The sequence below is a fragment of the Saccopteryx bilineata genome, chromosome 1 (assembly GCF_036850765.1).
Source record: "Saccopteryx bilineata isolate mSacBil1 chromosome 1, mSacBil1_pri_phased_curated, whole genome shotgun sequence".
NCBI lineage: Eukaryota > Metazoa > Chordata > Mammalia > Chiroptera > Emballonuridae > Saccopteryx > Saccopteryx bilineata.
The window spans coordinates 391490851-391635029 of NC_089490.1; the positions used below are offsets into that span (position 1 = coordinate 391490851).

Genomic DNA, 144179 nt, shown 5'->3' on the forward strand with positions numbered 1-144179 from the left:
TAGGTCCTTCACATCCTTTGTTAAATGTATTCCTAAGTACTTTATTGTTTTTGTTGCAATTGCAAAAGGAATTTTTTTAAAAAAACTGAAAGTAACAAATGAACAAACAAGACAAACACAAGGTATGGCTATTACCAGGGGGAAGGGAGTGGGGAAGGTAATGGGATAAGAGGGTCAAATATATGGTGATGGAAGGTTTGACTTTGATTCGTGGGTAAACAATATAATATGCAAATGATGTATCATAGAATTGTACACTTGATACCTATTTAATCTTATTAGGCATTGTCACCCTAATACACCTAATTTTTAAAATAATTATAAAAATACTTTCAGGGAAAAAAAACTAGCCAGGTAGCCTACTGTTGTTGGAGGGATGATGGCAGAAGACACAAAACTTCTAGTCCAGTAACAAAGCACATTATTACTCAGCGCAAAAACAATAGCCACAGTTCATATTTACAGCAGCTCCTCATAGCCCCCCAAGTTCCATGAGTGAGATGCAGGTGGGATCAGATGAATGAAGGCACATACAGTGAGCTGCATTATAGGAGAGGATCTCTGAGTTTGGGGGACTCATTAAATTTATGGCAAGAAGATTCATGTCTATTCTTTGTCTACACTGTAGACTCTACAGAAACATTACCTCATAGCTCACAGTAGTTCACTGAAAAAACAACATTGATAAACAGCCCAAGTAGAGAGCAGTCAGGGCTTTGCATTTCTTGTATACCCCGGAAGATCTATGGGTGTTCAGGCTTCACGATAGATTGCCAATCCCAATGGAATAAAGAGTGTTAGCTGCTAAACTCTCTCTTTTTGTGTGTGTGGTGTGTCTTTCAGTTATTATCTTTTAGCTCCTCCCATCAATGGTTTATTCTTTTTAAATTAAATTTATTGGGGTGACATTGGTTAATTAGACTATATAGATTTCAGGTGTATTCTTATGGGAAAAATGTAAGTTCACATGTGAAAATAGAATATGTCGACCAGATTCTGGTTTCCAAATGCCATCATCCTTGGAGAAATGGTTGTTTCTAGAGCTGTGTACAGAAAAATGTAACATATACCTGGAGGATATTGTGCTATTAGAATGTAAGATGTGAAAGCAAACAAACACAGAAGACAAGAATATGTCCAAAGATCAAAGTAGACAGATTTAAAATCTGATCAGTTTCTGCCATGACAATAAATGACACAATAGCCCTGCAATCATCAATAACTGGAATTAGTTTCAAATTGAGAAAGCATTAAGCAAGAAAAACTTGTTCCTGTTATATTTGCAATCACTGTGCTTATTAAGGTGGCATTGACATTGAGAATTACCATTAGTTTCTTCTTTGCCTTAAATCCCAAGGTTACCTACATCAAGTATATTGGTATTGGCTTTTTAATTTCCAAATAATAATATCTTAGCAGCATTAAGTTTTTGTGAATAGAAGAACTGCCTTCCAGAAGTTCATCAAAGATGTAATACATACAAAAGTAGCTCCTTTATCAACACCAACAAATTATTTTCTAAAATTCTGAAGTATGAACACAGTTTTCTATAAGAGTCATTTTTGAGCGACATCAGAGAAATGACACTGTAAGCAGTGCTCCTGATACCTCTCCCTAAAAATTCAACAAATTAAACATCTAGAGAAAGAAAAATAATCTCAGGAGCATCTGAAATACACATAAATCAAACAAAAATACGATTGGGAAAATGGTGGCTGAATATATAACCCACTTTGAAGGAAATAAGACAGAGAACAGAGTATTCCACTTTCCTCACTGACCTGAGCAAGGGCTGCTTTCGTTTGGAACTGAGAGAAAGTGAGGGCTGGGGGTGTGGAAAAGCTGGGATATGGTAGAGACGTTCAAGCTGAGATGAGAGTGTGCCCGCAGCTCAGCCCACACAGACTTAATGCCAGCGGCAAACCCTGGCAGAGGTGGGCGAACAGTTGCCTTGTTTACTCCAGGTATCCCAGTCGGCGATCACGGGCAGTGTGCAAGTGGATCCACCTGGTGCTTCAGGCATGGGTGCCCGCGTTCCCTGACAGAGGGGCTGGGTCAGAGACTGTCAGGTGTGACCCTTTGTGTGGGCTGTGACCAGAGTTTCTGAATAATCCCAGCTTTCCAAACAACAGCACACGGGAAGTGCATGAAAGCCAGCTTCCCTACACCCAAACCTGTCTGGGTGTGGCACCTCTGCCAGCCATACAGGCTAACAAAGCGCACTCCTGGGGAAGAGAACTGTGAAAGTGGTGTGGGGAAGAGCGCCGGCAGCTTGCAGACAGCCCGTGGAGAGTAGACCTGTGGAGTGCTGAGGCATACTAAACATGCTGGGAGGTTCATAGAAAGACACCTGAAAGGCAATTGGCTCCCAACCCTGCCTGAGTATGCTGGCAGCTCTGGCTGGCAAAGCCTTACCCAGAACTCTGCGTTGTGTGGGAATAGAGGAGGATTTGGCAGCTCTTAGAGCATCTTGCTCTTTAGGCAGTGACTGGGGCAACTTCACAGGTGGGTCCCAGGCTGCTGGTTCAGGAAGGAGAGATTTGGGAGAGGCTCCGGGAAAATGGACTCTCCCATTGTCAGAGCCTGCAAACACTAAAAATCCCCACCTACCAGCTACTGAGGCTTAGTTTATTTCATCACCATAGTTACACAACAGCAAATCTCTGCCTAAGAGTGCCACAGGGGCAGAACCTGGGGTACAGCGCCACTGGCCAAAAAGAAGAGAAGAAAGAAAAAGAAAGATAATTTCTCAAAACCAGGAAAAATCCACAGTCTTTATAACTTTTTCTATTTTTCTTTTTGTATTTTTAAATATTTTAATTTTTTTCCTTTCCTCTTGGTCATTTTATCCTCTTTCCACTTTATTCTTTTTTTTTTTTTCATTTTGAACATTATTACCCATAGGTGTTACATTTTCCATTCTTTATTTTTACATTCCAAAAAACTTAACTCAATTTTTTTTCTTTCTCCTTTTTTCTTTCTTCTTTTTTCTTTCACTTTTTCTCTCATTATAATCTCACCCAAAAATAAATTATTTTATTCTGAATTCAATTTTTTGTGGCATTTTGTGTGCTTTTTACTTTGATTTTTATCTCTTTAGCATTTTCCCCAACTCTGGCTCTCCATTCTACAGCTTTTGTGCTACTTAATACAAGAGAATTTTTATTTTTCACTGTACTTTCTTCTTTTTTCTCTTTTTTTCCTCTTATACACTTTCTCTCATTCAACCATTATTTACAAACAAATTATTTGATTCTTGATCCAAATTTTTTCCTTGTGACATTTTGTGGGTTCTTGCCTCATTGTCACTCCCAACAAACCCAGGCCTTCTGTTCTACGTATATTCTTTCCATTTAGCACAATAGAATTTTTAGTTTTTCACTGCATTTTCTCAAAAAAAATTTTTATTAACTCTTATTAGTGTTATTAACAATACCATTTTCAAATGACATTAAAGAAAAAGAAATTGAATATCATAAATACAAAAGACAGTAGTAATGTAGCTCAGATAGACGAGGAAACATCTATAAAAAACAATTTCAGTAGCTTAGAAACCTTGGAGTTAAATGACAGAGAATTTAAAATTGAATGCCTAAAAATACTCAGGGAAATACAAGAAAGCACGGAAAGGCAATTTAGGGAGCTCAAAAAACAATTCAATGAACAGAAAGAATACTTCACCAAGGAAAATGGAACTATGAAAACGAATCAAACTGAGATGAAAACTCAATTCATGAACTGAAAAACAAGGTAACAAGCTTAGCCAATAGAACAGGCCAGATAGAGGAAAGAATTAGTGACATAGAAGACAGGTAACTAGAGGTACTACAGAGAGAAGAGGAGAGAGACTTGTGAATTTAAAAAATTGAGACAGCGCGACAGGAACTGTCTGACCCCATCAGAAAGAGCAACATAAGAATAATGGGTATATCAGAAGGAGAAGAGAGATAAAATGGAATGGAGAACATATTCAAACAAATAATAGAGAATAGAGGAGAACTTCCCAAACCTGTGGAAAGAACTAAAGCCTTGTATTCAAGAAGCAAACAGAACACCAAATTATCTTAACCCTAACAAACCTACTCCAAGACATAGCATAATGAAATTGACATAAACCAACAACAAAGAAAAAATTCTCAAGGAAGCCATGGAAATGAATAATCCAACATATAAAGAAAGGCCCATTAAGTTATCAACAGATTTATAAGCAAAATCTCTTCAAGCTAGAAGAGAGTGGATCCCAATGTTTAAAGTTCTGAAAGAACAGAACTTTCAGCCAAGAATACTGTACCCATCAAAGCTGTCCTTCAAATACAAAGGAGAAATAAAAACATTCACAGATATAGAAAAGATAAGGAAATTTATCACCAGAAAATCCACACTTCAGGAAATACTAAAGGGTGTTTTCCAACCAGACACAAAGAACAAAACAAAACTACAAGTAAAAGCTCAGTGGTAGAGCGTCGGCCTGGTGTGCAGGAGTCCTAGGTTCCATTCTCAGCCAGGGCACACAGGAGAAGCACTCATCTGCTTCTCCACCCCTCCCCCTCTCCTTCCTCTCTGTCTCTCCCTTCCCCTCCCGCATCCAAGGCTCCATTGGAGCAAAGTTGGCCTGGGTGCTGAGGATAGCTCCATGGCCTCTGCCTCAGGAGCTAGAATGGCCCTGGTTGCAACAGAGCACGTCCCAGATGGGCAGAGCATTGCCCCCTGGTGGGCATGCCAGGTGGATCCCGGTCAGGTACATGCGGGAGTCTATTTGACTGCCTCCCTGTTTCCAACTTCAGAAAAATACAAAAAAAAAAGATTGTAATCAAAACAAGATTAATCTGTGACAAAGAAACAAAAGAGGAGAGAGGACAAAGATTAACAGTAGCAAAGGAGAATGGAGTGCAGAAACACTCATGAGATAATGTACTACAATTAACATGATATGTATGCTTTCCATTACTTAATGGTAACCACTCCTGAAAAAACCAACACAGAAGTACATGGCTTGAAAAAAGAAGTTACAGAGAAAAGAAGTATGAATTATAACCAAACATAAACAAATGATAGAATAATAAAGGAGAAGAACCAAAAAAGATACAAAACTATCAGAAAGCAATAAATAAAATGGCAATAGGAAACCCTCAACTGCCAATAATTACACTAAATGTAAATGGATTGAACTCACCAATAAAAAGACACAGAGTAGCAGATTGGATTTAAAAATAAAATCCAATTGTATGCTACCTATGGAAACACAGCTAAGCTATAAGAATAAAAACAAATTCAAAGTGAAATTTTGGAAAACAAAACTCCAAGCAAATAACATCCAAAAAAAGCAGGTGTAGCAATATTCATATCTAACAATGCTGACTACAAGACAGCAAAGGTAATCAGAGACTAAAATGGTCATTTCATAATGATAAAGGGGACATTGAATCAAGAAGACATAACATTTCTTTTTTTTTATAACACTTCTTAATATATATGCACCAAACCAAGGAGCACCAAAATATATAAGACAGTTAGTTACTGACTGACCTAAAACCAAAAACCAACAGAAATACAATCAAATTTGGAGACCTCTACACTGCTGATGGCTCTAGATCGTTCATCCAAACAGAAAATCAATAAAGAAATATTGGCCTTAAATGAAACACTAGAACAATTGGATATGTTAGACATCTACAGGATATTTCATCCCAAAGTGCCAGAATATACATTTTTCTCTAGTGTACATGGAACATTCTCAGAATTGACCATATGTTGGGCCACAAAAATGACATCAACAAATTCAGAAAGACTGAAATTATACCAAAAATATTTTCTGATCACAAAGCCTTGAAACTAGAATCCAACTACAAAAAAGAGGTAAACAAACCCACAATAATGTGGAAACTAAACAACATACATTTAAAAAATGAGTGGGTCAAAGAAGAAATAAAAGCAGAGATCAAAAGATACATACAGGCCCTGGCCGGTTGGCTCAGCGGTAGAGCGTCAGCCTAGCGTGCAGAGGACCCGGGTTCGATTCCCGGCGAGGGCACACAGGAGAAGCGCCCATTTGCTTCTCCACCCCTCCGCCACGCCTTCCTCTCTGTCTCTCTCTTCCCCTCCCGCAGCCGGGGCTCCATTGGAGCAAAGATGGCCCGGGCGCTGGGGATGGCTCTGTGGCCTCTGCCCCAGGTGCTAGAGTGGCTCTGGTCGCAGCATGGTGATGCCCAGGATGGGCAGGTGGACAGAGCGTTGCTCCATGGTGGGCGTGCCGGGTGGATCCCAGTCGGGTGCATGCGGAAGTCTGTCTGACTGTCTCTCCCTGTTTCCAGCTTCAGAAATATGAAAAAAAAAAAAATACATATAAGCAAACAAAAATAACAATACAACATATCAGAATCTCTGGGATATAACAAAAGCAGTAGTAAGAGGGAAGTTCATATCACTACAGGCCTATATGAACAAACTAGAGAGAGCTCAAGTTAACTACTTAACTTCATATCTTAAGAAACTAGAAAAAGAACAAAGATAACCAATAACCAGCAGAAGAAAGGAAATAATAAAAATCAGAGCAGAAATAAACAAATAGAGAATAGAAAAACTATAAAAAAATTTATAAAACAAGGAGCTTGTGCTAGGAAAAGATCAACAAAATGGACAAACCCTTGGCAAGACTCACTAAGGAAAAAAGAGAAAGGACTCATATAAACAAAATTCAAACTGAAAGAGGAGAAATCACCACAGATATCATAGATATACAAAGAATTATTGTAGAATACTATGAAAAACTATATGGCACCAAATTAAACAATATAGAAGAAATGGATAAATTCCTAGAACAATACAATCTTCCTAGACTGAGTCATGAAGAAGCAGAAAGCCTAAACAGACCCATAAGCCGGGAGGAAATAGAAACAACTATTAAAAACTTCTCCAAAAATGAAAGTCCAGGGCCAGACAGCTATACTAGTGAATTCTATCAAACATTCAAAGAAGACTTGGTTTGTATTCTACTCAAAGTCTTCCAAAAATTTGAATAAGAAGCAATATTGCGCCTGACCTGTGGTGGCGCAGTGGATAACGCATCGACCTGGAAATGCTGAGGTCGCTGGTTCAAAACCCTGGGCTTGCCTGGTCAAGGCACATATGGGAGTTGATGCTTCCAGCTCCTCCCGCCTTCTCTCTCTCTCTCTCCCTCTCTCTCTCCTCTTTAAAAATGAATAAAGAAAAAAAGGAAAAAAAAAAAAAAGATTTAAAAAAAAAAAAAAAAAAAAAAAAGAAGCAATATTGCCAAATACATTTTATGAGGCCAACATAACCCTCATACCAAAACCTGGCAAGGACAACACAAAAAAGATCACTACAGACCAGTATCTCTAATGAATGCAGATGCTAAAATACTAAACAAAATACTAGCAAATCAAATACAACAACACATTAAAAAAAATCATGATCAGGTGGAATTCTCCCAGAATCACAAGGATGGTTCAACATATGTAAAACGGTGAACGTAATACACCATATCAACAAAACAAAAAACAAAAACCATATGATCTTATCAATAGATGCAGAAAAGACATTTGATAAAATACAACATCATTTTATGTTTAAACACTTAACAAAATGAGTATAGAAGGGAAATATCTAAACATAATAAAAGCCATCTATGATAAACCATCAGCTAACATATTAAATGGCATTAAACTGAGAACTTTCCCCCTAAAATCAGGAACAAGACAAGGTTGTCGATTCTCTCCACTCTTATTCAACATAGTACTGGAAGTTCTAGCTAGATCAATCAGAAAAGAGAAAGAAATAAAAGGCATTCATATTGGGAAAGAAGAAGTAAAGATTTCACTTTTTGCAGATGATATGATCCTGTACATCGAATACCCCAAAGACTCCAAAAATACAATAAAAAGACTACAAACACAAAGACTACGTTAAGGTCACAGGATACAAAATTAATATACAAAAGTCCATTGCCTTTCTATATGCGAACAATGAAACATCAGAAAGCAAACTCAAAAATAAATCCCCTTCATGGTTGCAACAACAAAAAATAATATACCTAGGAATAAACATAACAAAGAATGTAAAGGACCTATATAATGAAAACTATAAAGCATTGCTAAGGGAAATCAAAAAAGATATAATAAATGGAAAAATATTCCTTGTTCTTGGATAGAAAGAATAAATATAGCTAAAATGCCTATATTACCCAAAATAATTTATAAATTTAAAACAATTCTCATCAAAATTCCAATGTCACTTTTTAAAGAAACGGAACAAAAAATCATCAGGTTTATATGGAACTATAAAAAACCCTGAATAGCTAGAGCAGGGGTCCCCAAACTACAGCCCACGGGCCACATGCGGCCCCCTGAGGCCATTTATCCAGCCCCCGCTGCACTTCCAATAGGGGCACCTCTTTCATTGGTGGTCAGTGAGAGGAGCACAGGATCCATCCTCATCCTGTGCTCCGGGAGTACTGTAAGTGGTGGCGCCACAAAGCGCAGCATGGCTCACATACTTCCGGTGACATGGGATGCACGCATCACGGCTCTGGAAGCACGTCATATCACCTGTTACGGCTATCAGTGACAAATATGAAACCGGACATTGACCATCTCATTAGCCAAAAGCAGGCCCATAGTTCCCATTGAAATACTGGTCAGTTTGTTGATTTAAATTTACTTTTTCTTTATTTTAAATATTGTATTTGTTCTCATTTTTTTTACTTTAAAATAAGATATGTATAGTGTGCGTAGGGATTTGTTCATAGTTTTTTTTATAGTCCAGCCCTCCAACGGTCTGAGGGACTGTGAACTGGCCCCCTGTGTAAAAAGTTTGGGGACCCCTGAGCTAGAGCAATCCTAAGGAAAAAGAACAAAGCTGGAGGCAGTACAATACCTGATTTCAAATTATATTATAGAGCCACGATAATCAAAACAGCATGGTATTCACAGAAAAATATACCAATGGAACAGAATAGAAGACCTAGAAATAAAACCACATGTATATAATCAAATATATATATATATATTTTTAATTTTTTTTACAGAGACAAAGAGAGAGTCAAAGAGAGGGATAGACAGGAACAGAGAGAGATGAGAAGCATCAATCATTAGTTTTTCGTTGTGCATTGCAATAATTAGTTGTTCATTGATTGCTTTCTCATATGTGCCTTGATCGTGGGCCTTCAGCAAACCGAATAACAATCTGCTTGAGCCAGCCACCTGAGTCCAGGCTGGTGAGCTTTTGCTCAAACCAGATCAGCCCATGCTCAAGCTGAGTGGTCCCCAACCTTTTTTTGGGCCACTGACTGGTTTAATGTCAGAAAGTATTTTCACAGACCGGCCTTTAGGATGGGATGGATAAATGTATCATGTGACCGAGACAAGCGTCAGGAGTGAGTCTTAGATGGAGGTAACAGAGGGAATCTGGTCATTTTAAAAAAATAAAACATTGTTCAGACTTAAATATAAATAAAATGGAAATAATGTATGTTATTTATTCTTTCTCTGCAGACCAGTACCAAATGGCCCACAGTCCAGTACCGGTTCGTAGCTTGGGGGTTGGGGACCACTGCTCAAGCTGGTGACATTGGGGTCTTGAACCTGGGTCCTTGGCATCCCAGTTTGATGCTCTATCCACTGCGCCACCACCTGGTCAGGCTCAAATAATTTTTGATAAAGGGGCCAACAACACACAATGGAGAAAAGAAAGCTTCTTCATTAAATGGTTCTGGGAAAACTGGAAAACCACATGTAAAAGAAAGAAACTCGAATACAGTTTGTCCCCTTGTACTAAAATTAATTCAAAATGGATCAAAGACCTAAATATAAGACCTGAAACAATAAATCACATAGAAGAAAACATAGGTACTAAACTCATGGACCTTTGTTACAAAGAGAATTTTATGAATTTGACTCCAAAGGCAAGGGAAGTGAAGGCAAAGATAAATGAATGGGACCACATCAGACTAAGAAGCTTTTGCATGGTAAAAGAAAGAGATTAAAAAAAAAGAAACAGAAAGCCAACTAAATGGGAGATGATATTTTCAAACAACAGCTCAGATAAGGGCCTAATATCCAAAATATACAAAGAACTCATGAAACTCTACAACAAACAGGCAAAAATCCAATAAAAAAGTGGAAAGAGGACATGAACAGACACTTCTCCCAGGAAGAAATACAAATGGCCAACAGATATATGAAAAGATGCTCATCTTCACTAGCTATTAGAGAAATGTAAATCAAAACTACAATGAGATACCACTTCACACCTGTTAGATTAGCTATTATCAACAAGACAAGTAATAACAAAATTTGAAGAGACTGTGGAGAAAAAGGAACCCTCATCCACTATTGGTGGGAATGTAAGGTACTACAACCACTATGAAAAAAAGTATGGTGATTCCTCAAAAAATTAAAAATAGAACTACCATATGACCCAGCAATCCCTCTACTGGGTATATACCCCCAAAACTCAGAGACATTGATACATAAAGACACATGCAGCCCCATGTTCACTGCAGCATTGTTCACAGTGGTCAAGACATGGAAACAACCAAAAAGCCCTTCAATAGATGACTGGATAAAGATGTGGCACATATACACTATGGAATACTACTCAGCCATAAAAAATGACATCAGATCATTTACAACAACATGAATGGACCTTGATAACATTATACTGAGTGAAATAAGTAAATCAGAAAAAAACTAAAAACTATATAATTCCATACATAAGTGGGACATAAAAAATGAGACTCAAGGACACGAGAAAGACTGTGGTGGTTACCATCAGAGGCGGGTGGGGAGGGGAAAGGAGATGGTGCAGGGAGGGGAGGGGCACAAAGAAAACCAGATAGAAGGTGACAGAAGACTATATGACTTTGGGTGATGGGTATGCAACATAATCAAAATAACCTTGAGATGTTTTCTCTGAACCTATGTACCCTGATTGATTAATGTCACCCCATTAAAATAAAAAAACACTCATTTTTAGATCTACATGGAAATTGATTTCATTATCATGAATTAATACAAGACTCACAAGAATATTTTAATCTTACTCTCAGTTTATTCATTTTCAGATTATTCCTTTCCTTCTTTATCTTGGATAAATAATTTTCTAAGATATTTCAGTTCCTTTTCTTATTTTAATTTCTCATTCGTATTTAAGAAAATACTTGATCCTAAAATAGTAAAAAATTTGCAAAAGATTACTGCGTAGATAAATTAGGTGATTGCCAAACCAGATGGAGAACCTGCACCATGTTTTCCTTGTGATGCCTTAAAATATTCATCAGCTGCTGAACACATTTACAGGGAAATTTGTTATGGGGCACAATCATAAATGAATAAATTATGGGTTTATCAAAGGCTAATGTAACATTGGTCATAGTGTATTATGAAATTTTGGTCATAAAACGAGGATTGGATGCTAAATATACAGTATGAGAATAATTCTGAAAATATATAAATATGCAGATAAGCATTATTAAATGCAAGAAAATAATTGGGAGAAATTCATCAAAATGTTATAACATTTTACTTCTCATTTTGCTCTTTAAATATTGTTGCATTTTAATTATTTTCTAACGAGTATAATTTATTCCTACGATAGTATCACACTTTTAAACATAAAAAGGTTTCATTACAGCCTGACTGGTGGTGGCACAGTGGCTAAAACATTGACCCGAGACGCTGAGGTCCCAGGTTCAAAAACCTGAGGTTGCTGGCTTGTGCATGGGCTCATCCAGCTTGAGTGCAGGCTCACCAACTTGAGCACAGAGGCTCCAGCTTGAGCATGGGATCATCAACATGATCCCATGGTTGCTTGCTTAAGCCTAAAGGTTGCTGACTTGAAGCCCAAGGTCACTGCTTAAACCCAAGGTTACTGGTTTAAGGAAGGGATCACGGGCTCTGTTGGAGCCCTGTGGGTAAGGCACATATGAGAAGCAATCAGTGAACAACTAATGTGCCACAACTACCAGTTGATGCTTCTCATCTCTCTGTCTCTCTCTCCCTTTTGTAAAAAGGAATACATAAATAAAAACAACAACAACATTGTTTCATTGTGAAAAATGAATTCTTTCATCCTTGATGCTTCCTGTTATGGAGTAGTCAAGTACGTCTCTAGAAATGGCTTCTCCACCAGCAGTTTAAAATTTAGAGAATCACAAAAGAATACCAAACCAGGCTCCTCATTGTGTGACATCTAAGGAAACAGGCAATTATTTCCTCGAAACAACATAAATGCATTTAGTCCCAGAGCATTGGTCCTTGGAAACTAGCCAAGCAATCGTGCTTGGAAACTGGTCTCCAGGGGTGATTAACTGTTGCGTTATCCTCAATCCCCAGTATATCAGATGCCCTGGAGTTATCAGGATGAGACAAGACATGCCCTGCTCTGCTTATGCTCACAGTTAGCTCCTTGATATTCCTTTTCGACATAAGTCCTGGCAAATTTTCCATTTGACTAGGACCTGCACAAAATTTCTAAGTTGATTTTTTTTAACCTCAGAATTAAACAAGATGAGTGTACAAAAATTTACAAGAAACTTATCTCAATGAAAAGAATATATTACCAAAATCTTTGACTCAAGTAGTTTTCCTATTTTATTTGTGATAAAAACTTGAGGTCGACCAATTTCTGATAGGTAATATTGGAACAAGTTGGTTTTTTTCCCCACTTATTTTGGATCTTGGTAAGTATTAATCTCAAAATTAGAAAATTTTAATTAAGATCAGAGCCAATGGGGGCATTTCCAGAAAAGTGCACACACATAACACTTAGACCTTACCCTAAGTAAGACCAGGTTCTGTGAAACCAGAAATATAGAGTTGATGGAATTATGGCCTACAAACAATGTAAATGTTTTAGAATCTTTAAAGAGCACACAATACAGTGTACAGAGATGTGTTGTAGAATTGGGTGCCTGACACTGGTATAATTGTGTTAACAAGTGTCACCCTAATACATCTAATAAGTTCAATTACAAATGTGATTTTAAATGGTTAACTTCGGAAAACATAGCTTTTGAAAGTTAATGCTAATATGTGGTCTATAATATTAATACTCTAAGTTTGAAACTTTTTTGTGTTACTACTAAATTATTTTCAAAACAAAAGGACAGTAAGTAATGCTTAAGAACTGCTTTTTTCTATCATTGTTATTATATATCTAACATTTTTCCTCAGGTTTGTTCAAATCATAAAAAGGAATATAGTATAATGAGCATATTCTTTTTTAAAGAATTTTAAACCATTTTTATTAATTTTAATGGGGTGACTGATTAATTAGGGTACACAGATTCAGAGAAAAAAATCTCCTGGTTATTTTTATTTTTGATTATGTTGTATACTCATCACCCAAAGTCAAATGTCTTCCATCACCTTGTATTGGGTTTTCTTTGTGCCCCTCTCCTCCTCCCGTCCCCTCCATCTCCTCCCTTCCCCACCCCCTGGTAACCACCACACTCTTGTTCATGTCGCAGAGTCTCATTTTTGTGTCCCACCTATGTATGGAATCATATAATTTTCAGTTTTTTTCTGATTTACTTATTTTATTCAGTATATTGTTATCAAGGTCCATTCATATTGCTGTAAATGATCCGATGTCATCGTTTCTTATGGCTGAGTAGTATTCCATAGTATAAATGTATTACATCTTCTTTATTCAATCATCTATTGAAAGGGCTTTTTGGTTGTTTCCTTGTCTTGGCCACCGTGAACAAGAGCTTGTTCTTTGGACTCAATTATTCTTTGTAGAACGCCAGAGCCAACATTTGATAGTTCTAATTTTGAATTAATTACTTAACTCTCTGTGCAGCTCTTTATCATTTAAAAAATTAGGGTAATACTAGCTCCTGTCGACTAATAGATAGAAAATAGGCTGACAGCTGTTGGGAGGAGTAGGTGGGATGAGTGATTAAGAAATCAAAGAGAGACAAAACTCATGGACACAGATAAGAGTATGGTGATTGCGAGGATAGGGGGAGTGAGGAGAGGTGGAGGAGGGTACAGGGTGCATAAATGATGATGGAAGGAGACTTCACTTGGGGTGGGACACTCACAGTATGGAACACAGATGGACTGTAGAACTGTGTATCTATCTGAAAACTATATAATTTTGTTAGCCAGGGTGACTCCAGTAGATTCATTAAAAAGAAAAAAGTGTTTAAACACAAACATATTTCAGATGAAGTAAATATATTAATAAAGGGAAGCATTTAAAACAGTGTCAGGCTCATTCTAATTATGCAACATGATGGTTTCTGTTATATCATGCCAAAGGTCAATTTAAGCCTACTTCAGACAGGGCGTCAGGGGGAGGTAGAAGAGGGGGTAGAGGGGATAAATAGTGATGGAAGGAGACTTGACTTGGTGTGATGAATACACAACACCATATACGGGTGGCATATTATAGAATTGTATACCTAGAATCTATGGAATTTTATTAGCCAGTGTCACCCCAACAGATTTAGTTAAAAAAAATAAAGCACTGGGTACAGAACAAGTGAAGCAAAGGAAAGCACAAAACCAGAACTGCATGAATGTTACATTAAATCATTGTGGAGTATGTTTTCCAACTCTCAGCCAGAAATTATTTTAAAAAATTTTTTTTCAGATTTTATTTATTCATTTCAGAGAGAGTGAGAGAGAAGGGAGAGAGAAGGGGAGAGGAGCAGGAAGCATCAACTCCCATATGGGCCTTGACCAGGGCAGCCCAGGGTTTCGAACTGGCAATCTCAGCATTCCAGGTCGACACTTTTATCCACTACAGCACTACAGATCAGGTTGAGCCAGAAATTTTTTTAAATTAATTTTAATGTAGTGACATTAATCAATCAGGGTACATCGGTTCAGAGATAACATCTTCAGGTTATTTTGACATTTGATTATGTTGCATACCCATCACCCAAGTCATATAGTCTTCTGTCACCTTCTATCTGGTTTTCTTTGTGACCCTCCCCTCCCCTCACTCTCTCCCTTACCTTCCCCACCCCAGGTAACCACCACACTATTGTCCATGTCCCTGAGTCTCATTTTTATGACCCACCTATGTATGGAATCATATAGTTCTTAATTTTTCTGATATACTTATTTCGCTCATTATAATATTATCAAGGTCCATCCATGATGTAGTAAATATTCGATGTCATCATTTCTTATGGCTGAGTAGTATTGCATAGTATATATGTACCACATCTTCTTTATCCAGTCATCTATTGAAGGGCTTTTTGGTTGTTTTCCTGTCTTGGGCACTGTGAACAATTCAGCCAGATATTTTTAATAGCCCAAAATGCCCTTCAGAAAGGATTATATATTACAATTCAGTAGACAGTATTCTGAGAGCAGTTTCAGGTTCACAGCAGTATTGAGCAGTGTTTCCCCACACACATACTTGGGCTCTCCCTCCAACATCTATATCAGTGTGGTCCATTTAGTGCAGTCTGGAACTAACACTGGTACATCATTATTACATTATTAACCTAACTTTGTAGTTTATATTAGAGTTTACTCTTTGTGTTGTACTTTCTGTGGGTTTGGACAAATGGATAATGTCACATGTCCAGCCTTATAGTTTTATACAAAATAGTTTCACTGCCCTATAAATCCTGCACTTCACGTACTAATTGTCACCATAGTTTTGCCATTTCTGGAATATCATATGGTTGCAATCACACCATATGTAGTCTTTTTAGATTGGCTTCTTTCACTTAGTATTCTGCATTTAAATTGTCTCTCTTTTCATAGCTTGATACCACATTTGTTTGTAGTTCTGCGCCATACTGCATTGTTTACCCGTATCCTGTGGGATATTTTGGTTACTTTCAATTTGGGGCAATTAGGAATAAAGTTGTTATAAACATAAAAAAAAATTAGACCTATTTCTATATCTGCCAATCAAATTTAATTTTTCACATTATATTTTGTAAACCACTCATTATTACCAATTTTTACAAATACTGAACTTATATAAATAAACCTTTTTTAACTCATTCTGGCTAAGCATCACCTTTGTTTCTCAACAGTTTGACGCAGTTGAACACAATGGATAGAAGGAATAACACAAACGTGTCTGACTTTGTTCTGACGGGGTTAACAGATTCTCAAGAGCTCCAGCTGGTTCTCTTCACACTCTTTCTCCTGGTGTACATGACTAGCATCCTGGGAAATGCGGGGATGATTTTGATAATTCATCTGGATACCCAGCTTCACACCCCCATGTACTTTTTTCTCAGTAACCTGTCACTTCTTGACATCAGTTACACAAATGTCATCACACCTAAAACCTTAGAGAACTTACTGATTTCCTCCAAGTCCATTTCATACATGAGCTGCTTCACCCAGATGTACTTTTTTGTCTTCTTGGGTGTCACTGAATGTCTTCTTCTCTCCACAATGGCCTATGACCGCTATGTAGCTATCTGCAATCCTCTATACTACCCAGTTGTTATGTCCAAAAGACTCTGTTGTTGCCTCGTCTTTGGGTCCTATTTGATTGGCTTGATGAACTCCACTATCAATGTGCTTTTCATGAACAGACTGCATTTCTGTGACTCCAATGTAATCCATCACTTTTTCTGTGACACTTCCCCACTTCTAGCCCTGTCCTGCACTGATACACACGGCACTGAGTTAATGATATTTATTTTGGTTGGCTCCATTCTAATGGTGTCTCTTATCACAATATCTGTGTCTTATCTGTCTATTCTGTCCACTATCCTGAAAATAGCTTCTACTTCAGGAAAGCAAAAAGCCTTCTCTACCTGTGCCTCCCATTTGCTGGGAGTCATCATTTTTTATGGCAGTGTAATTTTTACTTATTTGAAACCACGGAAGTCCTACTCCTTGGGAAAGGATCAAGTGGCTTCTGTTTTTTACACTATTGTGATCCCCATGCTGAATCCACTCATTTATAGCCTTAGGAATAAGGAGGTGAAAAATGCTGTCCTTAGAGCCATGCAGAAGAGAAGGGGCATCGGGCCGTTAAAATAACAATGATCTTAAACAGTTAACTTTTTTTCCTTCTTCCATGTTGGGTATTTCCTTGGTCTTTCCAAAACCAATTAAGTCCTTTCATTTGTTTGCATTTCTGTTGAACCATTCTTTACTTAATGAAATATAATCTTGCTCATTTCCAGGAATATGTCTTTTGAAACATACACTGTAATTGCAAACCATAAAATATGTGTTAAACTCATTGTCCTTGTAATGTGTCAGTAAGCCTCAGTAAAATGCTTTTCGTTTTGAAATTCTGTGTATGTTAAAATACTACTGACTTCTTCTTGATATCGATAGACTTATGGTCGTTAAAAATAAATTCATAAATTAAATGCTTCACACATTTATTCTAATTTTATAAGACACATTGAAAAACTAAGAATTGATTGATATTGTGGCAACCCAGAAACTTTCAAAGAGCTAAAATTTTCTTTATTTAAAAATTTTTTCTTTATATAATCTGGAATTTCTGTTTCCATTTTCTCTGTTACTTAAAGGTCATTTTAAAACATTATTTTCATTTTCCAAGTATTTGGGTTATTTTAAAAAAAAAACAACTTTTTGTGTATGCCTGACATGTAAAATCTGTATATAGTTGATATATACAATTCATTGAGTTTGCCAATAAGTATACATCAGTGTATATTAGATATTGTCAAATTGCTTCCCCAAAAGGCTGTAGCGTGGTACCAGAGGACACATTCTCTGCATCTCCACAAGGATAGGATATTATCACTTCTTAATTTTGCCAATAGGATGAATGTAAATTTTCAAGAATAACAAAGAGTCTGGTATATTACCCAACTTAAAAACTAGCCAAGTAATATGGATATAACTATGTTGATAGTTTAACTATGTCGATTCTTCCAATCATTGAATATAGAAGGTCTTTCCATTTCATTGTATCTTTTTCAATCTCTTTTAATACTACTTTGTAGTTTTTAGTATATAGATAGGTCCTTCACATCCTTTGTTAAATGTATTCCTAGGTACTTTATTGTTTTTGTTGCAATTGCAAAAGGAATTGTTCTTTAAAACTGAAAGCAACAAATGAACAAACAAGACAAATAAACACAAAATCTCACAGACACAGACAACAGTATGGTGATTACCAGGTAGAAGGGAGTGGGGAAGGTAATGGGATAAGAGGATCAAATATATGGTGATGAAGATTTGATTGGTGGGTAAACAATACAATATGCAGATGATGTATCATAGAATTTTACACTTGATACCTAAATAATCTTATTAGGCATTGTCACCCTAATACACTTAATTTTTATTTTAAAAATAATTATAAATAATTATAAAAATATATATTTTCAGGAAAAAAACTAGCCAGGTAGTCTACTGTTGGAGGGATGATGGCAGAAGACACAAAACTTCTAGTCCAGTAACAAAGGACATTATTACTCAGAGAAGAAGCAATAGCCACAGTTCATATTTACTTATGAGTTCAGCTCCTCATACCCCCCAAAGTCCCATGAGTGTGATGACGGTGGGACCAGATGGATGAAGGCACACACAGTGAGCTGCATTATAGGAGAGGATCTCTGAGTTTGGGGGACTCACTACATTTATGATAAGCAGATTCATGTCTCTTCCTTGTCCAGAGGAACATTACCTCGTTGTTCACAGTAGCTCAAATAAAGAGCAGTCAGGGTTTTGCATTTCTTGTATAACTAGGAAGATCTAGGGATGTTCAGGCCTCGTTACAGATTGCCAATCCCAATAGAATAAAGTGTGTTAGCTGCTAAACCCTCTCTTTTTGTGTGTGGTGTGTCTTCCAGTTATTGTCTTTTAGCTCCTCCCCTCAATGGTTTATTCTTTTATAATTAAATTTATTGGGGTGACATTGGTTAATTAGATTATATAGGGTTTCAACGGTACAGACGATACTTTTTCTGTATGTGGCACTGTGTGTTTACTACCCAATGTCGAATTTTCTCCAATCATTATATTTGATGTCCTTGTTAAACTTTTGCAACTAAATATATTGATTTCATTCAAGCAAAAATGAGTATAAAATTTTTACTTTTTTGAAATGTTTTGTTTTATTTGTAAAATTATATTTGATCATTGTTTCTAAATACTTTTTAAATATTTAAAATAAAGTGCCACCTCCTTGTTAGGAGTTAGAAGTTTAAAATTTTTTCACTAATTCAAAACAGTCAGCCAAGTTATTTAATCTTTTAATTATGCATTCTTTTTCTTTCTTTATTTAAAAATTCCCTGATATATCAATGCTATTTTATTTATTTATTTATTTATTTATTTATTTTTTTTATAATTTTATTTTTTTAATGGGGTGACATCAATAAATCAGGATACATATATTCAAAGATAACAAGTCCAGGTTATCTTGTCGTTCAATTATGTTGCATACCCACCACCCAAAGTCAGATTGTCCTCTGTCACCTTCTATCTTGTTTTCTTTGTGCCCCTCCCCACCCCCTATCCTTCTCCCATTCCCCCCTCTCCCCCGTAACCACCACACTCTTGTCAATGTCTCTTAGTTTCAGTATTATGTCCCACCTACGTATGGAATAATGCAGTTCCTGGTTTTTTCTGATTTACTTATTTCGCTTCGTATCATGTTATCAAGATCCCACCATTTTGCTGTAAATGTTCCGATGTCATCATTTCTTATGGCTGAGTAGTATTCCATAGTGTATATGTGCCACATCTTCTTTATCCAGTCATCTATTGATGGGCTTTTTGGTTGTTTCCATGTCCTGGCCACTGTGAACAATGCTGCAATAAACATGGGGCTGCATGTGTCTTTACGTATCAATGTTTCTGAGTTTTGGGGATATATACCCAGTAGAGGGATTGCTGGGTCATAAGGTAGTTCTATTTTCAGTTTTTTGAGGAACCACCATACTTTCTTCCATAATGGTTGTACTACTTTACATTCCCACCAACAGTGTATGAGGGTTCCTTTTTCTCCACAGCCTCTCCAACATTTGCTATTACCTGACTTGCTAATAACAGCTAATCGAACAGGTGTGAGGTGGTATCTCATTGCCGTTTTGATTTGCATTTCTCTAATAGCTAAAGAAGATGAGCATCTTTTCATATATCTGTTGGCCACTTGTATTTCTTCCTGGGAGAAGTGTCTATTCATATCCTCTCCCCATTTTTTTATTGGATTGTTTGTTTGTTTGTTGTTGAGTTTTATGAGTTCTTTGTATATTTTGGATATTAGGCCCTTATCTGAGCTGTTGTTTGAAAATATCATTTCCCATTTAGTTGGCTTTCTGTTTATTTTGTTATCAGTTTCCCTTGCTGAGCAAAAACTTCTTAGTCTGATGTAGTCCCATTCATTAATTTTTGCCTTCACTTCTCTTGCCATTGGAGTCAAATTCATAAAATGCTCTTTAAAACCCAGGTCCATGAGTTGAGTACCTATGTCTTCTTCTATGTACTTAATTGTTTCAGGTCTTATGTTTAGATCTTCGATCCATTTTGAGTTAATTTTTGTACACGGGGAGAGACTGTAGTCCAGTTTCATTCTTTTGCATGTGGCTTTCCAGTTTTCCCAGCACCATTTATTGAAGAGGCTTTCTTTTCTCCATTGTGTGTTGTTGGCCCCTTTATCAAAAATTATTTGACTATATATATGTGGTTTTATTTCTGGACTTTCTATTCTGTTCCATTGGTCTGAGTGTCTATTTTTCTGCCAATACCATGCTGTTTTGATTGTCGTGGCCCTATAATAGAGTTTGAAGTCAGGTATTGTTATGCCCCCAGCTTCATTCTTTTTCTTTAGGATTGCTTTGGCTATTCGGGGTTTTTTATAGTTCCATATAAATCTGATGATTTTTTGCTCTATTTCTTTAAAAAACGTCATTGGAAGTTTGATGGGAATTACATTAAATTTGTATATTGCTTTGGGTAATATAGCCATCTTGATTATATTTATTCTTCCTAGCCAAGAACAAGGTATATTCTTCCATCTCATTATATCTTTTTCGATTTCCCTTAACAGTGGTTTATAGTTTTCATTATATAAGTCCTTTACATTCTTTGTTATGTTTATTCCTAAGTATTTTATTTTTTTTGTTGCAATCGTGAAGGGGATTATTGTTTTGAGTTCCTTCTCAGTTGTTTCACTGTTGGCATATAGAAAGGCTATTGACTTCTGTATGCTAATTTTGTATCCTGCGACCTTACTGTATTGGCTTATTGTTTCTAGTAGTCTTTTTGTGGATTCTTTGGGGTTTTCGATGTATAGGATCATATCATCTGCAAAAAGTGATACCTTTACTTCTTCTTTTCCGATATGGATGCCTTTTATTTCTTTGTCTTGTCTGATTGCTGTGGCTAGAACCTCTAGTACCACATTAAATAAGAGTGGAGAGAGTGGACAACCCTGTCTTGTTCCTGATTTAAGGGGGAAAGCCTTCAGTTTAGTGCCATTTAATATGATGTTAGCTGATGGTTTATCATATATGGCCTTTATCATGTTGAGATATTTTCCTTCTATACACATTTTGTTGAGAGTCTTAAACATAAAATTGTGTTGTATTTTATCGAAAGCCTTTTCTGCATCTATTGATAAGATCATGTGGTTTTTGTTCTTTGTTTTGTTGATATGGTGTATTACATTAAGCGTTTTACGTATGTTGAACCATCCTTGAGATTCTGGGATGAATCCCACTTGATCATGATGTATTATTTTTTTAATATGTTGTTGTATTCGATTTGCTAGTATTTTGTTTAGTATTTTAGCATCTGTATTCATTAGAGATATTGGTCTGTAGTTTTCTTTTTTTGTGCCATCCTTGCCTGGTTTTGGTATGAGGGTTATGTTGGCCTCATAAAATGTGTTTGGAAGTATTGCTTCTTCTTCAATTTTTTGGAAGACTTTGAGTAGAATAGGAACCAAGTCTTCTTTGAATGTTTGATAAAATTCGCTGGTATAGCCGTCAGGGCCTGGACTTTTATTTTTGGGGAGGTTTTTAATGGTTTTTTCTATTTCTTCTCTACTGATAGGTCTGTTTAGGCTTTCTGCTTCTTCTTGACTCAGTCTAGGAAGGTTGTATTTTTCTAGGAATTTATCCATTTCTTCTAGGTTGTTGAATTTAGTGGCATAAAGTTTTTCATAGTATTCTACAATAATTCTTTGTATATCTACAGTGTCCGTGGTGATTTCTCCTCTTTCATTTTGGATTTTGTTTATATGAGTTCTTTCTCTTTTTTCCTTGGTAAGTCTTGCCAAGGGTTTGTCAATTTTGTTGATCTTTTCAAAGAACCAGCTCCTTGTTCTATTAATTTTTTCTATAGTTTTTCTGTTCTCTAATTCATTTATTTCTGCTCTGATTTTTATTATTTCCTTTCTTCGGCTGGTTTTGGGTTGTCTTTGTCCTTCTTTTTCTAGTTCCTTAAGGTGGGAAGTTAAGTGGTTCACTTGGGCTCTCTCTTGTTTGTTCATATATGCCTGAAGCGATATGAACTTCCCTCTTATCACTGCTTTTGCTGCATCCCAGAGATTCTGATATGTCGTATTGTCATTTTCATTAGTCTGTATATATCTTTTGATCTCTGCACTTATTTCTTCTTTGACCCATTCATTTTTTAAAAGTATGTTGTTTAGTTTCCACATTTTTGTGGGATTTTTTTCCTCTTTTTTGCAGTTGAATTCTAGTTTCAAGGCTTTATGATCAGAAAATATGCTTGGTACAACTTCAATTTTTCTGAATTTGCTGATGTTGTTTTTGTGGCCCAACATATGGTCAATTCTTGAGAATGATCCATGTACACTGGAGAAAAATGTATACTCAGTCACTTTGGGATGAAATGTCCTGTAGATGTCTATCATATCCAAGTGCTCTAGTGTTTTGTTTAAGGCCACTATGTCTTTGTTGATTCTCTGTTTGGATGACCGATCTAGAGCCGTCAGCGGTGTATTGAGGTCTCCAAGTATGATTGTATTTTTGTCAGTTTTTGTTTTAAGATCAATAAGTAGCTGTCTTATATATTTTGGTGCTCCTTGGTTTGGTGCATATATATTAAGAATTGTTATGTCTTCTTGATTCAGTGTCCCCTTAGCCATTATGAAATGGCCATTTTTGTCTCTGAGTACTTTTCCTGTCTTGTAGTCAGCATTATCTGATATGAGTATTGCTACACCTGCTTTTTTTTGGATGTTATTTGCTTGGAGTATTGTTTTCCAGCCTTTCACTTTGAATTTGTTTTTATCCTTGTTACTTAGATGAGTTTCCTGTAGGCAGCATACAGTTGGATTTTCTTTTTTAATCCATTCTGCTACTCTGTGCCTTTTTATTGGTGAGTTTAATCCGTTTACATTTAGTGTAATTATTGATACTTGTGAGTTCCCTATTGCCATTTTATATCTTGCTTTCTGTTAGTTTTGTGTCTTGTTTGATCCTTCTCTTTCGTTTTTCTATCTTTTGTTTTTATTTGGTTGTATTCCATACATCTTTCCTCTGTTGCTATCTTTTTTATCTCATGCGCTTCTGTGGTGGTTTTTTCAATGGTGGTTACCTTTGAGTAATGAAAAGGGTCCCTACCCTGTTCATTGTAGTGAACTATTTTGTGAGTACTTTTGCACTCCATCGTCCTTTGCTACTGTTAATCTCCATCTTCTCCCCCTCTTTCTTTTTGTTGTTGTCACAGTTTAAATTTGGTTTTATTGTGTTCTTCTTGGAGCTTTTACTTGTGGCTCTGTTTTTTTTTGTTCTTTGTATCTGATTGGAGAACCCCCTTTAGTAATTCCTGGAGTGGGGGTTTTTGATGATAAATTCCCTCATCTTTTCTGTATCTGTGAATGTTTTTATTTCTCCTTCGTATTTGAAGGATAGCTTTGATGGGTATAGTATTCGTGGCTGAAAGTTCCTCTCTTTCAGGACTTTAAATATTGGGGTCCACTCTCTTCTAGCTTGTAGAGTTTCTGCTGAGAAATCTGATGATAATCTAATGGGCCTTCCTTTATATGTTGTATTCTTCTTTTCCCTGGCTGCCTTGAGAATTTTTTCTTTGCTGTTGGTTTGTGTCAATTTCATTATGATATGCCTTGGAGTAGGTTTGTTGGGGTTAAGAAAACTTGGAGTTCTGTTTGCTTCTTGAACTTGAGGCTTTAGTTCTTTCCACAGGCTTGGGAAGTTCTCATCTATTATTTGTTTGAGTATGTTCTCCATTCCATTTTCTCTCTCTTCTCCCTCTGATATACCTATTATTCTTATGTTATTCTTTTTGATGGAGTCAGATAATTTTTGTAGGGCTATCTCATTTTTTTTAATTTTTGAGTCTCTTTCTTCTTCTCTCTCTTGTGCCTCAAGTTGCTTGTCTTCTATTTCACTAATCCTCTCTTCTATCTGACCTGTTCTATTAGCTAAGCTTGTTACTTCGTTTTTCAGCTCGTGAATTGAGTTTTTCATCTCTGTTTGATTTGTTTTTATAGTTTCAATTTCCTTGGACATATATTCTTTGTGTTCATTGAGTTGTTTTCTGAGCTCCCTATATTGCCTTTCTGTGTTTTCTTGTATATCTCGGAGGATTTTTAGGATTTCTATCTTGAATTCTCTGTCATTTAGCTCCAAGGTTTCCAATATATTAAATTTTTTCTCCATAGATTTTTCCTCATCTAGCTGTGTTACCTCTCTTTCTTTTGTATCCATGATATTCGATTTTCTCTTCCTTAATGGCATCTGAGGGTGGTTTTGTTGATAGTATTAATGAGATTTAATAAAGAATAAAAAGTTAAAAAAAATAAAAAAAATAATCGAAAAGAGTTGTTTTTTTAAAAAAAAAATTAATAATGAAATAAAGAAAAATAAAATAAAATAAAAATTTTTAAAAAAAGGAAATTATTCCCCCCCTCCTTTTTTCCTCTCCTCTCCTCTCCCCTCTTTCTTGAGAAAATCTTGTGGTGGACTGTGAGTTATAACAAACAATGCCTGTGATGGAGGGCCTGAATTGGGGAAAAGTAATAAAGGGGCAAAAAAGAAAAAAAGACAAAAAAAAAAAAAAAGGAAAAAAAAAAGAGCGTATGGACCCACAAAAAGCAAATAAGGAAAAAATTTGGGTCAAGAATAAAATGATTTGCTTTTAGGTGTTGGTTGTCTAAGAGTTATGATGAGAGGAATAAGAGGAAAACGGAAAAATGGGGGGACAAATTAAAAACTTACTATTGTATTTAGTGGAACAAGAACTAGATAATATGGGGAGCCAGGGATGAGAGCACTGCTAGTGAGTTAAAAAGGTGAAGTAAAAACCCCCCCAAATGCCACAAACATAGGTTTGAGTCCCAGATAAGATAATTTGTTTGTTATTGAGGTTTGAATGAGAGGAGATGTAAAGGAGAAAGGAAGAAACTAATATAGAGGGAGAAAAGAAAGAGAGAGAGAGAAAAAAAAGAGGGAACCACTAAAAGAAGAAAAAAGAAAGGAGTGAGAGAGAGAGAGTTAAGGGTTTTGGAGTGCAACCCTCATAGAGAGAAAGGAAGAGAAGAGAAAAGATAATGGGAGATGTAACACTTATGGGTAGTTTAGTTCAAGGAGAGGAGAGAGTAAGACCAGTAGAGAGTTAATCGGCCAAATTGGAGGAGGAAAAAAAAGTATCAAGAATGAAGATAAAAGAAACCAACGAACGAATATAATAAAATGTGATAGGTTATAAAGTCTGCAGATTATTCTTGATTTTGAGAGGTTATCTTCTTGCTTTTTCTTTTCTCTCCCTCTTCCTGGTCGGTGACTCTGTACCCCGGGTTCTGCCCCTTTGGCACGCTCAGGTAGAGGCTTGCAGTTGATAAGTCTCTATGGCAATGTCATGTATTGTGCTTTAGTCTCGTGGGAGTCGAGGCTCATTAGCATTTATAGGCTCCGACAGTGAGAGAGTCCGTGTTCCTGGAGCCTTTCTCCTAGTCTTTCCTTCCTCAATTAGTAGCCTGATAATCCAGCTATGGGGTTGCTGCTGCCTCTGCCTGGATAGTAAGAGGCTCAAAGAGCTGGCAACTCCCCACTCTATTTCCACTCAGCACAGGGCTCTGGGTAAGGCTCAGTCAGTCAGAGCTGCTAGCATAATCAGGCGGGCTTTCCACCCACTCAAAGACCACTGGCTCTGCCACTCTGTCCGGTAACACAAGCGGGCGCCCACTTCTGGGGGGCGCTTGGAGGAAACTCTCACTCATTGTCTGCGACCAGGATATCTAGCCAGCAGTCTCACGCTCTGAGTGAAACCCCCAACCGCAGGGAAAAGTTGCAGCGTTGGAATTGAGTCTCGCTCCGTCCCCGTGCGCGGCTTTTGCAAGGCGCTGGGGCGGCTCGAGATTCCGCTTTGGCCCACACAAAGGCCCCTGACTCTGCCCCTCTGTGCGATAACACGGGCGCGCACTGCGGAGGCACTCGGAGGAATCGCTCACTCCTTATCTGCGCGCGCACACCAGGATATGAGGCCGGCCGCGGTTCCCTCTGAGTGAAACCCTCACCAGCACGGAAAATCTCCACCGTTGGAAGTAGTTCTCACTCCCTCCGTGCGTGGCTTTCCCAGGGCGCTGGGGCTGCCCAGAGACTCTGTCCTCGGCCCACAGAAAGGCCTCTGACCCTGCCTCTTCGTGGGGCAACACGGGCACCCACTCTCGGGGCCTAGGAAGAAATTCTCGCCCACTAACTGCGCACCGACCAGGAGACCGGGTAAAATGGCCGCTCCGCTTGTCTTTCTTTGTTTGGGTTTGGCGTGAGTGTTAGCTTGTATTGCCCGGGTTGCCACAGGATCAGATTTTCCTCGGCTTGGATCTGTGTGCCACAGCCTGGTTCAGCCGTTTGTGCCGCGGCAGCCTGGATCTATTCACCCTCTTTGCCCGCCTCAGTTTCTATATTCACAGTTACCAGAGAAAGCCGCCCTGTTTAGGTTAGTGAGGAAGGCGGAGCATTTCTTACTCCCTTTTTCCTTCGGGGTTTGTTTATATATTTAGCCAATTTTTCACTCAATCATACCTTTGGGTGTATTGCGAAGCATCTGGAAGCTCCAAGTATAGGTTTTTCTGTTTCTGGTTGAAGATCTTGTTGAGTTTTGGGGGAGATTTATCGGTATCGCTTCCTACCCCGCCATTACTCTGACGTCATCCTCAATGCTATTTTAAAGTATGACTTATTTTTGCTTTAAATTCTGTTTGTTCTAGACTCTATATTTACAGCAATTGTTATTTGTTTTTGTTTGCAATTAGAAACAGGTATGTGATGAGCATTTATCATTTAATAATATGCTTTTATGGCTCATTTCTCATCTTGGCTAAGCATTATGTCTTTTTATATACTTATAGGCTCTGTTCATTTTCCAGGTATTTTTTATAAACTATATTTTAACCTTTCATGTATGCCTAATTCTATGTATGTGCATTAGGAAACATCTTTTTGGACTGTGTGGGCAAAGATGGTCAACAAGTTCTGTGAGTTGTAGATAACACTTTAGTTGAGAAAACTTTAGTTAAATTTAAATTATAATTAAATTAACACCGTTTTGTCCTCTTTACAATATAGTTTAGAAAGCTTATTTATTTACTATTTCTTATTTATTTATTACATATGTGTAATATAATTTATAGGCGACATGAAAGATTTATACGACTTTCATTTGCCCTGTAATTTCCTTATTATATTAGTGCACATCATAATTTATGTTAAATGTAGTCTGAAATAATTTAAGATATAACCTTTCTGTTTATGATGTTATGCTAAAATTCTATTTAATATACATATGATAAAGATAATAAACAAGATCAAAGGACGCCAAAAATATGGACAGCTCTTTGTTCCCAAATAACTAATAGACAATTATAATAATATATTCATGTGCCAGACAATGTTCAAGGGACTTTAGATATATAATTGACCTAGTTTATGATCACAATATAACTTTCACTTAGGTGTTAGCAATATCCATATGTTTATCTCACATAATGGAAAGCCATCTTTCTACTTGTTCAGGCAAAGACTTAAGAATGTTCCTGTACTTTTCTTTTTATCACATACACCTTATATCTAATCTATCAACATATTATGTTGATTTTATACAGAGAATACGTTGGGAGTCAGACTCCTTTTTTACACTTTCTCTGCTACTGATGTGTCCAGTCCCCATGAAGGACCATCGTCTCAGTGTTAGATTATTGCTGCAGCCTCCTAGCTTGTCTCTGTGTTTTGGCCTTTCCCTCTGGCATCTATTCTCATAAGAGCAAGAGTGATACTGTTCAACAGTAAGTTGGTTCATATTATTTTCTTCTACAAGAAGATTTTCAGAGTTCAAATCCCCTATAAAACTTCTCATCACACTAAGAGTAAAAATCAAAACCTTTACAAGAGTCCTCTGGTCAAAAATTATATTATCCCCACTGCTTATCTCTGAAAACTCATTATTATTCTCTATTCTTCATGCTCATGTTATTATAATCACATGACCTCTTAAGTCTTCCTGTATATACTAGTCCTGTTACTTCCTGGAATTTTTCCATTCTCTTCTCTTTGTCTTGAAAATTCTCTTTCACAGACAACTGCATAACATTTTTCTTAGACTCTTCTTCACAGGAATATCCTATATCATTTTATTTAAACTTGTACTTGTTGCTATCCCTCTTTCCTGCTTCATTTGTTTTTCATAACAGTTATCTCCATCTAACATTTCACATAGGTAACATGTGCCTTTTGTTTCTTCTCTGTTACTGAACCCCAACTATTACATAGTTATGGGGGAATACATTGTGGTAAGAGATGCTCTGTGTTTGTACTGCTGAGTGTCATTTAAATTTAAGAATCCTACCCCACCGTAGAGAAATATTCTTAGTACTCTATGTTCTAAGGAGATTTTGTGGGGGTTGAAATTAAAAGGTTTTTACAAAGTAATACTACTAATAATAAATAATAGAAGGAACAAAAGAAGAAAGGGTCATTGCCACTTAAAATTATTTTGAAGGACACATGTACTTGCAATGAAAATGAGATCTGTTAGAAGCAGAGTGAAATGTAAGCCTAGTCAGTATGTTTTTCTGTACCTTACTTCTTGGGCTTGGAGGCTGAGCTGTGGTAGCATTTATCAGGGCATCACAGAGTGGTAAGGGTCAAAGTAAAACAGGAACAAAGTTGAGTCAGGACCAGGCCTCTGGGGAAAAGCATAAAGGTAAACTGGTGCTGGGCTGTGGGAAGAGTCCAACGGGCCAGCCAGCTGTACCTTACTCTCCAAATTGTGCTTGTATTCATATTTCAAAATGAATATGACGTAAAAAATATCCCCTGATTTTTGTGAGCAGTGTATATACCCATGTTCATGTTGAAATCCAAACACCTGTATACTGCATCTTGTGACTGTACTTAGAATAAGGTCTTTTGGATGGCCCTAATCTAATATGACTGGTATCTTTCTAGAAAGAGGATATTAGGCCTGATCTATAATGGGACAATGGATAAAGCATCGCTCTGGAATGCTGAAGTCACTGGTTCGAAACCCCAGGCTTGCCTGGTCAAGGCACATATGAGAGGTAGCTATGAGTTGATGCTTTCCACACTTCTCCCCTAGCCTTTCACTCTCTCTCTATCTCTCTCCCTCTTTCTGTAAAATTCATAAATTAAACCTTAAAAAGAAGAAGAGGAGGAGGAGGATATTAGGACACAGACTCTCAAATAGAAAAGATCACGTGAAGACAGAGGGAGAAGACTGCTATCTACAAGACAAGGAGAGAAGCCTCAAAAGAAACCAACCCTGCCTTTACCTTGACCTCAGACTTCTAGATTATAGAACACTTTGGAATAAATTACTGTTTTATAAGCCACCAGCTAGTCTATTGTACTTTATTGTGGCAACCCTGACAAACTAATAGAAACACTATCAGCATATATGTAAATATGTGTGTGTCTGTGCATCTTAAGAATGAATTGCATAAAAAGCAATTGAATGCCACACAGTTTATGTGTATGTGTGCAAATTGCTCAAATGGAGTTATGACCATGATCTTTATACAACACAGTTTAAGAATAGAAAGACACTAGTAATACACTACAATAAAACTTTTTATTATAACTTTTTGATATGGAAACAAGCACTATTCTTAATTTATTTAAATTTCATGGTTAGTGTGAAAATATACTTTATTTATACACACCTTTTCCCTAAACACTCTTTTCATTGCCTCTTTCACATCTCTGTTCCTCAAACTGTAGATGATGGGGTTCAGCATGGGAATCACAATGGTGTAAAATGTTGACACTATCATGTCATGGTCCAAGGCGTAGCTGGAAGTCGGCCTCACATACATGAAGAGGATGGTCCCATGATAAATTGACACTCCAGTTAGGTGAGAGCCGCAGGTGGAAAAGACTTTTCTCTTCCCTTCAGCAGAATGCATCCTCAGAATGGCCAACAGAATGAACCAGTAGGAGATCAGGACAATCAGGATAGTGACCACCTCAATAGAGCCCACAAAGAAAAAGAGAAGAAGCTGGTTTGCGTGCGTGTCAGAACAAGAAATAGCAAGGAGAGGAGGGATGTCACAAAAGACATGTCTGATTTCATTGGATGCACAGAAGGATAAGCTAAAAGTAGCCACGGTGTGTATAGAAGCATGCAAAATGCCACCAACATAGGAAGCAAGGATGAGTGACAGATAGACTCTGGGTGACATGCTAACTGAATACAGGAGAGGGTTGTAGATTGCCACATAGCGATCATATGCCATTGCGGCCAAGAGGAAGCATTCTGTGGTCCCAAAAGTAACAGCAAGAAACATCTGTGTTGCACATCCAAGGAAAGAGATGACTTTATTTCTTGACAGAAAATCTGCTAACATATTAGGTAGAATTACTGAGGAAAAGCAGGCGTCCACAGATGATAACACACTCAGAAAACAGTACATGGGGTTGTGGAGCTGGGAATCCCTAATGACCAATACAACTAACCCTAAATTTCCCATCAGCGTAAACAGGTAAATTGCTAGAAACAGGAAAAATAAGATAATTTGCAGTTCAAGATTGTCCGTAAAGCCCTTCAGTACAAACTTAGTAACTTCAGTGACATTCTTCATGTTGAAATTTCATGAAACAAACTTGAAGCTATTTATAAAATTATAATTCATATTGCTCTGACCAAAAATGAGCAATATTGTGAGTCAGTTAAAGTAAACTGTCTTCATATTTATTCGTTTTCAGTGAATAACTTCTCAGCTGTAATTCAGGAGCCAGGAACATGACCATGGGCCAAACATTGATGCCATTCACTACAGAATCAGATGGAAAATTTGGGTTTTAACTCACAGGCTCAACTCATATTATTTACAAAACCCTGAAGTCAAGTGGTTGATTTACCACTGAATTCTTTTAATTGTTTTCCTATAAAGTCTCCATGAAATACAAACAAACAGCTAAAAATCTTTTCTATTATAAAATGACATTAATTTTATTTTAAAATAAGATAAATATTAAGGGGAAACCATTAATAAAATTAAATTTTTAAAATAACTTTAAATAAATGTGTTGAACCAAGTTTGTTTGAAAGACTAACATCCTAATAAATTATAATATTTTATGAATTAATCTATCTAAAAATTTTTCAACTCCATTAGGTTATTGAAAAAAACTAATCAAGATTTTTAAGAACATGAATTATGATTTAATATAAAATTGAGTAATAGTGTATGCTTTATTCAATTTTTAAAAAATATTCAGCATTTTATCATCCTTAATGGGCAAATATTTGGTCATTTGTAGTATTTTTGGAAATTTAAATTCTTCATAGTATATATTTTTTACTCTCTCAAAATTCTGTTGTGAAAATGGGAGAATAATAAGAAAAACAAGAAATGTAATTTTTCTTTCAGAGTACTACATGTAATTGATTACATATTGTTAATTTTGGATTCAGTGAAATAACAACTAGGTAGCTATTATCTAAAAGTAATAATACAATAAGTTCATAAAGATCAGCAATTAAAAATATAACAAAAGCAGGAAATAACCATTGCACCTAGATGCTGAACTTAATATTTCAGTGTAGATAAACAGCAAGAAATCAGTTAGAAATTATAGGAAAAAAATCTCTTCTGCTGTGTCTCACAGTTATTTAAATTAGAAGTCAAAGTAATATTTTCACCTGAATTCAAAATTTCTTTATTAGCCCATAATATAACACTAGTTGGAAGAATAGATTTTATTCAAGTTAGTTATCACAGTCATTTATTTGATTTTTTAATATATCTTCCTATACAAAATTTGAGTTAGTCTTAAGAGCACATAGTCTGCTGCAAGTAATGTTTTGTACTTTATTTAAATTCAGAGTACAAGTCAAGCTCCAGCTTCAATACATTGACATGATCCCATCAGTGAGAGAAAGAACCATTTGAATTAGAATGAGAGAATAAAACACATGCTAACAATCTTCACGGAAAGACAAAGTCAGAATTATTTAGAATAATAGTCAATATTAGGAGAAAACATTTTCATAGAATTATTGAGAAGATTAAAGGCAGAGAAAACAAGAACAACTCATATAACACACAAATCACCACAACCCCACTTGCCACACTGCAGTGGACATAATTTTGCTTTGAGTGTATATGAAAATGAAAAATTACCATGTTAAACATTTGGGTTAATTTTTTCTTAAAACCATCATTTCTGTTAGATGGAAATGACTAAAATTTATTAAAACATATTAAAAAATCTCAGAGGCATAAAGAGAAAATGACTGTTTCTTAAAGAATTTAGTAATGTAGAATCAACTTTTATAATTAATACAAACCCACTTCCAAAAATATAAAGTTAATAGCAGAATACTCCAAAAATCTTGGGTTCAATATTGAAATACTGAGTATGCAAAGAAGGAGAGAAATAACAGTAGCCACTTACTGAGGTGTGGGAATGGACTTTTGCACACATTCCTGCTATTCAACTTTATAGCAACTCTCACAGCGTGTAAATGCCAGAATCTAGATTCAATCCTGGGTCTCCTTCATGGTGCAAGCACTTTCCATTGCTTCTTCTTCTGCCATGGATTCATTATGCAACTAACTTCCCCTCTCACCAGCCCGCAGAAATAAGCAAAGCATGGTCTCTGATGTATTTAGATTTTTAAAAAGCTATTACAATTAGTGAAACATTATAAAATAAATAAAGATCTTAAATGGCTTTTACATTACATAGCTAACAAAATAAATCTCAAAAATTATTATTTTCCTCATTCTATGAAAAGAGCCCCAGATAGTTGAATAAGTCAAATGTTTTCTTGTCCTCTATTGATAAATTTCCTGATTGTTTTGGTCTTTCACCATCAAAAAAATGAAAACATAAACTCTATTTGGAGCATTCTCATTTTGCCTTAAAACATAATTTCAATATTTTCTACATTTTGGGTTTTTTTTTTAGGAAGTATTATCTTAGACTCTGCATAAATCAGACTGATGAATGGCAATAGGCGACAATTGTGGAGTTTAGTATGGGAGACTTCATAGCATATATTTGACCTTGATATTTTAGGTCTCACCTATTAAAATATTCTTCTGCAAATTATCTGAAAATGTCTCTTACCTGTACAACAGCAAAGCCATGTTTAGGAACATCACAAATATGATTCATTTAAATTATTTATATCAAGTTATTTAACTTTGATAAAAACCCACAGGAGATGCTCCAAAGGGAATATAACTATCAATAAATTACCCCCTGGTTTAAAATAGAAACATGATGATTTACTCACTAACAAAAAAGTAAGTGGTTTTGGAATAATGTATTACACATTGATATTTATGAAATGGATAAAGTTTTTTGGTCTCTGGTTTAAAATGAAGCCTCAAGAAAAACAGACCTAAAAATTTTATTGATTTTATTGGGGTAGCGTGAGTTTATAAAGTTGTATAGGTTTCAAGTGTGCAATTCTATAATGCATCATGTGTATATTGTATTGTGTTGTCCCCATCTAAAGTCAAGTCTCTTTCAACCCTCATTTATTCCCCCTTTACCTTCTTCTACCTGGTCGCAACCCCCTGTGGTACATTTACACAATGGAATACTACTCTACCATAAAAAAACAAGAAATCTAACCTTTTGTGACAGCATGGATGGACCTGAAGAGTATTATGCTAAATGAAATAATCCAATCAGAGAAAGACAAATACTATATGATTTTTACTTCTATGTGAAATCTAATGAAAAAATAATTTAAAAAACCCAAAATAGAAACAGAATCATAGATACAGAAAATGGACTGTTTAAATGAATAAAGTGTATATTTGAGCTTATTGGAAGATTATTATTCAAATTAATAAGAAAACCCCCCAAAATGACAGGAATGTGAAGAAAACATTAAAAGTATAAGCTCTGTAGGACTGTATAAATCATGTTATTTTGTGAATCCTAAATACTATCTTTAGTTTACTCGAATTAAATAAAAACGTCTACTGATTAATCAATAGACATACAAACAACAAACATATGCACAGGTGCATCTAGGACAAAACAGGTCTTTTGTGTTTCCACCCAAACCTGATCACTTTTTTTTTGGTTTTACTTCTTTAAAAAATGCCACATCTAGAAAAATTTAACAGTGGTAGACTGGGAGGCTCAGTCAAATGTTATTTTTCTTCAGTTTTCCAGAAGCTTCCCAGCCTTATCCAGGCTCAACAGGAGTGTCAGAAAAGGACTGTGAGAGACTAATGTAGTATTATAGTCCACAGAGGATCTCAGAAGTATGCAACACATACTCCCTTCAGAAAGGATAGGGCTTCACCAGTAGGGAAAAAATGCTGAGAAGAATATCCATTGATCGGCCTAGCGTGCGGAGGACCCGTGTTCGATTCCCGGCCAGGGCACACAGGAGAAGCGCCCATTTGCTTCTCCACCCCTCCGCCGCGCTTTCCTCTCTGTCTCTCTCTTCCCCTCCCGCAGCCAAGGCTCCATTGGAGCAAAGATGGCCCGGGCGCTGGGGATGGCTCTGTGGCCTCTGCCTCAGGCGCTAGAGTGGCTCTGGTCGCAACATGGCGATGCCCAGGATGGGCAGAGCATCGCCCCCTGGTGGGCAGAGCGTCGCCCCTGGTGGGCGTGCCGGGTGGATCCCGGTCGGGCGCATGCGGGAGTCTGTCTGACTGTCTCTCCCTGTTTCCAGCTTCAGAAAAATGAAAAAAAAAAAAAAAAAAAAAAAAGAATATCCATTGAGTAGGGCAGGTACACTAAGAAGGTAAGGTTTCAACAGGGAAGAAGCTTCTGAAAGATGTAGGACTCAGACAGTACTGTCTTCTTGGGAGAGGTGTCCAGTCCTGTGTCCATTTTTAACTGGATTGTTTGTTTGGTGCTGAGTTGTATGAGTTCTTTATATATTTTGGATGTTATATATTTTGGTTGAAGCTGTCATTTGTAAATGTATTCTCCCATTTAGCTGGTTGTCTTTTTGTGTGTTGGCATTTTCTTTTGCTGTTCAGAGGCTTTTCAGTTTGATGTAATCCCATTTATTTATTTTTGCCTTTACTTCCCTTGCCTTTGGGGTCATATTCATAAAGTTCTCTTTAAGACCAAGATTCATAAATTTAGTACCAATGTTTTCACCTATGTCATTTATGTTCAGGTCCTATATATTTAGGTCTTTGATATATTTTGAGTTAATTTTTATATACAGGGACAAACTACAGCCTAGTTTCACTCTTTTACATGAGGCTTTTCAATGTTTCCAGCACCATTTATTGGAGAGTCTTTCTTTTCTCTGTTGTATGTTTTAGGATCCTTTGTCAAAAATTATTTGCCTGTATACATTTAGGTTTATATCAGAGTTCTCCATTCTGTTCCACTGATCTCTGTGCCTATTTTTCTGACAATACCATCCTGTTTTAATTATTGTTGCTTTGTAGTATAATTTAAAGTCAGGGAGTGTGATACCTCTGGCTTTGTTCTTTTTTTCTCAAGATTGTTTTGGCTCTTTGGGGTCTTTTGTGGTTCCACAGAAATCTGATAAATTTTTTGTTTTACTTCTTTAAAACATGCCTCTGGGATTTTGATGGATATTGTGTTCTGTTACATATAATGTTATCATTATGTGTACACTGTCCCATCTCTGCTGTTGTTATCCCTGTTCATGTTTTTATATCTTATTTCCTCTATTAAATATGTAATGAGCTTATCTGTAGCTCTTATACCAATTAGAAGTGTGCTACATTAAAATTTGAATAAGTATAGTAATCTTTATTAAATTTCTATAAATTTTGTCATAGATTATACTTTTAGATTATTTCATTATGTATATGGTGACAAGATTTTAAGAGAAGGAAGCAGGAAAAAGGAAACTGGATTTCAGAGAATTTAAGTTAGCAAGCCATTGCACATAGCTATTTGGTGTCAGAGTGAGGTCTGTGCTCTGAATCATTAAATTTCTTTTCAAGTCTTGCTCAAATTCATTTTCCATTGATGTATAATTTTATGCCAGAGGTCAAAATGCATTCAGGTAATCATTTTTATCATATTGTTTATTGCTCCAGAATCATTTTCTTATTTACTACAAAAAAAATAAGTCATCTAGTTACTTAGTGAGTCCCATAAGAGAATTAGTGATTTTTTTTTTTTTAGTATCCCTGTGGACTTCAAGAAGAGATTGAGAACTTGGTATAAAAGTCCAAATGGTTAGTATTCAGAACATATCTTAATTGAGTGAGGACTACATTTTCACAGGTAAAAGGAAAGGTTTTTCATCACTTTAAGAAATATTAGATGTTGCAATCTTGAATCTCAAACTAGATTATATACTTTAATATTTAAATATGAAATATAAATTTCTAGTTAAGTAGAGTTAAATTAAAAATTGAATAAGAGAGTTCCAAGGAAATGGCAGAGATAACGAGAAAGACTCAATATAATTCGGTCAATATATTTGTAAATTATAAACTTCATTTAATTTCCTGGATTGAAGATAACAGAATAAAGCTAGTAGAAAAGGGCCTATATTTCAAATTTTAGAAAATTATTAAATGAAGAGAAAAGTAACTGACTGTAGGTTATATGCCATTTTGAAATCATATTTTTTTCTCATGAATGCCTATCAATGAATTTTAAATGTGTTTTACTAAGCAGCTAGTTGATCTAGAATCTACTTTATTATTTTTTTTAGTATATAATGGTCTACTTAAGTTCATGGCTTCGTAAATGAATTCAGATACATGAGGATGTTATTTTGTGTTGTTTCTAGGAGATGACATTTCCAAATTTATGGCATATCAGAATGAGTCTGTGATATGGTCAAGTGCAAAGAGCTTAGTTTAGAGACAGAGAAACCTGGAATGAATCCTGGCTCTGCTAGTTACTATGTGACCTTAGTCAAGTTATGTGTCAGGCTGGTTCTCAGTTCTCCCATCTATAAAAGGACACTGAATTAGTTTGCAGGTTGCCATATAGATTACATAAAATAATGTACACAAAATTTCTAACACCAGTAGCTACTTAATATGTTGTAGCTGCTATCATAGCTCTCCTTTATTTCAAGCTTAGTGTTTGTGTTACTATTCTCAGGGATGGTGCTTTATGTTTTCTGATTGTAACGAGGATGGAGGAACTCATTTGATTTTAATGTTCTAGAATGAGCGTGTTTTGTTAAATTTTGAAATCTAATATTTGTCTTTTAACTCCTGTCTCTTAAAGTGAAATTAGTTCCATATAAGCACAATTAGTTACAGTGTCCTATATTAGTTGACCGAAATGCCTGTTTGAAGAGCATCTTCAGTGAAATAGATAAACCCCATACCTTTTGTTCCATCATCCCTCCAGTTCCCTAGAGTGAAGCAGATAATTGATTCAATGGGACACAGTTTGAATTCAAATATGCCTTCATTCTAAAACCATCTTATTGAACTATGGATAAAGTCAGAGAAATCGAGAGTTATAAGAAAATTACATCAAAAATATCAGAAGAATTTAAGAAAAGACGTTATAATTTTACTGTAACAGCCTCTCAAAATGCAATGACAGAAATGCATTTTTAAAGTTATTTTTTTAAGGTTCTTGATACCGTAGAATATTGGGATTCACTGGGTATAATCTCATGAGGAGAGTATTTAAAGATATCTTAATTGTCATAGTCATGTAACAAACATACATATAACTAAAAGAAGAATAGTTTGGTGCACATTTATTGCTCATTACTTTGTAGAAAAACTCATTTCATACCTTTTTATTTATATTTTGTAGTTAAATCAAAATTGAAAGTCATATTTCATATGAATGTATCCTTTACACATAATTAAAACACCTTAATAAGTATTTTAATACATGTCATAAATAAGCACTTTAAAATTACTCCATGTTCATGTTGTTGAACAATATATGCCTAAAAATTTGGTGACGCTTAGTTATTCTTTGTTTTGGAAAGATAAAGTGACTTTTTCAAGGTTACACTGTCTCTAGGTGCTCAAACTCAGATTTTAATACAGGGTTTTAGAGTAAAAATTTAATGTTCTCAACCTTCCACAAGTGTATTATCTCAGACACATTATTAAGTAAATGTTAGAATTGTAATATTGCTGAAAATTTCTTCTGAATAGAACAGACAGCATGTATTTTGTAAGGGATACCTTTAGTAAATAACACATTGGTATATTTTTCTAAAGTTGCTTGCATATTTTTTGTTGTTTTCAATGTGATTTTTTTGATCAGCTTAATTCCTGTTTTGTTCCTGAATCTCTTTTATAACTATTTTTTGCATAAAGCCATAAATGAGAGAGAGACAGAGACAGAGACTGACAGAGACAGAGAATGGTGGGACAGAGAGAAGAATGAGAAAATTTTTAAACAGAAATAAATTCATCATGGTGCCAAAATAAAATATTAATTAATATGTATATTATTAATTGATTGCTTTGTTTTTTTATTAATGTCACCATTCAAACTAAACTGAAAATTATTGTAGGACATTTTTATGTGTGTGTTCTAAAGAGCACTGTGAGTTACCTGTATTTGCACAGAAGTTGAAATTAGCTTAAATTCTTTACTTTAGCATTCTTTTTTTTTTTTTTAAAGAGACAGAGAGAGAGAGTCAGAGAGAGGGATAGACATGGACAGACAGACAGGAACAAAGAAAGATGAGAAGCATCAATCATCAGTTTTTCATTGCGCGTTGCAACACCTTAGTTGTTCATTGATTGCTTTCTCATATGTGCCTTGACCGCGGGCCTTCAGCAGACTGAGTAACCCTTTGCTGGAGCCAGCGACCTTGGGTTCAAGCTGGTGGGCTTTTTACTCAAACCAGATGAGCCGGCGCTCAAGCTGGCGACCTCGGGGTCTCGAACCTGGGTCCTCCGCATCCCAGTCCAACGCTCTATCCACTGCGCCACAGCCTGGTCAGGCAACTTTAGCATTCTTTAAGAATTAAATGAGCACTTTATGGGGAGGATTGTTGGAATTCTCATATTTAAAAAGCTATTTATTCTCTTTATTTAAAGCCTTCCACATGAATCAGGACAGATCTTTCTTGAGAAATAGAGACATGTAGCTTTTTCCCTTTTTCTAGAAGAGTTTTAAGCCAATGTTCTCATTTCTATTTGGTGTGTAAACATCTCAATATGACAAACATGCCGTGTGTTTCACATCACAAATATAAATCATCGGCATGTCCCTTTTCTTATGCATTGCAAATTTTTCACCACTTCAGTCTCTGACATTGAAGGAAAATCAAGAACCACAGTCCTGAAACCCTGTTCCTAAGTGTGGTAGATGCAATGTTTCATTTTGTTTAAGCCTGAAGACTTTCAGGCGAAATACAGATGACTCTTCAACTATTTTTTATATGGTTTCCTGTTTTTCCTATTTCACTAAATGAGAAACAGTCTGAAGTTGTAGGGAAATATATCAGAAATAAAACAACGCTCTGTGGCTCCTAATGTAATTTTACTCTTTTAACAATAGCTTCTATAAATTTTATATTCTATTATCGGGTAATTTTCTTTTATAATAATTTTAGTGACCCTTCAGAAATTATATATGTTAAAGAAATTACCATGACTTATATTTGACATATGTGTGTTAAAAAAACACCCACGTACTTTGCAAGGATAATGAGTATGTTTAAAAACAAAAGAAATTCTTACATTGGCATTAAATTTGATATGGAAAAACATTAACAGTATAATAAATGCTGCAGGCCTAACTGAACAATTGGTGATGGGGTATCCCAAAAGAACACTGGAAAGCAAAATAAAGTTAATGCTTTATTATAATTTGCATATAAGATACATCCACCTGGGGAATAATATCTGCTGTTTGTTCACCAGTGTTCTAGAAGTAGTAGTGGAAAGAGATACTAGCTAAAAATCATATACATATACATGATATGTGCAAACACACACACAATGGTTTGGTTGAAAAAAGTTACTCCATACAAAAAGTTGAGACATAAGTCTAACTTATCCTATTTAATAGTTATCTGGGATCAATTTAAAAATAAATATAGTTTTTCTCATTTAAATGCAGTTCTCCTGTATACACAATCTTGTGATATAAGTGTGTTTGCTTTCATTTTAACAATTGTAGACATTAAGAAAAGGCATTTCATGACCACTGTAAAAAAATCTAGAATTAGTATTCAGTTGTGTGTGTGTGTGTGTGTGTGTGTGTGTGTATATATATATAATTTTTTGGGCTAAAATTTCTATATTCATTTATCTCTGTGAATTTTAAGATGATGGGATATGAAACCGATTGATAGTATATTTAACATAAAATAAATTGGAAATTATTTGACATAAATTGAGTTTTTTTAACATGATAAATTTAGCCAATCATTTGATGAAAGTTTCTTTAATCTAACAGGGGAATGCAGTTACTGGGCCCAGTTTCTTCATCATTGCCTATTGCCTCACTGCCTAGGATTTTAATATTTCCTTCTAAGGAACAAAAAACAGGATGTAATAGGGTAGATACTATTTACAAAACTAATGCTTTAAAACCTGTAAATAAAATAAAAAATGTCACATTTGACATCAGACTTAGATTTACACAGGATTCAGGTGAAAAATGTGACTGAAGTCACTGTGTTTATATTAGTGGGCTTCACAGATAATTTTAAGGTGCAAGTCTTCCTATTTTTACTGTTTCTATCAATCTATCTTTTTACTCTGATAGGGAACTTGGGAATGCTTTTATTAATCACTAGAGATTCTCGGCTCCACAACCCTATGTACTATTTTCTTAGTGTGCTATCATTCTTGGATGCCTGTTATTCTTCAGTTGTCACTCCTAAGATGTTGGTCAATTTCCTGAACGAGAATAAAGCTATTTCTTATCTTGGCTGTATAGCACAAATGTTTCTCTTTGTTACTTTTGGGACCACAGAATGCTTCCTCTTGGCCGCAATGGCATATGATCGCTATGTGGCAATCTACAACCCTCTCCTGTATTCAGTTAGCATGTCACCCAGAGTCTATCTGTCACTCATCCTTGCTTCCTATGTCGGTGGCATTTTGCATGCTTCTATACACACCGTGGCTACTTTTAGCTTATCCTTCTGTGCATCCAATGAAATCAGACATGTCTTTTGTGACATCCCTCCTCTCCTTGCTATTTCTTGTTCTGACACGCATGCAAACCAGCTTCTGCTCTTCTACTTTGTGGGCTCTATTGAGGTGGTCACTATCCTGATTGTCCTGATCTCCTACGGGTTCATTCTGTTGGCCATTCTGAGGATGCATTCTGCTGAAGGGAGGAGAAAAGTCTTTTCCACCTGCGGCTCTCACCTAACTGGAGTGTCAATTTATCATGGGACCATCCTCTTCATGTATGTGAGGCCGACTTCCAGCTACGCCTTGGACCATGACATGATAGTGTCAACATTTTACACCATTGTGATTCCCATGCTGAACCCCATCATCTACAGTTTGAGGAACAGAGATGTGAAAGAGGCAATGAAAAGAGTGTTTGAGAAAATGGGTGTATGAATAAAGTATATTTTTACACTATCCGTTACATTTTTAAAAATTTAAGAAGGATGTTTGTTGTTGTCTCCATATCAAGAAGTCATAATAAAAATGTTTTGTCTTGGTGTATTTGTGTCTTTGTATTTGTCTTAGATATTGTTATATGAGCATTATAGGCATACTTCTACCTGTGCAATTTGCACACATGCAGGAAAAACAGTGTCATGCATTTGTATTACTCATTTCATTCTCAGATACACACACGCACACATGCATGCTGTTATCTGTTGCATTTGTTTGTCAGGGTTGCCATAGCAAAGCACCACATACTGTTGGCTCAAGCAACAGCTATTAATTTTTCACTATTTTAGAATCTAGAAATCTTAGGTCAAATTAAAGGCAAGGCTGATTTCTTCTGAGGCCTTATTTTCTTCACTTGTAGATAGCCATCTTCATCTTCTATCTTCACATTTTCATTTCTCTGAGTATTTCTGTGTCTTATCTCTTTCTATAAAGACAGCAGTCGTATTGGATTAAGGGCCAAACTAAAGACCTCATTTTAATTCAATTATTTTTACAAAGACTGTATCACCAGATATAGTCACATTCTGAGGTCAGAATATCCACATTTGAATATTGGTATATAATACATATGTTTTTACACACAGTCATTGATGCACTTAATCTTTGCTTTAAAATGTATAGTATAGACTTTCATATCATATTATTCAAATGAGATAAGTTCTAACATTCACAATTATTAGTGACTTTATAATTATTCCTGACTGCCTTCAACAAGTAACCCAACTGGTTAGCGAAATCATAGCCCACACCACGTTTCATGCAATCATTGGTTTAGATTTCAGTTCAAAGCACTGAGCTTCATCCTCAGATCTATAACTTGGCAGTAATGTGTAGTTCGGAGGCCACAGATGTGTTTAAATTTCTGGTGTTGATACTATGCTGATTTGGGAGGGTAAAACTTCTCTCTCTGTTTTATTATTTCATCCAGAGTGTGAATAAAATCCCATTCTTTAATTCCTTACATAATACAGAGACTATGCACTAGCATTCACAAAGATTATTCTTACACTCAACAAATGTAAAAAGACAAAACCAAGTCTGAGAGCTGGTACTTTGGCTGGCAGATTGGGCTCCTCTCACACCCGAGCTCCAACCCATCTTTACGAATTAAAAAAAAAACAAAACACACAAAATACAGACTTGTACAGACTATTTGCTAAATTGCTATTAAATAAAGAACTTGTATATAGAATATATAAAGAACTCTAACACAAAATATTAAAAGGGACAATAATAAATGGGCATAAACTTGAACAAACATTTCACCACAGATGGTTAATACATCCATAAAAATAGCGTTAAATGTTATGTTAGGGAAAGAAATGCCACTTAAAACAACACCATGATCCCATATACCTATTATAATGAGTAAAGTTTAAAAATATAATAATAACTAAAAATATAAAGTGGTCATTGAGGATACAGAACAACTGGAACTCTCACACATTTCTGGTGGGAATTCAGGTGGTGCAGTTACTTTAGCAAATCTGACAGTTTCTTTTGAAGTAAAACATGCACTTACCACATGACTCTGCCATGTCATTCTGCCATTTAACCAAGAAAAATGAAAACATAGATGAACACAAAGATCTTGGCTCCAATTTTTAGAATGGCTATCTTCACTGTATTTCAAAGCTAAAAGCAACCCAACTATCCATGAAACAGAGAATGAATAACGAATTGTAATATATCCATAAAATGGGATACTACTTAACCATTTAATAAGGATAATACCATTGATATATTCTAGTACATGGAGGAACCCAGATATCTTGTGTTGAGTGAAAGAAGGCAAATTCATTCATGCTGAAGTCAAGAGCTGCTCCCTTATTAAATACCTATTACTATAAAAACAAACATATTAAATGAGGTTAGACCCAGATTATAGTAACTTTATTAAACAGAAGTCAGACAAATATTGATGTGTATGTAGTAAATGAATGTATTGTGAGCATATACAGTTGAGTGAAACTTTAGGTACAAAATGAGTTCTATAACAACATATGAGCACATTAAAGCAGCCATCATATTTACTTTAGAACACTAATTCTTCTTAAGGACATGTATCAACTAATGTAGAGGCAGGTCCTGGGTGGGGGAGGGAAGCTGAACACAGGAAATAATAAATGAGAATGGTTATAAGTGTGGAATTAGGGTATTATTAACTCAATGTAGTCAATTAATATAAAAAATAAGAGTTACACACATATTTTCTATTTTTTTAATAAATCTTTTAAAACACCATAGGACATGTGTAAAGAGTGCCGTCTTCATCCTCAGTCATAAAACTTGGGAAGAATGCATTGTGGAAAATGCTGAATGTTGAAGTAGTTTATAATATATTTGCATCCAGATATTTGAGTGGGTGCAGTATAAAGAAAAGATAATAACAAAGAAAAGCTGGTAAATTGTAAATAAAAAAACATTTCCTCAATAAAAAAAAAAGTTACCCTGGGTAATTAGCAAAGACCATGGCATAATTTCTCATTCTCCAATGCTTTGGGAATAACCAAAAAATTGCAATCGAGAACCCAGGGGAGTGACTCAAAGGGGAGAGACAATTATAAATTCTCCTGACTTCAGTTAGGTTTATGATCACAGGGTGAAGAACTCATTTCTTATTTTAGGTGAGTAGATGGCACTGATTGTCTGATTACTAGGTTAGCCCAGTGATAATTTTTGATTCTTGTATTTAATTTAATTTTTAGATATGTTAATCACTAATGCCAGACTCATTACATTACACCACACATATCAATAACCTCTTGTTATGACTATGTTTTCTGGAGTAATGATATGTTTTCACCACTATACTATGTTCTTTGAGGGTAGTAAGTGTCCTCATTTCTATTTGTTATGACTTCTATATTTATACTGAAATTCTAAACCATAAATATATTTTCTGAACCAAAAAATGATTGCTTTTTCCTGAAGAAAGAGCAAAATGTTTTGAAAGTTTCATCTCGAATGTTGGCTAAGCGAAGATGCTGATGGTCAGGTCAGAGTCATGGATGCTAAGTGAGTGTCTATGCCTCAAATCGAATACTTTAAATGTCTTGCTGTCAGGATTGGTGAAGTTAGTTCTCCTTAAACATTTCAGAGTGCTAGGCTTGGTTATTCCCTTTCCTCCCTCGTAATGTATTCCCTTACTATTACATGCATTAAGGAAAGTTTTCTTCTTCATCTGCTGTTCTATGTTATAAGTTACAATATCACAAGTTAATAAGGAGAATTATTTTTTGAAGACTAGAAAGAAGATAGGTGACCTTCTATACCTTTCCACAAGTCCCAGTTTTCTGTTGCAAGTACAACACACATCATGTTACTCAGCCCACAGAATTTTGTGAACACGTTTGACAATTTAGCATAATGAGATATAACTCTACAAAGTGAAGTTTTTAAAATCTTCAACCACTATGGAAAGACATGAAAAGTGATTTGGGGATTGACTTTGAACCCCATAGCTGGTACGTATAATACTGTGCATCCTAAATTACAAAATGTTGCTATTTGCTAAGTAAGTTTTGTCAGGCAGCATATATTGTCAGATTTCAAAGGTGTAGTTAGGAAAGATTTATATTGACTTCACATCCCTCACAAATGCAACATAATTGCAGAGTTAGTGCTCTCTTATTGAGGTAATGCAGTGTATTTTACACTATAAGAAAGAGAAAGATATATAAAAGCTGTAGCCTTATTAGCTGTGTTGGATGAGAGGAGTATGGTGTTTGCCCTTTTTGATAATTGTAAAATAATATGTGTGCATATTTCTGCTGATGTTAACTTACCCAAGGACTGCTGAGCCTGACATATTTTTAGAACTAACTCTTCAAGATTTTTTCTTTTTTGTAATCTTTCTTTTTTCTTTCTCTCCCTTTTTTGATTGGTAATACAACATTCCCAATTTGACCAACCCATTTATCTTAGTAGAGGATATTTGCACAATTTTATAGAAAACTTATTTGAGATTGGTGTTTGCATTTGCAAAGGAGGACATGCACCGGCATCAGCTCTAGTCCCCAAGTCCAGGTGCAACTCTGAAAGCTGTGCTTCCATCAGAAAAAGGTTAGGCTTGTTGTTCAGTTTCCCTGTGTTTTTTTCTAGTGAGTGCTTGAGCAGGAGTGGTGGGGAGCAGGTCAGATAAAAATATCAACTCAGTTGAGCTTCAGGAAGCCTTCAGGGATTTGTAATATAAGGCAGATGTTCACATGAAGAGGTTTGTCAAACCACACAGACTGCTGTGAAATCTTCTTTTCTTTAGTTAGAACTTGATAGCTATGGCATTAGACTTTGCCATTTTTCTTGTTCGATTCTTTCTGAGTGATTATTTTTTACATTTTGGTAAATATTTTGTTAATATTGAGTATATTTTTGAATAGAATAATTTTTGTGCAGCTGATTTAATCTGCCAAATACATTTTGAATGTCTGTTCTTATTTTCTTGAAACTTATGTTTACTTAGTGGCATTCACAACTTCTAGTTTTTAAGGCTGTAAGAGTTTAAATATTTTCTTCTGACATTAAGTTTGATCAGTGTAGGACTGATTTTTATTTGAAACTGAACATCCAGTTTCATCACCTTCTATAGAGGTGGTCATTTTCTCCAGCTCCATTTATTGAAAAGACCATTTTTATCTCAACATCCTGTCCTAAATGCCAATTCTGTCATACACCACACTTTGATACAATCTTTTTTATTGTTTTTTTTTGAGTTCTGTATTTTGATTCATTAGAGTATTTTCCCATAATTGTGCCAATTTACATAGTTTCAACAACTGTACTTCCATATGTTTTAATATCAGATATGGAAGGTCTTTTCAAAATTATCCTGTTATTCTTTATAATATATATTTTATCTATACATTTTAAACCAGTGTCAAATTCTACAAATCCCCTAGTGAGCTTTTGATTGAAAAGTCCTTGAATCAATCAAGTAACGTAAGCAGAATTGATATTTTTATAACACTGACTAGTGCAAGCCAGGAACAGATAGCATTTATACCAATTTTTTTAGGACTTCCATAATGTTTCTCAATAAAGTTTTAATTTTTTTCCTTTTGAGAGCAAATTTAGTCTAGTTTTTATAAGATATTTTATCAATTTATAAATTTTCTTTTAATTCTTAATTTTTTGTCCATCCTAAATAGTACTATTTATTCATCTAATGTTAATATTTTTTTCTAAGTCAATCTAATAATGTGGCAAATGATATTTATCCTAAACTGAAGCACTCAGCAAAATTTCTGATCAACCCTGTTTGATCATAGTGAATTGTATTTTTATACATTTTTTAGAATTGATATCAATGATATATTAATACTATTTAAGATGTTTACATCTATACAAATGAAATGGTAGTCATGGATATCGTGTCTGTGTGTGTGTGTGTGTGTGTGTGTGTGTAATTAAATCAGGATAATGTTGGCCTCCTAGGATGAGATGTAGTGTAGAGCTCATTATTTTCACTCTGAAAGAGCTTGCACCAAACTTAGATGATTTTTTTTTTCATGAAAGTTTGGAAACACCTGCTTTAAAAACAATTGGAAGGGGAAATAAATTAGGAAATTATAGGTAGAGAAAATGTTATATTTAAATTAAAATGGGTTAATTCACTTGATAGAAGGTGGAATAAGACAGTAAGAGTAGTACTCAAATTAAAATATAGCAAATATACTCCATTTTTATCAATGTCATGTCCACATACATTTTTTATCTGAATCAAATAATTACTTGTCCTGTCCACATACATTTAAACAAGTAAAATTTAAATCAGGCAATATGTATTTCCCCTTATTTCCTGTTACATTTTTTTATCTTTCAACCCTTATGCTCCATGTAATAATATTGTGTTCAGCCCTTGAGGCATTTGAGATGGCATTATCTGGAGTGATGTTCTTTTTGTGGATAATTTAGTATTTACCAGATAATTTTGGGAAGTATATCAGCGAATTAATGATTTTTTTACTTGTTTCAAAATAAGCTAGAAAAATACAACTAGAATATTAAATCCATAGTTTCAGAGATATTAGTCCTCAGGTCAAAAAGCTAATATGGGAATGCCAGCTAATTGTTTTTTCTCAAATTAAATAAATTACAGATTCCGGGCTAATTCAGTATGAAACAAGAAATGTCAAGAACTTCAAAAATCAGCACACTAGCGCCTACTTATTTTCTAGAGAAAATAAGTTATTTATGTGCATTCGGGTGAACATGTTAGGCACTTTTGCAAAGTAACTAAATTCTTTTCTGTCACTGTAAAAATTATTAAATACTGTTGAAACTCATAAAAGTTGTCCTGGCTCGATACCGGAGTTGGTTAGAGCCTCATCCCAAAGTGCAGAGGTTGCTGGTTTGATCCCTGGTCAGGGCACATACAGAAGCAGATCGATGTTCCTGTCTCTCTCTAAAATCAATACATTAAAAAATACAACATATAAGAGCATAGTAAAATGAAATTATAATTTTTAAAAAGTCACATGAATATTTGTTCTGTATCTTTGAAGTATGCTATTGGTATTTTAATAGGAATGGCATTGAATTTATTATAGATTGCTTTGGGTAATATAGACATTTTACCAAAAAAGAACATAAATAGTTTCAGCAATCTTGAAAATGAAGAATAAAGTAGGAGGTATCACACTTCCTGATATTAAGTTATACTGCAAGGCAATTGTAATCAAAACAGCTTGGTACTGGCATAAGAACAGGAATACAGATCAATGGAACAGAACAGAAAACCCAGACATAAACTCATATCTTTATGGTCAATTGATATTTTACAAAGGAGATAAAAGCATACAAAGAAGTACAGACATTAATAAATGGTGTTGGGAAAATTGGACAGGTACATGCAAAAAATGGAACTAGACCACCAACTTGCACCATTCACAAAAATAAACTCAAAATGGATAAAAGACTTAAATGTAAGTCATGAAACCATAAATATCTTGGAAGAAAACACAGGCAGTAAACTCTCCAATATATCTCATAGCAGTATTTTTTGCCAATTTATCACCATGGGCAAGTGAAATAAGTACAAAATAAACAAATGGGACTATATCAAACTGAAAATATTTAGCACAGAAAAAGACACCATTAACAAAATAAAAAGACAACCCACACAGTGGGAGAACATATTAGCCAATACATCTGATAAAAGGTTAATAATCAAAATTTATAAAGAACTTCTAAAACTCAATACCAAGAAGTTAATCCAATTAAAAAATGGGCAAAAGAACTGAATAGACACTTCTCCAAAGAAGACATACAGATGGCCAATAGGCATATGAAGAAACATTCAATGTCATTAATCATCAGAGAAATGCAAATTAAAACCACAATGAGATACCCCCTAACACCTGTCAGAATGGTACTCATTAACAAAACAACACACAATAAGTGCTGACAAGACTGCGGAGAAAAGGGAACCCTCCTTCCTGCACTGCTGGAGAGAATGCAGACTTGTGCAGCCACTGTGGGAAACAGTATGGAGATTCCTCAAAAAATTAAAAGTGGAAGTGCCCTTTGACCCAGCTATCCCTCTTTTAGGAATATATTCTATGAATACCAAATCACTGATTCAAAAGAAGAAATGCACCCTCATGTTTATTACAGCATTGTTTACAATAGCCAAGATCTGGAAACAGCCCAAGTGACCATCAATAGATGAGTGAATAAAAATGTTGTGGTACATATAGACAAAGGAATACTATGTGGCCATGAAAGAGAAGGAAATCTTAACCTTTTGCGACAACATGGATGTACCTGGAGACTATTATGCTAAGTGAGATAAGCCAGGCAGAGAAAGAAAAATATCATAGGACCTCACTTATATGTGGAATCTAATGAACACAGTGAACTGAGGAACAGAATAGAGACAGAGGCGGGGTCACAGGGAGCAGAAGGACAGCTGTCAGAGGGAAGGAGGATGAAGGGATGGGATCAGAGAAGGTGAAGAGATTAGTGAAATTAAATATACACTACACAGAGATACAGATAACAGGACAGCCAATCCCAAAGTGAAGGGGGGAAAAAGTGAGGAGAAGGGGGGCAAAGTGATGAGAATGGGGGATATGGGGGTGGGGTTGAGGATGTTAAATTGAGTGGGACACTTGAATTCATGTTAACACAATAAATTAAAATTAATATAAATATTTTAAAAAGGAAAAGAGGATAAAAAAGTTACATGAATTCTGGAATGAGAATATTATTATAATGAAGAGAATCAAATCAAAGTCTATTAAATAATGATTTCTTTGGGCCTGACCAGGTGGTGGCGCAGTGGATAGAGCATCAAACTGAGATGCAGATGACCCAGGTTCAAGACCCCAAGGTCGCCAGCTTGAACACAAGCTCATCTGGCTTGAGCAAGGCTCACCAGAGTAAGCCCAAGGTCGCTGGCTCACGCATGGGGTCACTCGGTCTGCTGTGGCCCCTGATCAAGGCACATATGAGAAATCAATCAATGAACAACTAAGGAACCACAATGAAGAATTGATGTTTCTCATTTCTCTCTCTTCTTGTCTGTCTGTCCCTCTCTCTGACTCTCTCTGTCTCTGCTACAAAAAAAAAAAAATAGATTTCTTTGGATATTGACACTGAAGTATCATGGTCAAGAAGCAGAGAGTTATGTTACTTTTATTATAATTTCTGCTAAAATGTGATATATTTACCTAATTACACAAACTTTGAATTAAAAACGTTTGATTTTTGTGTGTGTGTGTGAACAATATTCCCATTCTAGGCCAAACTTTTCTAACAATACATTGATGATAGGCCATAGATTGTATGCACCTTGTAATAATAACCAGCAAGTGACACAAAAATTAAGGCTACTATATGTTAGATTGTAATAGTTTATATATTTGATTCTAAGTTTAATGGTGGGAGTGGTCCTTATTTTAAAGTACTGCATCTAAAAACCTTGAATTTGGGTTACACATAATGGCTTTGCATACTAAAAGTTTACCAGGTGATAGCTCCTGAAAACTAATGACTCTTCTGATGGTTCTTTCCACAGTAATCTTCCTTAATGGACAAGCAAAACCAAACAATGCTAAAAGAATTTATTTTAATAGGAATTACAGACCTCCAGGAATTGCAGGTGCCCTTTTTCGGGGTGTTCCTCCTCATTTATACGATCTCAGTGGTGAGCAACTTGGGCATGATCATCCTTACGAAGATAGACTCCATGCTTCAAACACCCATGTACTTCTTTCTCAGACACCTGGCTTTCATTGATGTTGGTTATTCAACAACTGTGGGACCCAAAATGTTGGCAAACATTGTAACTAAACAAAAAACCATCTCCTACAATTGGTGTGCAACCCAGCTAGCTTTCTTCATCTTGTTCATCATTAGTGAACTTTTCATTCTGTCGGCAATGGCTTATGACCGCTATGTGGCCATCTGTAACCCTCTACTGTACACAGTCATAATGTCACCAAGGGTATGCTGGGTGCTAGTAGCAGTTCCCTATCTCTACAGTGCCTTTCTCTCTCTGATAACCAGCATAAAGATTTTCATTTCGTCCTTCTGTGGCTATAATGTCATTAATCATTTCTATTGCGAAAGTCTTCCTTTGTTGACTTTGCTGTGCTCAAGCACACGTGAAATTGAGTTGATAATACTGATCTTTTCAGTGTTTAATTTGGTGTCCTCTCTTCTGATAGTCCTTGTGTCCTATATACTGATCCTTCGGTCTATCCTCAGGATGAACTCTGCGGAGGGCAGGCAGAAGGCGTTCTCCACCTGTGGGTCTCATCTGACAGTGGTGGTTATATTGTATGCAACTCTATCCTACATGTATATGCAGCCCAAGTCTAGTCATTCCTTTGATAATGATAAAATGGCCTCTGTGTTCTACACTTTGATCATCCCCATGCTGAATCCATTGATCTACAGCTTGAGGAACAAAGAAGTGAAAGGTGCCCTGCGTAGGATATGGAAAAATCTGAGCCAAACCCCCAGGTGAAGTTCAATATAGAATGTATATACAATGAATTAAGTTATAGAAACTGCTTATGATATAAGATAAGCCTTAGAAAGCAGTGATGTGGAAAAGGCATGATAAACTAGAAATATTTTTCTTGTTTTCAACTAATAGGTAGGTGTTCAAGTAGTGGTGATTATTCCGGTATCAACTTTGATTTGTCCTCAGGTTTTACTGCAAGAGGCCAAAGTTCCCATAAATGTTTTCATATTGCCAAATACTTATGTTACAATTAAAGGAAGTTTTTTTTAACATGCCTTCTATTAAATAATTTATTTTAAAGACATTTTGTGTCTTCTAATAAAATATTTTGTGCCCATCATACTGATATAATGATAAATCAAAGATGGTAGTTATTGTTCTTTGTGCAGGGAGTATATATAGCACTGAATAATACATAAAAAAAATTGCCTTTGTGACACTTTAACTCTGTCTTCCTTTATCTGGGTGAGATCTCAGCCTTCTTTTGAGATATGACATGTGAACACATATATGCCTGGGGAAACAGAAATAATAGTGTCATTATTTTAAAGTCACATAATTTTGCACTTTAAAAATCCAAAAGAGTTTTCAAGCTAAAACAGAAACAATAAGTGAATTTTGCAAGGTTGGTAGATATAAGGCAGCATATAAAAGATCAATTTCTTATATACTAGTAAGACCAGATAAAGAAATTTAACCCATTGATTATACAACAAAAAGTTCTGTAAAATACTTAAGGAAAATTCTAATGAATTCTTTGTAGAAACTACAAAAAATTTACTAAGTTGTTAAAGAAGACATAAATGTAACATTATAACATGTCCATTGGTTTGGAATAGCAACTGTTGTGATGGGATCAGTCCTCCTTAAAATTTTCTATAGAGTAATAAAGTAACAATTAAAATTCCATTAATATTTTTTAATACTCAAGTTGATATCAGATATGTGTGGAAATGCAAAAGATCTAGCCAGGCAACTTTAGAAGAAGGAAGAATATAAAGTCCTTTCAATTACACATGTCAATACCTTTAATAAAACTAGATTTTTAATATATGTGTCATCATTGCAAGTAGAGACTAATAAAATAAGTAAAAATAAATAGTCTAAAAGTTGACTCACATGTGTAATTTCACTTGATTTAAACAAAAGCTCCTCTGCCATGTAATGAGGAAATGAGGGATTTTAGTAAACTGACCTCATTCAGTTAGGTTTCCTATGTAAAACATAAACTTTAGTCATTTATTTGTGTCAATGTAAGATTAAATGAGATATATTATGAATATAAATGTGTAAGTTAAAACCACAAAGTTTTCTTGCAAAAGTAAAATATCTTCATGACTTAGGATAAGCAACAATTTCTTCAAAAAAATACAGAAATCATAATAATAAAAGATAGGTAACTAGCACTCTATATAAAACAAAAACTTGTATTTATCAAAATATCAAAACATACCACAGGAGAGATTTTTAAAAATCCTGAGAGAACACATTTGAAACACACACACTTCATGAAGTATTAATAGCTGTAATTTGTAAAAACAAAGGAAAACAACAAATTGCCTCCAGGGGTCCCCAAACTTTTTACACAAGGGGCCAGTTCACTGTCCCTCAGACGGTTAGAGGGCCGCCACATACAATGCTCCTCTCACTGACCACCAGTGAAAGACGTGCCCCTTCTGGAAGTGCGGCGGGGGCGGATAAATGGCCTCAGGGGGCCACATGCAGCCCGCGGGCTGTAGTTTGGGGATGCCTGATAGGGGAAAAAGAAGAGAAAAGATAGTAACATACCTGAAGAAATACTGCACTAAGAAGGATGTCAAAACAGCCTAAACATTCACAGAGATGTTCAAAATACCATTAATCATTAGATAAAGTGTTAAGATGATACTATGATATCACTACACAACCCATCCGGAAAGCTAAAATTCAAAAGTGAGTTTAAACAATAATAGTTCAAAATGCTGATGAGCATGTGGAAAACTAAAATTCTTTCACTTGCTTGAGGGAATGCAATTGTTATAACAACTTTGAAAAGCTAAGGGCAGAAATTACTAAATTTTAGTATTTATATTTTTTGTGAGGGAGCCGTTCCATTCCTGAGTAATTATACCCACTGATGGATAAAAACAGAATGTGTTTCACAGATGCGGTCATCACAGATGTTGAATGCTATCAAAGGTAGAACGGGTGAATGTACAGGCTGGGGCTATGGTAGGTTTACAGTTGTTTGTATGGAAAATAATACAAGGGTTAATCATAAATAATAATACAAGAATCAGCTGTGTTTCACACAACTGCAAACCTACTTTTGCCCTACCCTGTGTTATGGCATGTTTATAAAATATATTCACACAACACTGCAAGAAGAAAATGCAGGAGGAAAAGCGAAGGAGAATGAAGAGGAAGAAAAGGAGAAGAAAGACGAGGTAGAGAAGAGGAAGAGAAAGAGGAGAAAACAGAGGAGAAGCAGGAATGACTATAATATTAACTGAAAACACCAGACTTTCTAAAAATTATACTGGTATTAGGACAACTATAAATGATAATGACTTGTACCATATGGGTACTTTATATACATATAAGACACTCATTTTGTTTAGAATGTGTGATAGAGTTAAAAAAAAAAAGTACTGTGTGTAAGCAAGAATGCAAGACAGATTTCACAATGGAAAACTAATTACATAAATTAAAAAACATTATTATTAGTTAAAGGAAAATAACATAGATTTGTGTTAAAATTCAACACAAACAATGTAATACGCTGTCTAGCAGAGCAGAGTAGAAGAAAACAATGTTATAAATAATATCTCTAAAAATCCTATATGTGGGGAGAGGTATAATTGGTTGAGCACACAGGATTTCTAGGGTCATGAAAATATTCTGTGTGATATTATAATTATGTATATATTTCATTACATTAAAAACCTACATAAAACTTGTACTGTAACTAAAACATTAAAAACTTTCCTTCTGAATTTAGCTCCAAAATTAAGAGACCCAGGGTCAGCTTTTATATTCAGTACATATTGAACATTGTTGCTGATTCATTATAGTAATGTAAAATAAAAAGTATAAAGATAAAACAGAAAATCATGAACTGCCTTTTTTATTTTTGGTAAATGTTATGAACAACTACATTGAAAAAAATCTATAAATTTATTAAAGTAATTAAAAAATTTAGGGAATTTCTATATTCAAAATAAATTTAGAAAAAACAACTTTATTTCTACATCCTACCCACAAATATTAGAAAATAAAATTGAAAAAAGATAACATGAAACTATTAAAAAAGAACTCTAATTTGGAAATAACTTTAATTTAAAAAATCTAAGATCTCAGTAATGTTATAAATGAAAATTTAACACGGTATTTAAAAGTGATAAATCCGTGAAAATTTATAGCAAATATGTCCATGGGATGGGAAACAATACTGTAATAAAGTCCAATATTTTTAGATTGATCCATATGGGGAATATAATTCCAACATAAATCCTTCCTACCTGCCTTCTTCTCTTCTTCTCTTCCTCTCTCTTTCCCTCCTCTTCACCCTCTTTCTCTTTTCTTTCATGTTTCCTTCCTTCTTTCATCCCTTCCTCCTCCCTCCTTTGCTTCCTTCCTTCCTTTTTCCTTTTCTTATTTCTCCTTTATATTTTTTTACTTCTTTCTCTTTCTTTTAGAACTTGAAAAGCTAATTATAAAATTTATTCACACAGGCAAAAACACCAAAAAACAACGAAGATGATCTTGAAGAAAGAAAATAAAGTTACTGGATTTATACAACCAGTTGTAGCTAATAGTTATAGTAATTTAAGAAAACCATTTTCCTGAGAACAGACTGACTGAACAATGGAACATAACAGTGACTCAAAAATTAAATCCACATGTATACTGTGACACAACTTATAATAGAGGCATAACTATTTTCCATAAGAGAAAGAATAATCTTTTCAATAAAGCTATTAGGTAATTTGTATATTTATTTTGAGGGGAATAACGTATCTGGACAACAACCTATACAGCTTCAACCTCTACAACTCTATATAGCTTCAATTCTACCTTATTAAAGGTCTAAATGTAAAATAAAAACAATAAACACTATAGAGGTAAACAGTGGGACATATTTGTGATACAAAATATGTACAAAATTTTCGACAGAGCACACAGAGGAATAATTATATAAGATTAAAAAAGATTACTTGAACTAATGTAAGAAATCTGCTCAACAAAATTAATCGTGTGAAAAGTGAAACTCTCATAGTGGCATAAGACATTTTATCAGAACTACATAATCAAACATACATATTTAACAGAGCACTCAGGTGGAAAATAAAAAAAGTAACTCTTTAACTCTTACAAATCAATAAATAGTTGACATGAAATACACTACAAAAATGACAAAAGACAAGCATGACACTTTAAAAAATATCAGAATGTCATTGAATATATGAAAAGTTTCTCAATTACATTTGAAATTAAGATAGTGCAAGCTAAAATCACAATGATATCCATGTATATCATCCTGAATGGCAACAAAGAAAATAATGAAAATATTAAATTTCAACAAGATATTGAGCAGTTATCACTATTTTCATTATTGGTGAAAATGCACATTGGTAAAACCACTCTGGAAATCCATTTGGTAGTATTTACTAATGCTTAATATGCATATCTTATGACTCAGCTATTTTAGTGCACAGACTATATTAAAATGAAAATACATTCTGGATTAAGCCAGTGTAGATTGAATATTGGTGTGGACAAAAAGGATGTGAGAGCTGTTGTTTTTATCATTATCAGGGAATTTTTGGGTATACCAGAGCAATATTTTTATAAACAATAGGTGACTATATTTAATAAATCCAAATTTTATTATTTTAAAAATACCCAAAGATGTGAGGAGAAGCTTTATTTTCAAAGCATAGAATGTTAATAATATCACTAATCATAAAATTTCCAAATTAGAACCAATTCTAATATTCAAAAATAGAATGGATAAAAAATCTGTGATAGATTCATAAAATGGGATCTAGAAATACCTAAGACAATATGGCAAGTGAAAGAAGCCAGACAACAAAATATACAGATATAGGATTTCTTTTATATAAAGTAACAAACATAAGTGAAAATAATTTATGCTGCCTGACCTGTGGTGGCGCAGTGGATAAAGCGTCGACCTGGAAATGCTGAGGTCGCCGGTTCGAAACCCTGGGCTTGCCTGGTCAAGGCACATATGGGAGTTGATGCTTCCTGCTCCTCCCCCCATCTCTCTCTCTCTCTTTCTCTCTCTCTCTCTCTCTCCTTTCTAAAATGAATAAATAAAATAAAAATAAATTAAAAAAAAAATTTATGCTGTTATAAATCAGAACAGTCGTTATTTATTTGTGTGTGTGTGTGTGTTTTAGCAGACAGTTCATAACAGAAAGGAGAATGAATACTTTTTTCTGAGTCCTGATAATATTTTATTTATTTTGGCGGTTATAATTGCTCTTTAATCTGGATTCTGACTACATTGATGTGTTAATTTTATATAAAAATTTATTTATGATGCACTTGTTAATATGTATATTACACTTCAATAATAAATTAAAAATACCACAAATAAGGAAAAAGCAGCTACATCTATTTATTTTCCCTTGTAAATTTTAAAACATTGCAATAAGCTTCATTCAAACATTTTGCCATTATGTTCTCAGTCGCAAAATCATAAGACAATACTCCTTTTAAAGGACATAATGAAGGCTTGCAAGAACAACTAAAATGCCTCTCCTCCAGAAATAATGTTTTGTCTCCAGATGTCTGGGTTGTACTAGAAAAGATTTAATCAAGAGGAACTGAAGAAAAGTACCCAAATATCTATTTGTATGGGAATATATAGATGTCCTAATTAGCTGATATCCCATCGGCTTTGTTTGAAACTTTTAAGTGCTTTAAGCGTAATTAACAAACTGTATCTTTTCTCCTTAGAGAGGATCTCAAAGGGCCAAAGAAACCCATAAATTCTTTCTATTCTGTTATGTTAGGATCACATGGGGAGCACAGAGAGATTTCTTGGTAGAGGTGAGTAGACTGACCTTGTATCTGAGACTCGCTCTGAATTCCAGGGACTCTTCATGGCCCCATCTCCCATTTTAACCATTAGTTTCTAATACCCCACCTCAGTGATTCAGCCATAGCTTTAACAACCTGCTCGAATAACTGAAGTTTCAGGGCTACTCAATGTTCTAAACATCTTTATTATGATTTTTTTATGAAAGCCAGATTTTTACGTATTTATAGTAAGTTTGTACTCTTCAAATAAGTAAAAAAAAAAATAGAGCCTCTGAAGAGAGAGATGGCATTAAAAAATTTCCCCCCTCCAGACCTTAAGATTTATTTTAACTTGAACCCTTGATCAACATGTCAAATATAGTATTGTTATTTGTAGTTAATTGGATGTATTTCAGGATATTTAACCTCAAATAATAACATACTTATAATGCTTTCCAGTTTCCTCTAAATGAAAATGATTTTATCAATATTTTTATAAATCACTTAATTTCTCTGTTTAAAATTTTCCACGTGTATTCCAACTTTACAAATGCCATTGAAAGGGTTAATGTTATTTAAAAGTCACCACATTTAGCTGGAGGTGAGGCCAGAAATCCTTAAGCATGGATTGTGCTACCTAGAACCTCCGTCCCACCATGTCTGATTAGAGGTCTTCCCCTCCCCGGTACATGCAAGCCTTGGAAGAATGTTTGAAATGTTATCATATTGTATCTTGACTGACTAAATGCACATCTAATGAAGATTGGGAAACATATTAAAGTACATATAGATACAGATTTAAGTAAAAACAGTCACTACAAAAGTATAAATCAGAAATGTGTATTATGCCTAAAAAAATTAAGATTTCTTTTCCACTCTTTGTTTAATAACTCTAAAACTCTTTTGTACTCCTACTTAAAAATTACTGGGGTGTTTAAATATATATCTTGATGGATATTTTATTGATCTCTTATGGCAGAATTCATTTAACTATCATTTATTTTAGTGTTGAAGGCTGTATTTAGCGCAGGGAGGGAGACAAGGCCTCGGAATAATTTAGTGTCTGAACTCATAGGGCAGTTTTATATTGAAGGTTCAATGCTAAGCTCTTTCTATTGTATTTGTTACATATTTTGAGAATCTTGAGTAAAAACAAATTTAAGAGCTCAAAACCGGGTTACCTTTAATTTTTATATAAAATAATATAAACATAAATAAATCTATGTTAAAAAGAGTTTAGTGTTTCACTATCTCATATATATTCTCTCACATAAAGGACACTGGTATTTATTAGCATAGATTTTAAAAAGAGCACAGTTTTTTAAATTCTCATTTATTCCCTGAGAGTTCTATTGTTTTTAATAGCTCCTAAGTGTATATTGTCCCTTGAGAATTAAGTCAATGTTTCTGAACAAGCCCCACATATTCTGGTGTCTGTCTTTACAAATTTCCTTACTATGGATATTTCATAGAATTCAGTTTTACAGTATGTGACCTTTTTCACATGGCATAATGTTTTAAAGGCTCATCCGTGTTGTAAAATGTATAGATACTTCTTTCCTTTTACGGCTTATTAATATTTTATTGTATGAATACTCCATGTTTGCTATGTTTTTACACCAGTTGATGGACTTTGGGATTATTTCTACTTTTGACTATAATGAATAATGCTGCTATAAAAGTTAACTTAATATTGCTGAACATAAGTTTCTGTGTAAACCACCAAAGTTTTTCATAATTTGAGGGTATATCTCTAAGAGTGGATTTTCTGGGTCATAATGGAAATTCTACGATTGGCTTATTGAGTAATCCTTAAAGTGTTTTCATAGTGATTATAACATTTCATACTACCTACAAAGATGTTCAAACGTTCTAATTTCTTCACACCTTTGCCAGCATTTGTAATACTTGATTTTTTGAAATAAGTATCCTAGGAGATATAAAATAATATCTCACTGTAACTTTAATGCATATTTATTTAATGACTAATGTTGTTGAACAACTTTTCATGTGCTTATCAACCACGTGTATATTTTCTATAATAAAACTCTTTGCATTTTTAAAAACATGGGTTGTATACCTTTTGTCTTTTGAGTTTTGAGTCCTTTGTATATTGTATATACTAGAACCTTGCCAGATATATGATTTGCATATTTTTTACTTTGTGTGGGTCACCTTTTAATTATTTTATACTGTCCTTTGGTGCATAAAGTTTGCTTTATAATTTTTATGAAAGTCCAACTTATCTATTTTTAGTTTTGTTGTTTGTGCTTTTGGTGTCCGATCTAAGAAACCTGTCAAGAGTTTCACTGAGCTTGGAAAGAGAGATTTGAGCTGCCAGGTATTAGAGTAGCCAATTAAAGTCACAAGCCATAAATGAAAGATTTAAGCCTTTCATCAATTCTAACAATGGTAATCTCAGTCATTGCTCATAAAATTCATTGATTAGTTTTATGTTTATTCCCATTATAGGTTTCCTGAAAGGCCTGGATGGACAAACACAATCTAACAATGTTGAATGAATTCATTCTAATGGGGATTACGGAACTTCCAGAGCTGCAGGCTCCATTATTTGGGTTTTTCCTTGTTGTTTACACGGTGTCTGTGGTGGGTAACCTGGGCTTGATCATCCTCACCGAGATAGATTCCAGGCTACAAACACCCATGTACTTTTTCCTTAGACACTTGGCTTTCACTGATCTTGGTTATTCAACAACGATAGGACCTAAAATGTTAGTAGGTTTTCCTATAAGTCAACATACAATCTCCTATAACTGGTGTGCTACCCAACTCACTTTCTTCAGTGTATTTATCACAAGTGAATTTTTCATTTTGTCTGCAATGGCCTATGACCGCTATGTGGCCATCTGTAACCCTCTGCTCTACACAGTCATCATGTCACAAAGATTATGTCACTTGCTGGTGGCAATACCTTACCTATACAGTGTCCTATTGTCTGTCCTGGTCATCATTAAAGTTTTCATTTCCTCATTTTGTGGCTATGTCATCAAACATTTCTATTGTGATATCCTGCCATTGATATCTTTGCTCTGCTCAGATACACATGAAATTAAATTGATCATTCTGATCTTTTCAGTTTTTAACCTGGTTTCATCTCTTCTGATAGTTCTTGTGTCCTACCTTCTGATCCTGGTTGTCATCATCAGGATGAACTCTGCAGAGGGCAGGCACAAGGCCTTTTCTACCTGCGGGTCTCACCTGACAGTCGTAGTCATATTCTATGGTACCTTATTCTTTATGTATGTGCAGCCCAAGTCCATACATTCGTTTGATACTGCTAAAATGACCTCTTTGTTTTACACGTTGGTTATACCCATGCTGAATCCCTTGATCTATAGTTTGAGGAACAAAGAGGTGAAAAATGCCCTAAAAAGAACTTGGAGAATGTGTCCAAATATTCTATTTAAAATTCACTGTAAGATATATTAGCGATACATTATATTAGTCAGTGCACACTGTCACTGTCATTGCTGTCACCTGTACTGTTATCTCCATATGATGGACAAGAATATATGTCTGATAAGCCCAGAAATAAGCAATATTGTTCATTATTTTCAAACCAAAAATATATCACTAACAGATGGCTATTTTCTGCTCTTACTTCAGATATTCACCTACATTTAATTTCAAATCAGATTGGTGCCATTCCTCACATGTGGTCCTTTCTTTTCCCTCTTCCACTAAACATGTATTTTAAGAAAGCCAAGAATTCTGAATACTAAATTCATAGTTTTATCTGTAATGCCTAACATGATAAAAGGCATTAAAAAGAATGCATGATAGGTTTTATATAAATGTATTTATTCAAGGAAATAAACACCAATTGTGATGTGAGCAACTAAAATCTCTCTCTTTGTAGGGTTTAAAGAAAATATAGAGAATTGGAAGAATGAGTAGTGGGCAATATAAAGAAAGGGAGCATTAAAATTATTTAAAGAAAATATTGTGAAAGTTTTCAAATATGATAAAATGTAAAATCTTTAGACTGAAGAAAAGTCACAAGTCCCAGATACAAGCAGCATATAGACAACTATGTAAAGGCACATCCTAATCAAATTTCTCACAGCTACTGATAAATAAAAACCTAAGCAGTAAAGAAAAATGACTCTGTATACAAAGGAACAAAGAGTTTATAGATGTAACATCGAAAGCATAATCTATAAACATACAGCTTGATAAACTGGACTTTATAAAAATCAGAACAACTAACCAATCTCACTCTTGGAACCTCATCTCAAGGGAATGAAACTTGTATTATACAGTCATCTTTAAGTGAATGTTCAGGAATGCTTTATTCATCATAGTTGAAAACTAGAAAGACTCCACATGCCTTCCAATGGCTGAATGGCTCTCAGCAAATTGTATCATCCATTCCATGAAATACTACTCAGCAACAGCAGAGCACCAAATTACTTATAAACATGAAAGCACAAATGAATCTAAAGAGAACTTGGTTGAGCAAAAAAAGCCAAACCCCAAATATTGCAATTGGTATAATATTATTGGTAAAACATTCTTCAGATGAGAATAATACAGTGATGAAATCAGATTAGTGATTGCCAAGGGTTTAAAACAGTGGCAGAGGTGAAGAAAGTGGGCATAGTACCCTGTAAATCCTGGTATTTTTTTTTTTACTTTCTTTCTTTTGTTATACAAGTGCCTGATTTAAGCTCTGATTGCTCTAGATTCTTCTTCTCCTCTCTCTCCTCCTCTCTATCCTTCTCTTCCCTTTCTGTCCATTCCCTTCCTCTGTGTTCCCTTCCCTTCTCTCCCCACCCAATCCTAGGACCTAGCTCTGTGGTCCGTTGGCAATGTAATTTTCAGGTCTTGTAAATAATAAACCTGTGTATTTCAAAGTTTCCTGGAAGTTATTGCGGAAAGCCGTCTTGCGATCATAAAAAGCACAAGGGCTGATCCAGCCATATCTTGATTATTAGTAGGTTTACACCAGTACAAAATGTGTCACTATAATAGGGTTAACTGGAGGACACTTGGTGGCAATGGAATAGCTCTGTATTGGAGTGGGTTTGCACAGAACAGAATAACTGAAATGGTGCAATAAGCTGTAAAGAGAACAGACAGATGATGAAAACCCTGAAATAAGAAGTAATAGTAACTAATTTATGTCCCTGAGAGGGAAAAAGAACTACAGGTACTTTGTAACAGAGTAAAATGCTTGTTTCTTACTTTAAATTATTTAATCCTGTAATAGCTTCTGCTTTGTCTTGCATATAGACATGCTAATTATTAGAGGAATTCTGTTTGAGGCCCCTCCCATTTTTCCTTCTCTTGCTGTGAAAGAGACCCAAACTCTCTACTTTCTTAAAATGGATTTGAGGATTAGGGCTCCTGTCTTCTCAATTGGTGGTTCAGAACCTTCTTGATCAACAAAACTTTCTTTACTACAAACTGATGTTTTGTTTTGGCCTTTTGAAATGTTGGGCACAAGGACTTTGAATCAGTATACAATATGAGCAACCAATCAAGGAAGCAACATACTATTTTAATTTCTTAACAGTTTTAAAATAGCCGGACATTTTTGAAAGATTTCTACACTGTCACTCATTCAAGGAGACCACTGTGTAAATGCAGACTCCTGATGGGCATGCCTTTTGATACAAAAGTCCTGTGTGGTATAAAAGGAAAGTTAACCAAGAATAAAAAATAAAAGAAAGAAAAGAAGAGGAAGGAAGAAAGGAAGGAAGGAAGGAAGGAAGGGAGGAAGGAAGGAAGGAAGGGAGGAAGAGAAAGAAGGAAGGAGGAAAACATGGTAAATTCAAATTGTCCATGACAATTAAATGACAACCTCCAGATATTTAATTGTGCTATTAAATACTATAAGGACAATCAGCAAATTACTTGGCATTTCCTCAGGGACAGTCTCAAATTGTGGAAAAAAAGTCCATAAATTGTTCTCACTGAGCCATGTAAGAAACACATGAAGGAGACAAAAGAGAGGCTTCATTACAGGTAAAAAGATAGAGCATTTCCTGTGGTGTCTTATGTTACCGATGTTGACAGTATTTTAGTGACATACACAAATTTTCTTAAATCAATGACAAAGCTCTAGCAAAACGTCTCCACTGGTGCTTTAGTGTTCTGTTTGTTTTCTTTGGCTTTCCACTATCACTGCCATGATGCCTGAGCAGCAATAGGATCCCTCTTCTTATTTCATCATATTAATGTTTTTGATTATTTTTACATGGGTTGATGGACTAAATGTTCAAAAGCATCTTTGAAATATCATCATGCTATTGCTTGCCACATATTTGTTTTATATAAATAATTATATCTGTAATGCAGAGCAAAAATGAGTGCAAATGAAGCATAACTAAAGATATATGAATTTTTAAAAATTGGCAAAATTGTTAAGCTGCAGGACTTCAATTTATGACCTTGATGTCCTTTCACATTTGTAGTCATTTAGTAGTTCTGGGTTCTTAATATAGTTTAATATTTAATAATTATTTAAATAAATGTATAACTAAGATTCTTTGCACTTGACTCTGAGATGTAAAAGGCATTATGTGAGTATTAGGAGACTTTTAAGCACCTTAGTTTTATGACAACGACAAAATATTCTATGTATTTTTAATTTCAAGTGGAACCTGACAGAAAGCAGATATAATTATCTTAAACAGTATAAGTTTTATAAAATAATAAGTTAGTATTCAACAAAGATGTCAAACTATGACATACAGTTTGATTCTTTCTCCAAAACACTAAATCTTTTGAGAAACACACACATACACACACACTTCTATCTTTCCTTACCATAGAGAAAAATTAAGCTTAGTAAGTCCATATTACCTTTCATATTACCTTTTATATTTGCAAATCAAAACATACAAAAAAAACAGGATTTCTACTGCTTCTTGTTAAATTTACTGAAGATATTTTCTAAAGCTACTATCCACTGCTGCACATTGCGTAGTTCAGATATGACAAGCATGTTCATGAAAGCAGGGTAGTCTATCAGGAGGTCACAAAATAACCAGCAATATTTTAGGTGATTTTAATACAAATTTCATGTAATCACTTTTATATTTAACAATATAAAGTGATGTTTTTATTTTTTAGATCATTCCGAGATTGCTGTCACTCTTATTTTTATTGTAACCAGAATGATTTCCATTTTTTTAAAGGAAGCATTGATGTTCACACTACTTTACATCTAATAATTCTCGTATCTTAATCTGCCAGTCACCACTTGCTTTGGTATATTCGTACTCTATGTATTATTAGAGGCATTCAGATATATTTTTATTTGATTATATAAAATGTTTATATGTGTTTTGTATTATATCATAGTTTAAAGGCACTCCTGTGCCCCTAAGATGAGGAAGAATTTAAAACAATACCAAGAATCTATAGATGGCTTATCTTTAGTGTACTTTATTTCACCTTTATAGTATTGTGTAACATAGTGACTTTAAACTGTTTTAATAGATGCACACACCTTTAAACCTACGTTATAGAGCATAGTATTTACTGTTTTAACCTATATCACTGTAAGCATAAGGAGCGTGTGTTGAAGTAGTGGGTTCTATACATTTTTTAAATTTGTGGTTTAAAATTTTTATTATAATTATTATTTAATTATATAATGCAATTTATTACAGTTAGTATATGTAATAAGTCATATTATTAAATGTAATTTATGTGTCAATATGTGATTACAATTATATAAATGATTAAAGAAAACTTTAAAGAATAGCATAATAATAATTTATACAACACCCAAATTTTTTATGTAATTTTAACTTTTTTATATTTGTTTCATATATCTATGTCTATATATCTATATCTATATATATTTATATGTATCTATATCTATATGTATCTATCTATGTAGATATGTGTGTATATCCATCTACCTATTTGTCTATCATCTATCTATCTATCTACCTATCATCTATGTATCTTTATCATATATTTATCTATACTATACTATTTCTCAACATTGGCACTGTTGATATTTTGGACTGGATATTGAGTATTGTAGGATGTTTAAAAGCACAACTGACTTCTAACCCTACACACCAGTTGTATCCTACCTATAAGTTTTAACAACTAAAATGTCTTCTAGACATTGACCAATGCTCACTGCTTAGTAAAATCACCTCCACTTGAGTCCTACTCTCTCTGTCTCTTGCTCTATTTATGAATATTTTTTGTTGTGGAACATAGACCTGTTCTTATAGATTCTAAATTGAAAAGTTTGGATGTTTATTATTTATATGAGCTTTGCATACTAAAAATATGCCAGGTATAATATATGAAATCTGTTGATTATGCTGATGTCTCTTTCCAGAATTGGTTTCCTGAAAAATCTGCATGGAAACACAAAATCTAACGGTGTTAAATGAATTCATTCTCACGGGAATCACAGACCACCCTGAGCTGCAGGCTCCGTTATTTGGGCTCTTTCTCATCATCTATGTGATCTCAGTGGTGGGCAACTTGGGCATGATCATCCTCACCATGGTGGACTCTAGACTCCAAACACCCATGTACTACTTTCTCAGACACCTGGCTGTCACTGATCTTGGTTATTCAACAACAGTAGGACCTAAAATGTTAGTAAGTTTTGTTGTGGATCAAAACACCATCTCTTATTATTTCTGTGCTATACAACTAGCTTTCTTTCTTGTGTTCATTGTTAGCGAACTTTTTATTCTCTCTGCAATGTCCTATGACCGCTATGTGGCCATCTGTAATCCTCTGCTCTACCCAGTCATCATGTCACAAAGGACATGTCAGCTGCTGGTGGCTATCCCCTATCTCTACAGCACATTTGTTTCTCTTCTAGTCACCATAAAGATTTTTAATTTATCTTTTTGTGGCTACAATGTTGTCAGTCACTTCTACTGTGACAGTCTCCCCTTGTTATCTTTGCTCTGCTCAAATACGCATGAAATTGGAATGATTATTCTGATATTAGCCGGATTTGATTTGATCTCATCCCTTCTGATAGTTCTTGTGTCTTACCTGCTCATCCTTGAATCCATTCTCAGGATGAACTCTGCGGAGGGTCGGCAGAAGGCTTTTTCTACTTGTGGATCCCACCTGACAGTGGTCATAGTATTCTATGGGACTTTGATATTTATGTATGTGCAACCTGAGTCCAGTCATTCTTTTGACAGTGATAAAGTGGCTTCCGTAGTTTACACTCTCATTATTCCCCTGTTGAATCCCATGATCTATAGCTTGAGGAACAAAGATGTAAAATATGCACTACAAAGGGTATGGAAAAAACTGTGTAATACTCTCTCTTAAGGTTTTGATGCAATGCAATTTCTATAAACTAAATATGGACTTTAAATTTTGTTGTATGTGCTTCCTAGTAAAACAACAAGCAGAAATAAGTTCAGCATATATTTATCTACTATTTTATAGATGCCATGCACTTCTAATTCCTGTAAATGGGTTAATGAATAATATAGTCAAAATATTTACCTTTTTTGAGGGGAAGGATGAACTACATACTTAAATTACATAAGTGTTATAGTATAGAAGAATGTATTAGGTATTTATAGACAAAAAGAAAGCTGTCAAGGATTATGATTTTTTTTTCATCAATTAGAATAGAATCACAGCATGTGTATGTGTGAGTGTGATTATGTGTGTATGTGTGTGTATATGGCCTTTTCTTTAGTTTTAGCCTTCATACTCTTCCCTGGTATGATTAAGGATGTACTTACTAATGGCTGTGTTATATCTGATGATTTAAAGTACTCAGTCATATTACTTTGCTCAAATACTTCTAAACATTGGGATCCCATTTTTTCCTCATCATTGCTTCTCTTCCATATTTGAGTCTATTAACTGAACATACTTTGTAATTCAGCAATCAATAGGCTCTGATTGGCACCTAACTTTGTCTTAATTTCTTCATTTTGTTGATATCAGAGGATACTCAAATGAAGAGAAATTTCCGAGGCCATACGGAAGCTCCTAGGTTGGTACTGTTTCCCCCCCAATTAGTTATTCTTGATTAATAACTGGTTGTTTGGTTTTTGAGATTGTAGTATTTCTTTATCTTTTTTAAAAAAAGCAATTATCTATGTTTAAAAGTTATTGTTTGTGTTTGCATAATCCCTTCATCTTTTTCACTAAGGTCTCAACCCCCTACAAACAATGGAATGTGGATTTCACGAGGGAAAGAGGGGTGGAGCGAAGTAGAAGAGGGTAAAGGGAAGGTAAATGGTGATGGAAGGAGACTTGAATTTAGGTAGCAAACACACTATACAATATGCACATGATGTATTATAAAATTGTATTCCTGAAACCTATATAATTTTATTAACTAATATCACTGTAATAAATTCAACTTCAAAAAGTTATTTTTGTATCCTTGAGTATGAGGACTATCCTATGATAAATTAATTATGCTACCTCTCTTTACACAGATTGATGTTTTTCAATTTTAATCAATATTGAGTATGCACTGTGTTTTAATTGACTTTTATTATTTAAAAACATTGATTTGTTATCTTGATTGTGGGGAACAAAGGAAGGGTATCCTGGGTTTTTTTTTGCACAATGTTATATATAATTCTAATATTAATGAGGCCTGATACATGACAAGGACATAGTTATCTCACCTTTTGTACATAGTTGCTCCATGTCACTCTCCACATTTCCCATGTACTCACTTTTCTTTTTTATTATCTTTTTGTTTACTTTTATTCTTCTTAATATTTCTTGGATTTTATTAAAGCTATCTGTCTACAATATTTGCTTTGTTCACTATTATTGCAATAATAGCTTATGTTTAGGTAATGAACATTTCATTAAAATACTTCATTGGAATCAAATATAAAAAGTGCATCAAACAAAGCAACAAAGATGTTCTTCAGTAGGCGGATGGGCAAATAGCCTATTGTACATCCAGACAATGGTATTTTATTCAGCACAAAAAGAAAATGAGCTATACAGGCATGAAAAGATGTAGTAGAAACTGAAATTCATGTTACTATGTGAAAAAAATAGTCCAAAAGTCTACATATTGCATGATTCCACCTATGTGACATTCTGAAAAAAGCAAAACTATGAAAATAGTAAAAAAAAATTAGCAGTTGTCAGGGGTTAAGTAAGGCTTAGGGAAGGATGAACAGGAAGATCTCAGAGGATTTTTAGAATAGTGAAAAACTTTGTAAGAAGCTAATTGTGAATATAATTCATTATGTATTTGTTCAAACCCATAGAATGTACACCACAGAAGTGAACCCAATGTAAACTATAGAGTTTGGGTGAAAATGACGTGCCAGTATAGGTTCATGGATTGTAACAAATGTGCTACTTTGTTAGATGCTGTTGAGATAATAGGATAGGGGAAGCTATGCATGTGTGGGTCAGGGGATATATAGGAAATCTTTGTAACCTCAATTTTTCTGAGAACATAAGACTTCTCTAAAACATAAACTTTTAAAATATAAAACCATATATAATATAGTGGCATCTGAGTATAAATATCAATGTGTTAATGCAGTTAAAAGGAATCTTTAAGATGGTTACTATTACTAGCAAGTAATAATATCTCACATTTTGATCATTCTTCATGTCTTGGTTAATTTTATTATTATAAAAACTCTGTAAGACGGGCACTAATAAAATATCTATTTTTCAGGTTATGAAAGAGTGATTCAGAAAGGTTAAGAAAATAGAGTCCACTAAGGTATTAGTTGTTAGAACCAGATTTCAAACCAGTTAATCAAATTCATACTCAAGACTCTATGCTGTTAACAAGGTCCCTAAATTGTCTATTAATATCATTATTATGCTTCGCTGATGTCATCCCAGAGACAACAGGGAGTAAAACCTTACTTTGGCAGACATAAGAGTAGAAGAGGAGAAATAGCAGAAAGATTCAAAAAACAATGAAAGCCATGTTTGGCACAGAAAATGAACTCAAGAGAGATAAAGTTATTCAATTATAAATAAATAAATTGACACATATAAATATAAATTAATCAGTTTCTTTTTTAAGGAGGGATTTTGCTCAAATACAAAGCCAAAACAAAGAGAAGGCAGCACATAGTCTACAAAATGACGTTTAAGGAGAAACAATAAAAAAGTCTAAATGTCTATTGCTAATGATTTGTAGAAGGAATTCTAGGGACAATATAAGAAATAATGTTCTTTCAAAAAAGAGAAGTCTGTAGGGAGAAATATTCATTTTCCATTACCTTCTTCTCCTCAGACTTGAAAGAACCTTTCTATCAATATGTGCACTTCATCCATTTGGGAAATGAATGTAAGGGCAAGAAAATAATATTGACTCTGACATTGTTGAGCTACTGAACCAATAAATGCCATGAGGCCCAGCATGTAATCATTTTTTATTTATAAGTAGGCCCTTTCTCTTGAGCCAGGATTTGTTTAGTGACCTACCACATGCATGGGGAAAATATTCCTAAGTGATACAGTGAAAAATGGTAGGGCACCACAAGCAGCTGCAAAAGCTGGGCACCATGTTATTTTAGGATGTGCCATTCACATAAATGAAGATGTGAAAAACTCTTTCACAAAGATATACAATTTATAGAGTCTTGTCCTGATCCATGTAAACACACTACAGTCTATCACAGTGATAAGACTAGTAAAGGGAATAACATATCTCCAGAAATATTTATTAACCCTATGAGGTGAAACTCCACTAATCAATCTATACAGTTTGTCATGGAAAGAGCTCCTGAAATATGAGAAAGAAAGAGGGAGAGAGAGAGAAAGAGAGAGAGAGAGAGAGAGATGAGAGAGAGATTACATATGGGAGGTATGAGTATGAAAGTTGAATATTATTATCTTTAGAATGAGAAATGATTTGTGATTCATTTAACTTTTAATGAGTCACAATAATCATAATATTCCCAAATGCCAAATTGCATTTGTATATGGTTTTTAGTTGGAGAAAAGAACCATTGCATTACCTGGGAGACATATTTCTAACTCTATATCATCTCTATCTCTATCTCTATCTCTATCTCTATCTCTATCTCTATCTCTATTTTTAATATATATATATGGATTCCCTGGAGAAATTGTAACCAGTAAAGAACTGTAAAGGTGTGAGTGGAGTACAGAGTTCATTCCTAGCAGCTGTGGCTGATGCAATGCTGTGAGAATACTCCAGCTCCCAGAACCCTCCTGGGCATACCCAGGAAGGAAGCTTGCCTGCTATAAGGAAGTGACTTAGCACCAACCACGCAGCTCCCTGATCTTTTCAGCCATTGGCTATGTAGGATGCGCTGTAACATCCTATAGGCTGAACCCATGTATATAAGCTAGCTTACTTCCTGAATAAAGTGAATCTGCGTCACTGAATCCGGTCCCCGGAGTCTGGTCTTTGCGTCTCCATCGTCCTCACCCCCGGCAGGACTTGTCCACAACTGGCGCCCAATGTTGGGCAGGGGGACCTAACCGGCATCCAAGGGAAGGATGAGTGACCCTCTGCAATGGGAAACCTTCTCCCTCACTCCCAAGCCCAGCAGGCTTGAGCCCTGCACACCCTATTGCAGAGTAGGGGAGTTGAAGTTTGTGAAAAGGATCTCTGTACTTGCTGGGAGATTCTCTCTGGTCTCAATCCCTGTATTGAGGATGTGCCCCTGGGACCTGAATACTTGAGACCGAGCTCTGCGCAATGCATTCATTCGGCCAAGGTGCATGAGGGATGGGCCTTCCCTCTTGGCCTCACTCCTGCCTTATTGGCAATACACGCCTGACTGACCGGTGCTCCTGCTGGGGACCCTCTGCTGGTGCCTAAGGTCCTACAGGCTACTCCACTTTTAGAGGAGCCCCTACCTTCCTATTCGCCCCCCCTCCACTGAGGAGAAAAGTAGTTTAGCCACCGAGTTTGACAAAATCACAGCTGGTTGTACAGAAACGAAACAACCGAATTGCTAATTGCCCCATTGCCTCCGGAAAAAGCGGAAGTTGCTACTTCCTCATTCCCTGCTGGGGCTCAGTGCCCCACCTCAGCCTCTCAGATGCCATTTTCTACCCCAGCTTTAACTCCAACATGTGTTCTCGCTGCAGACCCATGGGCCAGCCTGTATGCCCCCATGTGTCTTTTTTCTTTCTGTCTGTCTTGTCTATTTTTCTGTATCTCTCGTGCTCTCTCTCTCCCCCCCCCGCCCCTCTCTCTGAAATGACGCTGGAAGGACCCAGCCATGGCACAGTGGTGGGGATCACACCCTCTTCTAACACAGGGGAGAGGTTATGCTTGTGTTTTTCAGCCAATTTGGAACCCCCCAACCTGCTTGGCCGGGTTTCTTGGGCACCCACTAGTGCTTCAGTCTTCACCTGTCCAAAGTCACAGCCCTGGCCTTCTCCACACTGACTACGCCTGAGGGGAGGAGGTCCTCAGTGCTCCAGAAGAAGACCTCACAGCCAGCGTGTGCGCCCCATCACCTAGGGGAATGTGGAGGCTTTGGCCGGGGCGGACCCAGAGAATTGCCGCTGACAGACTCCCAGGCCCTGGTGCTCTGTTCTTGCTTATGTGTGCTACAGTGACTGCTGACTCCCAGACGCAGGCGGTGGCAGCCTGGGGCTCGAGGCCAGCAGTGTGAGCTGGTGTTTCCAGTTCATCTTTAGAGGATGAGGAGAATTGGGCCGGAGTGCGATTTGCAGACTCCAGAAGGTAAACAGCAGCAGCTGCGGCGGGAGGATGAATGGAAGTGTCGGAAGGCAGGCTTACATCACCGAGTGGCCGCTGGAATGGCAGGAAGTGCTGGTGGGTTTGCTGACATTTTGGGACATAGGAGTGGTGCCATCATGCTCTCCAGAGCAGAGATGGAAATGCTGGCTGCCATTGCCATGTGCTCCTCTTTGGGACAGTGTAAGACCTGCCAGGATGGCAGAGATGAGGGGGGTTGCTGAGGCATCATATGTGTGGACTGATTTCTTGGACTACGACTGAAGTGGGCACTGGCTCCTTTGTTGGATGGACTTATGGATTTTGGACAATGTAAAATACCCTGATGGGGGTGGGGGATGGCTTTGCTGGAGGCCCTTCCCCTGTCCTGGGAAGCTTTTCCCACAGCTAGAAAGAAGGCTGAGGACATTTTGTGCTTTTGGCAAAGTGCTCAGAGACTGATGAAGTGTTCCTCTGTAATTGTTGAAATTGTATGATTTGTCATATTGTTGTAATTTGTGTAATGTGCCTTGCAACCATATGCAGTACGCAGCCCACGGCAAGCCATCTGTTCTGTGTTTGGATGCTGGGACCTTTGTGGGAAGGGGGTGTGCATGGATTTTTTACAATCAAAATGGAACTGTGTTTAATGGCACCTAGAAAGTCTCTGTAGCACAATGGGAGGGAAATGACATCCCGACCCCTAGGAGGAATCCCCTGTTTAAGACCCCCGTTCTATTTCCTAACTAGTCAAACATTACAGAAGCTTGTCTCATTCTTTAATCTATTAACATATAGTATAATAGGTATTATAGTTGTTTTAGTTCTACTAGGGTTCCATTGCAGAATGCACAGCATTCAGAAGCTACAACAACAGCAAGCTGTCATTCATCAAGTCCAATTGACCTTAATTAAAAGAGAAAGGGGAGATGTGGGTGGAGCACAGAGCACATTCCTAACAGCTGTGGCTGATGCAATGCTGTGAGAATACTCCAGCTCCCAGAACCCTCCTGGGCATACATAGGAAGGAAGCTTGCCCGCTATAAGGAAGTGACTTAGCACCAACCACGCAGCTCCCTGATCTTTTCAGCCATTGGCTATGTAGGACACGCTGCAACATCCTATTGGCTGAACCCATATATGTAAGCAAGCTTACTTCCTGAATAAAGTGGATCTGCATCACTGAACCTGGTCCCTGGAGTCGGGTCTTTGCATCTCCGTTGTCCTTACCCCCGGCAGGACTTGTCCACATAAAGGAATGTTGTAAGGTAGAGAGATCTCAGAAATCATACAACAGGAGGAGCTATATTCTAACATTTAGTATATGAGTGGAACACCCATTGAGGGCCATGCCATTCATAAAGTCATCTGGTATTTCTTTCATTCCTTGCTCTGTCATTTAATGAATTTCAGTTCCATTTTGGTATAAAGGTAAACTCTCAGCAACTAAAATTAGAAAGAAACTTTCTAAAAATTCATGAAAGCCATCTACAATAAAACTTACAGCAAACACCATATTTAATCATGAAAGAATAAATGTCTTCTTACTAAAACTGAAGAAATGATTATTTTTTCTCACCATAACTATCATATATCAGAATGAAGAACTCAGCCTGTATGATAAGATGAAAAGAATAAATAAAAATATATAAAGATTTAAAAAATAAATAAAATGGGCTCTATTTGAAGATGACATGATGGTTTATGTAAAAAACTGTCAATTACTATAACTAATAATTGAATATAACAAAGTCACAGTATGCAAGACCAACAAACAAATTCTACTGCACTTTAAATAAATATATAATTTATTTCTCTGAAACAAAAACACCATAAAATATAGGTAAATCTAAAAAAAAAAAAAGTTGACTCATTAAATCACCGATTTATTACAAAGGATATCAAAGAATACGAATCAACAGCCAGATGAAGAGATACAAAACTAAGTTCCAAGTGCAAGAGCTTCTGTCCTTGAGTTTGAGACCCAGAGGGTAGCACATGGAAGCATTCTGGTTCACCAACCTGGATCCCTTTCACAGCACCTCTTTTTTGGGTTTTTACTGAGGCTTCATTACATAGCCCCCCAATAAGTAATTGGCCTTTGGTGACTCATTCAACCTCCAGTTCTCTCCCCTTCCTGGAAATCGAGGGATAAGACTGAAAGTTCCAACCACTAATTCCTGCCCAGTTCCCATGACAACCAGCCTCCAAATATATATGCTTTACCAAAGTTACCTCAGTAATATAACAAAAGACACCACCTAGGCTCTTGTCAGTTGGGAAATCTGCCCAAGTTTATTGTGTGTATTAATGAGTTAATTATTTCACATAGCCATGACCCAGTGACCAGCCCTGCATACTTCCTGTTAGGGCCACACTGTAAAACAAAAGATTTACTATAGCATATAACCATCATATGCCATTACCATCAGCAAGCAACCTTCTGTGGTAACAAACACCCACAACACAATTGCTGGACCATGCAAGCCAAAACAGAGATGGTTCCCTTCACAACCACAAGATTTATCAGCATTTTGTGTGGTGAAGGGTTTTAGAAGCTATGCCTGAAACCAGGACTAAGACCAAATATATGTTTCTTATTATGAATTGCAATCTTATAACCACTCTTTAGTTAAAATATAAGTCAATAAAGACAAAATTTAGCTATAGAATAACTGTATTTTTGTAAATCTGAGAACCAATTGCTTTTTTCTTTGTAAGTACCCCATTTTTATAACCTTAAATGAAAATAGTATTTATACAATTGTTTCCTCTGGATCACAGAAAAATATAAATGTAATATTGAATTTTGTATTGATTTAGAGATTAACAACCTAGACTATCAGAAGACTTGTTTCTGTGTGGCAGCTACATGAATTAAACAACTTTCCCTTTCTGGCTGCCTCCTTGTATGACAAATAAGTGTGTAGAATAAAACACCCTGCAGAGGGATGCTTGGGGCAGCAGGGGTACCACTCTGTAAAGAGCATGGTTTTCTGGGCACTCTATTGTACATCTGTAACTGGTGTGGAATGGTATTCAATGTAGACCATAGTTGAAAATTTATGAAAATAAAAGAAAAAGAAAAACTCTATTTTTAGAAGCTTTACATTCATCAAATTATTAAAAGTGAGGCCCAACTGATAGTCTAGTAGGTTTACAATTATTTAAAATTAACAGGAGAAATGTTTCATTTCTAGGGCTCTTTTCACAGCATTCTTTACCTCTTTGTTTCTCAGACTGTAAATCAGTGGGTTTAACATGGGAATCACTAGTGTGTAGAACACAGAAACTACTTTCTCCTGTTCTACAGAATACTGGGAACTTGGCTGGATATAATTAAAGCTTAAGGTACCATAGAATATCGTCACTGCAGTCAGGTGAGAGGCACAGGTGGAAAAGGCTTTCTGTCTGCCTGCAGCTGAGCGGATCTTCAAGATAGCAAGCACAATGAACAGGTAGGAAATCATCACAACCAAGAAGGTGGCCATAGCAATGACTCCAGAGAAGGTTAAGAGCAACAGTTCATTCATGGAGGTTTCAGAACATGACAGCTTTAGGAGTGAGGGAATATCACAGAAGAAGTGGTTAACAACATTCAACCTACAGAAGGACAGTCGACCCAAGCTTATTGTGTGTACTAGTGAGTTAATTATTCCACATAACCATGACCCAACAACCAGTCCTACACACTTCCCCTCAGACATGGCCACGCTGTAAAGCAAAGGATTTGCAATAGCCACATAACGATCATAGGCCATCACTGAGAGCAAGCAGCCTTCTGTGGTAACAAACACCCCAAAACACAAGTGCTGGACCATGCAAGCCAAAAAGGAGATGGTTCCCTTCACAACCAAGAGGTTTACCAACATTTTGGGTGCAATGGCAGATGCAAAGCATGCATCTACCAAAGCAAGGCAGCTGAGGAAGAAGTACATGGGTGTGTGGAGCATGGGAGTGATTCGGATTAAGAAGATCATGCCCAGATTCCCCACCAAGGCAATGGCAAAAACCACCAGGAACAGCACAAAAAGCACAACTTTCAGGTGAGCATCATTTGTCAATCCCAAAAGAATAAACTCAGTCACAACTGTGAAATTCTTTCCAGCCATTCGTTTATTTCTTTTTACAAGATCTGTTGTGAATAAAGACACAGAGGTTAGAATTTGTTCGGGAAAAATACATATAAGTATAAATGCACAGACAATTATTAATGTCAGTCTTTGAATAAAAATTACTGCTTTTTTGAACCTGAGATGTTTCATCCATAAAACTAGCAAGGGGACTAAGCGGTCTCCAATTTCATTTTAGCAATGTTGTTTTATATGATTATAATTCCATAGCAACCAATATGTGAAAAACAGTTTGTGTCTCACAGTTTCAGTCTGCTTCTAAAATGTCCACTTCAAAACCGAAGTTATACTAGCACTAAAAGATACTGTGATCACTGAAATTAATAGCATGTATAATATATACCATTAGAAAAAGTAAATAGTTATTCTATAGTGACCTCTTCTGATTATATTTGCTTTTAAGTAGAAAATTATTTAATGAGAAGAGTCTGTAAAGTTATATTTATTCCAAAGTTATATATAGCACTTATCTATAGTGACATAATTTGTAAGTAGCAAAGTGGCCACATCAGGAAGGATGTGGTGACATTTAAAAATGCCAAGGATTCTGGCTTCTGCGACCATGGGAAGCATTCGATGCCAGACCTAACTTTGAAACTCGTGAAACAAAATCCTATCTTTTGCACAATACCTATTAAAAGTAGCTAGGATTCTTGCTTCAGGACAATATTCCTCATGTTCATGGTAGAAGAACAGCCTTGGATAGTCATTAACTGTGAGACCTAGGACACTGAATCCCATATTTTGCATATCTGGACCATTTGGGGGCTTTGAACATTATCTGACATCTCAAATAATTTTTTAAAAAATTAAAAAAACTAATTCAGAATATAACTATAGATACTCACCAAATGCTCTGTAATAGTTCTTCTTGTTGTTCATCCTATAATAGATAGTTTAAACAATTTAAGTCTTTCTAGAAATACAATTTCTACTGGACGGTTGGATATCTACACTTGATATTTGAAGCTGTTCATATTTGTTTCAGAATTAACTGTCTTTTCTTCTCAAATTTGAGTATCATTTTATAAATTATAATATACAAATGGTGATGATTTGGGTTTATTTTTTAAGTTACACCATTTATCTATTTTAATTAAAACATTTCAATTGCCACAACAATACGAAGTAGGAATCCATTAATTCCATGTCAAAACCTATTGTTGACAATGGGTTTTATTTTATTGAACAAATTATTTAACTCTCCAGATCCAGGATATAATTATAATTACTTCTCCAAAAGTGCTTGGGAGGATTGAAGAAGGCAACTGCAATAAAATGTTTCCTGTTCATTGAGTATGAATTAAACACATAACAATTTACATAGTTGCATAGCTATAAGAAACACAGCTCACTAGAACAGTGATATGCATTTTTTGTGCGATATCTTTTGATACATGCTGATCAATATTAAACTTTAAAACCATTGCAATTGAACAGCATTTCTGTTTAATTAAGGACTTTTCTGCAATAATTAAGGACTATTTGTATTTGTTTATTTTAATAATCAAACAAATATCTCAAGTTATTTACAAACTAGCTTTGTTAAATATAAAATAAATAAAATAAACACCTATATTTTTTCTTGATATTTTATGTGCTCTTTAGAGATAATCGACGGATTTGACAATATGGAGAAGCACTTCCAACAAATATTCAAAACTGTATTTTTTTATTCATAGATCTAACACATGTTCTCTTTTCTGCTACTCTTAGACACTTAACCGAAAATTTTCTGTTAATAAAAGATAACTTCTACATATAAATTTTATTGTGAACTATAATTTAGAAAATAGAATGTTTAAAAGGTATTACAAATTAAATTAATTACACAAATATGAAACTATCCACTTTAGCAGCTAACTTTGATAACAGCATCATTAACTGGAATTATATAATAAGATATGGACTTAAATTACACGAAATTTAAAAATCCAAATACTGAAAAGATTCTTTCACATTTAAAATTTTCAATTATTTGTCAAATCAATGCTAAATACAAAAATGAAAAGAAATAAAAATACTTTAAAAAGAATGAATTTAACTTACCAAAGTGTATTAAAATGTTTAGGATATGACTTTATTTAGAATGTTTATATTCATCTCCAAGTTTTGTACTCTCATCTGAGAAAGGAAATCAGTTCATATATTTTTCTGAGATTTAAAATATATTTTAATGATAGATACCTAAATCATTCCAGGTTCTATAACAATTAAAAAAATAAACATGTAATAATGGTGTTACATCTGTAATTTTTTTCCTCAGTGAGAACAAATTTGAAAGATGAGACAAATATATATATACACACACACACACATACACACACACACACACACTTTATTCTAATGAGACCAGAATCCCTGCAGTTCAGACACTGATTACCCTAAAGTAACATCCACAACAAAAATTACATTTGATTGCATTCTGGTTTCTCAAGAGACTTTCTCAAGGTATTTCAGTTGAACTGATTTCTCTAAGATGTGTAATTTTAAAGAAATGTTACAGAGAATAGAAGACAACATAGAACCAAGGGTGAGAAAATGCTAGAACTATTGACTGTAAATAAGGAAAATCTGGCTTGAAAATGGCTGTTTTTTCTAAAATGTGGAGGAGAAATAATGCCCCACCACCTATATCCACACACTTCAGTTCAGATTTTAATTCTATATTCTATCTAAAGGGTAGAATGGCCATATGTTGCTCCTATCAGATATTTTATTTAGCTCTAATATTCTTATTCATTGAATGAATACTTCTTGAAGAACAAGAACAGTTGGACATTGTGTTTGGCACTAGAGAGAGAAAGATTTTAAAAACAAACAAGAAAAATGGCTAGACTTTCATTTCTAGCAAATAGAAGGATAGATATAACTTCACCTTCCTCAAAAAATATTTTAAAAAGAATGCATTGAAATGCTGAATATAAAAGTAAAACATATTATAACAATTGTAGATAACACATAAATAAATAAATAAAATTGTTACTGTTCTTAAAAGGAAGAAAAAGAAGAAACTCAAGAATAAACATAGACACCAACACCATGACTCTCAGCAGCAATTGCAAAATTATATAACTTTATAAGTGAGATTAAAATTGTTCAAAAGGTGCCGAGCCTTTGGGCCTAGGGGCAATATGGAATTCCACTAAAACACACATATAAATTTAGTGTCTGAAAAGAAACTGTCATTCTCATTAAAATTCTAACTAAATAAATCCCCTTATCAGCAAACCTTATAAGTAAACTTGCCCATCATGATCTGGTATTTTGCTAGGAAAGAAAATAAAAATAAAAAGCCTCATCTGTGAATCAGTAACCACAACATTTCCTCACACAGGTTGAAATTTAGATTTTGCTGAAAGCATTTAGTAGATGCTTCAAGCTGAAAAGTTAACATACAGTGGTCTGAGTTGGTAGCACTGTGGCTACTAGAAATGACATTCCAGGATTGTTGTACCGTTAAGGTGAACTTTCCATCCAATTATAAAACATAATAAGAAAGAACATCTCCAGTCCTGGCTGGCTTGCTCAGTGGATAGAACGTTGACCAGCATATGAACAGACGAGGTTCAATTCCCAGTCAGGGCACACAGGAGAAGAGACTATCTCTTTCTCTGCCCCCCTCTCCCCCTTCCCCTTCTGCAGCCAGTGGCTCAGTTGGTCCAAGCATTAGCCTCAGGTGCTAAAAATAGCTCAGCTGATTCAAGCCATCGGCCACAGATAGGGGATGCCAAGTGGATCCTGGTTGGGGTACATGAGGGAGTCTGTCTTTCTATCTCTCTCTTTTCACTTAAAAGAAAGAAAGAAAGAAAGAAAGAAAGAAAGAAAGAAAGAAAGAAAGAAGAAAGAAAAAAAAGGAAGGAAGGAAGGAAGGAAGGAAGGAAGGAAGGAAGGAAGGAAGGAAGGAAGGAAGGAAGGAAGGGAGGAAAGAAGAAAGAAAGAAAAGAAAGAAAGAAAGAAAAGAAAGAAAGAAAGAAAAGAAAAAAGGAAGGAAGGAAGGAAGGAAGGAAGGAAGGAAGGAAGGAAGGAAGGAAGGAAGGAAGGAAGGAAGGAAGGAAGGAAGGAAAGGAAGAAAGAAAGAAAGAAAGAAAGAAAGAAAGAAAGAAAGAAAGAAAGAAAGAAAGAAAGAAAGAAAGAATCTCTCTGTAGACAAGACTCCGAAAGAAATATATACATTTAAAATGTTTAAAAAAGGTAAAAAGGCAAGTTTCATAAGCTCTTTACCAAAAAGTCCAGGGTTATAGGCTGAATTACTGACAATGATCTAAGCCAGGGATCGGGGGAATGAATGAAAGAATAAATGAATGAATACCTAGGGGAAAAAAATCTAGCTAGTCAAAAAGAAGTTGTCTTTGTGCAGAAAACAAATGTAGTCTGTTGTTCCAGGGGGATTAGGTCATAATAAGTAATTATTTTGAGGAAGAAATGTTGAACCCAGCCATAACCAATTTTTAAAAGTACCCTGTAGAAAACAACAGAAAGCAGTCTCCATTCCTCCCTTAGTGCCCACCAAACCAGCTAACGCTTATGGAACATGGGCCCGCACAGTTAGCAGTCATATGAATTTACACTGACCTCCAGTGCACAAGGAACCACGGAATTCAAGTAGCAGAGATGCTGTTATCTGCCATCCAGAGTCCATTAAAAAGACAAAGGTCCATCAAAGAGGAGGATCCGGTTCCCAGATCAAATGTGGACACTTATGTGATTTATCAATCAAACTGTGCTAGATTAAAATTACTTTGCTTCCTCCAGCCCTTTTCTACATTCCTTTCCTCAGATGGCTTAGTTCTAAGACTGTCCAATCAGACCTTCTGAATTAGAATTCATGAATATGTATAGACCCTGCTCATCTTATTTTTAAAATTTGCTTCAAGCCTTTGGTTCCACGAGGTCGATGTGGGATTTCTTGCCCAGCTCCATTTTGTCTGCCTCATGAAATAAACCCATTTGCCTTGCCGGATACTCAGTGCTTTGTTGATTGGTTGCACATCCACTTGGACACATGAACTTGGATTCAAGAACAAGTTAAGTTGTTTATTTTTCTCCTCCCTTCTCCAATTCTCCATTATTATTCATTTTATCACCAAAGATTGTGACATCAAACCCAGCCAAACCAGTTCTGCCAAGTACAGGAAAAGTTTCCATCATTAGCAAAAATTTTTTAAATGAAACCTAAAAAGAAGGAAAAGGAAAAAGGGTTATGAAACAGAAAAGTGAAAAAGTCTTTCCCATATTTCCATGTTCAACTGAGTAGATCGTACTAGATTCATAGGATATGCAACTGACCACTGATCACTAGGAAGTCCATAAATGCAGCCAGAGTCACAGCTAAGATACTATAGAATGTTGAAGATATATTGTTAAGGAGCTGGACATTTCTAAAGTTCATATCTGTGCTTAATTGTGTTCAAATTTGCCTCAATTCTTACATATTTGGAAGTCATAGAGATGGAAAGCATGAGTAACATTTGTGAGAGATGAATTATACTATCTTGTACTAAATTTTGTTCTCAGTGAGGTTGTGCTGATCATTATCCAAGAGTGATGAGATACCAACTCAGGAGACACTACAATCAAGGCGGTCATTATAGTAACGCATCGCATTACAATAATTATTACAGGTTTATCATAGGAAAGAGTAAGGAATATATAATCACTCATTTAAAGATGAAGAACTCATTTCAATTCTTCTAGTTATCAATCACATAACTCTAGGCAAATTTCATGGCTTATCTGAGCTTGATGTCCTCGGAATATGAGAATAGTATATCTATTGAACACAGGTCAGTGATATATTTTTAACCTAGTACTTACTAAATATTTTTATTTCAATAATAATTTCAAAGAAAAAAATCTATATAATGTCATTCATAAATTTATCATGAATTTGGAACTGTGCCAGTTTTTTTGGGATAAAATTGATGTCAAAGTATTTCCCATAGTTACTTTAATCATTGACTCTGTGAGTGAGTACATTTATATCATGTAGATCCCCATGGACTTTTAAGATCATTTCTGTTTAGTTTCTCTCCTTGAATTGTCCCTCACGTTTTCTCACTAGGGAATGTGTAGGGTGTCCTGGGTAATTAGCAGGCACCACAAGGCAATATTTTTTAAATCTCTCAGATAATTTGATCATGAATTATATACCACTTCCTCAGGGAACATCCCAAAGAGGAAGTATAAATTCTTTCTACTTAAAGAAAATATAAGAGTAATTTGGGAGAAGAAAATTTGATTTTTCATTAAAGGTGAGTGGATAGGAATTGTGTTTTTATTATCACCTGAGTGTTGGTAATTTCCCATGATTACTGACTTGTGATTATGGACACTCTTAGGGTCACTGACAACTGTTTCTAAAATACCACAAAAATTCATTATCTCCTTTGTTAGCTGAGGTTCCCTGACATAGAATGATGTTCTTGGAGTATTAAATCCTATGGATTGAGTAGATATCATAGATCCAATTGATTTATGAAAATTGATAGCAGCACTTGAATGTTGTAAGAGAAGAAGAAGTTAACAATATTTGAGAAACCATCACTGATCTCATCTGTTAGAATCTATTAAAGTTAGGATTTCCAGTAAAATATAGGATTCCTAATTATATTTTATAATAATTTTAATATGGTATTTAATATTTGATAAACATTTTGTTTAAATATATACACTGTGATTTTTGAAAAATGTATTTTAATATACGTATTACCCATGCAATATTTTATAAACTGAAAATAATTTTAATGTAAGGATATATATATATGTATATATACCATTTATAAGAGTAAACTCCCATGATAAAATTGCAGGGTTGTTTTGTTTTTGTTTGTTTTTTTTCCTTATTGCTGCTCACAACTTGGTTTGTTTTTTCAGAATAAGCTTTACAAACTGACAATATTGTACACTAAAAATCTTGAATAGGGTATATTTCATATTAAATATTCTTACCACAATAAAATTAAAATGTAAATTTCAAAAAAAATTGGATAAAATAATCTAGTCATCTTCCAAGAAAAGTAATAATTGACACTAACAATGGAGATAAACTCAAACACTAGAATGAGTCTTAGCAAAGCATTGAAAACTTCAACATGGTAGGATTGTTACTGAAATTCTGAATCCCTTTGCCTGACCCAGTGCATCTCCCATTCTGCAGGACAACCCCAGCATAGCAGGTCTTGTAACACATGTACGTTCTTATGTGTCAGAGGAAAGAACCTGAAAGCTGAGGAGGATCAATGGAGAAGCAGCGACTTCCTCTAGCAAAGAGGGACAGACGTTCTCAACAGTCTCCATAGTTGCCTCTCCACTTCCCCTCTATTCATTATTCTTTGAATCAGGCTGGCTAAATGGACACCGAAAACATGATAGGTTCCTAGAATTCGGACAACAGTGGCTCCTGATTCAGCTTTTCAAAACTGTAAGTTTGGACTTTGTGCTGGGCTCCCTGAAGCTTCTACCTAAAAGTTGTCCAGTCTAAAACTGAGCAATACGTGACACAATTCTATTTTGTATTTTAACTGGTTGAATATTTTGAACTCCAATTACTCCTCCATTGAAAAATCATGTTTATAGAGATCCATATTTTCACCGAAGAGAAACTCAGAGTGAGAGGAAGGAAACACAAGTGTATTGAGCTAAAGGAGCTTCACTATCTTTAATCAAAGCAGTTACATTTCATTTTCCTGACTTCCCATGTAAATTTCATAAAATAAAGAGGTCAATACTTATTGAAATATGTGAAAATCATGTCATTATATTCTATGTATTAAATATATATCAAATATTGCAGTATTCAAGAAATAGACAGTAATACAAGATACAATAAATGCTCAAATAAATACTTTAATGCTTTATTTACCCTCATATTTACAATAGAGGAATTAATTAATGCATATAAATAACATATTAGAGGAAAGGAAGCATATATAATTAAATATTCAAAAGGGCTGAATAATGATAGAAACCATGTATTTTAACATAACTAGAATCAGATTTTATGCCTCTTGAAGCTTACAGTAATTTAAAAATAACTTAAAAATTATCTATGTAAATTCAAGCATAAATATGAATATTAACTTACAATGGAAAACAATTTTAATTTTAGCTGTCAGTGAACAAGTAGTCACAATATAAAATTATTAACATAATATTTTTATTTGTAAAATTCAGAACATATCTCAGTATATTGAGTGGTAAGAGAGTTCTCAGAAGACATTTCAACACAAGAGTAGATAACATTACTCAATGATAAATTTGACTCATAAATACATGCACTAAACATTAAGTAAAGTATTATGAATTCTATCTTTTGTTAGCTAGATTCTACAAATGTTTGCACACATGCCAATGCACTATGATGTTAGTTGAATGTGATGATGTCCAAGTTGGAATGGGAAGAGAAAGTGAGCTTGTTTGAGGTTACAATATATCTTACATTTGCAACTTTTACGAAGACATATCATTTTATGAGTGTATTGCTAAGACCACACCTAGGGCTTTAAACGTGCAAATGAGGTACCCAAAATCTTAAACCTCATTAACTTTATATTATCTCTATTTCTTTGAAAAATCAAAATTCTATAAGATTTGTTAAACAAAAATATAAGGGTATTAAAGAAAAATTGTGATGCCTTCTTACAGTTGAAATAAATATTTCTACTATATATATAGCTTTAAAAAAATCAATGGATATTTTCCAAGCATTGTTGACTCTACCTAGAATCTTTACAACATTGTGTGTGTTTCATGTGCGTCTCTTCTCTTGGAAAGTAAAAGACTCTATCAGTTATTTTAATTTTAAAAAATCAGATGTGGGAATTGTTTTCCATTGTCTATTTTGAAAAAAAAAAGTTCAACCTGTCTGCAAATATTATATGTTGTTTAGCTGACACTACGTGAAAACACATAACAACTCCTCTGTTTCTTTACAGGAAATCAAACTGGAGAAAATGAGTCAACAGAATCTAACAGCGCTGACTGAGTTTATTCTGATAGGAGTCACCCAGCAGCCTGAGATGCAGGTTCCACTTTTCATAGCTTTCTCCATCATCTACACAATCACAGTGGTAGGCAACTTGGGCATGATTATCTTGACCCAGGTGGACTCCCGCCTACACACACCAATGTATTTTTTTATCAAACACCTGGCTTTCATTGACCTTGGAAATTCCACTGTTATTTGTCCCAAGATGCTGGTAAATTTTGTCGTGGATCAAAATATCATTTCATATTATGCCTGTGCCACACAGTTGGCTTTCTTTCTTATGTTTATTATCAGTGAATTTTTCATCTTGTCGGCCATGGCCTATGACCGCTATTCAGCCATCTGTAACCCTTTGCTTTACAATGTTATTATGTCCCAGAGGCATTGTTATGTGCTGGTGGGTATTCCATACCTCTACAGTACCTTCCAGGCTCTAATGTTTACTATTAAGATTTTTTCATTGACCTTTTGTGGTTCTCCTGTCATAAACCATTTCTACTGTGATGATGTTCCCTTGTTACTTTTGCTCTGTTCAAATGCACAAGAAATAGAATTATTGATCATATCATTTTCAGCATTTAATTTGCTTTCTTCTCTGCTGGTAGTTTTGGTATCCTACATTCTGATTCTGAAAGCCATATTTCGAATGCATTCTGCAGAGGGCAGGAAAAAAGCGTTTTCCACATGTGGTTCTCATCTGACTGTGGTGGTTGTATTCTATGGGTCTCTATTATTTATGTACACACAGCCCAAATCCATTCACTCCTTTGATACTGATAAAATGGCCTCTGTGTTTTACACTTTAGTGATCCCTATGCTTAATCCCTTGATCTACAGCTTAAGAAACAAAGAGGTTAAAAATGCCTTCCATAGGGTCTTTAAGAATCAATGCAAACTTTTTACTTAATATTTAATATGGAATATTATTCTAAAAAACTCTGATAAAGGCCAATGTCACTTAGTATTTCTAATATATATAATTACATTTTTTACTCTGGAGCGAAAACTAATTATAATGCACAAATAGATTGTTTCCCTAATATTCAGCCAAATTCTCATATTTTAGATCTCAATTAAATAATACTTTCTTTTTAGCATTTCTTGCTTTTGAGTCAATGTTTCCTTTAGTAATACTATAGAACCTGACATTTATCCAGGTGAAACACTTACTAAATTCTACCTCTGTAAACTATGTGTCTGTTGCTATTTTTTTATTGTTATTATTATTTTTTTAAGTCAGGGATCTTTTCAAGTTTGTTTTTGTTCTATTTTCTGAACCTAATACAGCAGTGTAAATAAAGTGGTTCTCTTGCAAACAGCATATGTTTGGATCATGATTTTTTTAAAAAAATATCTATTCTGCCAATCTTGCTTTTGGAGAATTTTATTCATTTACATTTAAACTAATGACAGATAATGATGTCATACTTGTGACACGTTGCTCTTGGTTTCCCATATATTATCTCTTTCTCCTGTTGCTCATCTTTTCCTCCATTACAAGTCTCTGAGTTTGTGGTCATATTAAATTGGGCATGCGCACTGTGAAAGTACACAAGGCTGTTAAAAGATGATCAGGGAATTGTAATCTGAACAGTTCCAGAGCACACACAGGGCAGGAAGACATTAGAGTTTCAATATCTGGAGAATACAGTTCTTGTTTAACACCCAGTTATCCAGTACAGATTTCAGAAGAAAAATTTACTTGACTCCTACTCATATACTTTAAGACTTTATTTATTCATTTTAGAGAAAGAGAACGAGAAAGAGAGGGGGAAGGAGGAGCAGGAAGCATCAACTTCCATATGTGCTTTGACTAGGCAAGCCCAGGGTTTTAAACCAGTGACCTCAGCATTCCAGCTCAGTGCTCTGTCCACTGTGCCACCACAGGTCAGGCATATAGATTTGAAATAAGCCTCAAAAAGAGCTATCTGATCCTTGTTTAAAGCATTGAATTTTTTTTTCTGGAAGACAGAAAAGTATAATAGCACTCATTATCAAAATCACAAAATTCACCATCCATCACAAATACTAGACATATGCAAGAGCAGGAACATGTGTTACCCAGGAGATCGTTAATGTAGATCTTGAAGTAACAGTGCCGATAGGATTATCAGGCAAAGAGTTTAATACCAATATTTGTAGTGCAAGCACTGACATTTGTGTTTGCTTTTTATCTTTTCATAATGCAAGTTCCTGACTTAGATTTTGGATGACTAAGGCATCAATTTCAAAGAGGCATCCACTTGAAAAGAATGCTGTGTATATTTTTTTCAAATACAGTTTGCATTAAATGTTATTTTGTATTAGTTTCAGGTGTACAATATAGTGGTTAGATAATCATATACTTTACAAAGTGCTCCCCCGGATATATATATCAAGTGCCCACTTGGCATGATATGTAGTTATAACAATATTGTTTATTAATTCCCTATGCTGTACTATATATCATTGTGACTATTTTATGATTACCAGTTTGTACTTCTTAATCCCTTCAACTTTTTTCAGGGCACCCTTGTTCACTGTTCGTGGGAATGCAGACGGGTGCAGCCACTGTGGAAAACAGTATGGACAGTTCTCCAATAATTTAAAATGGAGCTTCTTTGCAACCCAGCAATTCCACTTCTGGGTATATAGCAGAAGAAACCCAAAACACTAATTTGAAAGAACATATGCACCTCTGTGTTTATTGCAGCATTATTTACAATAGCCAAGCTATAAAAGCAACCTGTATGTTCATCAATAGATGAGTGGATAAAAAATGTGGTTGTATATATATGCCGTATACAATGGAATATTAGTCAGCCATTCAAAAAAAAGAATAAAATCTTACGATTTACAACTGTGTGGATGGACCTAGAGGGTATTACGCTAACGTAAAATGTCAGACAGAGCAAGACAAATACCACGTGATTTCACTTATGTGGAATCTAGAGAGCAAAATAAGTGAACAAACAAAAGAGAAACAGGCTCATAGATACAGAAATCAGACTGATGGTTGTCAGAGGGGTAGGGGTTTGAGGGATTAGGGGAAAGACTGCTATCTGGAGTAAACACACTCTGCCACCACACAACAGGCCTCCTTTGTTTTGGAGATTTTGGTTGGTTTCAATAATTGTCAATTTAGGCTACTTGCTTGTTCCCTCTTTTGTGTTTTAAATTCCCACTCTTATTATTTAAGTATACCAATAAAGAGTAAGCCTAGGAAATCCTAGACTCCTATACTAGAGACCAGTAAAAGCAGAACCCCAGGCCCTAGTGGGTTGAAGCTGAGAAAGAGGAAAGCCTATTGTGTCTCCCTTGGCAACTGGCAGGTCGGTATAAACCGCCGACACCCCCGACTGCCTCATCCCTATGAGACAGCTGACAGGCTAAACCCCTTCCCAGGTCTATGGGTGGACACCAAGGAGAGCCGAACTGAAAACACAAGCTGGTCTGTTCTAAAAGGAAAATTTATTTAAAACTCCTAGGTGAGCCTGGCCTGTGGTGGGACAGTGGATAAAGCATCAACCTGGAACACTGTGGTCGCTGGTTCAAATCTCTGGGCTTGCCTGGTCAAGACACATTCAGGAAGCAACTACTATGAGTTGATGTTTCCTACTTCTCCCCCCTCTTTCTCTGTCTCTCTCTGTCTCTCTCCTCTTACTCTCAAAATAAATAAATAAATAAATTCTTAAAAATATAAAAAATAAAACGCCTGGTGCAAGCGTACCAAGACAGACCAAAAGCCAGTTTGGCACTGGGAAGGGTTGGAGTAGGGTTTTTATAAGTTAGTCAGGGGTCTTGGAAAATGCAGCTGACATCACTGCCTCTATAGGTACAAGGTAATACTGTTTATATGTGGATTGGAGTGATGCCACGGTTCCTCCCAATTGTTTATTTCCCAGCTCAACTGTCCAAAGGAGGCCTGTGCTAGTTCAAAGGTTCCTGGGGTGGCTGGTTTGCCAAGCCTTCAAACAAGCCAGTCCCGCCTCCTCCCACCAGATTGCAGTCTCTCTGCCCTAGTGACTAGGCTTTCACAAACAACTATTGTTATTTAAACTTCCCTAATTGTCAGGTCCTTCCCAATGCAAGCTTTCCCTTACATTTCTGCAAAAATAAACTTTTTGCTACATTTCAAAGTGAGGGCCAGAAAGCCATTCAGTGAGATAATAACAAGCCTCACAATTGGAGCTCTGGATTTAAAGGTACCCTGAACCCAAACCTTGCACCTAGAAGCGCTTTCTCTCGACATGCAACCTTAATGTTTAGCCCCAGATGTGCTATTTAATTTCTTGATCTTATAAGTAATAAACCTGTATGTTTTTAAAGTTTCCTTACAGTTATTGCTGAAGGGCATCTTGTAATATAACAACTATGATGTCTGTTTCATCCACATTAGATGTTAATAAGCTGAGATCAGAAAAAAACAATATTTAGTATAAATGAATGATTTAATAATGTCAATGTAAGAAACTCCCAAACCTGTAAGAATATTTATGAGTTTATCTGAGGCATACTGTTGACAATTGCAGGGAAACAGAGTCTCAATGGGTTGAGAAAATGCTCTGGAAAATGATGATTTCACCAGTATTTATACATTAGAATCAAAGGAAAAGACATAAGGGGGTTACATGAAATTGATTGGTGAAAGATTAAGAAGGTTGGAGAAAGCAAAGCAGGAAAATATCTGAGATTGTTTAAAAGTAAAATGTATATACTGAAACTTCTTTTACACAGGCAGGCACAAGATAGTTAAGTTAAATAACACGGTAATAAAAACAATGAGTTTTGTTGGTTTCTGTTCTGGTGGGAAGCTTGCTCTTGGAGGGTGGGGGGGAGGTGGCAGGAAAAGAAGATTACCCTTACATTTCAAGGATATGTTATCAGGTACATTATTGTAGATTTAAAAGACAACAGACATTGTGTAGTTTGTCTTTTTATTCTATTCTTATTGTCTTTAGCTGTGCAAAAGCTTTTTAGTTTGATATAGTCTCATTTGTTTAAACTACACAATGGGAGAACATATTTGACAATATGTCTGATAAGGGGTTAATAACCAAAATTTATAAAGAACTTGTAAATCTCAACACCAGAAAGACAAACAATCCAATCAAAAAATGGGCAAAAGGAATGAATAGACACTTCTCCAAAGAGGACATACAGATGGCCAATAGGCATATAAAAAAATGCTCAACATCACTAATCATTAGAGAAATGCAAATTAAAACCACAATGAGATATCACCTCAAACCAGTCAGAATGGCGCTCATCAACAAAACAACACAGAATAAGTGCTGGCGAGGATGTGGAGAAAAGGGAACCCTCCTGGACTGCTGGTGGGAATGCAGACTGGTGCAGCCACTCTGGCAAACAGTATGGAGATTCCTCAAAAAATTAAAAATCGAACTGCCTTTTGACCCAGCTATCCCACTTTTAGGAATATACCCTAAGAACACCATAGAACTGTTCCAAAAGAAGAAATGCACCCCCATGTTTATGGCAGCATTGTTCACAATAGTAAAGATCTGGAAACAGCCCAAGTGTCTGTCAGTGAACGAGTGGATTAAAAAGCTTTGGTACATATATACTATGGAATACTACTCAGCCATAAGAAATAATGACATTGGATCATTTACAATAACATGGATGGACCTTGATAACATTATACGGAGTGAAATAAGTAAATCAGAAAAAACTAAAAACTATACAAATCCATACATTGATGGGACACAAAAATGAGACTCAGAGACATGGATAAGAATGTGATGGTAATGGGGGGGGCAGGAAGGAGAGAGAGGGTGTGGGGGGAGGGTAGGGGCACAAAGAAAACCAGATAGAAGGTGACAGAAGACAATTTGACTTTGGGTGAGGGGTATGCAACATAATCAAATGTCAAAATAATCTGGAGATGTTTTCTCTGAACATATGTAACCTGATTTATCAATGTCACTGCATTAAAATTAATAAAAATAAGATCCAAAAACAAAAAGACAACAGACAGACTAAATTAAGGTAAGCAATGACTTTTGTTAGAGAAAAATACCTCCTTAGGATGTGACTACACACCATGAACTGCTTTTAGTTAGAAAGTTTAAATTTCGGACTATTCTATGTGGTTATTTTAGGTCTCTGAGTTTGTAAGGTTACCATACAGGCCTCCCTTTAGTTTGTCAGGTTCAACATGTGGCTCCTTTTTCGTCCGCAATAACAACAATAACCTTTTGTGGAAACAAATGAAAGATTTAAAAAATGACTGTAAAGCCAGTAGCTGCCATCGTGGCTATTCATATGCAAGTTCGCATTGGATTCGGACAGTCAGTAAAGAAACAACGGAGCCTAAAGCTGATGGGCCATCATCTTTAATCCTAGCTTGCACCCAGCAGGCAAGTAAAAATACACACTGGGCTCCAAAACCCACTCATTCAGGGCTCACAAAGCTACTGATTTATCCAAGTTTTCCTAGAATCAAAGGTTTCTAGCTTACCAGCCTTACTCACCTCTGTTCCCCATCTCCTTCCTTCTCCCTGCACAAACTCTGCACAAACTGGCTTTTTCTTCAGCACTCTGCCATCTTGGCTGCTTCTCCTGGCTTCCTGCACGTGGCCTTTCTCTGCTCACCTCTCTGTTATCATCTCTAATGCTAATCTCAGGAGCTGAGAGAGCAAGCTCCCGGTCTGCCCCACTTTATAGTGCAGAAATCAAAACCTTTAATCCAATATACAAAATAGGGAAGTCTCTAATACAAAGTAACTTATTTGAGGCATGATGGGATTGTACCACCCCACATCAAAAAGGATGGGAAAGGCTTAGTCCTAAAACCAAGCCCCAGGCTACAAGGATCCTGCCTGCCCACAGTCTGCCCTCAACACACATTAATACAGGGGTCCCCAAACTTTTTACACAGGGGACCCCATTCACTGTCCCTCAGACTGTTGGAGGGCCGGAGTATAAAAAAAAACTATGAACAAATTTGTAAGCACACTGCACATATCTTAATTTAAAGTAAAAAAAACAAAACAGGAACAAATACAATATTTAAAATAAAGAACAAGTAAATTTAAATCAACAAACTGACCAATATTTCAATGGGAACTATGCTCCTCTCACTGACCACCAATGAAAGAGATGCCCTTCCAGAAGTGTGGCGGGGGCCGGATAAATGGCCTCAGGGGGCTGCATGTGGCCTGCGGGCTGTAGTTTGGGGACCCCTGCATTAATACAATCATGCCCATCCCAAGCAATCACCTGGGCACAGGGTTCAATGTGGGCAGCACCATCTTTAACAAAGTGAGCATAATATATTTTATCTACCCAACAATGACCAAATGATGGCCCTGGCTGGCTAGATCAGTGGTAGTATCAGCCAGGAGTGTGGATATCCTGGGTTTGATTCTCGGTCAGGGCACACAGGAGAACCAACCATCTGTTTCTCCACCCTTCTCCTCCCCTTCTCTCTCTTTCTTGCTCTTCTCCTCCAGCCATGGTTCAATTGGTTCAAGTGCATCAGCCCAGATCTGAAGGCATTGAGAATAACTCAGATGGTCCAAGTCATCAGTCTCAGATACTTAGAATAGCTCTATTGATTCAAGCATCAGTCCCAGACTTGGGTTGTTGGATTGATCCTGGTCCGGACTCATGTGGGAGTCTGTCTCTCTATCTCTCCTCCTGTCACTTGGAAAAGAAAAAAGAAATGACCAAATGAGACATCTAGATTTTAAAATGCAATACTAGGTATGAAAAAATATTTATTGAATGAGAGTAATAACAGATTATACACTGAAAAAAATGATAGCTATACTTAAACACATTACAGTAGAGGCTACCCAAAATGAAGCCAGAGAGAAAGCAAAATATTAAATAAACACTATGAAAATAGTCTCAGTGATCTGTAGAACAATAACAAGCTACATACTATACATTTAAACTTAAATGTGAGTCCAAGTTGAAAGTAGAGAATATATGAGGCAGAAAAACCATTGGAGGAAATGTTAGCAGAATTATTTTCAAATGTATATATTTTTAAAAACCTATAATTCCAAAGATATAAGAAGCTAAGATATTATAAGCAAAATAAACAGAGAAGCAATTAAATCAAAACACAACACAATTAAAATTTTGAAAACCAATGGTAAAGAGTAGTCCTTAGCAGGTAGAGATGAAAGACACTTTATAAACAGATGAAGAAGATATTTACTACTGATTTCTTGCAGATAAAACACAAGTCGTGCCCTGGCCGGTTGGCTCAGCGATAGAGCGTCGGCCTGGCATGCGGGGGACTCAGGTTCGATTCCCGGCCAGGGCACATAGGAGAAGCGCCCGTTTGCTTCTCCATCCCCACCCCCTCTTTCCTCTCTGTCTCTCTCTTCCCCTCCCGCAGCCAAAGCTCCATTGGAGCAAAGATGGCCCGGGCGCTGGGGAAGGCTCCTTGGCCTCTGCCCCAGGCACTAGAGTGGCTCTGGTCTCAGCAGAGCGACGCCCCGGAGGGGCAGAGAGTCGCCCCCTGGTGGGCAGAGCATTGCCCCCTGGTGGGCGTGCCGGGTGGATCCCGGTCGGGCGCATGTGGGAGTCTGACTGTCTCTCCCCATTTCCAGCTTCAGAAAATTAAAAAAAAAACAAAAACACAAGTCGTAAGACATTGTTTTATGTCAACCCATAGCTATATATCCAGCAATAATATCCTTGATTAATAGATGTTATTTTATTGAATGTTGTATAATTTTTTAAGAAGTCAATTTTATTCATTTACACATTGTACATGAGTGTTTAATGTGCCTAGTATGTAAATGATATTGTGTAAGTAGGATACTGACAAAGGTGTATTTGTAATTTCAGTGGATAGTGATATTGCATTATATATTTTTTACAGTTAAACTGAGGTAAGAAATGTATTTGACTTTTCCCAATGGGATATTCTGAGAATAATTAACAAGAATCCGAGGCACTCTCTCCATCAGGTAATTATGTGCAATGTTTTTTTATCCTTGCATCAGATTAACACTTAAACAAAATGTGTGTCAAGAGGATAGAACAACACTTACATACGTTCCTCAACAACTGATGGGGATTAAAACAGTAGGAAGTCAAAGCAGATTTGCCACTCAGGTGAGTAGAAAACACTAGTTTGAAAATTTCTCAGGGCAGACAGCTTAAACTGTATTATCAACAAAGATTTTGTAGAGCATTGTGCACTGAAAAATTGTTTCTTCTTTGCAAAATACTTTTCTGTCATTAATAGAATTAATGTATAGGACAGACCTGACATTATCAACCATACATTTGGACCATCGTCGTTTTCAGATGAATTTACTACTTAGGTAATCTATGGTAACATGGGGTTTTGGCTATCTTTATTTACGAGTGTCTCTTCCATCTCACTATTAATTACCTACATATTCAGGGTAACCTTCATATAAAGGAAGTGTTGTATTTGTAAGATTATATTCTGAAGACATAATGACTTTATTTAAATCCTGATCCTACCATCTATTATCTCAGTGGCCATGATTAATTTATTTCACTCCCTGTTCCTCAATTTCCTTTCCTTTTAAATGGATATGATCATACGATCCACTGACTGGAACTATATTGTGGCTCATAGGAGGTAATATACATAAAGTGCTCAGAAAAGTGCCTTAATCCACACTTGGCTGTCATTTGTAAATAATTAGAATGAACAAGTCTTTTTTATGCACATGAAGAATGCATGATTGAAAAATCGTTAGGAGATGTGATTCCATAGGCAGAAACAACAGGTGTACAAGTGAAGGCCAAGATATTAATAACCAAATCCTAAGAATTAACATATCATGGCCTTAGATTTTTGTATAGGGTAAACAAGTTGAACTTATAATTAAAATACTGAAATATATGTGTATATATATATCTATATTAATATATTATATTAATAATTTATATCAATATACAAATATTATATTTATATATTTATATTATTTACATTTATATTATATATACATATATGTATGTGTATATACATATATGTGTATAGATAGATATATAGATATAGACATAGATATAGATGATATAGATATAGATATAGATATAGATATAGATATAGATATAGATATAGATATAGATATAGATATAGATATAGTGGTCATATTTTTTCCAATCACTCCACAAACAGTTAAGAAAATTATTTAGCCTTGTTACTTTAAACAGGCATGATGACTGTCAGTAATGTAAAGTATATGTTTTAGGTGTCTGTGTTTATTTACTTTAGATATTTAAAAAGCTGAAATAGAACAGAAAAGACTTTTGACATACTTAAAATGACTTTGGATCAAAAATGGATGTTAAAATAACTGTATCAAAACAACCACTTCCAAATTTTTTACTTCTTTAAAGCATAGTTTACCAAAGTTTCGATGAATGTGCGGATTGTATCAGTCTGAGAAAATCAAGAGTGATGCTATCATCTAGGAATGCTTGAAGACGCACACTTGGGCCTTACTATTTGTGGCAAGCCCCCCAGACACTTCTACCGGAGCCGATGTTGTGGCAAAGTGCAGGAAGGCAAAAGCAGGGTTATTCAAGCAGCAGGTTACCTAGGTCACCCAGGGCTTTGGAAAAAGGAATTTACAGGTATGAGAGAGACTGGCTCTTTCACTAATGTAGCTGCCATACATTTATTCAAGATGGATGTCATTGAAATGTATGTCTTGACAATCAAAAAATTATTGTCAGAAACTTGCAAGACAATCAAAAAAGCTAACTGTCAGGCACTTACACTACAATGTGAGTGTAGATATGTATAGTTTTCAGCCTGATAGGAAGAGGAGTTCCTATTTATCATTTAAGACAAAGAAAGGTCTTTGTATCTCATGCACTGTGTATTAAATTCTCTTAGAAGATAGCATCTCAAATATAAGTATTGATTTTATACCTTATTCAGGTTACCAAGAAGAACCACATGGAGAAATGCAATCATACTGCAATGACCATGGTGACTGAATTTATTCTCATGGGGATCACTGATAACCCAGGGCTGCAGCCACCTCTCTTTGGAATCTTCCTGATCATATACCTGGTCACAGTGACAGGCAATCTGGGCATGGTTATCCTGACCAATTTGGACTCCAAGCTACATACTCCCATGTACTTTTTCCTTAGACATTTGTCAATTACTGATCTTGGTTACTCTACTGTCATTGGCCCCAAAATGATGGCAAACTTTGTGGTACACAAAAATACAATTTCCTACAATTGGTGTGCTGCCCAGCTAGCACTGTTTGAGATTTTCATCATTAGTGAACTGTTTATTCTATCAGCAATGGCCTATGATCGCTATGTAGCTATCTGCAAACCCCTTCTCTACATGGTCATCATGGAAGAGAAAGTTCTCTGTATGTTGGTACTTGTACCCTATCTCTACAGCACACTTGTGTCGCTAGTTCTTACAGTTAAATTATTTAGACTGTCCTTTGGTGGTTCTAACATCATTCGTTATTTTTACTGTGACTGCGTCCCTCTGCTATCCATGCTCTGTTCTGACACACATGAACTAGAATTGATCATCTTGGTATTTTCAGGCTGTAATTTGCTCTCTTCCCTCTTGATTGTTCTTGTATCCTACATGTTTATTCTTGTGGCCATTCTCAAAATGAAGTCAACTGAGGGCAGGTATAAAGCCTTCTCCACCTGCAGCTCCCATCTGACAGTGGTGGTCGTGTTCTATGGGACACTATTGTTTATTTACTTGCAGCCCAAATCAAACCATACGTTTGATATTGATAAAATGGCCTCTGTGTTTTACACCTTAGTGATCCCTATGCTGAATCCATTGATCTACAGCCTAAGAAACAAAGAAGTAAAAGAGGCACTGAAGAGAACTTTAACTAATCAGTGTAAAATCCTCTCTTAATATCTTAATATTTAGTTTGCAAATGTAGGTCTTTGTTTACTGTTCTGTCAATCCAATTATAGCATTAAAAGGTAGAAATGTTTCACCAGGCTAACTTTTCTTCTTCATTTAGATAAAATATTTCCTCTTACACCCCCTCCCCTCATAGTGTTCTTCACTTCAATTAAATAAATAAATATTGTAGCCAGATAATTTAAGTTCCCAGCTATTTTTCAAGGTCAGGTTGGAACTTACATTATTTAGAAATAAGGCAAATCACACCAAATTTTTGTTTGAATTTAAACGTGCAGAGATTTATTTTTTTATCTTTTTAAAAAATTTTATTTATTCATTTTTAGAGAGGAGAGAGAAAGGGAGAGAGAGAGAGACAGAGAGGGAAAGAGAGGAGAGAGAGACAGAGAGAAGGAGCTGGAAGCATCAACTCCCATATGTGCCTTGACCAGGCAAGCCCAGGGTTTCGAACTGGCGACCTCAGCATTTCCAGGTTGACGCTTTATCCACTGCGCCACCACAGGTCAGGCAAAACGTGCAGAGATTTAAAAAATGTCTTAAATATTTGAAATGATGTAACGCTAATAAGAAAATTAGTAATATATATTTTATAGTAGTCACTGTGTATTAAAGATAAAGAAGATTGAGCCATGAAGAATGTGTAGGCAAGACAAGAGGGAAGAAACTAAGTAAATGTGTGATTGATATAATACTATTTCAAGAATCTAGGCTTCTTAACTATTAACAAGACAGTAGAGAAAAAAAAACAGTATTTTCAGCAAGGATGCTAAAGAAACTAGATTTCCATCTGCAAAAGAATGGAGTTGGATTCTTACCTTACACCATTCACAGAAATAAATTTAAAGTGGATTAAAGACTTACATGTAAGAACTAAAACTAGAAAACCCTTAGAAGAAAACAGAAAGTTTTCTGACAATGGATTTGGCAATGATTTTTGGATAAGACACCAAATGCAGAGGCAACAAATAAAAAATAGACAAATTGTACTTAATCCAGATAAAACTTGCACATCAAAAAAAAAACAAACACAACATTATCGACAAAGAAAAAAGGCAACACACAGAATAGGGAAAAATATTTGCAAATTATGTGTTTGATGATAAATTACTACCCAGAATATTTAAAGATGTCCAACAACAAAGTAATAAAGACAAACATTCTAATTTAAAAAATGAGTGAAGAACTTGAATAGACATTTCTCTAAAGAAGATATACAGGCCCTGGCCGGTTGGCTCAGCGGTAGAGCATCGGCCTGGCGTGCGGGGGACCCGGGTTCGATTCCCGGCCAGGGCACATAGGAGAAGTGCCCATTTGCTTCTCCACCTCCCCCCCTCCTTCCTCTCTGTCTCTCTCTTCCCCTCCCACAGCCAAGGTTCCATTGGAGCAAAGATGGCCTGGGCGCTGGGGATGGCTCCTTGGCCTCTGCCCCAGGCGCTACAGTGGCTCTGGTCGCAGCAGAGCGATGCCCCAGAGGGGCAGAGCATTGCCCCCTGGTGGGCGTGCCGGGTGGATCCCGGTCGGGCGCATGCGGGAGTCTGTCTGACTGTCTCTCCCCGTTTCCAGCTTCAGGAAAAAAAAAAAAAAGAAGATATAAAGATGGCAATTAGTACAAGAAAGATGCTCAATATCAATAATTATTACAAAAATGCAAAGCAACATCACAATGAGATTCCAGTTCACACCTATTTAGATGTGTTACAAAACAAAGTAAACAAAACTAATGTTGGCCAGGATGTGAAGGAATTTGAACCCTTGTACATTGTTGGTGGGAATGTAAAATGGTACAGCTGCCGTGAAAAGAGTATGGTTGTTCCTCAAAAACTTAAAATTAGATGTATCATATGATCCAAAATTCAATTTCTGGGCATTTCATCCAAATGAATAAAAAGGATTAGAAAGATATTGTACATTCATATTTATAACAGCCTTATTCACAATAGCCAAGAAGTAGAAGCATCTTATATACCTTTATGTTTATTGATGGTTGAGTGGATATACATGTACCACAGAATATCATTCAGTCTTAAAAAAGAAGGAAATTCTGAGAGATGATACAAGATGAATTAACCTGTAGGATATTAGGCTAACTGCTATAAACCAGGTAAAAAAAAAAAAAAGAAAAAACAACTACTGTGTGATTCCATTTACAAGCTAACTGGACTAGTCAACCTCGTAGGAACAGAAAGTAGAATGGTGGTACACAGAGGTTGAGCCAAGGGGGAATGGGGAGTTAGTGTTTAATGGTTTAATGAAGACAGAATTTCAGTTTGGGAAGATTATAAATTCTGAGATGGATTGTGGTGATGAGTATATAGTAATGTGAATGTAGTTAATGCCACTGAACTGGTATACTTAATATTGTAAAAATTATTGTTGTGTTTCCTTTGCCAAAATAAAGAGGTTAACTGCAAATATGTCTGAGAGATAAGGTACTTGTGAGTAAATAGCTGTATGTAAAGAAGCTTGGAAATAATGTGGACTTAAACCTGGAAAGAAATGAGGTACGCAGGGTTTCTCATATTTGGCAAAATTCACAAAATTGAATGGCATTGGGATAATTTTATAGTAAATATTCTATGACTCATTCAAGATTTAAATATACAAGCATTCAGACAATTAACTGATAACTTCAGAAATCAAGCTCTGCATTCATACTCTTTCTAGAAGCAAAAAGCAAACTCTTAAAAATATATTAGTAAAAGTTTGCAAGCAAAGAAAATTCTGTAATCCAGAAAAAAAAATCACAATACATCATATTTCCTGAAACTTTTTTATTTGAAAATTTATCATCAGCTTCTTTCTTGGCCAGAAAAAACATTATTTTATTGTTTTAATCTTAATTATTAACATACAACTGTGAAGTGCACGACAATCACTTTGTATTTGGCCATCCTTTGATGGAAATGTTGTTATTTTTAGGTTTTTTTAAAAAAATTTTTGCCACTATAAACAATGCTGTACTATGTAGCCTTGTGCTTATAACATGACATAGTATTTTTTTATTTCTTAGATAAACAATAAGGGTTCTTTTAAATCCTAATAATATGTGGTTAAATAAATGTTTTACATATATGCATAGTAATTTGAAAAGCAATAAACACAGAATAAAGGCTATACATTGTGACTTTCTTTTCCCCTAATATTTTTCTTATTTTACAAGAAAGGATAGTAACATTTTCTGACACATAATTTTCATTATGCTATGATACAATTTCAACTTGGCAGTAATAGGTAAGTAATTTCAATAATAGGTCCAGACTGTCATGTCACAAAGGACACTCAAGGGGTGTCTGATTGAACTCCTAGAGGAAGATCTGGTTAAGGAACCAATCCCTGGTGGCATCTTCCCCAAGGATGTAAAACTTGGGGATTCTAGAATCATCTGTGCTTCAGAGCTAGGCTATCGAAGGTTTATAGAGCCCCATAAATTTCTACTGACACAGCCATGTAGAAATTCTCACTGAGACCCTGAAGCAGACTGTCCATTAGAGGTAAGCAGAAAATATTGTCTTATTTTTGTATCCTGGTCTTTGAAAGATCCCAATAGGACATCATATATAATCAAATACTACAATACTTAATGTAAGGTTTGTTCCCAAGATTTATAACTTGATTGAGGAATACAAGGTGTTGAATATGATCCAGCTATTTATGTTTCTAAATCAGAGCTGACATCATTATGTCTCATGTTCTTAAATTATATCACTACTGAGGCAATGAATATTTGCTCACCGAGATTACATATATCATAGTTTTATTTTTGCAGTATTAGCTAAAAAGAAAACTGTATATTTCACAAGATAACCAATGAAAGAAAACTGGATACACAAATACTCAAACTCTAAATGATACACTTTTTTGAGACTATAAGTATTCATCATTAATTTTTCTCAAGAAAATTTTCCAATAGATGTGATAACACGCAGACAAATATATAGAGAGAAGCATAATATGTTATCAATGAGTATTGATACTAACTTAGATAAGCCATCTATCTGATAGCAAAATGTATCTGCAAATATTTTAGTTGAGAAGGTCTCATAATGAAGGACTTCTATTTGAAGAGAGATGATACATAAACAGGAACGAAACGTAAAGACACTGCAGAATCCCAGATCCTGGATTGATAGGACGGAACTTTTATAGTATTCTCAAGGAGAGAAGGAAACCAGGAGGAGAATGTTCATTTACAAGGTTACTCTGACATCCACTGACCTAAAATGGGATGCTCATAAATAAATTTACTTTCTGTATCTTTAACCTCATAATATTTTGATAAAAGTATTCTAAGTACATAGAAATTATTTCTACATGCACTTTTCTAAGACTATTATTGTTATTCAATAGCCATAAAACATTGGTGTAATAAAGACACAATTCACTTAATTCTCCCAGTTACTCATTAGTATGCATAAAAAGTGTGAAAATGCCCAGAGTATGATCAGAATGACATCAGTAAATGCTGCAAAATTTCAGTCTGTAAGCCTCATTTGACATAGTGTTCCTTTCTGGATCCTGAATGTATGGATCCAGTGCTACAGAGGGTGAGCAGACTTCTTTCAGATAGCATGCCACCTCTCACTCACAAAAAAATGAAGTAATATCTCAGAAGAATCAATATAAGTCAGGAACAAAGAGCCAGAAATGAACATTTATCTTCAATGTATTCTTAGTAGATTACTGTGACTATAAAAACGATATGGAACTGATTTACAATACATTAAAAATGAGGCTAAGGCACATCTGAATTATTCTTTGAAAAGCTTAGATTATCTATCTTAATTACTCAAAGAGCTTTAATGTTTTGATATTTTTTTCAGAAAAAAGTCATAGGCACATGCTACAGGATGGTGATTACAAGAGGGAAAGGGTGAGGAAGGTAGACGTGGATAAAGGGTGGATGGACGGTGATGGAGGGAGACGACTTGGGGTGGTGAACACACAGTTCAGTGTACAGAGGATATATAGAATTGTGCATCTGAAACCTACATAATTTTATTAACCACGGTCACTCCAATAAATCTAATTAAAAATTAGCTTTAATGACTACCACTGAATACCTGCTAATCTGAGAGAATCATGACATAAAGACCCAGAAGAAGACAATCATCAATGACAGTTTTAAAGAAAGACTACCTAAGAAGTAGAAGAGGAGAATGAATGCTTAGGCTGTGAAAGCATTTATGGAAATCGGCAAATAATCCACTATGAGGCTTGAAACAGAAAGTTTGGGGATGTATATAATGTTTGTGATTTAAAATGGTTGAGTATTAAAATGTATTATTGCAATCTAATATGAAGGCTATAACCAGGAAAGCACCAGATTTCAACAGAAATAGAAGAGGGATATAATTCAGAAGTGTTTGTGTTGGCTGATAGGTGATATGGTGCCTGAGGGAGACAGTGGAGAGAATGAAAGCTGCAGAGAAAATATTTAAAATTGTAAACATAGAAAATGCAAGATAGAAAGATGGGTACTGCAAATATCAAAGGAGACACTCTGTAAAGTATATGATTGTCTAAAGCAGGGGTAGTCAACCTTTTTATACCTACTGCCCACTTTTGTATCTCTGTTAGTAGTAAAATTTTCTAACCACTCACCGGTTCCACAGTAATGGTGATTTATAAAGTAGGGAAGTAACTTTACTTTATAAAATTTATAAAGCAGAGTTACAGCAAGTTAAAGCATATAATAATAATTACTTACCAAGTACTTTATGTCAGATTTTTACTAAGTTTGGCAGAATAAATCTTTATAAAACAACTTACTATAGTTCAATCTATCTTTTTATTTATACTTTGGTTGTTCCGCTACCTCCCACCATGAAAGCTGGAACGCCCACTAGTGGGCGGTAGAAACCAGGTTGACTACCACTGGTCTAAAGCAATAAGCCATACACATGAAACCAATATGAAATAATATTAAAAGCAACCTGCCTTTGAAAATAAAAGGAGCATGGAAGGGAACACAGAAGCAATATCCGGCAGTGTAGTGTTTGGTTATAAAAAGAAAGCTAAACTCTCAGAGAGTCTATTCCTGCATGGAAAAGGATGGATTGATCAAGGAATATATAAGGAATTTTAGTTACAAATTTTGGAAAAAAGATCTTGAAATAAATGGAAAAATATGGCATCATCATTTAATTGATGTTTCTTAAGTATCTGCAAGCCCCCCGCACACACACAGGTGCTCCAAATGTAAACATTAGCTTGCTTGACTCATCAGTATATAAAGTTTACTTTGTCCCAAATATCTTTGGATCACTTCATCTTAAACCATAGCTTCTAAAATGCAAAAAAATAAAATAAAATAAAAAAATGAAAGAAAGAAAAATAAATAAATAAATAAATAAATTTTTGGCAAAAAAGTCACAAAATTCTTTTCTGTTCTATACCCCTGATTCTGTCATTTTCTAATATCTTCCTTTTACAACTTATAATATGAATTATTTTGGAAATATCTTTTTTTTTTTTTTTTTTGGTCTAGATTTTTTTTTTTTTATAATTTGATTTTTTTAATGGGGTGACATCAATAAATCAGGATACATATATTCAAAGATAACAAGTCCAGGGTATCTTGTCGTTCAATTATGTTGCATACACACCACCCAAAGTCAGATTGTCCTCCGTCACCCTCTATCTTGTTCTCTCTGTGCCCCTCCCCCTCCCCCTTTCCCTCTCCCATTCCCCCTCCCCCGCGTAACCACCACACTCTTATCAATATCTCTTAGTTTCACTATTATGTCCCACCTACGTATGGAATAATACAGTTCCTGTTTTTTTCTGATTTACTTATTTCGCTTCGTATCATGTTATCAAGATCCCACCATTTTGCTGTAAATGTTCCGATGTCATCATTTCTTATGGCTGAGTAGTATTCCATAGTGTATATGTGCCACATCTTCTTTATCCAGTCATCTATTGACGGGCTTTTTGGTTGTTTCCATGTCCTGGCCACTGTGAACAATGCTGCAATAAACATGGGGCTGCATGTGCTTTACGTATCAATGTTTCTGAGTTTTGGGGATATATACCCAGTAGAGGAATTGCTGGGTCATAAGGTAGTTCTATTTTCAGTTTTTTGAGGAACCACCATACTTTCTTCCATAATGGTTGTACTACTTTACATTCCCACCAACAGTGGATGAGGGTTCCTTTTTCTCCACAGCCTCTCCAACATTTGCTATTACCTGACTTGCTAATAACAGCTAATCGAACAGGTGTGAGGTGGTATCTCATTGCCGTTTTGATTTGCATTTCTCTAATAGCTAAAGAAGATGAGCATCTTTTCATATATCTGTTGGCCATTTGTATTTCTTCCTGGGAGAAGTGTCTATTCATATCCTCTTCCCATTTTTTTATTGGATTGTTTGTTTGTTGTTGAGTTTTATGAGTTCTTTGTATATTTTGGATATTAAGCCCTTATCTGAGCTGTTGTTTGAAAATATCATTTCCCATTTAGTTGGCTTTCTGTTTATTTTGTTATCAGTTTCTCTTGCTGAGCAAAAACTTCTTAGTCTGATGTAGTCCCATTCATTAATTTTTGCCTTCACTTCTCTTGCCTGTGGAGTCAAATTCATAAAATGCTCTTTAAAACCCAGGTCCATGAGTTGAGTACCTATGTCTTCTTCTATGTACTTAATTGTTTCAGGTCTTATGTTTAGATCTTTGATCCATTTTGAGTTAATTTTTGTACAGGGGGAGAGACTGTAGTCCAGTTTCATTCTTTTGCATGTGGCTTTCCAGTTTTCCCAGCACCATTTATTGAAGAGGCTTTCTTTTCTCCATTGTGTGTTGTTGGCCCCTTTATCAAAAATTATTTGACTATATATATGTGGTTTTATTTCTGGACTTTCTATTCTGTTCCATTGGTCTGAGTGTCTATTTTTCTGCCAATACCATGCTGTTTTGATTGTCGTGGCCCTATAATAGAGTTTGAAGTCAGGTATTGTTATGCCCCCAGCTTCATTCTTTTTCTTTAGGATTGCTTTGGCTATTCGGGGTTTTTTATAGTTCCATATAAATCTGATGATTTTTTGCTCTATTTCTTTAAAAAATGTCATTGGAAGTTTGATGGGAATTGCATTAAATTTGTATATTGCTTTGGGTAATATAGCCATCTTGATTATATTTATTCTTCCTAGCCAAGAACAAGGTATATTCTTCCATCTCATTATATCTTTTTCGATTTCCCTTAACAATGGTTTATAGTTTTCATTATATAAGTCCTTTACATTCTTTGTTATGTTTATTCCTAAGTATTTTATTTTTTTTGTTGCAATCGTGAAGGGGATTATTGTTTTGAGTTCGTTCTCAGTTGTTTCATTGTTGGCATATAGAAAGGCTATTGACTTCTGTATGTTAATTTTGTATCCTGCGACCTTACTGTATTGGCTTATTGTTTCTAGTAGTCTTTTTGTGGATTCTTTGGGGTTTTCGATGTATAGGATCATATCATCTGCAAAAAGTGATACCTTTACTTCTTCTTTTCCGATATGGATGCCTTTTATTTCTTTGTCTTGTCTGATTGCTCTGGCTAGAACCTCTAGTACCACATTAAATAAGAGTGGAGAGAGTGGACAACCCTGTCTTGTTCCTGATTTAAGGGGGAAAGCCTTCAGTTTAGTGCCATTTAATATGATGTTAGCTGATGGTTTATCATATATGGCCTTTATCATGTTGAGATATTTTCCTTCTATACCCATTTTGTTGAGAGTCTTAAACATAAAATTGTGTTGTATTTTATCGAAAGCCTTTTCTGCGTCTATTGATAAGATCATGTGGTTTTTGTTCTTTGTTTTGTTGATATAGTGTATTACATTAAGCGTTTTACGTATGTTGAACCATCCTTGAGATTCTGGGATGAATCCTACTTGATCATGATGTATTATTTTTTAATATGTTGTTGTATTCGATTTGCTAGTATTTTGTTTAGTATTTTAGCATCTGTATTCATTAGAGATATTGGTCTGTAGTTTTCTTTTTTTGTGCCATCCTTGCCTGGTTTTGGTATGAGGGTTATGTTGGCCTCATAAAATGTGTTTGGAAGTATTGCTTCTTCTTCAATTTTTTGGAAGACTTTGAGTAGAATAGGAACCAAGTCTTCTTTGAATGTTTGATAAAATTTGCTGGTATAGCCGTCAGGGCCTGGACTTTTATTTTTGGGGAGGTTTTTAATGGTTTTTTCTATTTCTTCTCTACTGATAGGTCTGTTTAGGCTTTCTGCTTCTTCTTGACTCAGTCTAGGAAGGTTGTATTTTTCTAGGAATTTATCCATTTCTTCTAGGTTGTTGAATTTAGTGGCATAAAGTTTTTCATAGTATTCTACAATAATTCTTTGTATATCTACGGTGTCCATGGTGATTTCTCCTTTTTCATTTTGGATTTTGTTTATATGAGTTCTTTCTCTTTTTTCCTTGGTAAGTCTTGCCAAGGGTTTGTCAATTTTGTTGATCTTTTCAAAGAACCAGCTCCTTGTTCTATTAATTTTTTCTATAGTTTTTCTGTTCTCTAATTCATTTATTTCTGCTCTGATTTTTATTATCTCCTTTCTTCGGCTGGTTTTGGGTTGTCTTTGTTCTTCTTTTTCTAGTTCCTTAAGGTGGGAAGTTAAGTGGATCACTTGGGCTCTCTCTTGTTTGTTCATATATGCCTGAAGCGATATGAACTTCCCTCTTATCACTACTTTTGCTGCATCCCATAGATTCTGATATGTCGTATTGTCATTTTCATTAGTCTGTATATATCTTTTGATCTCTGCACTTATTTCTTCTTTGACCCATTCATTTTTTAAAAGTATGTTGTTTAGTTCCACATTTTTGTGGGATTTTTTTCCTCTTTTTTGCAGTTGAATTCTAGTTTCAAGGCTTTATGATCAGAAAATATGCTTGGTACAACTTCAATTTTTCTGAATTTGCTGATGTTGTTTTTGTGGCCCAACATATGGTCAATTCTTGAGAATGATCCATGTACACTAGAGAAAAATGTATACTCAATCACTTTGGGATAAAATGTCCTGTAGATGTCTATCATATCCAGGTGCTCTAGTGTTTTGTTTAAGGCCACTATGTCTTTGTTGATTCTCTGTTTGGATGACCGATCTAGAGCCGTCAGCGGTGTATTGAGGTCTCCAAGTATGATTGTATTTTTGTCAGTTTTTGTTTTAAGATCAATAAGTAGCTGTCTTATATATTTTGGTGCTCCTTGGTTTGGTGCATATATATTAAGAATTGTTATGTCTTCTTGATTCAGTGTCCCCTTAGCCATTATGAAATGGCCATTTTTGTCTCTGAGTACTTTTCCTGTCTTGTAGTCAGCATTATCCGATATGAGTATTGCTACACCTGCTTTTTTTTGGATGTTATTTGCTTGGAGTATTGTTTTCCAGCCTTTCACTTTGAATTTGTTTTTATCCTTGTTACTTAGATGAGTTTCCTGTAGGCAGCATACAGTTGGATTTTCTTTTTTAATCCATTCTGCTACTCTGTGCCTTTTTATTGGTGAGTTTAATCCGTTTACATTTAGTGTAATTATTGATACTTGTGAGTTCCCTATTGCCATTTTATATCTTGCTTTCTGTTAGTTTTGTGTCTTGTTTGATCCTTCTCTTTCGTTTTTCTATCTTTTGTTTTTATTTGGTTGTATTCCATACATCTTTCCTCTGTTGCTATCTTTTTTATCTCATGTGCTTCTGTGGTGTTTTTTTCAATGGTGGTTACCTTTGAGTAATGAAAAGGGTCCCTACCCTGTTCATTGTAGCAAACTATTTTGTGAGTACTTTTGCACTCCATTGTCCTTTGCTACTGTTAATCTCCATCTTCTCCCCCTCTTTCTTTTTGTTGTTGTCACAGTTTAAATTTGGTTTTATTGTGTTCTTCTTGGAGCTTTTACTTGTGGCTCTGTTTTTTTTTTGTTCTTTGTATCTGATTGTAGAACCCACTTTAGTAATTCCTGGAGTGGGGGTTTTCTGATGATAAATTCCCTCATCTTTTCTGTATCTGTGAATGTTTTTATTTCTCCTTCGTATTTGAAGGATAGCTTTGATGGGTATAGTATTCGTGGCTGAAAGTTCCTCTCTTTCAGGACTTTAAATATTGGGGTCCACTCTCTTCTAGCTTGTAGAGTTTCTGCTGAGAAATCTGATGATAATCTAATGGGCCTTCCTTTATATGTTGTATTCTTCTTTTCCCTGGCTGCCTTGAGAATTTTTTCTTTGCTGTTTGTTTGTGTCAGTTTCATTATGATATGCCTTGGAGTAGGTTTGTTGGGGTTAAGAAAACTCGGAGTTCTGTTTGCTTCTTGAACTTGAGGCTTTAGTTCTTTCCACAGGCTTGGGAAGTTCTCATCTATTATTTGTTGAGTATGTTCTCCATTCCATTTTCTCTCTCCTCTCCCTCTGATATACCTATTATTCTTATGTTATTCTTTTTGATGGAGTCAGATAATTCTTGTAGGGCTATCTCATTTTTTTTAATTTTTGAGTCTCTTTCTTCTTCTCTCTGTTGTGCCTCAAGTTGCTTGTCTTCTATTTCACTAATCCTCTCTTCTATCTGACCTGTTCTATTAGCTAAGCTTGTTACTTCGTTTTTCAGCTTGTGAATTGAGTTTTTCATCTCTGTTTGATTTGTTTTTATAGTTTCAATTTTCTTGGACATATATTCTTTGTGTAAATTGAGTTGTTTTCTGATCTCCCTAAATTGCCTTTCTGTGTTTTCTTGTATATCTCGGAGGATTTTTAGGATTTCTATCTTGAATTCTCTGTCATTAAGATCCAAGGTTTCCAATATATTAAATTTTTTCTCCATAGATTTTTCCTCATCTAGCTGTGTTACCTCTCTTTCTTTTGTATCCATGATATTCGATTTTCTCTTCCTTAATGGCATTTGAGGGTGGTTTTGTTGATAGTATTAATGAGATTTAATAAAGAATAAAAAGTTAAAAAAATAACAATAAAAAAAATAAAAAATCGAAGAGTTGTTTTTTTTTAAAAAAAAATTAATAATGAAATAAAGAAAAATAAAATAAAAATTAAAAAAAAAGGAAATTATTCCCCCCCTCCTTTTTTCCTCTCCTCTCCTCTCCCCTGTTTTTTGAGAAAATCTTGTGGTGGACTGTGAATTATAACAAACAATGCCTGTGATGGAGGGCCTGAATTGGGGAAAAGTAATAAAGGGGCAAAAAAAAAAAAAAAAAAAAAGAAAAAAAAAGAGCGTATGGACCCACAAAAAGCAAATAAGGAAAAAATTTGCGTCAAGAATGAAATGATTTGCTTTTAGGTATTGGTTGTCTAAGAGTTATGATGAGAGGAATAAGAGGAAAACGGAAAAATGGGGGGACAAATTAAAAAATTACTATTGTATTTAGTGGAACAAGAACTAGATAATATGGCAAGCCAGGGATGAAAGCACTGCTAGTGAGTTAAAAAGGTGAAGTAAAAACCCCCCAAAATGCCACAAACATAGGTTTGAGTCCCAGATAAGATAATTTGTTTGTTATTGAGGTTTGAATGAGAGGAGATGTAAAGGAGAAAGGAAGAAACTAATATAGAGGGAGAAAAAAAAGAGAGAGAGAGAAAAAAAAGAGGTAACCACTAAAAGAAGAAAAAAGAAAGGAGAGAGAGAGAGAGTTAAGGGTTTTAGAGAGCAACCCTCATAGAGAGAAAGGAAGAGAAGAGAAAAGATAATGGGAGATGTAACACTTATGGGTAGTGTAGTTCAAGGAGAGGAGAGAGTAAGACCGGTAGAGAGTTAATCGGCCAAATTGGAGGAGGAAAAAAAGTATCAAGAATGAAGATAAGAGAAACAAACGAACAAATATAATAAAATGGGATAGGTTATAAAGTCTGCAGATTATTCTTGATTTTGAGAGGTTATCTTCTTGCTTTTTCTTTTCTCTCCCTCTTCCTGGTCGGTGACTCTGTACCCCGGGTTCTGCCCCTTTGGCACGCTCAGGTAGAGGTTTGCAGTTGATAAGTCTCTATGGCAATGTCATGTATTGTGCTTTAGTCTCGTTGGCAGTCGAAGCTCAATAGCATTTATAGGCTCCGACAGTGAGAGAGTCCGTGTTCCTGGAGCCTTTCTCCTAGTCTTTCCTTCCTTAATTAGTAGCCTGATAATCCAGCTATGGGGTTGCTGCTGCCTCTGCCTGGATAGTAAGAGGCTCAAAGAGCTGGCAACTCCCCACTCTATTTCCACTCAGCACAGGGCTCTGGGTAAGGCTCAGTCAGTCAGAGCTGCTAGCATAATCAGGCGGGCTTTCTGCCCACTCAAAGACCTCTGGCTCTGCCACTCTGTCTGGTAACACAAGCAGGCGCCCACTTCTGGGGCGCTTGGAGGAAACTCTCACTCACTGTCTGCGACCAGGATATCCGGCCAGCAGTCTCACGCTCTGAGTGAAACCCCCAACCACAGGGAAAAGTTGTAGCATTGGAATTGAGTCTCACTCCATCCCCGTGCGCGGCTTTTGCAAGGCGCTGGGGCGGCTCGAGATTCCGCTTTGGCCCACACAAAGGCCCCTGACTCTGCCCCTCTGTGCGATAACACGGGCGCGCACTGCCGAGGCACTCGGAGGAATCGCTCACTCCTTATCTGCGCGCGCAAACCAGGATATGAGGCCGGCCACGGTTCCCTCTGAGTGAAACACCCTCCAGCACGGAAAATCTCCACCGTTGGAATTGAGTCTCGCTCCGTCCCCATGCGCGGCTTTTGCAAGGCGCTGGGGCGGCTCGAGATTCCGCTTTGGCCCACACAAAGGCCCCTGACTCTGCCCCTCTGTGCGATAACACGGGCGCGCACTGCCGAGGCACTAGGAGGAATTGCTCACTCCTTATCTGCGTGCGCAAACCAGGATATGAGGCCGGCCGCGGTTCCCTTTGAGTGAAACACCCTCCAGCACGGAAAATCTCCATCGTTGGAATTAGTTCTCACTCACTCCCGTGCGTGGCTTTCCCAGGAAGAAATTCTCGCCCACTAACTGCGCACCGACCAGGAGACCGGGTAAAATGGCCGCTCTGCTTTTCTTTCTTTGTTTGAGTTTGGCGCGAGTGTTAGCTTGTATTGCCCGGGTTGCCACAGGATCAGATTTTCCTCGGCTTGGATCTCTATGCCACAGCCTGGTTCGGCTGTTTGTGCTGCAGCGGCCTGGATCTATTCACCCCCTTTGCCCGCCTCAGTTTCTATATTCACGGTTACCAGAGAAAGCCGCCCTGTTTAGGTTAGTGAGGAAGGAGGAGCATTTCTTACTCCCTATTTCCTTCGGGGTTTGGTTATATATTTAGCCAATTTTTCACTCAATCATACCTTTGGGTGTATTGCGAAGCATCTGGAAGCTCCAAGTATAGGTTTTTCTGTTTCTGGTTGAAGATCTTGTTGAGTTTTGGGGGAGATTTATCGGTATCGCTTCCTACCCCGCCATTACTCTGACGTAGGTCTAGATTTTAATTCGAAATATCATCTTGTTTTCTGCTCCCAACTGTTAAATTGACCTTCTGTCTATCTCCAGATTCTCACTTTGTCCCAATAAACATTAACCTCTACCAAGAATCTTAAAACAACTTATTTTTTAAAATTTCCACTAATAAATTTTACCCCTCCCCAAGTCTATAATTTATTATCATTGCAACAGCAAAAGGTGACTGTTATTCATCTAACTTAAAAATATCTCAATGGCTTACCATTCACTTATAATAAATTTTAAATACATATTGTAACCTACATTGGTTGATTCTGCTAATTCTCTATCTCCTCGTTATTTTCCAGTCATACTGGCCTCCATTAAGTTTCTCCTCAAAACAAACAAACAAAAAACTAAGTTCTTTTCTATCTCAGAGCAAGATTCCTGCCTGAAATCCTGGAATGTTCTTTTAATTTATTAAATAACGGGTGTCTTCACATGCTTTAGGTTTCATTCAATCACCATCTCAGAAAGGTTTTCCTCTAACATCTCATACGAAAGAATTCTCCCAGGTTACTCTGATGAAATTTTTTGTTTAATTACTTATTGCACTTAGTCCAATCTTCAATAGTCTTGTTCATATGTTTCTTTATCAGCCCTTTGTCTCTTCCATAGAATTGAAATAAAAAGTCCATGTTGTGAGAAATAAGTCATTAATTTGAAGCTTGAACATTGCCTGGTACAAGTAAGAGATCTCACCACATTAAAATAAAAATTTATTTATATATAAAAAAAAAACAAAAAACAAGTAAGAGATTAACAAATCCTTGGTAATTAACCTGATAATAAATAAATAAAAGGATGATTCAAAGAAACCAAGGGGGAAAATTATTTTGCCAGAAACAAATAGACATCAAAATAACTCCAAAACAAATAAATAAAATATATTAGCTGTTATTTTGTTTTATTTTTCCAATTTTCTTACATTGGCACTGTGGAGTGGTTTTCTATTTTAATGTCTATTTAATTTTTTTTATATAGAAAAAATGTCAACAACCCTGTGTTTTTGTGGTTTAGACATTATGATATTTAGTCTTTATGAAAACCACTTTATTAAGGTATGTTTGCATATAAAAAGCTGTACGTGTTTAATGTATATGACTTGATGAATTTGGAGATAAATATTCATTAGAGAAACCATCACTACAATAAAAATTCATACCATGCAAAACTTGCTTTCTCTCCTCTTTATTTTTTATTAATATTTTGTGTGTATCTATACTTAAAATTTAGTTAAACAGTAGGTTTTATGTTAAATAATCATGTAGTCTTGGCTCTTGAGAGTTCACTCCAAATCTTCAAATAAGAGACTATTAAAGCCCTGGCCTGTTGGCTCAGTGGTAGAGCATCGGCCCTGCGTGTGGAAGTCCTGAGTTCGATTCCCAACCAGGGCATACAGGAGAAGCGCTCATCTGTTTCTCCACCCTCCCCCTCTTCTTTCTCTCTCTTTCTTCACCTCCTGCAGCCAAGGCTCCATGGGAGCAAAGTTGGCCGGGGCTTTGAGGATGGCTCCGTGGCCTCTGTCTCAGGCACTAGAATGGCTCTGGTTGCAGTGGAGCAACACCCCAGATGGGCAGAGCATCACCCCTAGTGGGCATGCCATGTGGATCCCGGTTGGGCGCATGTGGGAGTCTGTCTGTCTGCCTCCCCGCTTCTCACTTCAAAAAAAAAAAAAGATTATTATAGGGCTTCTTTGGGCCAGTTGCCTACCACTGGTACCAAGAACTGTAGTGGCAAAGACTCTAGTTGCCTTAGCTATGAACTGGTAACCACCCTTAACACAAAATTCTCTAGAAAAATTTTCATTCATATTATAATCATAGCATGGAGTTTTTTGGCAAATGTATATAATATAATAATTATAGAAGCTTTTAAAAATAAATGTTTTCTACTATTGCAAAAATAAAAACTATCAAAATTATTTGTAAAATATTAAGAAAAAATTAACAAAAAATCAAGGCCAAATGTATTTTACTAAACTAAAAAATAATGTTATGAAATTATATAAATAAATATACTGTTTAAAATAAAAACATAGAGAGTATATGAGAATTTGCATACAGTTGTGAGGCAAGGAGGAAAAGAATTATGAGAGAGAAGAAAAGAAAATGTATTTTCAGTAAAATAGAATGGATTGAATCACAGAAGTGATAAAATTTTCACAGAGATTATTTTTTAAGGTGAAAATATAATCAGTAAGATGAAAAATATATCCGTAGATATACCTTTATTTCTGAGTTAATAAAGTGAAAAATTAGAATAAATAGTTAACAGATATGGAAAGTAGGATAAGGAAGTTCAAAGTGCTATCTAATAGAAGCTACAGTAGAGAGAATAAATAAAATGGGGCAGAATAGTGATTAGAATTATCCATTTTGACAAAAAAAAACAACAAGAAGTCTAGGATGAAGATACTGACAATTCAATTATTGACAGTATTGGGGACATACAATTCTTTAAGCCTTTCTCCCACTCAATTCAAGAGACATAGGATGAACCATGAATTCAAGTGTTTGTTTGCCAACTAATAACATACTTATAATTTAATAAGATTATAAGAACAAAAATTCTCAAAATTTGTGATGCTAAATCATCTGCTTAAATTACCATAGTTGCTTTCTCTCTCTCTCTCTCCCTCCCTCCCTCTCAAATAATTGAAAAATTTATTTGTTACACCTAGAACCTTGAGTTTATTAACCAAGTTAGAATAATACATGATTCCAGAAAATCTCCCCCAAAGAACTGCCCTTGTCATCAATGCTGGTTCCCAAATATAGTTTCTCAAACTTTCTAACCACTTCTTTGCTTCTTCTCCAAACAGATGAATTCTCAAACTCTTCCATGGCTTCTGCAAATTTCACCAGGGTCACTGAGTTTATTCTCACAGGTGTCTCAGACGCTGCAGAGCTCCAGATTCCACTCTTCTTTGTTTTCCTGGTCATCTATGGGCTGACCGTGGCTGGGAACCTCAGCATCATCACCCTCACCAGTGTGGACTCTCGACTTCAAACCCCCATGTATTTTTTCCTCCGACATTTGGCTATTATCAATCTTGGCACCTCTACTGTCATTGCCCCCAAGATGCTGAGCAATTTTTTAGTAATGAACAAAGCCATCTCCTACTATGAATGTGCCACCCAACTGGGAGGGTTTTTGGTTTTCATTGTGGCTGAGGTTTCCATGTTGGCTGTGATGGCCTATGACCGCTACGTGGCCATTTGTAACCCTCTGCAGTACAAGGTGATTTTATCTCACCAGATCTGCCTTCTGCTTGTATCCTTCACTTACCTCTACAGCTTTTCCACAGCTACTGTGGTTTTGTTTTCTGTGTTCTCTATGTCTTACTGCTCTTCCAATGTAATCAATCATTTTTACTGTGATTCTGTCCCTCTGTTAGCATTGTCTTGCTCTGACACTTACTTTCCAGAAACAGTAATATTTGTATTTGCAGCTACAAATTTGATTTGTTCCATGGCTATAGTTCTAGTATCTTATTTCAACATTGTTCTGTCCATTTTAAGGATACGCTCATCAGAAGGAAGGAGAAAAGCCTTCTCCACCTGTGTTTCGCATCTGGTGGCAGTCACAGTTTTCTATGGGACACTACTCTTCATGTATTTGCAGCCTGGAACTCACCATTCACTGGACACTGATAAGATGGCCTCTGTGTTCTATACACTCGTGATCCCAATGCTGAACCCCATGATCTATAGTCTGAGGAATAAGGATGTGAAGGCTGCCTTAAGGAGGTTTCTGACAAATGTATACTGCTCTTATAAATTAATGTAACTTTAGACCTCTGTAAGTAAGTGAAGAGATCGGTAAGATAGGCTGCCAATTTGTAGAAGAGGTAAGTTGGTCTTTCTAAGCAATCCTGGATATTAAAAGGAGCTAGGACTTGGGAATTATAAAATAAGCTAAGGGTCTTGTGGTCATGTGGTTAATACAGAAACTAAGTGTTATTAACTCACTGTGCTAATTAGAATGCAGGTAGCTAGATTGAAAGCAATATTTCCAGGAGTCAGGAGAAAAACAAGTTAACCACAATTAAATCAATTGAAACTGAGCAATAAAGTATGGGTAAGAGAAGGAAGTCAGTCTTTTTTGTTTTGTGGCTTCCTTTTTGATTCCTGAATGTGTTTGGATATAATGGATCGTTTCATCTTAAAGAAGTGTAATTGCAGATTACTGGAAACCTTTTAATGGCTAAGTTAAAATTTAACTCACAAGTTTAGTTAAAATAAAGCTACATAATCCTTCCCTAATATTATTTGGATGAAGAAATACACACTACTTGTGAGTTAATATTTTGAATGCTAACCAATATATGATTGAAATGTTTTTATTCCAATTCACATCACTTATACAACATTTTCATGAAAAACACACAATACCATCATTTCATGTGCTTTCATTCTGGGTACTATTTGATAAAGTTAGTAGATTTTATAAGTCTGCTGGAATAACATCAATATTCTGGAAAATCTATAGCACTGACCACAAAGTTAAAGATAATCAGTACAACCCAGAGTTGATTGCATTTTCACTCATCTCTCTTTTGTCTCTCAAGAGCTTGTGTACACAAAGACCACATTTTGCATGAACTCTGCGCTAACACAGTGCTTCACTCATGTTGTGTACTCATTCAACAAATGTACAGGTTCTCTACGTCTTAGTACTCTCCTAGTTCTTCAAATAAGCATTTTTAGATTTTAAAAATATATACACTACCCCAATTATGCTGCTTCAATATACATTCATATTCCAAGTAAAAACTGTGGCAAATTAAACCAGCACATGAACCAGAGAGTCTTTATCATATACACATATATTTTGTTTATTTCCCCCCTTTTTTAATGTACTGGAATTTATTATATTAAGAGTGGATTTTAAATGTTCTCATCACACACAAGAGAATAAACAAACAATGTGAGTTGATAAATGTGGCCATTAGCTTGCATATTGTAACCATTTCATAACGTATATACATAAAAAATTATGTTGTACACCTGAAATATAAGTAATTTTTATTTCTCAGATGTAAAATCAATAAAGCTTGAATTATTCAACATTTTTAATAAATTGTTATTATTTTAATGGGGTAACATTAATAAATCAGGGTACATATGTTCAAAGAAAACATCTCCAGGTTATCTTGTCACCCAAAGTCAATTATGTTGCATAACTGTCACCCAAAGTCAAATTGTCCTCTGTCACCTTCTATCTGGTTTTCTTTGTGCCCCTCCCCTCCCCCCTATTCTTACCTCTCCTCCCTCCCCCCCATAACCACCACACTCTTGTCCATGTCTCTTAGTCTTGTTTTTATGTTTCACCTATGTATGAAATCATGCAGTTCTTAGTTTTTTCTGATTTACTATTTCACTCTATATAATGTTATCAAGATCCATCCATTTTGTTGTAAATGATCCGATGTCACCATTTCTTATGGCTGAGTAGTACTCCATAGTATATATGTACCACATTTTCTTTATCCAGTCATCTATTGAAGGGATTTTTGGTTGTTTTCATGTCTTGCTCACTGTGAACAAAGCTGCAATGAACATGGGGCTGCATGTGTCTTTACGTACCAATGTTTTTGAGCTTTGGGGGTATATACCCAGTAGAGGGATTGTTGAGTCATATGGTAGTTCTATTTTTAGTTTTTTGAGGAACAACCATACTTTCTTCCATAGTGGTTGTATTACTTTACATTCTCACCAACAGTGGATGAGGGTTCCTTTTTCTCCACAGCCTCTCCCCAACATTTACTATTACTTGTCTTGTTGATAATAGCCAATCTAACAGGTGTGAGGTGGTATCTCATTGTAGTTTTGATTTGCGTTTCTCTAATAACTAATGAAGATGATTTTCCAACTTTTAAAAATAAATAATAAAAAAGAACAAACTACATAAACTGAAATAAATAAATAATTGCATTCTAAATCATATTAATTTTATTTATCGTATTAGCTTCAGATCCTGTCTCTAAGTATATTTATTTTTTTAATGAATGTTATTTGCTAGAGCCACAATCTATACTATACTGCAAAGACTCTGTCACATATATTTTTCCTAAATTCTATTATTTCCATTAATTTCCACAATCTACAAATAAAGCTAAATAATATGAATAACATTCTCCAGTATTATCCATACAGAAGGCGCTTTAAGGAATTGTAATACACAGGAGCACTAAACCTAAGAAAGCAAATACCGAACTGTTAATGGCAGTTACCAGCGGGAGTGGACTGGGATAGGTTGGGAGGACAATAGTGGAGGTGAGGGTGAATGTTCACTTTGTAGTCTACGTTCTTCTGGCTCACTTGAATCTGTATCGATGGGAGTGTTCCTCCTCCCACTTCTCTCCCTCTCTCTCTCTCTGTCTATATCTCTATCTCTCTTCTCTAAAAACAATGATTAAAATCCTTTCTTAAAAAAAGTTAACTGAATTGTAAAAAAAAATTGTTAGAACTAATAAATTCTGTAAAGTTGCAGGATACAAAGTCAACACATAGAAAACAGTTGCATTTTTATATAATAACAATGAAGAATCTGAAAACTACAAAAAAATTCTATTCACAAAAACATCAAAAGGAATAAAATGCTTATGAATAAACTTAACCAAGGAGGTGGAAAACTTGTACAGTGAAAACTATAAAAATTGCTGAAGGAAACTAGAGAAGACACAAATAAATGAAAAGCCATTCTATGTTCATTGATTGTAAGACTTATTCTTAAAATGACTATATTACCCAAAACAACCTGCAAATTAAATGTATGCTCTATTAAGATCCCAATTACATTTTTTCAGAAGGAGAAAAATCCCCTGTAAAATTCATATGGAATTTCAAGGGACAGTGTTTAGCAAAAACATAGATAAAAAAGAACAAAGTTGGAGCTCTCATACTTCCTGATTTCAAAACTTACTGAAAGTACAGTATTCAAAATAATTGGCATAAAGAATGACATATAGACCAATGAAATAGAATTCAGAACCTAAAAATAAACCCTCACATATATGGTCAAATGATTTATGACAAGTGTACCAAGAAAGTACGGAAAAAAAACAGTATCTTCAGCAAGGATGTTAGAGAAACTAGATTTCCACTTGCAAAAGAATGAAGTTGGATTCTTAACACCATTTACAAAAGTTAATTCAAACTGGATCAAAGACCTAAATGTAAGGACTAAAACTATAAAACTCTTAGAAGAAAACAGGAAAAATTTTACGACAATGTATTTGGCAATGGTTTTCAGTAGTGACGCCAAATGGAGGGACAACAAATAAGAAATGGATGAATTAGATATAATCCAAATTAAAAATATGTGCATATCAAAAGACATTATCAACAGAGTGAAAAGGTAATGGACAGAATAGAAAAAAAATATTTGCCAAGTAGGTATTTGATGAAGAATTACTATCCAGAATATTTAAAGAAATCCTACAACTTAGTAACAAAAACTCCAATTAAAAAATAGGCAAAGGACTCAGACATTTCTCTAAAGAAGATATACAGATGTCAATAAGCACCTGAAAGATGCTCAATATTAACAATTATTACGAAAATGTAAATCAAAATCACAATGAGATACCAGTTCACACACATGAAGATGTATGTTGCTGGTGGAGACATGAAATGGTACAGCTGCCATGAAAAGAATATGGCTGTTCCTCAAAAAATTAAAAATAGATGTGTCATGTCATCCAAAAATCAATTTCTGGGCATTTCATCCAAAAGAATAAAAAGGATTATAAAGATATTTGTACATTCATATTTACAACAGCATTATTCACCTTAGCCAAAAAGTAGGAGCATCTTATATCTCTTATATCTATTGATGAGTGAATGGATAAACAGTATATAGTGTACACATAGCTAGGAATATCACTCAGTCTTAAAAAGGAAGAAAATTGTGACAAATGATACAAGATAAAATAACCTGTAGGATATTAGTTTAAGTGCTATACGCCAGACAGAAGAAAACAATTACTGTGTGATTCCATTTACCAGCTAACTGGACTAGTCAACCTCATAGGAACAGAAAATAGAATGGTGGTACAAAGAGGCTGGGCCAAGGGGGAATAGGGAGTTAGTGTTTAATGGTTTAATGAAGACAGAATTTCAGTTTGGGAAGTTAAAATTTCTGAGATGGATTGTGGTGATGAGTATACAGTGATGTGAATATATCATAGTTAATGGCACTGAACTGGTATACTTAATATTGTAAAAATTATAAATATTGTGTTTCTTTTGCCAAAATAAAGAGGTTAACTGCAAATATGTCTGAGAGATATGGTACTTGTGAGTAAATAGCTGTATGTAAAGAAGCTTGGAAATAATGTGGACTTAAACCTAGAAGGAAATGAGGTACACAGGGTTTCTCACATTTGGCAAAATTCACAAAATTGAGCGGCATTGGGATAATATTGTAGTAAATATTCTATGACTCATTCAAGATTAAGATATACAAGCATTCAGACAATTAACTGTGGTAACTTCAGAACTCAAGCTCTGCATTCATACTCTTTCTAGAAGCAAAAAGCAAACTCTTAAAAAAATTAGAAGTTTGCAAGCAAAGAAAATTCTGTAATCCAGAAAAAAAAATCACAATACATCATGTTTCCTGAAACTTTCTTATTTGAGAATTTATCATCAGCTTCTTTCTTGGCCAAAAGAAAGTAACTTCAGAACTCAAGCTCTGCATTCATACTCTTTCTAGAAGCAAAAAGCAAACTCTTAAAAAAATTAGAAGTTTGCAAGCAAAGAAAATTCTGTAATCCAGAAAAAAAATCACAATACATCATGTTTCCTGAAACTTTCTTATTTGAGAATTTATCATCAGCTTCTTTCTTGGCCAAAAGAAAGTAACTTCAGAACTCAAGCTCTGCATTCATACTCTCTGGAAGCAAAAGCAAACTCTTGAAATAAATTACTAAAAATTTGGAGAAAAGAGAATTCTGTTATGCAGGAAAAAAAGGAAGAAAAGAATACTGTACATTATATTTCCTGGAACTCTCTTACTTGAGAATTTATCATCAGTATCTTTCTGGGCCAAAGAAAAGATTATTTTATTGTTTTAATCTGAATTATCAGCATACAGTTTGAGTGCAGAACAATCACTTTGTATTTGGCCATCCTTTGATTGATGGAAATGCTGTTATTTATAGCTTTTTATTTTTTGCTGCTGTAAACAATGCTGTACTATGTAGCCTTGTGCTTATAACATGACATAGAGTTGTTTTTTATTTCTTAAATTAACAATAAGGGTTCTTTCATATCCTAATAATGTGCGGTTAAATAAATTTTTTATGTATATGCATAGTAATTTGAAAAGCAATTAAACACAGAATAAAGGCTATACATTGTGACTTTCTTTTCCCCTACTATTTATTTTTATTTTACAAGAAAGGATAGTAACATTTTCTGACACATAATTTTCATTATGCTATGATAAAATATCAAGTTTCCAGTAATAGGTAAGTAATTTCTTTTTTTTTCTTTTTTTTTAAATAATTTTATTTTTTTAATGGGGTGACATCAATAAATCAGGATACATATATTCAAAGATAACAAGTCCAGGGTATCTTGTCGTTCAATCATGTTGCATACCCATCACCCAAAGTCAGATTGTCCTCCGTCACCCTCTATCTTGTTCTCTCTGTGCCCCTCCCCCTCCCCCTTTCCCTCTCCCATTCCCCCCTCCCCCCCCGTAACCACCACACCCTTATCAATGTCTCTCAGTTTCACTTTTATGTCCCACCTACGTATGGAATAATGCAGTTCCTGGTTTTTTCTGATTTACTTATTTCGCTTCGTATCATGTTATCAAGATCCCACCATTTTGCTGTAAATGTTCCGATGTCATCATTTCTTATGGCTGAGTAGTATTCCATAGTGTATATGTGCCACATCTTCTTTATCCAGTCATCTATTGACGGGCTTTTTGGTTGTTTCCATGTCCTGGCCACTGTGAACAATGCTGCAATAAACATGGGGCTGCATGTGTCTTTACGTATCAATGTTTCTGAGTTTTGGGGATATATACCCAGTAGAGGGATTGCTGGGTCATAAGGTAGTTCTATTTTCAGTTTTTTGAGGAACCACCATACTTTCTTCCATAATGGTTGTACTACTTTACATTCCCACCAACAGTGGATGAGGGTTCCTTTTTCTCCACAGCCTCTCCAACATTTGCTATTACCTGTCTTGCTAATAATAGCTAATCGAACAGGTGTGAGGTGGTATCTCATTGCCGTTTTGATTTGCATTTCTCTAATAGCTAAAGAAGATGAGCATCTTTTCATATATCTGTTGGCCATTTGTATTTCTTCCTGGGAGAAGTGTCTGTTCATATCCTCTTCCCATTTTTTTATGGGATTGTTTGTTTGTTTGTTGTTGAGTTTTATGAGTTCTTTGTATATTTTGGATATTAAGCCCTTATCTGAGCTGTTGTTTGAAAATATCATTTCCCATTTAGTTGGCTTTCTGTTTATTTTGTTATCAGTTTCTCTTGCTGAGCAAAAACTTCTTAGTCTGATGTAGTCCCATTCATTAATTTTTGCCTTCACTTCTCTTGCCATTGGAGTCAAATTCATAAACTGCTCTTTAAAACCCAGGTCCATGAGTTGAGTACCTATGTCTTCTTCTATGTACTTAATTGTTTCAGGTCTTATGTTTAGATCTTTGATCCATTTTGAGTTAATTTTCGTACAGGGGGAGAGACTGTAGTCCAGTTTCATTCTTTTGCATGTGGCTTTCCAGTTTGGGTAAGTAATTTCAATAATAGGTCCAGACTGTCATGTCACAAAGGACACACAAGGGGTGTCTGATTGAACTCCTAGAGGAAGATCTGGTTAAGGAGCCAATCCCTGGTGGTATCTTCCCCAAGGATGTAAAACTTGGGGATTCTAGAATCATCTGTGCTTCAGAGTTAAGGTATTGAAGGTTTATAGAGCCCCATAAATTTCTACTGACACAGCCATGTAGAGATTCTCACTGAGACCCCGAAGTAGACTGTCCATTAGAGGTAAGCAGAAAATATTGTCTTATTTTTGTATCCTGGACTTTGAAAGATCCCCAACTGGACAGCATGTATAATCAAATACTATAATATTTAATATAAGGTTTGTTTCCAAGATTTATAACTTGATTGAGGAATTCAAGGTGTTGAATATGATCCAGCTATTTATGTTTCCAAATCAGAGCTGACATCATTATGTCTTATGTTCTTAAATAAACCAAGATTAAATATATTACACTTCTGCAGTATTAGCTAAAAAGAAAACTGTGTGTTTCAGAGGATAACCAGTGAAAGAAAACTGGATTCACAAATACTCAAACTCCAAATGATATTTCTTTTTGAGACTGTAACAATTCATCATTAATTTTTCTCAAGAAATTTTTCCAATAAATCTGATAACATACAAATTATAAAGAGAAGCATAATATGTAATCAATGCGTATTGACACTAACTTAGATAAACCATCTATCTGATAGTAAAATGTATCTTCAAATATTTTAGTTGAGAAGGTCTCATAATGAAGGACTTCTATTTGAAGAGAGATGCTGCATAAATAGGAACGAAATGTAAAGACACTGCAGACCCCCAGAACCTGGATTGATAGGATTGAACTTTTACAGCATTCTCAAGGAGAAAATAAAACCAGTAGGAGGATGTTCATTTACAAGGTTACTCTGACATCCACTGACCTAAAATGGGATGCTCATAAATAAATTTACTTTCTTTATCTTTAACCTTATACTTTTTTAATAAAAATATTCGAAGTACATAGAAACTATTTTTATGTTCTCTTTTTAAAGACTATTATTGTTATTCGTTAACCAAAAATTATTGGTGGTAATAAAGACAATTCACCCATTTTGTGTTCTCCCAGTTACCTATCAGTATGCATAAGAAGATTGAAAATGTCTAGAATATGATCAGAAAGACATTAGTAAATGTTGCAAACTCTCACTCTGTAAACGTCAGTTGATATAGTGTTCTTTTCCAGATCCTGATTGCATGGACCCACTGCTACAGAGTGTGGGCAGACTTCTTTCAGATAGCATGCCACTTCTCACTCACAAAACAATGAAGTAATATCTCAGAAGAATCAATGAGTCAGGAACAAAGAGCCAAAGATGACCATTCCAGAGGTGGATTTAATGGCGGATGCACAGGGCATGCGCCCTGGGCCCTGACTTCTGAAAAGCATTACAAAACCCTAACTTTACACATTTTTTAATGACACTAAGTTTGGTTTCATATGTGCAATTTTAACATTAACAGTACATAGTATTTTTATTTATTTAAAAATATGGTTAACACGTATTTTTATTTTCCCCGTCTCTCTCTTCTTTTTTTTTTTTAAAGGGGCCCAATATTTTCTTCTGTGCCCGGGGCTTCAACCAACCTTAATCTGCCTCTGCATTTATCCTCAATGCGTTCCTAGTAAGTTGATGTGACTGTAAAAGTGGTATGGATCTGATTGTGAAATATATTGAAAATGAGGCTAAAGCATATTTCAATTATTTTAAAGGCTCAGAATATCTATCTTAAGTACTCAAAGAGCTTCAATTTTACTTTTTGAGGAAAAAAACGCATAGTCACAGACAACAACATGATGGCTTTAAAAGAGAAAGAAGGTGGGGGGTAGGAGAAGGTAAAGGGTGTTAAATGGGGGTGGGGAGAAACTTGAGTTAAGGTGGGGAACACACAGTGCAGTGTACAGATGATGTATCCTAGAACTGTGCACCGGAACCCTGCATCAGTGTATTAACCAACATCACTCCAATAAATCCAATAAAAATAAAAAGTTTTAGTGACTGTCATTGCCTACCTGCTGATCTAAGAAAATCATGATGTAAAGACCCAGAAGGACACAGTCATCCATGACAGTGTTATTGTAACTGCCTAACTAACTAAATAAATAAGAAGATGATTCAAAAAAGCAAGGGGAAAAATTATTTTAATGTAAGAAACAGACATCAAAATAACTCTAAAAGAAACAAAGACATATTAGATGTCAATTTGTGTGGGGTTTTTTTCTATTTTCTTACATTGTCACTGTGGAATAGATTTATATTTTTATTTTCACTTAATTTATTTTTATATAGAGATAATTATTTTAAGGAGAAAATAAAATCAGTATGCTGAAGAATAAGTCCATGGACATATCTCCATTTATTGTGTAGTCAATAAAGTAAAAATGAGAAAAAACAGTTAACAGATGTGAATGGTAGAATAAGCAAGTTCTGTGTGCTAATAGGAGCTACAGAAGATTGAATAAAATGGGGCAGAATAGTGACTAGAATCATCTATCTTGAAAATAAAAGCAAGAAGTCTAGCGTAGCGAAGTTATAAGACAATTCAATTATTTGGAGATACACAATTTTTTAAGCCTTTCTCTCACTCAGTTCAAGAGACAGAAGATGAATCTTGGCTTCAAATGTTTGTTTGCAAACTAAAAACATGCTCATAATTTAATAAAATTGTAAGACCATAAATTCTCAAAATTCATGATGCGGAATCATCCTCTTAAATTACCATTGTTGCTGTTTTTTCTGTCTCAAATGATTGGAAATTCATTATTACACCTAGAACCTTGAGTTTCATAACTGAGTTAGATTAATAACATGATTCCAGGTAATCTTCCCAGAGGAATTGCCCTTGTCATCAATGATGGTCCCAGAAAATAGCTTCTCAAACTTTCTGACCACTTCTCCTTTGCTTCTCCTCCAAACAGATGAATTCTCAAACCCTTCCATGGCTTCTGCAAATTTCACCAGGGTCACTGAGTTTATTCTCACAGGTGTCTCAGACGCTGCAGAGCTCCAGATTCCACTCTTCTTTGTTTTCCTGGTCATCTATGGGCTGACCGTGGCTGGGAACCTCAGCATCATCACCCTCACCAGTGTGGACTCTCGACTTCAAACCCCCATGTATTTTTTCCTCCGACATCTGGCTATTATCAATCTTGGCACCTCTACTGTCATTGTGCCCAAGATGCTGAGCAATTTTTTAGTAATGAACAAAACCATCTCCTACTATGAATGTGCCACCCAACTGGGAGGGTTTTTGGTTTTCATTGTCGCTGAGGTTTCCATGTTGGCTGTGATGGCCTATGACCACTATGTGGCCATTTGTAACCCTCTGCAGTACAAGTTGATTTTATCTCGCCAGATCTGCCTTCTGCTTGTATCCCTCACTTACCTCTACAGCTTTTCCACAGCTACTGTGACTTCATTTTCTGTGTTCTCTATGTCTTACTGCTCTTCCAATGTAATCAATCATTTCTACTGTGATTCTGTCCCTCTGTTAGCATTGTCTTGCTCCAACACTTACTTTCCAGAAACGGTAATATTTGTATCTGCAGCTACAAATTTGATTTGTTCCATGGCTATAGTTCTAGTATCTTATTTCAACATTGTTCTGTCCATTTTAAGGATACGCTCATCAGAAGGAAGGAGAAAAACCTTCTCCACCTGTGCTTCACATCTGGTGGCAGTCACAGTTTTCTATGGGACACTACTCTTCATGTATTTGCAGCCTGGAACTCACCATTCACTGGACACTGATAAGATGGCCTCTGTGTTCTATACACTCGTGATCCCAATGCTGAACCCCATGATCTATAGTCTGAGGAATAAGGACGTGAAGGCTGCCTTAAGGAGGTTTCTGACAAATGTATACTGCTCTTATAAATTAATGTAACTTTAGACCTCTGTAAGTAAGTGAAGAGATCGGTAAGATAGGCTGCCATTGTGTAGAATAATAAAAAGGTAAGTTGGAGGACTTGTAGGTTTATAAGCAATCCTGGAAATAAAAAGGAAGTAGGATTGAGGAATTATAAAATAAACTAAAGGTCTTGCAGTCATGTGGTTAACACAAAATCTGTTACTAACTTTGCTGAAGAGTATGCAGGTAGCTAGATTGAAAGCAACTTTTCTGGGATTCAGGGGGGAAATGAGTTAACAATAATTAATTAAGTGAAAGCTGAGCAATAAAATATGTATAAGAAAAGTAAGTCCATCTTTCCTATTTTGTGTCTTCCTTTTTGATTCCTGAATGTGTTTGATTATAATGGATCATTTCATCTTTTTTTTAATCTTATTTTTATTAATTTTAATGAAGTGACATTGATAAATCAGGGTACATATGTTCCGAGAAAACATCTCCAGATTATTTTGACCTTTGATTATGCTGCATACCCCTCACTCAAAGTCAAATCGTCCTCCATCACCTTCTATCTGGTTTTCTTTGTGCCCCTCCCCTCCCCCCACTCCCTCCCTCTTCTTCCTCGCCCCCTCCCCACCCCTCCACCCCACTCCCTGTTACCATCACATTCTTGTCCATGTCTCTGAGTCTCATTTTTATGTCCCATCTATGCATGGGTTCATATAGCTCTTAGTTTTTTTCTGATTTACTTATTTCACTCCGTATAATGTTATCAAGGTCCATCCATGTTATTGTAAATGATCCGATCTCATAATTTCTTATGGCTGAGTAGTATTCCATAGTATATATGTACCAAAGCTTTTTAATCCACTCATCCTCTGACAGACACTTGGGCTGTTTCCAGATCTTCACTATTGTGAACAATGCTGCTATAAACATAGGGGTGCATTTCTCCTTCTGGAACTGTTCTATGGTGTCCTTGGGGTATATTCCTAAAAGTGGGATAGCTGGGTCAAAATGCAGTTCATCTTAAAGAACTCTAGTTGCAGATAGCTAAAAACCTTTTTATGGCTAAGTTAACAAATTTAAACTGACAAGTTTATTTAAAATAAAACTGCCTAATTCTTTCCTAATATCATTTGAATGAAGAAATAGATACTACTGGTGAGTTTATATTTTGAACGCTAATATATGATTGAAATGGTTTTTATTCCAATATATATCATTTATATTACTTTTGCATGAAAGGCACACAATACCATCATTTAATATGCTTTTATTCTGATTACTATTTGATAACCTTAATAGATTCTATAAAAGTTTTCCTTTCTCTTTAATTATCACTCTTCTTTAGAACGTATATTAAATGTACTGCATTGTGCCATTAATATGCATTCAATGGACTATGTTTGTGAAAGTTTCTTACATCATTAAAATTTTTTTTAAATTAGGTTTTGTTCTGTTTTCTGATAGTTTTTGATCAGTCAGTGTACCCCAAAATCTATTGTATAACTTTGAATATAAAGAGGTGACCAGACTATATTTCTGGGGTATCAAATCAGAATTGGGTTAACCAATGTAATAATCAATTAATGAAGTAATATTTATATAGTGCACTTAACCATGTTGGGTATTTTCAATAAGGAAAAACCATAATCCTTTTTGGAAGTTAACTTACCCAAAACATTTAGACTTCTAGATTAGCCATGTACCTGATAAAGGAAAGCTATCCCAGAAAATATTTTATTTCATTTGAACCCTTAAGTAGAGAAAGAATATTAAAACAGTGTTTAATGATAAAGTATATTAAGTCTATATTTTAAAACAGAGGCCCCCCAAACTACAGCCCGGGGGCTGTATGCAGCCCCCTGAGGCCATTTATCCGGCCCCCGCCGCACTTCTGGAAGGGGCACCTCTTTCATTGGTGGTCAGTGAGAGGAGAACATTGATCATCTCATTAGCCAAAAGCAGGCCCATAGTTCCCATTGAAATACTGGTCAGTTTGTTGATTTAAATTTACTTGTTCTTTATTTTAAATATTGTATTTGTTCCCGTTTTTTGTTGTTGTTGTTGTTGTTACTTTAAAATAAGATATGTGCAGTGTACATAGAGATTTTTTCATAGTTTTTTTTTTATAGTCCAGCCCTCCAACGATCTGAGGGACAGTGAACTGGCCTCCTGTGTAAAAAGTTTGGGGACCCCTGTTTTAAAAAATTATGTATAAGCTAACAATGCTGTAAGTACTACTTTATTTAGGAGGCTATTTCTAAATACCTTTGTTAATCTTCATAATTTTCTACATAAAACAATTGAGTAAATACTCTCCAATCTTATGTGTTTGTACTGCCTCTCATCTCAGGGTACTTGGGTTTCGGCTATTGTTTCTCGTTATTACTCCTCTATGAGTGTCATGTTGAAAAAAAAAAACAATGCCTAGAGTGATTAGTTGATGCACTATGAATTTATTACTTTATAAATATGTAGACCTCACTATTAATTTATTTATAGAAAAAGGTAATCTTATAAAAATTAATATTTATTAAAGGAAATGAGAGTATATCTCTTTATATTTTTAATCTAAAGTTATATTGTTTCATGCCAAACAATATGATGTGAGAGGGGAAGAGTAACATCAAGGATGGGTGATCAAGTGCAAATATGAACCTGTGACACAGAAGACCAAAAGAGAATAGGTGGAGGAGAGTTAGAAAGCATAGAGATACAGTAAATTTGTGACCTGTGCTGTATGTATTGATAGCCTACATAGGATACATCGTGTGTATGTATAAACTAATATTAAGGCCTGCCTATAATTATAAAAATAATGCAGAAGTATCACATTACAGTGACAAGCGGTATGGCACAAGATGACCGTGTCTTATTTCTGAATTGTGACTTGAGCATATTAAAGGTAGAGGAAGGCAAAAAACTAGAATCTAACATATCAGGCTCAGAAAACTGCCCGAAAGCCTTGTAGCTTCTGATGTTCAATAGGGAATGACACTCTTTATTGTTACCTATTTATGAAGATAGAAACAAACCATAAAGATGCTGAACATACAAGAATTAGATTGTAATCCACAAAAACAAAGTTGAAACAATTTCTAAACTGGGGGCAAATGTCATCACAATTTCTAAACAGGAAGATAATAAGATAAGCTAAGGGTCATCTAATATGACCACAGTTTTGAGACAAAAAATTAATTCTGATTTGTAAATTAATTTTTGTGAAAAGACAATTAAAATAAGTAATAAAATGGACAAGATTTAATTTCTGATTGTTTTAATTATTACAAAAGACACTATATCTGGCTGTATGCTTAGCAATTTATAGTTATTATTTAGTTGGATAATCATAGAAATCCATTTTTGCAACCCAATTTAAAATAGAATTTGTCTATTTTTAATTTTTTTATTATTATTTTTAACGGGGTGACATTGATAAATCGCGTTACATATGTTCAGAGAAAACATCTCCAGGTTAATTTGACATTTGATTAGGTTGCATAACCATCACCCAAAGTTAAATTGTCTTCTGTCACCTTCTATCTGGTTTTCTTTGTGCCCCTCCCCCTCCCCCTCTCCCCCACTCCCAACCACCACCCTCTTGTCTATGTCTCTGAGTCTCATATTAATGTCCCACCTATGTATGAATCATATAGTTCTTAGTTTTTTCTGATTTACTTATTTCACTCAGTATAATGTTATCAAAGTTCATCTATGTTGTTGTAAATTATCCAATGTCATAATTTCTTATGGCTGAGTAGTATTCCATAGTATATATGTACCAAAGCTTTTTAATCCACTCCTCCACTGATGGACACTTGGTCTGTTTCCAGATCTTCGCTATTGTGAACAATGCTGCCATAAACATGGGGGTGCATTTCTCCTTTTGAAACAGTGCTATGGTGTTCTTGGGGTATATTCCTAAAAGTGGGATAGCTGGGTCAAAAGGCAGTTCGATTTTAATTTTTTGAGGAATCTCCATACTGTTTTCCACAATGACTGCACCAGTCTGCATTCCCACCAGCAGTGCAGGAGGGTTCCCCTTTCTCCACATCCTCGTTTTTTGTTGATGAGCGCCATTCTGACTGGTGTGAGATGATATCTCGTGGTTTTAATTTGCATTTCTCTAATGATTAGTGATGTTGAACATTTTTTCATATGCCTATTGGCCATCTGTATGTTCTCTTTGGAGAAGTGTCTATTCCTTTCCTTTGTCCACTTTTTGATTGGATTGTTTGTCTTCCTGGTGTTGAATTTTACAAGTTCTTTATAAATTTTGGTTATTAACCCCTTATCAGATGTATTATAGAATATGTTCTTCCATTGTATAGTTTGTATATTTATTCTGTTCTTATTGTCTTTAGCTGTACAAAAGCTTTTTAGTTTGATATAGTTCCTTTTGTTTATCCTGTCTTTTATTTTACTTGCCCGTGGAGATAAATCGGCAAATATATTGCTGCGAGAGATGTCAGAGAGCTTACTGCCTATGTTTTCTTCTAAGATGCTTATGGTTTCACAGCTTACATTTAAGTCTTTTATCCATTTTGAGTTTATTTTTATTTTTTTTTAATTTTTTATTTATTTATTCATTTTAGAGAGGAGAGAGAGAGGGAGAGAGAGAGAGAAAGAGAGAGAGAGAAGGGGGGAGGAGCTGGAAGCATCAACTCCCATATGTGCCTTGACCAGGCAAGCCCAGGGTTTCGAACCGGCGACCTCAGCATTCCAGGTCGATGCTTTATCCACTGCGCCACCACAGGTCAGGCTTGAGTTTATTTTTGTGAATGGTGTAAGTTGGTGGTCTAGTTTCATTTTTTTGCAGGTAGATGTCCAATTTTCCCAACACCATTTGTTGAAGAGGCTGTCTTTACTCCATTATATGCTTTTACCTCCTTTGTCAAATATCAGTTGTCCATAAAGGTGTGGATTTATTTCTGGGTTCTCAGTTCTGTTCCATTGATCAATGTGCCTGTTTTTATGCCAGTACCAAGCTGTTTTGAGTACAATGGCCTCGCAGTATAATTTTAATTCTTTTTTTTTCTTTCTTCTTCTTTTTTTTAAGACTTTATTTATTTATTTTAGAGAGGAGAGAGGAGGAGGAGGAGGAGGAGAGAGAGAGAGAGAGAGAGAGAAGAGGGGAGGAACAGGAAGCATCAACTCCCATATGTGCCTTGACCAGGTAATCCCAGGGTTTTGAACCAGCGACCTCAGCATTCCAGGTCTATGCTTTATCCACTGCGCCACCACAGGTCAGGCTATAATTTGATATCAAGAAGTGTGATACCTCCCACTTTATCCTTCCTTTTCAAGATTGATGAGGCTGTTTGTGTTCTTTTTTGGTTCCATATAAATTTTTGGAATATGTGTTCTATATCTTTGAAGTATGTTATTGATATTTTAATTGGTATTGCATTGGATTTATAAATTGCTTTGGGTAATATAGACATTTTAATGATGTTTATTCTTCCTAACCATGAGCACGGTATATGCTTTCTCTTGTTTATATCTTTCTTGATTTCTTTTATCAATGTTTTATAATTTTCCGAGTACAAGTCTTTAATCTCCTTGGTTAAATTTACTCCTAGGTACTTTATTATTTTGGTTGCAATAGTGAAGGGGATTGTTTTTTTAATTTCTCTTTCTGACAGTTTGTTGTTGGTGTATAAAAATACCTCTGATTTCTGAGTATTAATTTTATATCCTGCCACTTTGCTGAATTCATTTATCAGGTTTTTTGACTGAGACTTTAGGGTTTTCTATATACAATATCATATCATCTGCAAATAATAATAGTTTTACTTCTTCTTTTTTAATTTGGATGCCTTTTATTTCTTCTTCTTGTCTGATTGTTGTGGCTAGGACTTCCAGAACTATGTTGAAGAAGAGTGATGAAAGGGGGCACCCCTGCCTTGTTCCTGTTCTTAAGGGGATTGCTTTTAATTTTTGCCCATTGAGTATGATGTTGGCTGTGGGTTTGTCATAGATGGCCTTTATCATGTTGAGGTATGTTCCCTATATTCCCACTTTGCTGAGAGTTTTGATCATGAATGGGTGCTGGATTTTATCAAATGCTTTTTTTTTTTTTTTGCATCTATTGAAATTATCTAGAATTTGTCTTTTAAGGCAATTTTCAAATAAAGTAACTGAGCCTTTGAGAACAGTAAATAAATTATTAAAGTCTTCTGGATAGCAAATGACAGCTGGGATTTAAACTGGAAATTTAACTCAAAAGACCATACTCCTAACCACTACACGAAACTGCAGAACAGCAAATCATGTAAAGTTTATATTTTCGTTGTGCAAAATTCAACTAAATTTATATATCTATAACATGTGCAAGAAAATTAATGATGGTAGAGATTTTATAACAGCTACATAAATTGATACACAGGTATACATTTAAAAAACCCTGTGTTGTTAGTGATGATGGTTTATATAATTTATACACCACAAAATTCACTTATTGCAAATAAATGGATTATAAGTAAATTGATTTTAGTAAATTTTTACTTTAGTAAATTTAAAGTTATGCAACCATTCCATAATGCAGATCCCATTCTACAGTTGTAAGTTTTCAAAATCAATGTTTATACATAAATTAATATAGTTTTGCAAATGTAACCATGATGCAGTTGTAAATATTGAATTATCACAAAAAGTTCTTTTGTGCCAGTTTCTAGTTAATTTTCACTCCTACCCACAACTCCAGGCCACCAGAAATCTACATTCTGTCTCCTATATTTGTCATTTTGTGAATTTTTATATAAATAGAATCTTACAATATGTAGTCATTTCTGTCTGGCTTCTGTTACTCAGCAAAGATTTTTTGTTTTATTTATGTTTCCATATTGTAGCGTACATTAAAAGTGTTTTCTTTTTTTTTTACTAAATATTACTTTCTTGTATAGATAGGCCACGTTTTGTTCATCCATTTACCAGTTGATAGACATTTAGATCGTTTTTATATATTGCCTTATGAATAATGCTGCTATGAACATTTGTATGAAAGTCTCATGTTTATACATATTTTCACTTATCTTGGGTTGATACATAGTAGCAGAATTGCTGGAGTGATTGGAGAGATTATGTTAAACTTTTTATAAAACAACAAAAAATTTTCCAAAGTCTTCATTTCCACAACAATATGAGAATTCTAACTTCTTCCTATCTTCACTAACACTTGGTACTGACAGTCATTTTGACTATAGAGTCATTCTAGTGATGCTTAGTAGCATCATGCTGTGGGTTTAATTTGCATTTCTTTAATGACTGATGATTTTGAGCTTGATCTATTGAACCTGCACCTGGTCTTTCAGTTATAACAATCAGTATTGTGCTCTTGTAGCATGTATACCTTTGACCTTTCTGAGAAAAGCCACTGAGATCATATTTGTTTTGGAAATACTCTGGAAATATTTTTTAACTTTTTTAAGTTTCACTTTGAATCAAATCAGCCCATGTCTAGAAGCAGAGCCATAGGTCCTCAAGAATGCTCCAGCAATTACACTCCTAGATATTTACCCAATTTATTCAAATTAGCAAAAATAAAATTGGGTTTAATGAAGCAATATTCATAATTGACAAATACTGAAAACAACCAAATAGCTTACAATATGTGAATGAATAAACAAACTGCAATACTTTTATTCAATGAAATACTATTCTCAATAAAAGGCAATGTTCTATCAAGCCATACAGAAAAGAGACTTTGATGAGTCAGAACTGCATATAGATAAGTAAAGAAACCAAATTGAAAATGTTGCATTATTTATACAACATGGAAAAAGGCAAAACTAAAAAGATGGTAAACAGATCTTAAACAATGCTTTTACTAGAAAAAATAAATCCTGAAAGTCATGTTTTAGATGAAATTTTGTTTTTCCTATATTAAAATATACACTTACAGATTTGGGTTCCTAGCATTTCATTTTTCTATTGTCATAATTATTTTCTAAGCATGAAAATAGCTTTAATTTATCAGTAAGAGTTTTCTTTTAATTATATGTAGGGTCAAATGACTTGTTCAGAGACATGACTAATGCTCCTATGGCTCTTTTATTTGTTTATTTTTTTTTGTTTTTGTTTTAAGTATTGTACTGTACATAGTGATCAAGCATCCAATACCAAACCATAGTCATGGCATTTTATTACAAGGCCCAAACAGAACAGACATTTAGCCAATCATCCCAGATATGTTTCCCAGATGGAAAGATGGGGGCAAAAGGGAGATACAGTTATAAAAAAATTATTATCTGGGCCCTGGCCAGTTGGCTCAGCGGTAGAGCGTCGGCCTGGCGTGTGGGGGACCCGGGTTCGATTCCCGGCCAGGGCACATAGGAGAAGCGCCCATTTGCTTCTCCACCTCCCCCCCTTCCTCTCTGTCTCTTTCTTCCCCTCCCGCAGCCGAGGCTCCATTGGAGCAAGGATGGCCCGGGCGCTGGGGATGGCTCCTTGGCCTCTGCCCCAGGCGCTAGAGTGGCTCTGGCCGCGGCAGAGCGACTCCCCGGAGGGGCAGAGCATCGCCCCCTGGTGGGCAGAGCGTCGCCCCATGGTGGGCGTGCTGGGTGGATCCCGGTCGGGCGCATGCGGGAGTCTGTCTGACTGTCTCTCCCCGTTTCCAGCTTCAGAAAAAAAAAAAATTATTATCTGGAACAGAGTGCAAACATATATAATTCCTATATTCATCATTTATTATTTATACAATGGAACCAGACTATGATTTCTAAGCATTTGCTATATTTTCTTTTTAATAAAAGTGTCCTGATCATACATTAGGAAAAAAAAGTAAATTCTATTCCTATCTCCCTTAGTGTACAGCTCAGTGTTATAATAAATGATTTATTTAATTGAAATTAAGAGCACATTTTAAATTCATAATCAGTATATAAAAACACATTTCTACCCTCTTCTCCCACACACTAATTTGACAATATATTTCTTATTTGCCACCTAGTTTGGGGAGACAAGGATGCCAGCTAATGCACAATACTTTTACCAAATGTCTTGTGCATATAGTATTGAAGGGGCAAGTCTTTGGATGAACTGGACACACAACTCACAGAAAGCTATTTGTTAAAAATTTTTAAAGGTAATTCTGCCTGACCAGGTGGTGGTGCAGTGGATAGAGCATCAGACTGGGATGCAGAGGACCCAGGTTCGAAACCACGAGGTTGCCGGCATGAGCGCGGGCTCATCTGGTTTGAGCAAGGCTCACCAGCTTGAGTCCAAGGTCGCTGGCTTGAGCAAGGGGTCACTCAGTCTGCTGTAGTCCCCCCCCCCCCCGGTCAAGACACATATGAGAAAGCAATCAATGAACAACTAAGGTGCTGCAACAAAGAATTGATGCTTCTCATCTCTCTCCCTTCCTGTCTGTCTGTACATATCTGTTCCTCTCTCTGCCTGTCTCTGTCTCTGTTGCAAAAAAAAGAAAAAAAAAAGGTAATTCCTACTCTCCCTTAAGAGTAAAATTTGAAGACTTACACTAATGATTTACAAAAACCGAAATAATTTTAAAAATTATTCATAACATTTTGAGTTAAAAGAGCATTAGAGCAATAATATTAAACTAAAATCAGAGCTTTAGATAAGCAGTTCTTTAAAAACAGGAAATCACATGAATAAATCTTCATCCTTCCTCACATCTCAAGTGAGTATGGGCTGTAATTTCTCTGATAATTTTGCTTGCATCATGCTTGAGGTAAGATCCTTTGGGACAAAGACACTGACAAAACCATGCAGTCATGTGCTGTCCAGACCCATACGAGGAGAAACAGAAGCATCCTCTGCTCAGGTAGGTCAGTGAGTATACTTTAAAATGGTGGATTTGACTCATGCATATGTAATAACATTGCTATAGTAGCTCAAGATAAAAACTTTAAAAATTATGCAACATAATTAAATGTCAAAATAACCTGGAGATGTTTTCTCTTAATATATATATGTACCCTGATTTATTCATGTCACCCCATTACAATTAATTAAAAAAACTTTAAAAATTAAGTACAAAAAATGAAATTAAAAACTTTGAGGTACATTGTGTAAAATAAATATAAACTTTTTTCTCTCTGCTTTTATATTCATTTTGATGAAAGTAACCTGATCATCTAGGTTTGAAAGGGACAAGAACAACTGAAGAAAGTGAAGAGATAACCTAGTTGAATCACTTTTTATAGATGAGTAGATTTTATTCTAATAATTTCAAGTGATTTTCCAAGCTCAGGCAGTTCATTGAAATCAGAACTAGGTCTAAAAATAAAGTTGAATAAGCATTATACTTAATGTATAATGTACTTAACTCAATTTCTTGCATGTTCTCTGCTTGAAACCTTATTTGCCTTAATTCTTTCCCTATGTTGTTGATTATGCTTACCCAGGGAAACATTATCTCCACCACCTCCCCTTAAAGTCCATAAGTTACAGGGCCTCTTCTAGGTTTCTTTGTGTCTATCACTTCATCAGATTATCATAACTCACTATTCTCAGTCTGCTTATCTTCCTGTCTTTACCTCTAAGCTTTTTGATGATTGAACTCTGATCATTATTTGTTGTGACCTAAAAACCTAAGAACAATATTTAAAACATAATGGACAGTCAAGATTTTTTAATACATGCAAAATTGCAAAATTTTATGCAATTCATGTTTATACACACACATATATATGAGGAGATTTGGAAAAACCAAGCATAGGATTGACCAAATTATAATCCTAGTCAAACTGTGTTTTCTACATTGACAATAGCTAGAGTTTTTACCAAGAATTAGTGGCAACTGGACTACACAAAGGTCACCACTATGTTTCTAGTAATATTTTCCAATGCAAAGAATATAACTTAAGAATAAGGGGAAGAAATATTCAAGTATAATTATCATGTTATTAATCTTAAATTAACTAATCAAAAATTAATATTTTATTCCATATTACCAAACATTTAGAAGAGACTGCAATAGTAAGTGGGCAAAGAGCACAGGCTGTACTCTTTCTCTCTCTCTCTCTCTCTCTCTCTCTCACACACACACACACACACACACACACACACACACTTCTGTGCCTTTCCCCACCCCTTCTTTCCCCAGTGGACAATCTCACTCTCACTGGAGCTTTTCTCCTTTTCTCCAGGCACTTTTATCTTTGCTTTCTCTCCCCTAAATTCCAAGGGCCCTCCTTTCACATCTGTAATGTGTTTCCTGAACCCACACAACCCACTTGGCTCAGTTCTTCCATGGCTCACTTCTTTTATCTCTATGATCTCTTAAATAAAGTTTTGCTTGTAAAACAAACAAAGAAAAAACAGCATGTCTCTCGACTATCAAGTGTCTGACATCTATTAGGGGAAGAGGTATAAAAACTGAAGGTGGCTATAAATGAGAGAAGAAATATAAGAGAAGCATGTCTCATGTGATTCTAGAATACAAATATTAGATATGGTAACTCAACGTGGGAAGTGACTTTTCAAATAAGAGTTGCTATTTCCACAGGTCTTAAAGGATAAATAAAATTTTCTTTTTAATTATGCATTTTTTTTGTAGGGAAGGGACTAAGAATGTCAAGGACAAGAGTAGAAAACTGTAAAAGAGGATGTACTTATTGACACATGGAGGCTAGTAATAATTGTGTACCAATGGATGGCCACTGATGTTAGAAGAGTTGAATGCAGTTGAGAGTATAAACTTGTTTTAAGGACAAGATTGTGAAATGTCACATATGCTTTCAAATATAATTTACACTTCATTTTTTATAAAGTAAAATAGTATGTACAGATGTCAGGGTTTTTTGTTTGTTTGTTTGTTTTGGAAGTAGAAAAACAAATGAGAGAAAAAGAGACCAGAAACACAAAGAAAATTTGAATAAAGCTTTCTTTTTTTCCAGTGTAATCTATTGTCTTTTTTCTCAATGCTCTATCTTCAGACTCTAGTGTTTGGAAAGTAATAGTTCTCAATACATATTGTTGAATGAGCAAATGAGTGAATTGAAATAGACTCCTAAGTAATAAGACATACTCAAGATAAATGTCATGGATAGAATATGCAGATCACAGTAGGACGTGTCACTTGGAGCTGTTAATAGATAAATTGCTTATCTACTTGTGTTGGTGAAAATGGTGATGATATTTGTGGATAAAGTGTAATTTTTGACACTGTGTTTGTAACTACTAGTAGATCATAAATTCATTTTTTAGGATCTTGATCAGTATTATTTAATTTAAGTAAAATAGAGAAGAATATAATAGAACAGAGAAGAACATACAAGATAGGTACCTGCATGCCAGGTAATAAGGGTATTTATTATCTGGATGTGTTTACTAGCTCCATGTTTTCAGACTCAAACTGTTTTACCACAAATCACAGAAATATTTATTTACTAACAAGTAGAAAAGTTAAAATAAATTTATAAATTGGCTTTTAAAGAGACATAAATTTCTAAATTTCTTGGAAAGAAAATATCAATTTTATTCTAAATTACAATATATGATAGACGTTATAAAAATTTATTATCTTTGGTCATATTTTAGAGATAAGGATATTTGTGCAATACTATAGTAATAAAAACCTAGAAATAATTTAAATCCCTAATGACAGAATAAATAAGACATACGATATTCACACCATGATGAGGTGTGGAGTCTTAAGCCAGAAACACATGGATTTAAAATGCAACTAACTGTAGTTCCACCAACCATCTGACTTTGTTTTGAGTGTTTCTTTTTCAATCTCCTCTTCCTTATCTGTAAAGTGGACAAAATAATGTGGTTTTTATTTAAAGTTCCATGAGATAAAATGATGTAAATGATTGCCTTATTATACTTACCCATTTATAGTATTTACATTGTTAACATAACTATAAAGATTATTTTGCAAACCATAGTGATATTTAAGTGGTAAATTATTACAATAATAAAGAAAACAACAAACTATGTTTTTGACAGAATTAGGACAGTGGGGAGTTGTGTCAGTTCAAGTATAATGACATCTGTCAATGATGACAGTGCAGATTTGTTTTCTTTTATGTTATTTATTTTTTTCAATAAAACATTTTTTTTTCTGTAGCTGGAAATGGGGAGAGACAGACAGACTCCCGCATGCGCCCGACACGCCCACCAGGGGCGATGCTCTGCCCCTCCGGGGTGTTGCTCTGCCGCGACCAGAGCCACTCTAGCGCCTGGGGCAGCGGCCAAGGAGCCATCCCCAGCGCCCAGGCCATCCCTGCTCCAATGGAGCCTTGGCTGCGGGAGGGGAAGAGAGAGACAGAGAGGAAGAAGGGGGGGCTGGAGAAGCAAATGGGTGCTTCTCCTATGTGCCCTGGCCGGGAATCGAACCCGGGTCCCCCACACGCCAGGCCGATGCTCTACTGCTGAGCCAACCAGCCAGGGCCTCAACAAAACATTTTAATAAGATGGCTTATACTTTTCAATAGCTTAATGAATAAGACTTCTGAATAGAAATCAAGGCAATGTGGACTGTTCTACAGCACCCATTTTGCATATACAATGGATTTGGGAGAAGAGACATATGTCTGTAGTACATCTTTCTCTGTCTGTTCTCCATCCTGTCCCAGAATCTCAGTATGCTAACCATCTCTATTAGCAACAAAACATCTTTAGAAAGTACTAAGTTATAAAAACACCACTTATAGGAATGACAGCTTGAATTCCCCTCTTCTCTCTGCTTCTTCATGCAGATGACTTGAAGACAGATGGCCCAGATCAACTGCACCCAAGTAAAGGAGTTTATCCTCATGGGCCTCACAAATCAAAAGGAATTAAAGATGCCTCTTTTTGTGCTTTTCTTAACTATCTACCTCTTTACAGCGGTAGGCAACTTAGGTTTGATCCTAGTCATTAAAACAGATGCAAAACTCAACACGCCAATGTACTTCTTCCTCAGCAACCTAGCATTTGTCGATTTCTGTTATACTTCTGTCGTAACACCCAAAATGCTTGGCAATTTCCTGTACAAACAAAATGTTATCTCTTTTAATGCATGTGCTGCTCAGTTAGGATGTTTCCTCACTTTCATGGTATCTGAGTGTTTGCTACTCGCTTCCATGGCCTATGACCGATATGTGGCCATTTGTAGCCCTCTCCTCTATATGGTTGTAATGTCCCCAGGCATCTGCATTCAGCTTGTGGCTGTCCCCTATAGCTATAGCTTCCTCATGGCACTGTTTCATACCATCCTTACCTTTCACCTGTCCTACTGCCACTCTAACGTCATCAATCATTTCTATTGTGATGACATGCCTCTCCTCAGGCTAACGTGCTCAGAAACGCACTCCAAACAGCTATGGATCTTTGTTTGTGCTGGTATCACATTCATTTCCTCTGTCCTGATTGTTTTTGTATCCTACATGTTTATTATTTCTGCCATCCTGAGGATGCGTTCAGCTGAAGGAAGACGCAAAGCCTTTTCTACATGTGGCTCCCACATGCTGGCCGTCACCATATTCTATGGGACGCTGATCTTTATGTACTTACAGCCAAGCTCTAACCATTCCCTTGAAACGGATAAGATGGCCTCTGTCTTCTACACAGTGATCATTCCTATGCTGAACCCCTTGATCTACAGCCTCAGGAACAAGGATGTGAAAGATGCCCTGAAGAAAGTCATCTTCAGTAAAGGTCCTGAGATGTAGAAATGACTTGAATCCACAAAAGTGACCTGTCCGCCATCATCTGTTTTTTCATCTATAAATAAAACTAACAGTGTCTTGATCTTTAATAGGTTCTCAATAAAGATTTGTTTACTGTAAAATGAAATCATTCTCTGAGGTCTTTGTAAGCAGATTTGACTTAAACTGGTGATTTATGTATAACAAGGACCATAAGAATTTATACTGTTATTTCTCAAATGAAAAAAAATATGTATTCAAAAATCCTATTTCTTGCCTGACCAGGCAGTGGCACAGTGAATAGAGCATCGAACTGGGATGCAGAAGGACCCAGGTTTGAGACCCCGAGGTCGCCAGATTGAAAGCGGATTCATCTGGTTTGAGCAAAAGCTCACCAGGTTGGACCCAAGGTCGCTGGCTTGAGCACAGGTCACTTGGTCTGCTGAAGGCCGCAGTCAAGGCACATATGAGAAAGCAATCAATGAACAACTAACGTGTCGCAACGAAAAACTGATGATTGATGCTTCTCATCTCTCTCCATTCCTGTCTGTCTGTCCCTATCTATCCCTTCCTCTGACTCTCTCTCTCTGTCCCTATAAAAATAAATAAATAAATAAACAAACAAATAAAAACCCCATTTCTTAGTGGCTAGTTACATAACTAGTTACTAGCCAAAATACATAAAAATAAAGGCACTCTGCCACCCAGTTTAGGATTTGAGTGTGTTTTAATTATATAGTTATGAGATCTTTAATAATATATTTCAAATTAAATGCCAAGACACCATGGTAAACAAGCTGTGACAACTGGAAGTGATTTTCCTTCCCCACGGTATGTTTGGCAATGTCTGCAAATATTATTGATTTTCACTATGAGAAGGTGATGGAAAGGAATACCATTGCAAATTAGAGGGTAGGGGCTGAGAATGCTGCTGCATAAACTACAAAGTACAGGACAGTCTCTCACCCAAAAAGGATCCAGCCCTAAATGGTAACGGTGCCAGGCTGAGAAAGTTTGCCCTAAACAAGTGTTTCCTAAACAATTATTAAGGCCATAATGTCATCCCGAAGGGAGAGCTGTAGATGTGTGGTTACTCAAATCAGAAATAATGTTACTTGATCTCCAGTTGCCTTGGCATCCCTATGGGGTGTGACTGTAATTCTTCTGATGATCTTATTTGCATCATCCTCTTAAGTAAGATCCCTTAGGATAGAATCACTGACAAAACTCAGCAGTGTGTTGCTACCCAGGATCACTTGGAAAAGAAAAAGGAATACCGTCTACTCAGGTAGATTCTGAGGCTGTATTTTTTAAAATTAGGATCAAGATGGGCATTTTTAAAATAAAGTAGAAGAGAATAAAATGTTTTTAAAATAGAACATTTCAAGGTGGCATTCTTTGAAAATAGGGTAAAGCATGTTCTTTCTAATTTTATTTATGTTAATATGTTTATGGTATTATATAAAATATAGCTCTTATAAGTTTGAAATAAAAATATGATTTGAGATTTCCAAGATAGAATCTATTATACCATTTGAATAAGTTAAGCACTTAACCAACTGGACTATAATCTGTGTCAAAAGCCCTCTCATTTTTCAAAATATTATAATTTTACCTATGATGAGAGGTGAATGTATTGAAATCAAGTCATCAATATTTCTCTTAAGGCATTGATCGTAAGTAAAGAATATTAAATATGACCAAGGGGAATGAATATTAAAATGTTATTACATAAATTAATCTTAAATTTTTTAGTACCAAACATCTACAAGGGATTATAGGTGGAAATATATGAAAAAGTCATGACTGTTGCCTATGAAGTCTACAATCTATCAATAAAAGAAATGTGGAAACAGATGGCTGCTAAAAATATGAAAAGTTATAAAAATAAATTATATAAAAAATGTTTCTTGAACACAAAGAGGAAAAGGGTTAGGTATCATAACATGGCAATTAGAAATCAGAGAGGTTTTTATAGGAGAAATGGGACTTTGGTAGGCCTTTCATGGATAATTGACAGTTTTCCCTTCAACTCTTCATTCTTCACACACCTGGCAGAGACGAGCAAAGAAAAAACTACGTACGTGAAAGTGGGGAAGCATGGAAGGGCATGTAGAAATTAGAGACCACAAAACCATTGTTCTGATTAGATTACTCTGTATAAGTCGTGGCAGAAGAAAAGAGAGAAAGGTATAATTTAGATAGAAAGCATTATAGTCAGTATTTTATCATTTTACAAATATATCAATATTTGAGTTAGAGGGTAAAAGGTTATATATAATGTGCTTTGAAATATATTTGCATGCGTACACCCCGAGATGAGGGGAGATGACAGACTGAGGGGCTTCCGGGGGCCGAACAGTAAAGCCTCACCTCGCGGTGTCTTGGGACATAGAAGCTAAATTTGCAAAAAGTTAGCTATTTGTTTCAAGCGGGTTATATATGGTTGTGGGATGACAAATCAGCCTTTTAAAATGTCTAATGTCTTTCTTGTCTCATGTGCCTACTGGTCAGCTATGTGACTTCTTTAGAGAAATGTCTCGTACTTAGATAATCTGCCCCTTTGTTTATCAAGTTGTTAAGGAGTTGTTTGGCTTTGGGGTTTTTTTTTCTGGTTTCTTTCTTTCTTTTTTTCTTTCTTTCTTTCTTTCTTTTTTTTGGCTATTGAGTTGTGAGTTCTTTATATAGTTTGGATATCAACACCTTATCATGTATAATGATTTACAAATATTTTCTCTAATCTAGTAAATTGCATAAAAACTTTTTGAGATTTCCTGGGCAAGAGTTATAGCATAGAAAAGCCACTTGTCATTGAAAAGAGAAGA

General features: G+C 35.5%; 12 protein-coding genes across 13 annotated transcripts; 10 read left to right on the forward strand and 2 right to left on the reverse strand.

Annotated features, from left to right (window-relative positions):
- Positions 1–16046: 16046 nt before the first annotated feature.
- Positions 16047–16994, forward strand: LOC136319691 (olfactory receptor 8H1-like). The gene has a single exon (XM_066252824.1). The coding sequence runs from the start codon at positions 16047–16049 to the stop codon at positions 16992–16994; it is 948 nt and encodes a 315-aa protein (XP_066108921.1).
- A 13075-nt stretch (positions 16995–30069) lies between these two features.
- On the reverse strand, positions 30070–31080 carry LOC136319692 (olfactory receptor 5T2-like). The gene has a single exon (XM_066252825.1). The coding sequence runs from the start codon at positions 31030–31032 to the stop codon at positions 30070–30072; it is 963 nt and encodes a 320-aa protein (XP_066108922.1). The 5' UTR covers positions 31033–31080.
- Positions 31081–40932: 9852 nt separating this feature from the next.
- LOC136320790 (olfactory receptor 5T9-like) lies at positions 40933–41901 on the forward strand. Its single transcript, XM_066253940.1, has one exon. The coding sequence runs from the start codon at positions 40933–40935 to the stop codon at positions 41899–41901; it is 969 nt and encodes a 322-aa protein (XP_066110037.1).
- Positions 41902–44574: 2673 nt separating this feature from the next.
- LOC136319693 (olfactory receptor 8K3-like) lies at positions 44575–51937 on the forward strand. Its single transcript, XM_066252826.1, has 2 exons — positions 44575–44591; positions 50984–51937. The coding sequence occupies exon 2, from the start codon at positions 50996–50998 to the stop codon at positions 51935–51937; it is 942 nt and encodes a 313-aa protein (XP_066108923.1). The 5' UTR covers positions 44575–44591; positions 50984–50995.
- Positions 51938–60454: 8517 nt separating this feature from the next.
- Positions 60455–61414, forward strand: LOC136320792 (olfactory receptor 8K3-like). Its single transcript, XM_066253941.1, has one exon. It carries the CDS (start codon positions 60455–60457, stop codon positions 61412–61414), a length of 960 nt encoding a protein of 319 aa, XP_066110038.1.
- Positions 61415–66322: 4908 nt separating this feature from the next.
- LOC136320793 (olfactory receptor 8K3-like) lies at positions 66323–67366 on the forward strand. The gene has a single exon (XM_066253942.1). It carries the CDS (start codon positions 66323–66325, stop codon positions 67262–67264), a length of 942 nt encoding a protein of 313 aa, XP_066110039.1. The 3' UTR covers positions 67265–67366.
- Positions 67367–75793: 8427 nt separating this feature from the next.
- OR5J2 (olfactory receptor family 5 subfamily J member 2) lies at positions 75794–76747 on the reverse strand. Its single transcript, XM_066253943.1, has one exon. The coding sequence runs from the start codon at positions 76730–76732 to the stop codon at positions 75794–75796; it is 939 nt and encodes a 312-aa protein (XP_066110040.1). The 5' UTR covers positions 76733–76747.
- An 8960-nt stretch (positions 76748–85707) lies between these two features.
- On the forward strand, positions 85708–86649 carry OR8K5 (olfactory receptor family 8 subfamily K member 5). Its single transcript, XM_066253945.1, has one exon. It carries the CDS (start codon positions 85708–85710, stop codon positions 86647–86649), a length of 942 nt encoding a protein of 313 aa, XP_066110042.1.
- Positions 86650–96651: 10002 nt separating this feature from the next.
- OR8K1 (olfactory receptor family 8 subfamily K member 1) lies at positions 96652–98711 on the forward strand. 2 transcript variants are annotated; one of them, XM_066253947.1, is made up of 2 exons: positions 96652–97557; positions 98667–98711. In XM_066253947.1, exons 1-2 carry the CDS (start codon positions 96652–96654, stop codon positions 98709–98711), a joined length of 951 nt encoding a protein of 316 aa, XP_066110044.1. The 2 variants fall into 2 exon arrangements, with proteins under 2 accessions (XP_066110044.1, XP_066110043.1); XM_066253946.1 differs by lacking the exon at positions 98667–98711 and having other exon boundaries at positions 96652–97627.
- Positions 98712–114906: 16195 nt separating this feature from the next.
- LOC136320797 (olfactory receptor 8J1-like) lies at positions 114907–115854 on the forward strand. The gene has a single exon (XM_066253948.1). It carries the CDS (start codon positions 114907–114909, stop codon positions 115852–115854), a length of 948 nt encoding a protein of 315 aa, XP_066110045.1.
- Positions 115855–125833: 9979 nt separating this feature from the next.
- LOC136320798 (olfactory receptor 8J1-like) lies at positions 125834–126905 on the forward strand. The gene has a single exon (XM_066253949.1). It carries the CDS (start codon positions 125834–125836, stop codon positions 126779–126781), a length of 948 nt encoding a protein of 315 aa, XP_066110046.1. The 3' UTR covers positions 126782–126905.
- Positions 126906–140439: 13534 nt separating this feature from the next.
- On the forward strand, positions 140440–141547 carry LOC136319694 (olfactory receptor 8U9-like). The gene is made up of 2 exons (XM_066252827.1): positions 140440–141374; positions 141481–141547. The coding sequence occupies exons 1-2, from the start codon at positions 140440–140442 to the stop codon at positions 141545–141547; spliced, it is 1002 nt and encodes a 333-aa protein (XP_066108924.1).
- Positions 141548–144179: the final 2632 nt, after the last annotated feature.

Bases quoted from the DNA above. Each gene is read 5' to 3' on its own strand.
- LOC136319694 (XM_066252827.1), top strand. From the start codon at position 140,440: ATGGCCCAGATCAACTGCACCCAAGTAAAGGAGTTTATCCTCATGGGC. The intron at 141,375-141,480 runs GTAGAAATGACT...TTCTCAATAAAG, and splicing joins TTCAGTAAAGGTCCTGAGAT to ATTTGTTTACTGTAAAATGA.
- LOC136319692 (XM_066252825.1), bottom strand. From the start codon at position 31,032: ATGAAGAATGTCACTGAAGTTACTAAGTTTGTACTGAAGGGCTTTACG.
- LOC136320792 (XM_066253941.1), top strand. From the start codon at position 60,455: ATGGACAAACACAATCTAACAATGTTGAATGAATTCATTCTAATGGGG.
- LOC136319691 (XM_066252824.1), top strand. From the start codon at position 16,047: ATGGATAGAAGGAATAACACAAACGTGTCTGACTTTGTTCTGACGGGG.
- OR5J2 (XM_066253943.1), bottom strand. From the start codon at position 76,732: ATGGCTGGAAAGAATTTCACAGTTGTGACTGAGTTTATTCTTTTGGGA.
- OR8K1 (XM_066253947.1), top strand. From the start codon at position 96,652: ATGGAGAAATGCAATCATACTGCAATGACCATGGTGACTGAATTTATT. The intron at 97,558-98,666 runs GCACTGAAGAGA...CAAAGAAAAAAG, and splicing joins GAAACAAAGAAGTAAAAGAG to GCAACACACAGAATAGGGAA.
- LOC136320797 (XM_066253948.1), top strand. From the start codon at position 114,907: ATGGCTTCTGCAAATTTCACCAGGGTCACTGAGTTTATTCTCACAGGT.
- OR8K5 (XM_066253945.1), top strand. From the start codon at position 85,708: ATGAGTCAACAGAATCTAACAGCGCTGACTGAGTTTATTCTGATAGGA.
- LOC136320793 (XM_066253942.1), top strand. From the start codon at position 66,323: ATGGAAACACAAAATCTAACGGTGTTAAATGAATTCATTCTCACGGGA.
- LOC136320798 (XM_066253949.1), top strand. From the start codon at position 125,834: ATGGCTTCTGCAAATTTCACCAGGGTCACTGAGTTTATTCTCACAGGT.
- LOC136319693 (XM_066252826.1), top strand. From the start codon at position 50,996: ATGGACAAGCAAAACCAAACAATGCTAAAAGAATTTATTTTAATAGGA.
- LOC136320790 (XM_066253940.1), top strand. From the start codon at position 40,933: ATGTCACATTTGACATCAGACTTAGATTTACACAGGATTCAGGTGAAA.